The sequence below is a fragment of the Gymnoscopelus braueri genome, assembly GCF_963280865.1.
Source record: "Gymnoscopelus braueri genome assembly, chromosome: 22".
Classification (NCBI taxonomy): Eukaryota; Metazoa; Chordata; class Actinopteri; order Myctophiformes; family Myctophidae; genus Gymnoscopelus; species Gymnoscopelus braueri.
Window position 1 is genome coordinate 15,503,793 of NC_137624.1, and position 102,500 is coordinate 15,606,292.

At 41.3% G+C, this 102,500-nt stretch overlaps 2 protein-coding genes across 4 annotated transcripts in view; one reads left to right on the top strand and one right to left on the bottom strand.

Moving 5' to 3' along the window:
- The first annotated feature begins 18,610 nt into the window (after positions 1-18,610).
- Positions 18,611-89,495, top strand: lpar1 (lysophosphatidic acid receptor 1). Of its 3 annotated transcripts, none has more exons than XM_080418598.1 (4): positions 18,611-19,023; positions 32,119-32,172; positions 60,168-60,936; positions 86,733-89,495. In XM_080418598.1, exons 3-4 carry the CDS (start codon positions 60,192-60,194, stop codon positions 87,098-87,100), a joined length of 1,113 nt encoding a protein of 370 aa, XP_080274724.1. In that variant the 5' UTR covers positions 18,611-19,023; positions 32,119-32,172; positions 60,168-60,191; the 3' UTR covers positions 87,101-89,495. The 3 variants fall into 3 exon arrangements, with proteins under 3 accessions (XP_080274724.1, XP_080274722.1, XP_080274723.1); XM_080418596.1 differs by having other exon boundaries at positions 18,611-19,019; positions 32,107-32,172; XM_080418597.1 differs by having other exon boundaries at positions 18,611-19,019; positions 32,110-32,172.
- A 12,754-nt stretch (positions 89,496-102,249) lies between these two features.
- Positions 102,250-102,500, bottom strand: part of musk (muscle, skeletal, receptor tyrosine kinase) — a 52,884-nt gene continuing 52,633 nt past the window's right edge. The window contains exon 16 of the mRNA XM_080419002.1: positions 102,250-102,500. This exon is cut by the window's right edge and continues 619 nt beyond it. Within this exon, the coding sequence (XP_080275128.1) occupies positions 102,416-102,500 (85 nt within the window). The 3' untranslated portion in view covers positions 102,250-102,415.

The following is a 102,500-nucleotide window of genomic DNA, read 5'->3' on the forward strand; positions in this document are numbered from 1 at the left end:
TCGTGACCAGGCCTGGAATTTGATTGTTTTAGGGCCAAGCCTTTGGTGTTGTCAACTTTTTGAGGGCACAAAGGCTAAATGCCAGGGCAGCAAGGTCATCTCTTCTCTGTCTCTGGATTTGGGGCTGCTCTGAGTCTGATGGGTATATGCAGGCACACACACACACACACACACACACACACACACACACACACACACACACACACACACACACACACACACACACACACACACACACACACACACACACACACACACACACACACACACACACACATACACACACACACACACACACACACACACACACACACACACACATCCTCATGCTAGTAACTTAACTAACTAGTGGTCAGGCATACTGTAGGTGGAAACTTTCGCCCAACAACCAACATCTTTGTTTTAGGTCCTATTTGTAAATGTAATTAACATGATTCTAACCATGCAGGTCTATTAAAAATACCCAAAGTGCAGGAAGTATAGTGGAAATTTAACAATGACAGGCTGGCAATGACGTTACGGCTGTGTGTTTTAAGGCCTCTGTAATTGCTAGGGTGGTTGTAAACTGGTACAGCAGAATCCATTAGTCAACATTGATATGGACACTAGCGGGGAGACAGCGTTAGCACGGTTGGTTAGCATGCATCACCTCCTACAGAAAAGATAGAAAAATATATAAAACAAATTAAAAAGAAACATTAACTCGTGACTCGGTTCTGCTACCCAAAATGATTCTATGCAACCCTAGATTTGGGAAATATTGAAATAGATCAATTACTGGTCTTACGGATAGATTGATAGGTTGACAGAGAGGCAGGAAGGGAGAATAAGATGGGCACAGAGAAATGATAGAGATGGGAAAAACATTGGAATACATTGCACATGTGTGGTATGCACACACACACACAAACACACAAACACACACGCACACGCACCGCACACGCGCACACCAGGGGCGCAGCCATGGGTGGTCCTGGGTGGGCCGTGGCACATAGAGAGCTGGCCCACCCAATCGATTTTGCAAAAAAATATATATATATATATTTATTATTTTTTTATAATTAATTTTTGGATACAAAATATTTAAAATCAGGCAAAAATAAGAATTAAATAACATAACCCTAACCCAACCCTAACCCTAAAACCGAAATAAAGTAACAAAAAAACGCCCAGTATAACCGCAATAACCGCACATTTTCCAATGCGTGCCCACCCGCTCCTGCTCAGGCCCAGCCTATACTAGCGTTCTGGCTGCGCCACAGGCCCCCACACACACACACACACACACACACACACACACACACACACACACACACACACACACACACACACACACACACACACACACACACACACACACACACACACACACACACACACACACACACACACACACACACACGTGCAGACAGTCTGACTGTCCCCAGTGGCATCTGGTCTATGTAATTTAGAACGTCAGATAGCACTCATGACAATAAAATCCCTGAGTCACTGGATGAAAACATTGAACAAAAGACAGTAACAGAGATGAGACTAGAAAGAACATGAGAAATGAGAATACAAAATGTAAGTAGGACTGGAGAAAGAATGATGAGAAGAGAGTGGAGAAGATCGGATAAAGGACACCACACACACACACACACACACACACACACACACACACACACACACACACACACACACACACACACACACACACACACACACACACACACACACACACACACACACACACACACAGACAGGGTGCAAAACATAGTCTTAATACACAAAATACAGTATGAAGTGTCTTACGGTGATGGGCCACCACAAGTCAATAGAACAGCATCAATGCGTCATAGAACACAATTTTACAATTGTACAATTATATGCCAAGGTGCAATGAAGCTGTTCTCTAGTACTGTTCTAGACTAGTGCAGTAACCATTCAGGGAGTGGCCGTTCAGAGCACATTCACAGTTCATTCGCTGCTTATATATCCCCTTTCGGAGTGCATGCCCGGTTGGAGCACTTGCCCGTTTGGCGCACATTCGCATTCGGAGCACGAGCCTGTTGGGAGCGTATGCCCGTTCGGGAGCCAAGGCACTGAAGACAGCAGCGTGTCCCCCTCAACCACTCCCAGACTCCAGCCCCACACCTCCATGTTTACATTCACAAATCTCCTCTCTCCACCCCAAGACCCCTGAGGGGAAAGAAAGTGATTGGGTGGGGGTGTGATTGTGCCTTGAAGTTTGTGTGTTTGTTTTACGTGCGTGTGTGCGTGTGTGTGCGTGTGTGTGTGTGTGTGTGTGTGTGTGTGTGTGTGTGTGTGTGTGTGTGTGTGTGTGTGTGCCTGCGTGCCCGCGTGCGTGCGTGTGTGTGTGTGTGTGTCTGTTTGTTTTGCGAATAAGCACTACAACAATTTTTTCTGGCATTTTTGATAGTACAGTGTGTCATGTTGCGCGGTAAGATATGTAGGCCTAAAGTGCTGGACAGACAGGTGGAGGCAGAGAAGCTCAAATACAAGGGACTTTTCACCAAAAAGGGCACAAGGAACAATTGGGATGCCCAACGAAAATACACTGGGAACTAAGAATAAATACTCAAAGAATATGACATCTCTACAAAATAAAGGTACACAAATGTAAAGTAAACCTAACTACAACTAAGAAACGAGGAAGACACATTACTTCCAAATTAAAGGAACTCAACTGTAAAGTAAAACACTAACTATAAGAATCAAGGAACACAATAAGAAAACACAACAGGGTGACAGAACGTGACACGGAAGGTGACACACAGTGAGATAGACAGGAAACAAGGAGAGAGAATCGGGGAGTGACATGCAGCAAATGGTCCGCTGGCTGGCCCAGGAGTCGAAGTGAGACACTCACTGTCAGGCATCAAAGCCTACAGTATGTGGTACAAACCCTAACCACTTCGGGCACCCTGCTATGACTATAGCTATATTGTTCACCACTGTTGTCGTTATAGTTGTGGTGTGAACTCTATACCACACTGGAGTTAAAGCTCAGCCACACCAACCACTATAACTATATATATATAAACATCAAAATATAAATATATGTTTTAAAAATAGTTCTAACTCAAGTGGATGGCAGAGTCCACTCCACATCTATAACAACATCAGTGTTGGACAATATAGTTATAGTTATAACTAGAAAAAGTGCTCCTCGGAGCTGGCCTAGTGGGAATGTGCGTGCCAAGTTTCACGGCAATCAGCGTTCATGATTTCAGACATTTAGTTAAAAAACTAGCCACACCTGCAAACTTCAGATGCCAATCTTAGCCAATCAGGCTGGAATATGAAAAATCTGACGGATCCGCGGTGACCACATGACTATAAAGATACTGTGTACCGATTTGAGTGATGTTTGGAGAACACACACACACACACACAGACACACACACGGACAGGCGGACGGACGGACAGGGTGCAAAACATAGTATCGGCCATGCCTTCGGCCTGGCGGAGACAATTATAGTTATATGGTGTTTGGTGTGGATACACTTTGGCCCAAAATATCCCATAGTTTTCAACTGGGTTGAGATCTGGGGGCTGTGAAGGCCATAGCATGCATCAGTTTCATACTCATCAAACCCTTCAGTGACCCCTCGTGCCCTATAGATGGGGGCATTGCCTCCCTGGAAGAGACCACTACCATCAGGATATAAATAACTATTAATTTGTAGTGACCCGGGACAAGTGGACAAGAACCATGGCAGGAAAATGCCCTCCACCGCATTGCAGTGCCCCCAGTCTCCCTCACTGTTGGGGTCAAGCAAGCATTCAGGCCTTGTACTGTTCTCTTGGTGTACACCACGTATGCTCTCGTCTACTAGACGGTAACATGGTGAAGGATGACTCATCAAACCATATCACTTTTTTTCCCCACATCTCTGTAGACCAGTGTCTGTAGCTTTAGCACCACTGAACTCTCAAATGTGCATAATTATGTCTGTAATGAGGGCGTTATGCACTGCAACCAAACTATAACATCTCTCTCTCTCTATGTATAGCTGTCGACAGACTTGTTTTTGCTGACAAAGTCTGATCATGTACTGCATTGACATTTTGAATTGAGGATCAGTAGTTGCTCTTCTGTTTTTTTCCTTACACCGATGCACAAGCATCACAGTCACTGAATGTCCGCTTTCAACCATTTTCATTTTCAACCCTATTTTCTGTCGTCATTCCCATAATTATGTCACTTTAGTCACTGTTAGAAACACAAGCCTGTTGAGCAGTCTTTGAGACTGAAACTCCTGCCATCCGTGCCTCAATAATGAATCCTCTTTCATAGTCACTTAGATATTTTTTTTCTCTTGCTACAGAGCATGATAATATGTTAATTGCTTAATTGTATCATGCAGTACACTTAGAACCAGATGCTTCTCCGCTCACTTATTCAGCTTTTTTTTGTCAGCGCAAATCGCTGTAGTTAGGCAACGGTGTCTGTTGTGTGTGACATCAGGCCAGAGCTCGATCAACATGCGTGCGAGAGAGAGAGAGAGAGAGAGAGAAAGAGAGAGAGAGAAAGAGAGAGAGAGAGAGAGAGGTAGGTAGGGTGGGGGTGTAGATGGAGAGGGAGATGGAGAAGGAGGAAAGTAAGGAAGCTGATAAAGCTGATAATTAATTTAATTAAAATGTATATTTGCATAAGAGCTGGACTACTTCAGTCACTTGTTGCTCAAGTCTGAATCAAACAAATGACGTAGACAGAAGAGAAGGGATGAAGTGCTTGAGGCAGAAGTGAACACCAAGGCCCAACCAAACCAGCTGTGTTGGGATTTCTGTGGTACTATATGTCAGCTTGGTTATTGATGTAGCTGACAGCTGACTACAGGCTCTTTTGGCAACTCACATACCCCAAATTCCACCACTGCTGCTGGAAGTAGTTACAAGTTGCAGGACCAAGCAAGAATTTACATCCCATTTATATTTTGAATTAAAATAATTAAAATTGCCATCCAGTGAATGAAATCAATTGCATCATTAAGAAAGGATTGATAAGTGATTGCTTAAACCGACGAGATGACATGGGAACTTTTATATCTCAGCGGTTTTAACTGAGAAAATTAATTTGTCTCTCTAAGCCACATTACCTCTCTATACTCCCGAAACATTACAATGTCAGCAGAAAATAATTAAATTAAAGTTATGTTGTTTTGAGCTGAGCAGCTGATGAAATATGCTTTAAAAATAAGATTTTTTAAATGCTGTGTGGGAAACGCTGAGGGGTCTAATTTGTAAGCCACATTTTTTCATAGCAGGTTAGATGTAATCTGAATAAATCACATGCACAGTCTGGAGGGATACGTGTAAGTGTTAAAAGGAAAGCCTTATAAGCACATTATCATCAGTTCCTTATTACAGTTGCAGTTCACAAGTCCGAAGTGTGGTTTAAATCCATGTTCAATAAATGACATGACAAGTATTTTTCTTCCCCAAAAAAGGAAGTAAAAAGCGGTTTTACATTATCTTTTTCTGTGCTCGATCTTTGTCCTTGTGACGTTAGTTAGCAATTTTAGTGGTACAAATCCATAGCAATGCTTTAGATGTATACCAGAGTGAAAAAAACAAGTTAAAGGGATAGTTCACAAAAAAATATATCGACTAGTCACCCCATGGAGACTTGAATTTATGGATATTGTTGTTTTTGTCGCATTCCTAAGCCAATAATTTGATGACCAGCGAACCGGTTCCGGTAGGAGATACAAAGGAGACTCTTGCGTCTCCTACCGGAACCACTGCCGGTCATCAAATTATTTGCTTAGGGATGCGACAAAAACTAAAAGATATCCATGAATTCAAGTCTCCATGGGGTGACTAACCAATAGAAAAAAAGTCATGTTGGCGGTGAACTATCCCTTTAAGCTTCAAAAACATTAGTTTTGGTCAGTTTTGGTGGTTTAGATATAATCACATTTTGGGCTACACACACTGTGACCATCAGTTATTTTATCAAATTGATGGTATCCCAATAGTAACGTCCCTGCCTTTATGTCAGGCTTTGGTGTCTAAAGTGTACTTTATTGTCTTAAAGTACGTAATGGCCTAGTTCCCAAATTTCCGGCTGGTATGTCGTCCATATCCGTACAGAAAGGTATTATAAGAAATCCAGTAGGATTCTATGTATTATTATGAAAATAACGAGTCATAATTACAAGAGGCATACAAACTATGGTATATGTCTCATAAAATATCTCTAGGCCACATATGTATTATGTAAGGACATTTCTAAAACCTACATGTTTTTACATGGGACTTCACAATGTCCCAAAGCAAATCTGTTGGATGTACTGTATACTGTAAGCTTATTCATAATACATGTTTCTCTCTCTTACCATGTTAGACTCAGCTCCAGGTTCATACTGTGCGCCTGAACTCAGAAAAGAACAATGACAGCATTTTGATGAGATCTTGCCTAATTTGCTCTCTGTATATGCGGTTGGGGTTTTGGAAACATAATTTTCTAGTGCTTTATTTTCAAGTGCATCTGACTGAGGGCATTTGGCTCAGTGAAGCCAGACTGCGGTCTGCTGGTTTGGAATGATAGTGTTTCAAGACAATGGTCAAGGATTGCTATTTCGAGCACTAGATCAAAGCTCATACTGTAGTACATTGCTCAATGATAATTAGTATAGTAAAAGCATCCCCTTCTCTATTTTCCTTATGTAGCCTTTTTTCTCACAAGCCCCTTAATTTACACACGCATGCCATGCACACATGTGCGCACGCACGCGTGCGCAATATATATACAGTATTTGAGAGTTGATTAAAAGGCCAAAAAGGTGAGTTTGCACAGATGATGTGGCACCTGACCAACTATCGCAAGCTAAAGTGCCTCTGCATGCTAAATTGATTGATTGATTGATTGATTGATTGATTGATTGATTGATTGTTTTTACAGAAATACATATGCATGAACATATATTTCTACATATCTGCCAAAAGGATTAAACACAATAAAGCTCGAGAGCTTATTTCCATTGTGGTCCTTTAAACGCAAACCAAACACGGTGGCTGCAGAATGCAGATGGTTTGGTTAAATGCATGACTGAGGAGACACAGGGGTTTGTTTGCGTGCAAAGGAATCAAAACACAGAGGGGAAAACAGCGACCATCATCAGTTCACAGAATGGCTGCGTACCAAGGGCCGGCAGGAGGAGCTGATATGTTTTCAGTCAACTCCCTCCCCAAACTGTCAGGAAATCCCAGCAGGACTATCGTTTAGTTTTCCAGGACAGTTCCTCATTGACATTATTGTTAATTTATTTATTCAAGTGTTGATCAAAAGCTATTTTCTTTTTGTCGTAATGAAGAATAAATACACATAATGATAAACAAATTATTACCATTCATCATTTCCCTGGTTATCTCATCTCAGTCATGACTACACCAGCGTGCTCCTCGGAATATTGTTTCTGATAATCCAAAGCGAATTCTTACATCTTCCACATGACATACTCAATATCGCCGTTGTCAGGCAAAAACCTTGTATCTGCATTTTTCAACTTGTGTTTTTTTCATAAATGAATGCCCTACTTCTGAGTAAGGCATGAATACTTCTTACTAGTGAGCTTGTAGATCTGTTATTTTTACTATTTTTTGAAATTCTTTGAAAGTGAAACTGGTTAAGTGTCTGTGGGTTTTATAAATAAACCTATGAAAAGTATTTAACAAGAAATTATGACAAAATAATAACTACACTGGATCCATTTAAAGTTGGAACACAGGTTATTTTTTCCATTTCCTGAAAAAGTAACAATTGGACATTCAGTACCCCACAGCAACGATATGCAAAGTGATTCTGGTTCTGGTTTTATCGGGTGTCCAAGAAAGGGTTTGGTGTCCAAGAACGGGTTTAGTTGAAGTTCATGCAAACTCAAGTACACCGCACTGAAAATGTCAAGCTTCCCTTATCTCCATAACCCAGTGCCAAGTGGAACAAGTCTGTGTGCCGGTGGGGGAGGAGAGACGTTATCACAGAGGGGTTGTATTAGGTCAATATACTGTACCATTGTAACGCTGCTCCTTCAGATTAACCACATGAACCCTAGCGTCCCTATTCTGGGCATGTCACAATATGTGAACATTTGCCGAAAATTGGCAAACATTTGGCAAAAATAGCCGACATGCAAGCGTTGCAAGCTTGTAGATTGTCTATTTTCGGCAAAAGCGGGAGGAGAACAAGTTAACCCTGGGGAGACTCTGGTCAACTGGGTTAAGGTTGAAGAATTTAGTCATTTTATGGAGTATGCGCACATACAGTATGTTACCATTTGGAGATAGGGATCATATTTTGGAGTTGGCACTTTTCAAACATTATACCTATTTTACAGATGAGCATTTCCTAGATCCACACATGAGTTATAATAGGTGTACGTTGAAATCAGGAAACTCCAAAACAGTCATACTAGTGTTGTATACATTTACTCTTCAACTTTTTGGGGGACTGCAATTACTCTGTCTGCACACCGTCTGTATGCAGGAAGGAAAGCTGTGAGTCTGTCTCCTCTTTCCAGGTGCTCTCATGTCCATAATTAATCTGTGATTCAATGATTTGAGAGGCTAAGAATGTTATGCACACCCAAACCAGCAACCATCAAACTATTTTGCATGTCACACTGAGAAACTAATCCCGTAAGCCAATATATCTCCCTCAGCCAGTTTAAATGTCTCTTTGCCTGGCGGGTTGGTGTTACTGGAAACAAATTTCAACTTCTCTTGATGAATTGACTTCACTCTTGCCATTCAGAGTGGCTGATTTAATGACAGTGAATGTTTACCAGGAAAACAGTTGCCTTTACTTAAATAGAAGCAGATGAGCATTGTGACTTCAAATGAAACCAGAGGATAATGGTCAATTTATAGGCCACTCCATCGCACGATGTGTCATGCGCTGAGGATAGCTGATCTACAAAATCACAATGCGTTGCAATGGGACAGATTGTTAACTTGTAGATTGTCTTTTTTCTGTGTGTGACACCGTTATACGAGAAAGTATAAATCAGGCTTAAGAGAAGAACTGAAGAGAACACAAATATATAATCGGGAAATTACATGATTGATGTGATGTTTGATGAGTTTTTAAGGTTTGAACTTTATATGGAAGAACTAATTGAGATGTAACTTTCTGTGCTGTCAAATGTTGTGTACTATACTGTGTTGTGGTGGGCATTGAGGTTTTGTTGTATAGTGTTGTTCTCTGATGCGTTGAACTGCTCTGTTCTGTGCAGTGATGTGCTGTATTGAGCTATACAGTGTTGTACTGTGCTCTGCCTCTCCATTCCTGCAGCTACGGTGGTTTGTTTACTACAAACACCTCACTGAGTGGTACCATATGGTTTTAAAACCCTGCAGGCAAAACACATTCAAACTTCTCTCTACAGGCTGCCTTCACTTATACCATGTTTGATTCCCAATAAACAAAAGCGAATGCTTTCTAAGATGGGAAATGTCACAAGTACATGGAAGACCTCTGTTGTAAGATAACATGGGAGCTTTCATATTTCCATTTGTTTTAACCACTGTCTATAGACAATAGGTTATTTGCAGCAAACTAATGGATTAACAGCTTAGCCAACCAGTGAAGTGTATTGTGCCAGTTACACTCTCAGAGTGTAGCACTCCGAATTTTATTGTGCAGTGGTTAAGATACTCGACTCACGTACCCCTGATGGCCTGGGGTTCATTCTCACCGCAGACTTCCTCCTTCGCCTCCCCTGGACTGTCTCCCACTCAGCTTTCCAAATGTCTGTCTCGATAGAGAAAAAAACAAAGAGGGAGAGTACTGCCCTGTCATCTTTAAAAACAAAACAAAACAAAACAAATACTGTGAAGAAGTTCAACAAGGAGTTGTTCTTCCTGAGGCAAGTGGAAACATCTCACATCCCTAAAAAAAAAGACCAACTCAGCACATATATGACGGATACACCCAGTTTATCCTGGAGTATGCCTCCCCTGGTTGACACAGTTCCCTGACACAAGCACCAAGCTGGATCAGATACAGAAAATAGCCTATATCAGAAGAATATGCTAATATGGCTAATAATACTGTATTAGCCATACCAATGCCTGGCATGCAGATTGGTTAGGGGTGAAAAGGGTTACAAGGTTGTGTCAGCAGGAAAAAAATACAGACGGAGACCCCGGTGTCTGTCCTCACTGGGTATTATATAGTTAATCAATCGGACACTGCATTCATGATTTGAGGCATTTTGTTCCAAAAATATGGTTTGCTAAATTAGACCTGCTGGTGGCACTATAACAGGCCAATGTGAAAAAGGTGGCATTTCTTCCTCGGCCTAGTGGGAATGTGCGTGCAAAATTTCACGGAAGACCTATCCTGCAAACTTTGGAAGCCAATGTAACCAAGTAGGATGGAATATGAAATATTGGACACATCCATCTTGATCACATGACTATAGAGATACTGTGTGTACCGATTTGCATGATTTTTGGACAGAATCTGAAGGAGTAAAAGCAAAAAAAATGTTTTACAAAACTCAACCTCCTGGTGGCGCTCTAAAAGGCATATGTGAAAAATGCAGGGAAAAGGTTTTTCCTTGGCCTCTAGGGAGTGTGCGTGCAAAGTGTCATGCAGATCGGTGCAGTTATAGCTAAAAACGTGAATCGGCCTGTTATAGCGCCACCATGAGGCTGATTTGAAAGTTTTCAAGTGGCATTTCTTCCTGGGCCAAGTGGTAATCTACGTGAAAAAAAAATTCATTCATGATTCGAGGCATTTTGTTGAAAATGAACCAATCCTGCAAACTTTGGAAGCCAATCTTAGCCAATCAGGATTTAACATGGAAAATCGGACAGATCCGTGTTGATCACATGACTATAGACATATTGTGTAACGATTTGCATGTTGTTTGGACAAAATATGTAGGAGTAATATAAAAAAATGTGTTTTGCAAAAGTCGGCCTCATGGTGGCGCTATGACAGGCTGATCTGAAAAATGTGGGGCAGAGGTTCTGCTGTGGCATCCAGGGAGTGTGTGTGCGCAGTTTCACAGCGACCGGGCCAACGGTGGCGTAGATTAGCTGCTCGCAGACAGAAGGACGGACACACACACGGACGGACACACGGACGGACGGACAGTGGGCAAAACATACTCTCTCGCCATGCCTTTCGGCCTGGCGGAGACAATAAAAAAAAAAAAACCTATGGCTTGTCTCAATTGGGGTCCTTTGTGCTCAATTCATAGGGACATTAAATGACATACAGATATACACTACTATGCAGACCATCATAAACAGTTTAAAAACAATAACAAGACCAGGAGACCTGGTTCTGCCAGACCCAGACTTCACATGACGTGTCAGCCTGTGTCTATGCCCATGTATGGACGAAAGGGGGACAGACTTTTATGGCTGGGGCCTAAGGACAAAGTGACCAAAACCTGTTTTTTGCCCATGTATGGAGAAAACAGGTACAAAACATGCCCATGTATGGACGAAAGGGGGACAGACTTTTATGGCTGGGGCCTAAGGACAAAGTGACCAAAACCATTTTTTTGCCCATGTATGGAGAAAACAGGTACAAAACATGCCCATGTATGGACGAAAGGGGGACAGACTTTTATGGCTGGGGCCTAAGGACAAAGTGACCATGCACATGTATGGAGAAAACAGGTACAAAGCCTCATGTAAGCCAGACCCCCTGGGTCCGGCAAATATGTACAGTAAACAGTTCGAGGGGGGGGGGGGGGGGGGGGCTGGGTTATGACTTTTACAGGGGCCAGTTTGGAATTGCACCTGAAGGTACTCTTTTAGGGCAGTTTTGAAGGAGAGTAGGGTTTTACACTCCTTCGCTACTTTTGGTAGGGCACTCCACATTTTTGTTGCCTAGCAAGAGAACGAATTCAACCCCTTGTTTGTGCCAAATCTTGGTTGGACGTGATCAGTGGAGCTACCTCTGGTGTTGTGATTGTGGACTTCATTTACGTTTTTGAAGTACTTTGACAGGTACATGGGTATCTTAACGTTGTGGTGTATCTTGTAGACCAGGCCCATTGCAAGTTGCTGTACTCTGTCCTTTACGCTGAGCCATCTGACCCTAGCAAAGTGAGCAGGGTTAGATTAGTTGTAGGTGTAACACCGTGTAAGTAAGGCCATGGAGTAGCCTTACCAGTGTGTTGTATGTGCTGTTACCAGTGTGTTGTATGTGCATATGCAATACAATGCATTGTGTGTGTGTATACTATACAATGTCTAGCTGGATGGAAATAGTAGTCGGCCGGGGACCTGGGGGGCACCAGGGTGGATGAACGGACCAAGGGTCTTAAATGGTTTATCACACATGTTTTGGCTGCATTCTTTAGATTTGCAGCAAATCAGAACAAACTTTTAAACTTATTCTGATCATTTAGTCCATGAGCCAGAGCCCCAAAATGTAGCAATGATTATCGAAAGAGTGGGCAAAACCATACCTATATTAAATTGTTTATAGGATCAATATAAGTAAATAAATATATGATAACCTTTCCATAGGAGCAGCTTTTTCATATTTATCACACATTTTGTTATTTTCCCCATACGTACATGACAGGTGAAAAAATGACAACATTTTAAAAATAGTTATCATAATGAAACTTCCCCAGTTGATTACTTACATGAAGACAATGATTTATCGTATTACAAGTTTTCTGAAATTGTATATTTAAATAATGCAAATTAGGCATTTAGTCCATGAGCCAGAGCCGCAAAATTGAGCCAGCTATTGAATATTCCCTCGTTAAAAACCTTTGACTCCAACATCTTAACAAAATGAAATCAACATTGGTACATGTTGATTCTGGAAAGTTGTGCAAATTCAGGCATATTTTCCTAATGCCTAATTTGCATATTTAAATATACAATTTCAGAAAACTTGTAATACGATAAATCATTGTCTTCATGTAAGTAATCAACTGGGGAAGTTTCATTATGATAACTATTTTTTTAAATTTGTAATGTTTTTCACCTGTCATGTATGTATGGGGAAAATAACAAAATGTGTGATAAATATGAAAAAACTGCTCCTGTGGAAAGGTTATCATATATTTATTTACTTATATTGACCCTATAAACAATTTAATATAGGTATGGTTTTGCCCACTCTTTCGATAATGAAATCTTGTCTGGCTCATGGACTAATTGAGCAGATCATGAAAGGCCTCCATTACTTTAAATAGGACTACTAGGGCAAATACATTAGCTTATAGTAATAAGCAAACAATATACTGCAATAATAAACCCCCGATACAATATGTATTTGTTACAAACTTCAATGAAGGAATGGTGTGGTTTGAGTTGTTCATTTTTACTGGACATGGAACTGCAACAAGACAGTTTAAAACACATAACATGAATTAGACAACGTTTCTGTCCAGTCTGCTTCCACTACATATCAGGATGTACTGGATCCTCCTCTTTGACTGACTATTATACTGTAACTGGACATAAACAGAATAATACATAAAATAAATAACATCACATTTAAACAAAAATCTGTTTTACACAAAATAACATAAATACATGACACAAAATAGCTCTGTTGGTTCTTCTATTGTGGGGTATAATTAATTAATTATTCACAACACAGAGTCACATCGTAGCAGCTTGGGGGGTCTCTGCAGTCACCACCTCAAGTTAGCTTTAGCTGCTAGGCTAATATGCTAAGCTAAGCTGCTGAGCTAAGCTGCAGCATGGAGGACAACACTACACAACAAACATTGTGGAGTCAAACGAACGGCCAACTATTCCACCATCAAAATACCCCCTGGTCATATTCTATTTCATGTGTCTCAGTTAACCCACTTTATCATATCTCACCTGCAACAAGATAGTTTAAAACACATAACATGAATTAGACAATGTTTCTGTCCAGTCCATAGAGTTAAAAATAATAGAGAGGGCACCCGAAATCTCCTCCCATCCACTTGCATTGAGTTGCTCACCCAGCGCATAGTCCTAAATCCCCCCTTCTTCCGGGTTGGAAATTTGGTGGGCGCGGCCTATTTTGGGCCCCAGTGCGTCACTTCTGTGACGCGTTTTGCGTCACAGAAGCGTGCAGCCCCGTGCGCAAGCTCGTGCGCATGCTCGTGAGTCGAGCCCATTGGTCGAAACCGTTTTCGCTCGTTCATGTTGAGGCCCCTAAGCTGCAGTACCATGAATGGCCAGCATGTCCATTTGGCTTCAATGAAACCACTGGGTTCTGGGGGCTTGGTCCAGTCGGCTTCCATTACATATCAGGATGTACTGGCTTCCTCATTGACTGACAGAAAGTAACCTGTAGCGCTCACTGGAGTGTAATGCCCCCTTGTGGCGCGGTGGAGCTATTGCTCTGTATGTGTTGTCTTTGGCAGGATTGGAACACAGTGACTATTTTAGTAAAGACTAACAATAAATAAAACAATATGACAGAAATGAAATACACTTAGGCTATGCATGAACTCTCTCTTTTTAACTATTTAACTTGTGATACCATGAAATCTACTATGAACTTGTAGCAATGAATTACAATGAAATAATAACCAACAAAATATAGCTCAATAAACACAAAAAATAGGGGTGGCTTAATTAGGCTTATCCCACATATTCAGCAAACTACCCCCTCCACCAGCTCAAAACATTTTGCCTGATACTGATGATGTTTTAGTGTTTCTGTCTTTTCTTTTCTTTTTGTCCACTTTTGTATTATTATTATTATTATTATTATTATTATTATTATTATTATTATTATTATTATTATTATTATTATTGTACTGAAAGGACTTATATTGGCAATTGGATGTATTGAAAATAATATGGCATATAAAATATTTTCAGACATGTTGGTAGTTTCCAGATTTAACTTATTTTATGAACATGGGATAAATATTGTTCCTAACCAATAGGAAAAAAAGAGGAATTTGAAACAAACCCCACCTACTAGTACCATCATTTGAGAAACCGCAACCATCGCATGCCGTATCCACAGGTACTGAGCCTGGTGACTTGATGTTACACTGCACGAATCACGCAGATGACCTATTTCTGATTCAAAATGGCAAATTTCAAAGAAAGGTGACAAGTTTGCATGCCTGCAAATTCTTATCAACAGCAAACTGCAGAAACTGGTTAGGGTCTTGCTCTGAGACAAATATATATATATATATAGAGATTATTATTTTTTTACACCTTTCTGCTTTTATCAGACAGTACAGTGGGGCGAGGGAGGCCAGGACACAGAGCGAGTCGATGCCATGCACAACATGGCCTGTGGGGATTCGAAGACAATGTACGATTATGTGGTCAGCTCACACCACACCACGGACACGTTCAAGATCTTTTATACTGGAGAAAATTACCATGTCGGACCTATTCTTTTGGCACCTTCTCTACCTCCTGAACCACAGCCGCATCAAATGCTGTGAACTCGTCGATGTGCTATTTTCACATTCGCATTTAAAAATGTTTGCCCCAGAATAGGGACGCTAGAGTTAATGTGGTTAAACTGCAAGATGAATAGCATCCAAGTTGCAATGAATTACTGTATACTGTGTATGTGGTAAGGCTGCTGAATGGTCAGTTGATGGTTTGTACACAGACAACTGCAGGGTTATCTCAATCATAATAAATGTGTGCCCATATCAAGACTAGGTCATCCTATGCCCTTGCATGACGTGGGGAAATACTTCCTCAAGGGATTTGGCAACATTTACTTTACAGACTTTGTAGACAGACAGTAACCTTGCACAGAGATGTGGTGACGTTCACTGTGACCAGATAAAACACTGAAAACAGGCTATCAATGCCATGGACAAAGACATAACACTTTCGGTGCTACTGTAACATATTCCCCAATACTTTCAGTTTGGATTTTTACCTTTCTAGTGTATTACTGGTCTGGTTACACTTGTCCTGAGCTCAATTGTATTGTAGTATGGAGTCCGTTTCTCACAGCAATATCTCTGACCATTTAAATCTGTTTTTTGTTAGAAGCAGGATCAGAACCCACACAGTAGATTTTTATTTTTACCATCAAAGGTCACAGTTCAAGTTTAAACTTTTGACCTATGCTTAAACATTGCAATGGTGCTGGTGTAGCATCTCTCTAATGGTGCTTTTCCAATGCATAGAACATGCTCGAATCATCTCTACCCCTTTGTGGTTTTCCATTAGGTAAAAGTACCTGGTACTTAGTACTTTTTTGATAAAAAAAAACTCCAATCGAGGATCCAAGTGAGCTGAGAAGGTGAAAACACTGCAGAATACCGATTAGTCCCAGAGAGTAGTCACTATCATCATTGCCTGTGTCATTATGAGAGACTCACCGACACCTACTGTATACTGCATGGAATACTGTTAGCAAACGTTTAAACTAGCTGTTGTAAATGTGAAATGAATCAATATTTGAGCTGGCCTGTTTCTCACAAGTATTATCAGAAACAATTTTTGATGTATTCTACACATTCACTTAGTTTCTTTCAAGTTAGGGACATGGTCCAATCTAAGCAACAGTCTCTCTCTTTTTGAACCTAAACCATCTAAAGCTGACTTACTTTTAAGGAGACCTGTAAAGTCTCTTAGATCGATCTATGTTTTTATAAGGGCCTTTTAGAATCTCTACCTGCCAATACTGAAAATACTAAGAAAAAATGGGCGCAAGACCCTTCACTCCAGATAACTCCAGAAGATTGGTCTTACATATGTGGTAAAATACACACCTGTTCATATAACCTTTGCCATAAGTTATCCCAATTCAAAATCATACATAGAGTTTATTACACGCCAGAACAACTGTATACAATGAACAGTGAGATGTCTTTTCTCTACTGGAGGTGCAAAACCCATACAAGGACTTTCATCCATATGCTCTGGTCATGCAGTGTTGTGTCATCATTTTGGCTCTCAGTTGTAAATGCAGTCTCATCTTGCTTGGGGGTTTCTGTTCCCCACTCCCCTCGCCTATGCCTTTTTGGCTCAGGCGGGGGGATTGTTGGAACAGAGAGCAAAAGCAATACATTGACCTAGCTTTTCTAGCAGCAAAGAAATGTATCACAATACATTGGAAGTCTTCTATCCCTCCTACTATTTCACATTGGTTAAAAGGAACTATCCAGCTACACCCTCTAGATGAAATTCATTACAACATTAAGAATACACAGCAGGACTTTTGGAAAGTCTGGCAACCCTGCATGGATTATTTTACATCCTATACCTATACTGTCGGGCAGCTCAAGGGGGAAAAAAAAGGAAAATAAAGTGCCCTGGGAATTTTATGTTTAACAATTGAGCTGTCATAGTGTGAATAAATACATTATTTAGAAAAAATTGTCGTAGTTGTTGGGAGGATTTCCACGGAATTAGAAGGCTATACAGTCCAGAGGTCAGGGGAGCTATTCTAAGACGAAAAAAGGTCAGTTTAACTTGTTGTGTCTATCAGCACCACTGTTGACCTGCAGCACAACACTGGACCTTGACCACGTTAACTGTAATAGATAAATGCAAACTATGTCATAAGGAGACACGGGTCATTCATGTTGTGTGAGGAAGTGTGGAGTGCCAGTGCCACCACTCCACATTTTGGCAAATGTGGTGCTAACAATCTATATAGGTCACTATAGAGCACTCCTCTCCTGCTGCCATGGTGGCTGGTTTACTACAAACACCTACCTAAGTGTTCACAGATGGCGTGAAGCTGGCAGACATAGCTGCTCCGGGCAAATACTTTCCCATAACCTGAGAGAACTTCACATGAGAAGAAGGGAGTCTTTCCCCTGCGATGGCAGACGGGAGGAAATATTTCCAGTGTATTCTCTGGGAAGGTTAATTGGTTAAGAATACAATGTGTCTTTGAGACCCTCTATCTGTCTCATTCTTTTTCTCCCTCTCTTTTCCTTTTCCTCCCCTCCTCCACCCCCCCCCCCCCTCTCTCTCTCTCTCTCTCTTCCTGTCTCTCCACCTCCTCTCTTAACAAGTTACTGAAAAATGTGTTTCCAATTACGCACCGAGGGGAAAAACGAACAACCTCTCCTCTCGTCTTGGTGGCGCGCGCGCGCGCGCTCGCGTGCGTGCCTGGGTGTGCGTTCCTTGGTACAGCTGTTTCCCGCGGACCAATTTGTATGGGTCGCGAGTAAATGTCCCCTTTTTGTGTCTTCCATTACAAAAATATTTTTTTAAAGAAAACATTATTTTTTTAAAGAAAATAAATCACAACCTTTCATCAATTAGATGAATTCCAACATATTTAACAAATAAAATAAAACAAATACATTTATTTCCATAAATAAATTAAGACAACTTTTAAGAAGTAGTGAACGTCTAATTAGTCTTGTGGGTCTTTCTTGAGTCTAAAAAGTTTGGGAACCACTGCTTTAGTATGTGTGTGTATGTGTGTGTGTGTGCCGTGTGTGTGTGTGTGTGTGTGTGTGTGTGTGTGTGTGTGTGTGTGTGTGTGTGTGTGTGTGTGTGTGTGTGTGTGTGTGTGTGTGTGTGTGTGTGTGTGTGTGCGCGCGCGCGCGCGTGTGACGTCATGTGCAGACAAAGGTCCTCTCCTGTGGAGTGTGTGGCAGTCGGTTGGAGTGAGAGAGAGCCTGGCGGAGCAGAGCGAGAGAGAGAGAGAGAGAGAGAGAGAGAGAGAGAGACCGAGGGACCGGAGCGGACACATCAGGGCTTATTATTCCATCTGGAGGAGAGAGAGAGAGAGAGAGAGAGAGAGAGAGAGAGAGAGAGAGAGAGAAAGACAGAGTGAGAAGACGGAGAAAAGACCAAGCAATCTGTGCGTTGCTAGACGTATACGGACGTAGGCTACAATGAGAAGTTTACCTGTCAGTGACTTGGATTTGGAGATCGACAGTAATAATAACCCGATGCGTCTCTGACAACGAGCTGTTGCAGAATCTCCATATAGGACCGTTTTTTGAGCAACAGTTTTACGCACCGAGAATCAAACTTTATCGTTGGACATTCAGGGAACCGGGTCTGGGAGTTTTATAAGCTAAACTTACCTATACCGCTCTTACTGGAAAGATCAAGACACTGTAAGTAGGACTATTATAGCACATCTTATATTGCTTTATGAATGAACAAAATAAATGCATGTCTTATCGCAAAGCAAAGGAATCCAGTTTTGCGCTTATGCCCGCGAAATGTTTTTTTTCTAAGGCATAGGGTAGTCTCAAATCACTGTTTCCCAAGCAGTAGTTCGGGACTCATCTTTGGGTCGCGGACCAATTTTTAAGGGTCACGAGTAAATGTCCAAAAAAAAATGCAATGATTGTTCAAAAGATTTCATGATTTTTTTTATTTTTTAATCTGAGAAATTCCATTAATTAGAAAACAAAATGTTCAAGAAGTAGTGAAAATAGCCGATCTACAAGCTCACAACGCAGCACGAAGCATCAAGTTGTGAGCTTGTGGATCTGCTATTTTCACTAGTTTGGATCATACCGGGCAATCTCTTTTGGGTAGCTAAAAAGTTTGGGAACCACTGGTCTAAATGCAGGCTACCTGCCACGTAGACGGGGCAAGAATGCATTCAGTACAGATAAAGGTTTTGATCGCATTAACAGATGCCCGAAATGGCTCAGTACGGTGTGCGCACCGTTATTTGGTTGGGAAAGCGGCAGCGTTGCCATGTACGCTTATTATAAGCGAATTTGAGCTTATTTTTCTGTAAAGTTGCTTGTAAATATTGGTAGTTGCAGCAGGTCGCGTTTTTTTTGGGGCTTGTTTCTAAAGTGTAGTTGCTTATTTGGGCTTGTTTCTAAAGTAGACTAGTTGCTTATTTGGGCTTGTTTCTAAAGTGTTGTTGCTTATTTGGGCTTGTTTCTAAAGTGCTTAATTTGGGTCTTGTTCCCTGATGTTGTTTAAATCAGTGTTTTTCAAAAAAATATAAGTCAAAGACCCCCATTTGTCTACAGACCCCCATCTGAAAATAATTTATGCCAGGGACCCCCATACAAGATTTGTGTTGTAAAAATGTTTTGAAAATATACCACATTTTTCAAAATGTCTTCAAGATTTTTGTTGTTGCCAATCTACAAGCTCACAACGCGTCGCATTGGCTATTTTCAAATAGCCAATGTATGTTTAAAGGGCGAAGGGCTCGTTTCTTTTGGGCTTGTTTTCATAGACGTGGTTGCTTGTGTCTCTCGTGAAACCTGGCAACACTGGAAAGCGGTTTTGCGCCTGCATGCATGGGGGACGCGGCTGGAAGGATCGAAGAACTTGTTGCGCCCAGAGATGGGAAGCTTTATCAAACTCTACTACGATTTGGAACAATATTTGTGGAAGGAAATGGCCGGAAAAAAACATGGAGCAATCGGGGCTGGGAGTAAAAAAAAAAAAAAAAAAAACTTGACATCTGTCTTGATTTTCCACGCTGATCTGTATTCAGGGAATGTGTTGGGATTTTTTGTGTGTTCTTGGATGGAACTCTCTTTCTGTCTGTCTGTCTACCACTCTATTCCTTCAGTCGATAATTATGCCTATAAAATAAAATAAACTAATAATGATAATTTTAAAAATAAAAATAAATAATAAAGCATTAGCCTACTTCTTATATATCTTCCAGTGGGACACGCCAGTGTAGTACTCTAGTGACCTAAGAGTAGGCTACTAAAACATGAGGGCAGACTGAATATTGATAGTCGGCAAACATCTCTAGCAGTGCTGGCCTCCTCCCAAAGTATACGCCTTGGTGCTGGCTACCTCCGGCCAGGACTCAATACACCGCGGTGTGCCTTGGACCCAAGCCTCTGAAGTTCAACAACAACCTCATGAACTGACTTCACTCCTCACTGAACTCTCTTAAGGCGATGACGTTGGCAAAAAGTGTAAACGCAGAACTTTAAAAAAAAAAAAGTGTCTCACATAATATGAACTTTATAGAGAGAGCGATACCATGTGAGAAAATGTTTAGTCTGGTGATATACATGAGGACCGTTTTAAGCATCTGATGATGGTCTTACAGGAGGATGGGGAGGGAGATGCAGAGTAGATAACAGGGGGGATTCAGTTGTAGACATCTGGGTGGATGAGAGACAGGGCGAGGTATTGTATTGCAGGGTGGCCCCTGTTATCTCACAACTTAGGCCTACTTTCCAACTTTTGCAGTCTGTTTATCTTGCTTATTAACCACTTAAACCACCAGGGTCCCCCACAGGGCTCCATTCCCTCCTTTTCCCTCTACACCAAATCTCTTCGCCAGAATAGTCTAAGCTCACAACGTGTCACTTTGCAATGCGTTGAGAGCTTGTAGATCGGACTATTTTCGCCAAAGTTTGTCCCAGAATCGGGACGCGAGGGTTCATAATTCAAAGTCGATAAAATGAATGGCTTTCATTTGTCACATGGCTCTAAAATGATAGAAAAACCCCAAGGCAGCGTCATGTGCCCAACAACAATCAAGCTGTCCCCTGCCTTTACCTCCACACGCTTGCCTTCTAACTTAGGAATTCACAGAACCAGTCAGTGGATACCTTACATACCTTCATGGACCAAAAAAAGCAGTAAGCTTGGAAATACACTTTCCAACCACTGTTACATGACATGATTGCAGCTCTGTTGTGAGCACTGACTTATGTCTGAGAATGAAATTCCCATAAAGAGAGTATATAGGAAAGGATATTGAGAATAGTTATTGTCTAATCTACATCTCAGGGACGTCTCAGGTGACCTCCCGACTCCCGCAGTGAATGAAGCTCATGTACTTTTTTCCTTTCCTTTTTTTTTTTTGCAGAGAGACATACTCAATCCAGGTATTAGAGGCTGCCCATTGGCTGGGAGGGTTCTGAGCCCAAACCCACAGTTATCAGGTTGAGTGTGAAGACACAGTTGGAGACAGCTCTAGTAGTAGTGAGACCAGAATGGCATGTACACTTTGAATTAAACATTACTCTTCACTCATTCACCAACAATAGGCTCTATGCACAGCAGCCATATTGGACAGAAATTGGGCCCCTTCCTTGCTTCATTCACAGGTGTTACCAATGATACTAATGAAGGCTCTGTTCCATTTAGTGTAGCACAGTGGTTCTCACACTTTTTAATTTCAAGGACCCCCATAACTCTGAGAGTGTACAATTGGAACCAAATGGACCCGGGAGGAACCATGAGGGTCCCTGGACCACACTTCGAGACCCACTAGTGTTTCCAGTGAGCCGACATGCACAATATCAGCACCCTGACTCTGTTTGACCAGAATGGAACAGAGCCTTCATCAGTATCATTGGTAACACCTGTGAAGGAAGTAAGGAAGAGGCCCAATTTATTTCCAACATGGCTGCCGTGCATAGAGCCTATTCAAAGATTACGAATGGCTACTGAGAAACGTCATGAAAGGCGCGGCAGTGGCTCACAAGGTAGACCAGCCTCTTGAGCGATCCTCTGCTCCCTCTGGGTTAGTGTCAACATATCCTTGAGCAAGACACCGAACAAGGTTGATACCTTGCATGGTTTCCTCCACTGTCAGAGTGTGAGAGGGTGAATGAAATGCACGTTGAAAAGCTCTTTGAATTAAGGCGCTATTGGATGTTTACCGAAAGCACCTTTCCTGTTGCCCCTGGAAATGGAAACAATTCCAATTGATCTCTGAATAGGTGACACTGTGTGAAAGAAAGGCAACTAGAAAAAGTGCTCCTCGGAGCACAGGTCTCCGCCAGGTCAGGTAGGTTATTGTGGCCTCTTGGTGGCGCTATCATAGGCCAATGTTTAAAGAGTGCCATTTGTTCTTAGGCCTTGGCAATCGGACACTGCATTCATAGTTTGAGGCATTTTGTGCAAAAAAAAGTTTTGCTAAATTAGACCTGCTGGTGGCGCTATAACAGGCCAATGTTAAAAGGGTGGCATTTGTTCCTCAACATAGTGAGAATGTGCGTGCAAAGTTTGACCGCAATCAGACGTTCATGATTTGCGGAATTTTGTTCAAAACAAGCCACTACTGCAAACTTTAGATGTTAATCTTAGCCAATGAGGATGGAATATGAAAAATCAAACACATCCGTCTTGATCACATGACTATGGAGATCATGTGTACCGATTTGCGTGAAATTTGGATAAAATCGGAAGGAGTAATATAAAGAAATGTGTTTTACATAAGTCGGCCTCCTGGTGGCGCTATAAAAGGCAGATGTGAAAAATGCAGGGTAATGGTTTTTCCTTGACCTCTAGGGAGTGCGAATACAAAGTTTTACACAGATCGGTGCAGTTATAGGTACAAACATGAATCCTCCTGTTATAGCGCCACCATGAGGCTGATTTGAACATTTTCAAGTGCCATTTCTTCCTCGGCATAGTGGAAATATGCGTGCAAAATCTCTCGGAAATTGCATGCTGTGTTCATGATTTGAGGCATTTTGTTCAAAATGGAGTACTCCTGCAAACTTTGGAAGCCATTTTTAGCCAATCAGGATGGAATATGAAAAATCTGAAAGATCCGTTTCGTTTAATGACTATAGAGATACTGTGTACCGATTTGCGGGATTTTTGGACAAAATCTGTAGGAGTACTGTGAAATAATATGTTTTGCACAAATTGGCCTCCTGGTGGCGCTATAAAAGGCCCATGTGAAAAATTTGGGCCAGAAGTTCGGAATTGGGATCCAGGGAGTGTGTGTGCTCAGTTTCGCTGCGATCAAGGCAACGATGGTGGAGATTAGCTGGTCACAGACGGACGGACGGACGGACGGACACACGGACGGACGGACGGACGGACGGACAGGGGGTAAAACATACTCTCTCGCCATGCCTTTCGGCCTGGCGGAGACAATAAATGGCCATTTACTATCTCCAAAGGTAAAGCTTTTGTCCAGTCCCAATGGAACTATAATAAGCCCCCCTTCCCTCTATAACAAATCTCTTCACCAGAAATAACCCATCTGCAAGCTCACAACGCACCATAATGCGACACGTTGTGAGCTTGTAGATCTCCTACAGTACATGTTACTTGGGACCTAAGTGGTGGACCACCTGACTGACCGACCTACACAGACGTGCAGACGTCACCATTCTTAGAGCCCGGCTGCTAGGATTAAAAATATGAATTGCAGCCAAAACACTAGATTCATAGAACTTTATGATATAAAGAATCATATCATTCTTGTAATTTCAAGAAGATAATTTACTCATATGCCCTCATCTCAGGAAGATTGATGTCTGTTAAGGACAACATTTATGAATCTGTTCTATACAGAGTACAGACAGCATCTCCATATTGTTTTTTTTAGACTCAGTAGGTGTACTCTATTTAAAGTGTGTATGAGCGCATGTGTGCGTGTGCGTGTGCGTGCGTGTGCGTGTGTGTGTGTGAGATCATAGACTACCAGCTATACCCATGCACTGCCACAGACCTCAGGGGGCCTTTGATGCTGTACCAATGTGTGAGAAATTAGGCCAGTGACTCAAGCTTTTATACTCATCAAACCCATATTTTCTCGATAAACGTCCATCAGAACCCTAAAACGCTGAAAACGCATTTGGGAAAGACAAGTTCTCCTCCCCACACCATCCAACTACTAATGGAGCAGGCAATTTCTTAAGTACTTGCACAATAACAATATCAACCCTATTTTATACCACAATTGAGGCCTGTAGTACATTTTCTTCTTACCCACCTTAAACAGTTGGGGGTTGCGGAGGGTTTGGCAACATAGCCAGTGGCATTGGACACAAATTTCTCCACAATAATTTGGAAACATATTTCGATATTCCCATGACCCATTTTTCTTGTCCCTGCTCAGCCATTGCAAAACACTAAACCCGGCTGAGACAGACCAGAAAGACAGTGGGGGGGCCTGGTGGCTTGCCTGGAGCATTTGTTCTTCAACATTCTCAGCGAGGGAAAGTAAACGAAGAAATTAAATCTCTCCTTTTTAATACATCAGCTCGTTAAAGCGTATATTACTACTCCAGTCAGAAGGAGACCTATACCACAATAGAAGTCTGACATGGAATGACTGAGCAGAATATTAACAGTGGCTATGACAAATGCACCACCATGTTGGAAGAAGGACAGCTGATGCAGAGGCTTTTTCACCACTTCCCTCTTGATGAAGGAAAATGCCTAAATCGTGACTCGGTACAGAATGCCATGCTATAAAACAGTGATTCTGAACCTTTTTGATTTTAAAGGAGGAGTTCACCCAAAAAATTACTTATTTTCTATCAATTGCACACCCTATGAAGCCTTGAATCCATGGATTATTTTTTGTTTTTGTTGCATTCTTAAGCTAATAATTTGATTCTCGTCTCCTACCGGCTAATGTATCCGGTAGGAGACACAAAGTAGATTATTTGTGTCTCCTACCGGAAATACACACGGTCATCAAATTATTGTCTTAGGAATGCCACAAAAACAAAAATAAATCCATGAAATCAAGGCTTCATGGGGTGTGTAATTGATAGAAAATAAGTCATTTTTTGGGTGAACTCCTCCTTTAAGGACCCCCAGTTTGATATACATTAGGCCACAGACCCCCTTTTGATGAAAATCTGTATCTCTTTATCTCTGGGACCCCCAATGTATACTGTAAAATCCTCAGTGTTAATTTAACTTGCAGAGTTGTACAAAATGGAACAAAATTTACCCCTTTACGGGTCCATTTGGTTCAATTTGTACACTATTGAGTTACAGACCTGTAAGCGATCACTCATTTAGCCTTTTGACCCCCTGGAACCCCTTCAAGGGCCCCTTGACCCCACATTGAGAACCACTGCTATAAATGAAGGGCACCAGGGATTCGGAGGTGATGACATTGCACTCTCTCTCTTTCTGTTGTCATTCCTCCAGCATGTTGGTGGGATGTCCCTTGTAAACAATGGTAACCTCTCTCCAAACATTCCGTGACAGGCCTATATTAGGGTCGTGACCCATTTTGGGCCCTGATTCATAGTTTACAAAACCAGAGGGCTGATCCACATAATTTCAAAAGCTGCGTCATATAAGGAGCACATAATAATCTAGGTGTAACGTATAGACAGCCTGAGTCCCTCTCCTTCTGGTGGACCTTATTTCAGAAGAAATATGTACAAATAACTGTTACCATAGGCTAGTCTAACGGCGAGAGACGGAACATGTTCTCATCCAGTTTGAATTGTGCCATGAAATACACATATTATGATTTGTATTAATTTAGCAAGTCAAGAAAATCAGTTTGTCATGAAACTGTTGAAGTATAAGACTGTGAAAATATGCAATTCACAACAAGACCACACAGCCAAGTCACGTCAGACATCAGGAGCTTTTGAATCAGGGGCAGAGACAAGTGACGTGTCACTTTAATACAGCTCTGGATGCAAGCACATTTCTCTCTCCAACCCGCACAGTGCACAGTCTAAATGATCATGAAACCACCAAGTCCTAAAAAAAAACTAAACTCAGCAAAACACCAAGACCAACATGCTTCTCAAGGTGTGAAAATCAGTGAACAATATCAGTTTCCTTCAATATTTGTTAACGGTTGTCAGTTTAACGAAAAAATGTCTGTTAAAACATCATGGGGTTTACAAGTTTAAACACGCGTTTGAAACACTTTTCAAACACTTTTTTAGACCAACACTAATATTACTGTTATGTGGGGCTGCAGAACAGATAAACCCAGGTGCAGAGACAGGAATAGGGCATCTCATCGCTGAAATCAAGCATCAACAAAGTACATTACCACTTCCACACTAGATGCTAGATTATAGACTACTGCTGCCTGTCAGTTTGTTTCACTACAAATTTCGTACCAGTATTGCTATTCAGCATTTAGTTTATTTTGTCTATTCTCCAGTATTCATCATGCCTGCCTGAGTGCCTGTTCTGGCTCTGGTCTCGGTTTCCTGCCCCTCATGTGGTCATCGCTGCTACTGTGCCCTCGCTGCCCTGGAACCCTGCATTACTCTGTCCTGGAGCTGATATATCAGCCATTATTAGACCTTTTTGACGACATCGGTATCGGCAATTATGCAGCCGATGTGTCCCGGCTTTTAACCACGGCGTCCCTATTTTGGGCTTATGGGCGAAGGTTTTCAAAAGTTTTCAGAAACGTTCAAAACTAGCCGATCTACAAGCTCACAATGTGTCACGTTTGATGCGACACATTGTAACATTGTCACAGTGAGCTTCTAGGCTATATTAGAAACATTTTGAAGTTATTTTAAAAAAGGTTTTTCAAAGTGATTAGACAATGTTGCACGTTTTGTTAACAAATCAGTCAAAACATCTGCAATTTGACATCTAGGACTCTCCAAAATCGGGATCGGATCAATAAATCTGCCATCAATCAATCTTCTCTATAGTAGTCTGCAGCCCATCTTTCTCATGAGCTGAAATAATTATTATCCACCTTATTCCTGTCCCCGTGTCTGCACCTGGGCTCACCTGGTCAATTACACAGCATTTTGCTGTGTGGTCCTTCTAATTATGCATTTTTATATAATGTTTATTGTTTTTTAACAACAACCATTAAGACCTGAAGCTGATTCTACAAATGTCTTCTAAATCCCAACAGTTTTCAGAAAAACATATGTTTCTATATCAGTGGTGGTCAAGGACCCCCAAAACCCCCATGTATTTGGCCGCCGACCCCCATCTCAAAATATTTTGTTCCAGGGACCCCCAGAAGCAAAGATTTGAGTTACAAATGTTCGCTTTAAAATAATATATATTCAAAGAGTTGCACACATTTTCACAATTTTTGAATAGCCAAAGTGTAAAATAATGCTTTTTAGCTCAAATAAAAAATGACACAGATGCGTTCCTTAATGGGTTAAACAAAATGATAAGACATGACAAGACATAGTCCAGTTATGCATTTTTGTTTTAAATTCTTTATCGAGGCAATTACTGTGCATCAGATTAGGCAGGTCCGGTGCGTCACAGGAGCAGGGCACAGCAGCAAATGGGAGGAAGAATTCAGTTTAATGCATCTTTTCATCAGTCATAACAGACAGAGGCTAAGGTGGCATTTAAAACAGGTGAGTAACAGGGCAGTCCATTCAATTTGTTAATCTCTGTGGTCGACCAGTAATGACAGTGGTAGACTGTTACTCACCTATGGGTAGTCTTTTAATTGCCACCTTAGCCTCCGTTTGTCTTCCTTTGTACTTTGCACCTAAAAAAACAGGCATTAAACGGTCTGAGCTGTTCCATTCATTGAAAAGAAAAGGTATCTTTTAAATTGACAACATCATATCTGTAATTCATGGCACGTTTTAAATGGGATTTAAAAAATGATCTCTCGCTCGCTGTTGAATACGGTTCATATTTATTTCCAAAATAAGGTCTGGTGTGGTGGTGTGTGGTATGGTAGGGGAGGGACTTGGGCTCTCTATACCACTGCGTCTCAAAGTGTGGTCCAGGGACCCCCACGGGTTCTTGACTGGGTTCCAGGGGCCCCCAGCAAGAAGTGGAACAGTTGAAACACTATTTTATTTTGTTTTAAACCTATTTTATTTTAGGCTATTTTTTATGGGGGTCCCTGGCACAAAATATTTTCAAATGGGGGCCTGCAGCCAAATACATAATATCAATTTGGTGGTCCTTGACATTAAACAATTTTGAGAACCAATGCTCTGTACTAGAGCTGGATCACCTAGTATAAAGTACATTTATATGGTTTGTTTGGGAATATTAAACTCTCTGATGGGAAGGATACGGCCCATAAAACACTATTAGTGTCAGCATGTTTAGACAAACATAGGGAAGTGTTTGAAAGTCAATTTAGTATAATGGTCAGTGACTAACGATGGATAGCTTTATACCGTATCTAAATGATCCTGACGTAATACATGCCCACCCATCCGGGAGTTATAGGAGGTCAAAACAGATGTTAAGAATAATTTGCAAATGTCTCAGGTCTGGCGCTATCATATTGGAAAATATGTTCTGCTTACATCAAACAATTATGTAATTGCAGCTGCAAATGATAATATTTATAGTACTTTGACACATTGGTCATTTGCTGAACCCACTTCAATGGTTCATGCTTTGTCTTTATTCCCCAGGCAAAGGTCAGAAGATGGAGAAAGGTGGAGGAGGAAGGGAGGGGTGGGAGAGAGACAGAAAGAGAAGGAAGAATATTGTTGCTTTCAGGCAGTGGTGGAAAAAGTACTCACATGATGTCTTACTTAAGTAAAAGTATCAATATTGCGATGTAGAAATACTCTGTTACAAGTAAAAGTCCTGAATTCAAAATGTACTTGAGTAAAAGTACAAAAGTATTGGCATCAAAATGTACTGTACTTAAAGTCCCAAAAGTAGAAACTACTCATTATGCAGAATGTCCCTTTTCAAATGTATAACATTTATGAAAATCTTTTGAAAATAGCAGATCTACAAGCTCACAATGTGTCGCATTGTGAGCTTGTAGATCAGCTATTTTCAAATGGCAAAAATGTATAGGGCTGAAGTGGTTAATTGTTTTGTAATAATAATCAAAAAGTAAGTAACTGGTAACGAAAGTTTTCAAATAATTGTAGTGGTGTAAAAATATAATATTTCATTGCCTCTGAGGTGTAGTGGAGTAGAAGTAAAAGTACTGAATTGGAAGTACGCCAGTAAAGTAAAAGTACCTCAAAATTGTACTTAAGTACAGTACTTGAGTAAATGTACCTAGTTACTTTACACCACTGCTCTCCACTGTATCTGGAGAGAGAGAAACTGCATCTAATAAAGAAAAGAAAAACAAATGCTTTCAAGATATACTGTATAAAATATAAAATGTATGTATCGGTCAGGCTTTACTTCGTGATTTTGATAGCGGCCCCATAGAATGGCTTCGAGAGGCTTCTTCAGAATTGAGTGCTGCCCTGGGTAACCAGAACAGCAGGGCCGGCTGCTCATTGGTCCTTTCAGAAAGCTTTGATTGATGGATAGATGTGATTGGACCGTTCCTTCATCCTTCCCTCCCCCAATCATAAACCACTTTTCAGGGGGATGTCAAGAAGAAACGCCTTACATTACATTACATTACAGTCATTTAGCAGACGCTTTTATCCAAAGCGACTGACAATAAGTTTCCATTAAGCCCTACTAACTGATCATACTCCGCTCAACAATGTCTCATGTTAAAATTGGAACGAAGCGGCCACTGTGTCAAAGACTAAACTGTCACTTTCGAGCATGGCTGTTTTATGTTTCCTTACATTACCTTTGACATTGATGAAGAGAGGGCCTTCGAAACATCTGTGTTGTAACAATTTAGGGCATCAGCTCTCCTCCCCCTTGTCCACAGATCGGCATTCCAGCCACACAAAGCGTCCAGAGTTCAGATGACAAACTGCCTTCACGGAAGACAGTCCTAGAACAAAAATCATGTTTTGTGACTCCCTTTTGGAAGAAATCCAATACCTTCGTGGCGGTCCTAACACGGGAAATCCAACTCCATATGTTTCGCTTTTGTTGTGAGCTTGTCGATCAGCTTTTTTTGCGATTTGTTTGCACGACAAAGTATATAAAACCAGAGCTTAGTCAACAGGTCATTAGCACAATTCCTTTTGTTAAATGCATGAATAAAGTTACACGTTAGGCTAATTCAACTCTGAGAGTATACAAAATGTTGTATACTGTACTCTCAGAGTTAAATCAGCCTAACATTCAGTGCATACATTAGTACAGCTTGTTGCACACACTATGTATTCTAGTCCAGCACATGTAATCACAGCCTTCTATGGCCTGTTCAGTTGTTGTACGCACTGCTGTGACTGGAGGTCATGTTCTCGCTCAACAGCATGTCTATAGTTATTTTAGAGAGTTGAGATTACACCCTCTCGTTCCCAGGGCCAGATTGTTACAGTGTGGGTGGAGTAGAATTGAACACCTCATGGTCAGAAGTCTACTTTTCTAAACATATATATTTTTTCTTCCTCGAGACAAGGCCTACAATATGACTTCAAGCCAAGTACATTAAAGCTTGACAAATGGCTTATCAATAAACATCTGGTAACATATTGTGGGCATAATTAACATATATTTTGTATCAGCTAGCTCATTGGTGACAGGTTTGAGTTTTTAAGCAAACTTATAGGAAGTGCGGTTTGTGTTTCATTTCACAAGCCACCATGACGCTGGCAGTAGCTATATATTGTCCAATTTGGAATTCTTTACTTAACGACTTAATTTGCAACAATAGCAATAATAACTGATCTGCAAGTGAGCCTGATTGCTCTGCGATTGGTTAGTTTGTTGTTAGGCCAACCGTCCAACCAATGCTGTAACTTTGTCACTCAGTGTAGTGGCTCAGTCACAGACATGCACTTTTATAGGGCTGGCCTCCTTTTTTACAGTTGGAATTAAAGTAGAAGAAATGTAAAAACTGTTGGAAATGTCTTTAGGCCTTTGCTGTCACGGTGTGTATCAGATCAGGAGAGGACCCAAATGCAGAATCACGCAGGCAGGTCGATCAAGTCCAAATATTGATTTGTTAAATTGACACAAACTCACTAAGCAGTGAGGCAGGCTACAAAGCCAGGCATACACAGAGAGGAAACACAGCAACAATAACTTCAAACTGGCAATAGACCACAAAACAGTAAACACAGAGGGTATGAATAGACAAAGACTAACCTCAATCAACACACAAGATAGTCTGGAGCTGAACAAGACACAGGTGAACAACATTTGCAATTACAAACAGGTGAGACAAAAAAGGCAACATCTACAAGGACAACAGGAAACACTGGGACAGTGCTTAAAAATAAAAGGAACACAGCAGTAAAGTAAAACCGAAGAACACCACATAAAGCAGGAAACAATAATATATCACTACAAAATAAAGCGTATAAGGTGACATATCCTGACAATTTAAAAAATACCCAATGCATGAATGAAAAAAAGACAAAAGAAAAGACACGGCATGTACTAGCCACTTCTAACTGGAGGAACGTGAGGCGTTCCAAGCCCAGCATGGAGATATAATCCACCCATCTGGTCCTTGGTCTGCTCTGTGGCATCCTCGCAGCTGGTCATGCCTAGGAGGCATCCATATTAGACGCCCGAACCACCTTCACTGGTTCCTTTTCACATAAAGTCTCCCCCAGGTGACTGAGCTTCTTACCCTATCCCTAAGGGAGATGCCAGCCACCCTCCTGAGAAAAACCAATTTTGGTCTATATACACCTAATTTGAACTTCTTCTCTTTTCCAGCAGCGGTGCCAGGTTGTTGATGATACAGTTGACGGGCTGGTTGCCAGGTTGTTGCTCTGCCTACTGGTGAGTTGAAGAAATCTCCTTTGCTGCTACTTTAGTGGCCTCCCAGTCATGTTTGCCTGTTTGATGATTTTTTTTAAAATACGTTTTTTAAATAAAGAATAAACATCACTATAGGTACTGTATGTCTGATATCATGACTGAAAAAGTATTGTATTGTTGTCTTGAGGAATGATGACGATATACTTTATTAATTCCCAAAAGGGAAATTCACATGGTCACGAGCACAGCAACACCCAAATAGTTATTACAATGTCAAAACATAGGGGGGCTGCCCTGAATTAAAAAGAAATAAATCATCATCGTCATCATCATCATACTCCTGGTTCGAACTTCAAAGTAGAGTGGAGTCCTTGTTATTTTGCCTCGCATGTGATTTATTTCCAAACAGCACTCTTGCTGTTTTCTGGCCGCTCTAAACAAAAGTTAAGCCAAATCATGCAGGGCAGAGTGTGGAGGGAAGGAGTGCAGTCATTCGACTTTTGTCCAGAGCCCCGCATATCCGTCACTCAAAACTGTAACACCCGCAACTATAACAGTGTGACAGCTGTTTTCAAGTGGAGCAAATGAGACGAGTCAAGTGAGGATAGCCTCTCTCACTCACTGTGATTGAGGCGCGGCTGTTGCACGTGGGCAACTGTGTGTCTGTGTGTGTGTGCGTGCATGGTGTGCACAGCGTCCACCGTGCGTAATGTACGTGTGTGTGTGTGTGTGTGTGTGTGTGTGTGTGTGTGTGTCTGAGGGGGAGAGAGAGAGAAATAGTGTGAGGGAAAAGGAATGTATGTGCATTTTGTGGGCGAGGCATGTTCAAATTAATGTTTAATTCATTATTATACAACAGTATCTAGCTTAGCTCTTTGTGCAGTAATTTGTTTGTTTGCAGTATCGTGGTTTGTAGCCTCTGCCAGCTGGTTGTGGTTTACTCAGGCGAGTCCGTGGCTTCAATATGGCCTTCTTCACCGTATTAAGCTCCATGTTCTTAGGACGTTGGCAGGTAACTTTGTTAAATTAATGTAACATTCACGATGACCAAGCCCCGGTCCTGGGTGCTTGCGTCGGCACAGCGCAAGTTCTCAGCAGACCTGGACTCACGCCATGGGTGGGGGACGGGTTGCACCGAGGTTTCCCTCTCGCTGGCTGAAAGGTGCAGTGTGCCCTGTTTCTTGGAAGCCTCTCTTTCCGTAGCATTCCACATCTCAGATGGGATCTTTTTCGGGGGCCAGGTTTCGCCGGTGCTGGAGGGCAGTCAGGAGGGAAGGGTGTGCAGCAGTAGTTGCCAGGCCCTACTCAGGGATCTCTCCAGCTACGCTTCCCTCAGTTGGTCCTACGATCACATGGAGTGTTCTCTTGCCTCAACTGGCAGTTGACTTAGAACTGGTGCGGACCAGTGCCATCTATTAGAGAGTTACGCCAACTCCGTTCACTTCTTCGGGCCAGGTCTTCTACATACACATACATTGGCGAATAGTGACAAATCCCTGAACCGGAAGTACATGGAATGCATTGAAGTGGACGGCTCCTTGTCACTATTTCCAGCTACATGAACCACGTGACCGACGCTGTTTCTGACCCCTCATTGGCGCAACTCTCTAATAGAAGGCTCTGGTGTGGACCATGGGAACCCGACTGTCAAATTAAAACAGAGCATCACAATGGCCCTTGAATGGGTGTTGACGTGATGTGATTTCTGCACAGAAATTCTGAAATTGACTGCTGTACGTCACAATACAGTCCCTGCCGTCCTACTATACAACCTACTTTTGATAAAGATATCAGTCAATCAATCAATCAATCAATCAATCAATCAATCAATCAATCAATCAACCAACAGCTACAGTAGTCTTCTACCTGTTACATCAAACTTACTATGATACAGTATTTGCAAGGCAAATTTGCTGGTGCTTATACTTAAAGGATGCCCAGACACTGTTGTCCACAGTAAATACACAAAGAGGCAGTCACATGTATGGAGAGACAGACAGTGGTCTTTCTCAAATCCTCTCAGCTCAGGAGGCAGGGGCACATGTTTTGGCCAATAGTTATTTGGAAACATGCATTTGAACTCACTGAACTGTGTCTACAGCAAAGACATATTTCTTTCAGGATTGGATCGTATGCTGTGTCACATACCAAAAATAGCTGTCATTGTGTCTGAGTGTCATTGTGTTAGCGTTACAATGTGGCGAGCTCGTAGCTGCACAATAAAGACCACAGCCAACAAGCTAATGTGCAGTCAGTGGTGAATGTGTCTGAGTCAAAGCTAGTCATCTGAACACAGTGTCATTTTGTTTCAAGATGACTCCTTTGGAGGGGTTTTTCTTGGTCAGAGAGAGAGAGAGAGAGAGAGAGAAAGAGAGAGGGAGGGAGGGAGAGAGAGAGAGAGAGAGAGAGAGAGAGAGAGAGAGAGAGAGAGAGAGAGAGAGAGAGAGAGAGAGAGGATGGCTGGACGGACGGACAGAGAGACAGACAGACAGACAGACAGACAGACAGACAGACAGACAGACAGACAGACAGACAGACAGACAGACAGACAGACAGACAGACAGACAGAGAGATCACAGGGGTGTCATGCAACCATTACAGTATATCAAGTTATACAAACAAAAAAAAAATCATTGCTTCTGTCAACAGCATAAGGGAAAACAATTCACCAGAGACATTTTAAGAACACTTTATTCGTCTCATTCACTTGCCCTTTAACGTGTGCTATTCGCAAGTCTCCATTCAATAATTAAAGACATAAAACATGGAGTTGCTTTGTTGTATTGTTCAGAGAAAACACAAGACAAACAAAGACAGTATTAAGATATATTGAGTGTCAGTGCTTGATTTTAATAAAGCCTGAGCAATACTTGGTTGTACATTGTGCCTCGCACCGAAAGTAGCCGATCTACAAGCTCACAACATATACCAGTGTGACATGTTGTGAGCTTGTAGATCTACTGTTTTTGGTGTGAGACACCAGTGCACTACTAAGTATAAATCAGGCTTAATCCATGGTGGTGTAATTAGTTGTGAGCCCTCATGTGCATCTTGGTATATAAATACTATAGCCGACTGAGTAACCAGCAAAACGATAGGCCTCTAGATTGAGGGTGGTAAAACTTGCGTATCCGATTCTCAGAGTTTCAGGCAGGCACTAGTGAAATCTCCTTTTAGCAGCAAGATTCCCAAGTGTTGAGAGTCTAAAGCGTCACTGTGGACGTGGTGTTCCTATAATGTGAGTGTTTTCCACTGACAGTGTGCAAGATTTCAATAATGACATCTAACCGGCAAGCAAATCCCTCTTCCCCTTTATTTGGAGGACCATGCTGGATAGGATGCAGAGACCGAAAATTAAACAGTCATATAAAATTCAATAAAAGCCACTGTTCTTGTGGTGGTTCGTGTCTTTTTTTTATCAGGACAGTTTTAAGCCTGTCAGCGCCAGCTGCACTGATTCCGCTGCTGTGTGTCAAACGTGGCGAACCCATCAACTGCTCTGTCGATAAGCTTTCATGTTTATCGCCCTCAAACAAAAAAGGACAGGATCGTATTTTTAATCACATTCACGTTCCATTGTGTGGGGCTGCTCCAATGGTGTAACGGTTAGTGTGAACCATGACACCCTAACATCCCCGGTTCGATTCTGTGCTGCAATACCCCCGCCTCTCTTTCTCTTGCTCTCTTGTCTCTCTACATTACTATCTACAATACGAAGCAGAACTGCACAAAAAAGACAAATCATTGTGTAATCCTCACGAGACGCTCGCTAAAGTAAACGACTTTAGTCGCAGGATGCATCCAGACATGCGTGGCGCTGGCTGCCTCTCCATTCAGCATGTGGCATTAGTCATTAAGTTGATCAATGGCCCACAGTGTTGGGTCTTGCGTAATGAGTTTGGGAGAGGAGGCTTTGGAGTCGAGCCCCAGAGAGAGAGTTGTGCAGACCACACTGATGTAATCCCACAGTAGATCTGATCTGCGTGTTGATGTAATGTGTGGAATCTGTCTCCAATTGAGTGATTTCATAAGAGACAGAACACACCCTGCAATAAACTGAGAGGAAGAAGAAAAGACGGACATTTTAGAGGCAAATTCATCTGTAATTAATGTCCCTGTATATGATTACTGTAACTAGTTTTCAGTGCCGGGGTCCTATTCAGGAAGTACAGTATTTAAAACTAAATGCTGGCCAAATTCTACCTGGACCTAATTTTCCAACCATATAGCTGTCGTCTCAGACCAAAATCTAATCAAAAGCTTTAGTTTTTTTTTTTTTTTTGCTTTTAGTAAATATTACACCAAAGTGATCAGTAAATTACACAAAACAGTGTTTGCATTTTCAAAAGGTAAATATGTTGTAAAATGAGAAAGCTTGCAGGCTTGATGAACAAAAATCTCAACTGTTTAAATTTCCACTTGTATAAAATTCACACTGAATATTTAAAATCACAGAAAACAGAAAATATTCACAAATGTGTAGATTTATATTTACATGAATGACAGCTGCAAACTTGTAATCCACATTTGCTACATTTCCTTAAAAACGTTTGCTTCAGTCAACCACAGTCATTAACAACTTCTCGATTTGGTCACTGCAACATCACAGCATGTGCTCTCTCACATCACACAGTGATGCATCTGCATGCCTTGACTTTTGCAACACTTCTTGCAATAAATGGGTGTAAAGGTTCTGCATGACTGGCAGCTCAGACCTAGTGATGTGCTGTGTTGTTTTAACCACCCTCAGTAGAGCTTCTTCCATACTATGCAGTGAGCCATCGTCTCACTACCTTAAAGGTGCTGTAAGTGATTTTATGTTTATTTTATTTTTTTATTAAAGCAAAACGTTTATTGTTAACTCTATATTCTCATAGTAATAGAGTGCTTGTTCTAAAACCGGGGTCTCCCCATCTCTCCAGCTCCGAAAATAAACAGAAGATACATTTCAGTTAGCATGCCAATTTCAGCCAGGAGAGATTCATCAGCTTTAATTGTAGAGTGTTCCGGTTCCAATTTTGTCTGCTCACTTTATCCTGTATTCTGTGTGAATTATTTATCGTGATTGTTTCAAATTAGTATCCCAATTACTATGATTACTATGAGAATATAGAGCTATTTAACACTTATTTGAACCACAACAACAACAACAACAAAAAATCACTTGAATCATCTGAAGCTGCTCACTTTCCACTGCAGCCCCATTGATAAGAATGGGGACATGTGCCCCCTGCAGCTCCCTGTAGATGACACATGCACTAGGATGGCATAATAATAATATTGATATTTTTATTATTATTATTAATAATAACAACAATAATAGTAATAATACTTGAAGCACCAGTCATAGTGTAGAATGTAACTCAAGTGTAAGTGTTTTATTAAATTGAGAAAAATGGATATAAAAAGTACAGTAACTTAAAGTAAGTTAAGTTACTGTACTTTGAATCAGTGAACCATGTTATTTGTCTCTTCCTGTTAACACACACTTGTTACATGCACAAACACTGGGCTTACTCTCTGAAGCATGGGAATATAAGTACCCTATGTGTGTGTACATAATATGGAAGTTATGAGTAGTGTGTAAGTGGGTGCCTGTGTATTAAGCGATGACTAAGCAGTGAATGATTTCCTGTTAAATATCTGACCATGGAGGATCATCACTCACACATTACAGATCTCCCTGTCTCTCTTTCCTTCTCTGTCTGTCTGTCTCTGTCTCCCTATCTCATACACAAGGCACAGGCACAGTCCCATATTACTGCACCATCACTGAAAGCTAATACACACCTGCGCACGCACGCACGCGCACACACACACACACACACACACACACACACACACACACACACACACACACACACACACACACACACACACACACACACACACACACACACACACACACACACACATTACATGAACAAACTCTTAGAGGTTTTAGGCTTGATACTGTTAGTGACAGAACATGCATTCATGGGCTTATCTTTTTGTTCAGAGTTGCAGTTCCGTGGTGGTGCCTTGGATTACTTCTAAGCTTGTAGATTTACTTTGCTGCCATTTAGCCTAACCCCGCCCCCAACAGTACAGAACATGTGGAACGGATCATAAGGTAAAAAGTCTTGCAGACAAAGATAATTAGATCAACAATCATACAAAAAGACAGGGTGTGCGCCTCTCTATTCCTCAGGGAAATACACCAGGAGAAATGTGGTTGTGCAGTTTGTCCGCCTTAAGTGTCTAATGCAGTGTTTCCCCTTTTGGGTCGCGGACCTGTTTTCGTGGGTTGCGAGTGTTTGTTTTGTTTTGTTCTTTTTTATATATTTTTTTAAGATTCAAAGGACATACAAAAAACATATTTTTTCCCCAGAAATGTTCAGAGATTTACAAAAATAGTGAAAATAGGTCTTAAAGCAGCACTATGTAACTTTTCTCTTCTACCCCAGATTTGAAGTGGCGATTTTTTTTGCTTTCTGAAAAACCTATGTTGCTATATCAGTGGTTCTCAAACTTTTCCAGGTCCAAAGACCCCCAAAATTATGTATGTATTTGGCCACGGGCCCCCCAACTCAAAATAAATGTTCCAGGGACCAGAAGCAAAGATTTTAGTTAAAAATGTTCTTTCTTTAAAAAGAAAGATTTGTCACAAATGTTCACGATTTTTCAAAAATAGCAGATCTACAAGCTCATAGTGCGGCACTCGGTGCTGTGCTATGAGCTTGTATATCTGCTATTTTGAATAGCCAAAGACATCTAAAATGAAACAGATTCTTTCCCGGTCTTAATGGGTTCACAAAATGTTTTGATGTTATTCATGAAATGGCTGTTTTTAAACTACATGCAGCTTTCAATAGCATGTTGACTACAGGGATACTGTAAAACCATAAATGCCAATTACTGTGTCTGGACACAGTTGTAATTAACAACCTCACAAAGTTGATTCCTAAAGCAGTGATTTCTCAACCTTTTTTAAGTTCAAGGACCACCAGTTTGATATGCAGTAGAGTCTGCTGCATACTGAGTAGACCACCACATCTCTGGAACCCGCAATCTACACTGTAAAACCCTCCTTTTATTTTAACTCTGAGGGTGTACAAAGGGAGTTAAAGAACTGTAAGGGATCCATTTCCTATGTACACCTGAAGTACACAGCATTGTTTAATCTGTGTCATCTGTGTCATTTTACATTTGAGCTTTGGGCTACTCAAAAATAGTAGATATACAAGCTCGTGCCGCGCTATGAGCTTGTAGATCTGCTATTTTTGAGAAATATTGAACATTTGTGCAAATCTTTGAATACATATATTTTTAAAAACAACATTTTTAACTAAAATCTTTGCTTCTGGAGGCCCCTGGAACAAAATATTTTACGAATGTTCGCTTTAAAAATATATATATTCAAAGATTTGGACAATTTTTCAAAAATAGCAGATCTACAAGCCACGCTATGAGCTTGTATATCTGCTATTTTTGAATAGCCAAAGTATAAAATAATGGTTAAAGTGGTTACTGTAATGACAGAAGCTTTCCCGGTCTTAATGGGTTTAATAGCTCATGCACTACTCTGCTTCAGTGTGACACAAACACAATGTTTCGCATGACTTTAAATGTACCAGCTGGTCTCAGGGAACTTTCTGACCCAAGCATGTGGTCTAAAAGGTATGTCAGTGATCCTCAGCTCAACTCAGATGTTTGTGTATATATCCCTTAATCACTGTTACGGTCTCAAAGGACAGCCAGCGCCATGGCGTGCTGTGCCAGACCCACGCAAACTCGTAACACTGCAGAGGGTTCTCTGTGAACACCGGCTCCTAATAAGTAACAATCCAAATAAACAAATTGAGCCAGAGCCTGATTCTCTGACCGTGGTTTTGGCCTTATCAATGCCTGTCAGGATGGTTGTCACGACGTGATAACACAGGTGAAGCCAATTGCCTAATCATTTCACTTTAGACAAGTACCGTGGACTGAGGTATCTCTGCGTTCTGCCCGGCTGCGGGACAATTGCTTAATTATCTGACCTTAATGTCTACTTGATCCCGGTCAGGCACACTTGCATTGCAAAAAGTGGTGTAGAGTAACTAAGTACATTTTCTCAAGTACTGTACTTAAGTAACATTTTGAGGTATTTTTTACTTTAATGGAGTATTTCCAATTTTCAATGCTTTTACTTCTACGCCACTACATCTCAGGGACAAACTCCACTACAGTTATTTGACGGCTTTAGTTACTAGTTACTTTGCAGATTTAGATTATCGCAAAACATACATTGACCACTTCAGCCCTATATACATTTCGGCCATTAGAAAATAGCCGATCTACAAGCTCACAATGCGTCGCAACGAGACACATTGTGAAAAAGTGTGAGCTTGTAGATCTGCTATTTTCAAAAGATTTGTATACATTTGAAAACTTGTGAAACAGGACATTCTGCATAATGAGTACTTTCTACTATTGATGCCAATACTTTTGTACTTTTACTCAAGTAAATTGAGAATTCCAGACTTTGACTTGTAACAAAGTATTTCTATATTTGCAGTAGCCTACTGATACTTTTACTTAAGTAAAACATTTGAGTACTTTTTCCACCACTGATTACAATGATGTCGAGCCCTGCTATTCAGTCTTTATTTTGGCCAACAGAACCAAGCAGAGGGAGGGATGAAGTAAACATTTGCAATGTGAGCGGAGAGGCTTCGTGTCCTCAGATGAAAGCGCTTAACCACTTCAGCAATATATACTTTTGTCGTACGACAAATGGCGGAAATAGCAGGCTTACCAGCTCACAATGTTTCACAATGTGAGCTTTTAGATCAGCAGTGGTGTAAAGTGACTAAGTACATGTACTTAGTCACTTTATTGTACTGTACTTAAGTACAATTTTGAGATACCTTTACTTTACTGGAGTATTTCCAATTTTCAATACTTTTACTTCGACTCCACTACATCTCTGAGGAAAATATTGTACTTTTACTGCACTACATTTATTCGAAAACTTTAGTTACTAGTTACTTTGCAGATATACATTTTTATATTATAAAACATACATTAACAACTTTAGCCCTATTTTATACAGGGCTAACCGCATCGCGAAGTGTTGTGAGCTTGTATATCTGCTATTTTCAAACATTTGAGTACTTTTGGTACTTTAAGTATATTTTGATACCAATTATTTAGCACTTTTACTCAAGTAACATTTTGAACACAGGCCTTTTACTTGTAACAGAGTATTTTTATATTGTGGTATTGCTACTCGTACTTAAGTAGAATATCTGAGTCCTTCTTCCACCACTGTAGATCAGCTATGCTTGCTATTATTATTTCTTTTTTAAATATTTTATTTGCCCAATATAGGGATAGGCCTACCAGGGTTAATGAGCTTGTGCGGTACAGTATCGGCCACTACAGAGCCATGAATCAGCCCGTTGCTGTAATGTCGTATAGCCCTGCTATTCTGTCTTTATTTTGGCCAACAGAACCAGGCAGATGAATGGAGTAAATCTTTACAATGTGAGCGCTGAGGATTCATGTCCTCGGATGAAAGGCCATAAGTGGTTCCAACAGTATCGTCCACTAAAGACCCATGAATCAGCCCATTACCTTGTACACTCACATCTGACTCAACACAGGCCTCTCAATCCCCCCCTTGTACTGAGCCCTGCAAGGGTGTGTGTGTGTGTGTGTGTGTGTGTGTGTGTGTGTGTGTGTGTGTGTGTGTGTGTGTGTGTGTGTGTGTGTGTGTGTGTGTGTGTGTGTGTGTGTGTGTGTGTGTGTGTGTGTGTGTGTGTGTGTGTGTGTGTGTGTGTGTGTGTGTGTGTGTGTGTGTGCGTGTGTGTGCGTGTGCGTGTCGTGAAAGAAACACTGTTGGTGTTTATGAAAATGTTTGCCTGTGTGCGTGGTCCATGTGTACATCTATATTTGTATGTGTGCTGTACGTCTGTGTATGTGACCGAGTGTGTGTGTATCTGTCTGTCTGTCCGTCCGTCCGTGTGTTTGTGTTTGTGTGTGTGTGTGTGTGTGTGTGTGTGTGTGTGTGTGTGTGTGTGTGTGTGTGTGTGTGTGTGTGTGTGTGTGTGTGTGTGTGTGTGTGTGTGTGTGTGTGTGTGTGTACGCGCGCTTTCTGGGTCGAAGAAGTGCTGTTTCATAGCTTTCTCTGCTTTCTGGGGCGGAGCGACATGAACAATAAGTCCATTGTGCAGAGAGCTGGCAGAGGAGGGTAGAGGAGAGGAGGGAAGGAGGAGATGGGAGGAGAGGAGGGAAGAAAAGAGGAGTGGAGAGGAGATGAGGAGAGAGGAGAGGAGGGTAGAGGAGGGTAGAGGAGATGAGGAGAGAGGAGGGTAGAGGAGATGAGGAGAGAGGAGAGGAGAGGAGAGGAGAGGAGAGGAGAAGAGAAGAGAAGAGAAGAGAAGAGAAGAGAAGAGAAGTGCTGGCATAGGGAAACACAAACACACATGCACACACACACACACTCATAGGAGAGAGAGATGGGTGGGGGGTGACTATAAGCATTGCACACGTCATAAACTGGGCTGCTACCAGTTAAATAATGTCCTACCTACATACGGTATACTATAGCTGCACTTACTAAGCATAATCACATTTCTGTTGTAGGCCTACAACTTTTACTTATAATGTCCTGTAATATGTCCTCTGAGTCTGTAACCTTCAAAAAGTAAGCAAGAATACCTACAAGGGCACAGCATCTTCAGCAACATGTGACAATTTAGGAGTTTAGGAGTCCTCAGAGTTACTACAGGGGGGGCCTCCAAATCTTTTTGTGATAGGATTTATTTTTACATTAACCACTTGAACCCTAGCATCCCTTTTCTGAGGAGAACTTCAGCCAAAAATAGCACATCTGCAAGCTCACAACGCCTCGCGCAGATTGTAGATCTGCTGTTTTTTGGCAAAGAGGTAGGGAAAAAAGAGCAGACCAAGTAAAATAAAAAGTTTAATCTGCAACACAGTTGTATACAATATGTAGAGGGGGTCCCTGCTTCATCTCTCTCTCAGCTAAGGGGTCCTTGGCCTGAAAAACGTTGAAGACCCCTGATTTAGGCATTTAGCAATGAGCACTGAGCAAATACCCTTTGACCTACAAAGGCCCTGTTTGTGGAGATACAAGGTTGGAACCTGAGACCTTGAACCGGCCATTTCTTTTCCTTGGAGACAATTATTGTTATGTTTTAGGAATTGTGTTATTTTGCATTGCATTTGGCCATGGGTGTGTTGTTTTCTCAAGTCAATTTATTATAGTAAGAATGTTTATGGAGTGGCATGTTGATTCTGTGGTTGGACTTGAACGTCACAAAGTGTCTAGGAGTGTAAGCTAAATCCCTTTGAATGAAAAACATAGAAGTGTACACAGCACAGCAAAAAAAAAAGGCTGACTGACCATTTGTGACTTGATTGTGTATTTGTAATCGTTACCACTTGAACCCCAACGTTCCTACAGTGTTCTGGGCCAAACATTCATAGGAATGTTTGTTTCACCTTGTGAGCTTGTAGATCCGTAATGTTTGCCAAAGATATTTAGTGTAGAGGGAAAACAGGACAGGACCTGATATAGACCCCTTGGGGCTCCAGTCAACTAATGTATGGGTTTTAAGTTTTAACCCATGCATTAGACCTGAGGCAGATTCTGAAAATGTCTTGTAAATCAGTTTTCTGAAAAACCTATGTTGCTATATCAATGGTTCTCAAAGTTTTTTTCATGTCAAGGACCCCCAAAATTATATGTATTTGGCCGCCGACCCCCATCTCAAAATATTTTATTCCAGGGACACCCAGAAGCAAAGATTTTAGTTAAAAATGTTCGCTTTACAAAATATACAGTATATTCAAAGGTTCATAGCGCGGCACGAAGTGACGCGCTATGAACTTGTAGATCTGCTATTTTTGAATAGTTTTTTGAATAGTTTTTTGAAAATAGTTCATATAGTTTTTTGAAAATAGTTCATATAGTCCTATATATCTAAAATAAAAAAATACACAGATTCCCGGTTTTAATGGGCTAAATGGTGAAATTAACACAGAGGATTTTACTGTGAGTAATAGTTAAGCCAAGTAGGTCATAGAAAGGCATCATGATAACCATTATACCGTCATGGCCTATTGACAAGCATCAAAGTGTCCAGAGAAGGGAGTTTCATCAGATTCAGATGTTACCTCAGTCCTATCACTTATAACTCACTGCACATCAAAGGACAGCCAAACCCAATGCACTTTTTCTTCTTTATTGAAGAAGAAAATGCTTTTATATCTCCGACAAACCCTGATAACTTCACAGATGTATACCAGCATTTGGCGGAGATGGCTGCCCACATCTGTCCAAGTTAGGGTGACGTTATCAAAGGGGTTTTTTAACAACTAATTCTCAACAGTGGGTTTAACAATACTGCTGGTTTTCTGTCCTAGAGCTAGCTAGTTCATTGCGATCCTGCTAATCAGAGTTGGCTATGGAACACCTGTTTAATTGTATTATCTACCTGGTATGACAGAAAACCAGCAGTACTGGGAATAACTAATGGATAATAGCAGTGATTCTAAAATTCTAATCTGAAAGGCTTTACTTGACATTCATTTACAGTCAAGTGTGTGTGTGTGTGTGTGTGTGTGTGTGTGTGTGTGTGTGTGTGTGTGTGTGTGTGTGTGTGTGTGTGTGTGTGTGTGTGTGTGTGTGTGTGTGTGTGTGTGTGTGTGTGTGCGTGCGTGCGTGCGCGCGCGTGCGTGCGTGCGTGCGTGCGTGTGTGCGTGCGTGTATGCTCACTTTAAACATAGCCACTCAAGTTACATTTATATCTCTGTGTTTTTTAATTGACAAATGAGAAGAAGAGAATCCTTTTAACCATAGAATAATGTAGAAGACTATTCTTCCTTTGAGGAAATGATTGTGGGAGCTGTCAGATTAATTAAAATGTATATACTGTACATTTTCCGTTTAATTCCCGGTGGAACTACACATCAAGATCAGTACTGTAAAATAGCATCAAAGGGCTCATCGGAGGTCTCTATTCTTGTGTCTGGATTCTGGAAGCTTGAGCAGTGAATTAAGTTATAACATTATTAGAACAGAAGTCACTAACATTGAGCATGAAACATGAACCATGAATACTTATTGTATATAATGCACAGCATTGAATTGGGACCAATGATGGGCCTTTTGGTTCCATTTCTAAACTCTCAGTGTTAAATGTACACTGAGGATTTCACTGTGAAGGGTTTGTGTGATGACTGCTGAAAGATTGGAAGCAGATCTGGACTCAGATACTCTCTGAAATGGATTTAATAGGCTGTACTAACATTTTACTTAACTAGCACAATGAATCTAGTCAGTTTGTCCCTCAATAATGTATAAAGGAGAACAGTGAGGAGAATTGTGAGGAAGTTAGCTAATTCACTTTAAGTTAATTGTTTGCATTAAATGGTCAATTGATTCAGTTCACTTTAATAGTGAATGAAAGACGTGTTTGTGCACTGTATGAGTGTGCGTGTATATTACACTGACCACTGATTAGTGTAACTGTACTATCCTGTTCATATCTATGTGTCTGTCTGTTGTGATTAATTGTTGGCAGACTTACTGCATGTGTATTATGAAGCAAGCCATTGATATCCATCTATGTATATATATATATATATATATATATATATATATATATATATATATATATATATATATATATATATATGTGTGTGTGTGTGTGTGTGTACAACACGTGTAAGCATGAATGTGTGTGCGCATATCGTACTTTATGATTAAGCCTATGGGGGAATATACTGTATGAATGCCGCCAGAGTGCTGATTCTTGAGAAATGACCTCACTGGAGTGGTTTTCTGCGGTTGTCCTGTGGTCTTGTCTCCCACACACACACACAGCCGCGCATGCACGCACAACGTATGCACGAGCGCATGCACACACACACGCACGCACACACGCACACACACACACTTACTGTATATACAGTATATATTTTATCACACACATGCTAACAAGCATGAGGGGAGTGTGTTGACACACTTAGGTACAGCAACGTTTTTGTTCTCAGCCTACAGCACCGGGAGTTCAACAGGCTGCTGTGAAGACCTCTCTCTCTCTCTCTCTCTCTCTCTCTCTCTCTCTCTCTCTCTCTCTCTCTCTCTCTCTCTCTCTCTCTCTCTCTCTCTCTCTCTCTCTCTCTCTCTCTCTCTCTCTCTCGCACGCACACACACACACACACACACACACACACACACACACACACACACACCTACACACACCTACACACACCTACACACACACACACACACACACACACACACACACACACACACACACACACACACAATGACAGGATCTTTCTCTGCAGGGTCTATCCATTGGCGGGTCAGTTGAAAGCTCTGGGAATAAGTTCCTGTACATTATAGTAGTGAGTACTTCCCTTAGGCATCTAACTGCTCCCCATAGACACACAACCACCATAACTCTGAAATGACAAACAGACTCTGTTTCTTTCTTTCTTTCTTTCTTTCTTTCTTTCTTTCTTTCTTTCTTTCTTTCTTTCTTTCTTTCTTTCTTTCTTTCTATAGTGGTCACTTGACCATTACCATTATGCTGTATTCACACTGGCATATACACAGTTTTAGTCTGCCATTCATTTTCAATGGAAGCCAGCGACACAGAGCGACACCCGACGTTTGTAACTGCTACAAAATCTGCAAAGCTACAACTACAGCTAAAGCTACAAAAAGTGTTTAACCATTTCCACTCGCGTTCGCTCTCCACACAATTCCTGCCCGTAATATGGGAAAACTAATTATTTACGTCCACTATTAGTTCCATGTTCTTTTTAACCCCAGGCTTTATTTTCCTTCATCAACCAGCGTATTCAACACGTCAAGAGTGACTCGGCGACAGCCGCACTGCGTGGCTTTGTAGTTTGGAATCTTTTGTAGCTGCCAGTGTGAACTCGGCATTACACGCACGCGCACACACACACACACACACACACACACACACACACACACACACACACACACACACACACACACACACACACACACACACACACACACACACACACACACACACACACACACACACACACACACACACATTACTGTTACTGTGTTTCCGTCTGGCGACCAAAGCCTTATAGTTCTACTTGGTCGTGCATCTTGTCGCACACCGGTAAATCAACAAGCTCACAACACGTTGTGAACTTGTAGATCTGCTATTTCATGGTGAGCGACACTGACGTGCAGCTATAAGTGTAATGCTCCACTAACTGCTCCCATGAGACTTAGAATGACCATCAATCTGATCTGGCAAATGGCCTGCTCCTATACCAGCAACATCGTTAGAGTGCCCACCACCAATCATGGATCGCACTGTTAGCCAGGGATAATGTCTTACAATGTGATCTGTGAAAGGAAATCTCTTATTACCGGTACTTGGGAAATGGTCTTTTTACTACGGTGGCTGTGATCGCAGAGGACTAATTTATCCTTCATTATCTTCAAATCTGGTCAGTCCTTGAAGATCAATATACCACAAGATATATACCACAAGAAGTGGTCATCTGATCAGTTGTTTTAGATGTTGTTTCATACTGTTGTGTTTTTTCCTTCACTTTCCTCAAACTTAGTGCGTCTAATCGTGCATCCATTTCAGACTTAAAGAGATAGTTCACCCCCAAAATGACTTTTTGCGAGACCCAAGGGGTCGGCCTACATGAGGCTTTGTACCTGTTTCGTCCATACATGGGCATGCCCCCTTTTCCCTCAGGCCTCAGCCATAAAAGTCTGTCCCCCTTTCGTCCATACATGGGCATAGACACAGGCTGACACGTCATGTGAAGTCCGGCTTAGCCGTGACGTAGTGCTCTGATCTTATAAAGTACTTATTCTGGGTCTGGCAGAACCAGGTCTCCTGGTCTTTGTTTTCATAATATAACATTTTTATCCAAAACAGTTCCGGTGTGTAAAATGTTCCGTTGGACGTTGCATCTGAAAGAAGCACCAGGATACAATAGATACCAGACCGCTGTGACAGTGGGACTCAGGGTGTTCCATTTTAGAGGTTACGATGATCATCCTATTCAGGTTTGCATCTTCAACACAGTGTCCTTACGTTGGAGGGAATTGCCACCAGCGACAGCTGAAGGAGGAGAATATCCCCTTGATGTTCCCTCATTGTACGATGGCCACACAACTGTGCTGATAGAGGATATGATTTACATGTGGGGTGGTTATAATTGGGTCTTAGAGGATTACTGCAATTCGGTTTATGCATTTGATGTTGATATCCTCAGATGGTTCAAACACAAGGTCTCTGGGACTGTTCCAGAGGGGAGGGGGTACCACTCAGCCTGTGTCATGGGGAAGGTCATGTATGTCTATGGAGGATGTAGATATAGATATTACAACACCCCAACCTGGTTCAATGACATCCACAAGTTGGACACCACCACAATGGTGTGGTCTTTAATTAACACCAGAGGAACTCTGGCACCTTTTCTACACTCTCCTTCCGCCACCATCATTGGGACAAAGATGTTTGTATTTGGGGATGAGAATCAGAACGGGGACGAGGATCTGATCGGGGAAAACAACAACATCCGAGTGTTTGACACAGATACCAACTGCTGGCTGAGCACACCTTCTGCACAGCTTCTTCCAGGAGGACCCTGTTATTATCCCTCAGCCTTTGCCTACAATGGAGAGCTGTACATAATTCGTTGTGAAAGTGATGATTATACTGACTTTGATGTTGGATATTCAACCCAGAGACCTTTTCCTGGAGGGTCAACACACATAAAATAGATTTTGGGTTTAGTATGTGCTGTTGCTTGGTGGAAGATCCTCTTCAATACAGACCTGTATGTCTTAGACTTAAGTCCTAGTCTGAAGATGTTATGCAAGCTGGCAGTTATTCAGTACAATATGGAGCAGTCAGAACTCCCACACGACATCAGGTGCGAACTGGCAGCCATGAATGTTTCAGAAGAAGAAGACGACGACGAAGATGAATCTGAAGATGAAGAAGACAGAGAAGAACTGGCAGCCATGACTCTTTCAGAAACAAGGGAACCAGGAGACCTGGTACTGCCAGACCCCTGCACACACGCCATGCGAAGTCCGGCCATTCAGATCTCAACCACTAGGGGTCTGGCAGTGCTCCGAGGAGCACTTATTCTAGTTTTCTATCGATTAGTCACCCCGTGGAGACTTGAATTCATGGATTTTTTTTTGTTTTTGTCGCATTCCTAAGCCAATAATTTGATGACCAGCGGACCGGTAGGCAGCGGTTCCGGTAGGAGACACAAAGGAGACTCTTTGTGTCTCCTACCGGAGCCGCTGCCGGTCATCAAATTATTGGCTTAGGAATGCAACCAAAAATATCCATAGATTCAAGTCTCCATGGGGTGACTAATTGATAGAAAAAAGGTCATTTTGGGGGTGAACTATCCCTTTAATACAATTGATTGCAATATTGCTCCTGAAGGATATTAAAATGACCAAGCAGTTGTTCCCACCAGACACGTACAGTACTGTACACATTGGATGATGAGCAGAATTGGTGGGGTTTTATTGACAGCCAAGTCAAATCTAACTTTTTAAAGTCACATTAGTCATATTGTTTGGAGTGAGAATGCATGTCCGCATTCGTGGGACTACCGTCGCGTTAAACATCTGACACTTCTGGTCAGATGTGTGCTGTAGAGCAGTGGATCCCATAACGTTTTAGCTCGAGACCCAAAAGAGAAATGTTCCAAGTTTTCTTTGAAAAAAATATATTTTTTTCATATATGTTATACCCAAAAATGGGCCCTGACACACTGTTTGGGAACCGCTGTTGTAGAAAACAGAAGACAGATACAGTAAATACATTCAAGTGCAAGCATTACTAACAGGAAAGGGCTGTGCCCCCCACCAACTGTAATGGATCTATACGCACGCGCACACACACGCACACACACACACACACACACACACACACACACACACATACACACACACACACACACACACACACACACACACACACACACACACACACACACACACACACACACACACACACACACAATTTCGATTGTTTCATTGTTCACTGTCTCCCTGCAGGCATACAGCATGTTTAAAGTGATTTGTCTTGCCGATAATCTGATGGTGGTAAGCCTGCGATGACAGGAGAAAGGAGTGACAATACTTTTGTAAATCCAGAGATGTCAAGTCTAGACCCCAAATGCAAGTCCAACTCAAATTATTTGACTTTTATCATATGCCATCTGTCAGAGGAAGAGCATTGTGTTATATGATATGATATTTATTGATTGGTGAAATCAATGATCCTGAAGCACTACTTTTTAACCCCTTAAAGCACTATTAACTGGGGTCCCCCAGGGCTCTATACTTGGTTCACTCCCTTTTCCCTCTACACCAAAACTCTTTGCCGGAAATAGGCAAACTACAAGCTAACAATGTGTTGCCAACATATATTACAGCAACAACAGGCACTAGCTCAAATCTGACCTTAACATTAAGTAACTACCTGGAAAAATGTATGTAGTCAGTCCGGTGTCTTTTATTTTCTTCTATATTCTTCACACTGTAAATAATTGGATACTGTGAAGTTCACATGATGTAATTAGTCTGTTTATTTTAGTCCAATGGCATTGAAGTCCAAAAAGCTACCTCCTACGGTATAGCTCCTGTGGAAGCCTTGCTAAAACCTCAGCGTGCGTGCGTGCGTGCGTGCGTGCGTGCGTGCGTGCGTGCGTGCGTGCGTGCGTGCGTGTTGATTCTGTGGCTGGCAGGTGCATAATATGATGCGTCTGGGTTGAGGGAGGGGTTCTAAAAATCTTTGTAACTGTGATCTCCACAGTGTCTTGGCAATCTTTCAGTGATTTTTTGTGGTCGTGAGTTATTATCGACTAATCCGAGTCAATGACTGACTGCTGGCTGATATTACAAATACACAGTCAAATCCTCAGTGTTACTTTATCCATTTGTAACTCTAAAGGTCCTTGGAGCGCCTGAAAATAAAAACATTCGAAGTGTTGTATGTTGTTTGTGTCATGTCATGCCATGACAAGGATGTTGATTTTTCACCACAAATAAAATAATCAACCTGTATGAATGAGGCATCAACTACGTGAATATAGTTTGCTGTGAACATTTTTGGATCGCTTATTTGTCATGCTCCCGGTGTGTGCCTTGCTCCTAGACCCGTGCGGCTCATATTAAAAATAGCCTTCTGTGTTTGACATCAACATTTAGGTGCCCTCTTTGGCAAAGACACTGTTTGTGCTGAGATGCATCTGAGGAAATGCTTGGCCGACGGAAGGATAATGTGGAAAGACAAATGTCTACTTACCTTATATAAACTATCCAAAGTGACCTTATATGATGCCTTAAAGGAGAATTTTGGACTAAGGTTTTCTTACCTTTTCTATGATGTTATGATATCTTAGGATAAAATTTCATAACTCCATCCCGGGTCCGCCACAGCTTAAAACGTGCGCGGATAGGCCTTGCGTTAGATCACATATTTTAATAGGTTTTATTTTATTTTATTTTATTTTTTTTGAGATCTGACCTTCATAGTGACAGAACACTATGCAACCAAAAAAAATAACCTAAGTCTCGCTAGACGAGATTGAAATCTCGAGATTTCAATCTCGTCTAGCGAGACTTCTGTTTGTTTGTTTTTTGGACAGTGTTCTGTCACTATGAACGTTAGATCTAAAAATAAAAATAAAAAATAAATTCTCCTTTAAGTTGCCTTACTTACTTGTTTTTTTCACTCTCACACCTGTTCAAAAAAAGAAGACTGCAGGATTTGGAATAGACCCAATAACATAAAACTTATATCAATATTTATAACGGAGACAGTGCACTATTAAACTTAATATCTCCCTGTGTTTATGTTTAATAAGTCTCCCAACAATCTCCGGGAACCGCCGGAGCAGATAAGGAGGCCGGAGCAGACGTATCCTGGTTGTCGGGGGCGATAGAGTATCAATCATAACACAGCTAACACAGCTTTCAGAATGGTAGCACTGCTATTAAGAGGCAAATCAAATAATCCTCAATCTGCCATTCAAAGCAAACGTGGCCGGTACGGAGGAAAAGATTCCTATCGTGGAAATGCAGGAAGTCGTAGAGCCGGGCAGAACAAAGCAGAAGTCAAGAATATTGTTTCTTTCATTGATTAGATATGCCTTGTACATTATATGTTGTTACTGACAATTTAAGCCAGTCTGAGATAAAGGAAAATGGCTGGAATTTATATATTTATCATTATCATTAGTATTTTTATTATTTGTATTATTATTAAAAAACAAAATGTATTTAAATGACTCCATCGGCGACAGCTGTGTCTGGGAGGAGGCATTGTGTTTTAGGATTGTCCATCCGTCCGCCCATCTGTCTGTTCGTCCCAACCTTGTGTCTCACAATACTCTTGAGGGTATTTCATGACATTTGGCACAAATATCCACATGGACTCAAGGATTAACAGATTTGATGTAAGTGGTCAAATGTCAAGGTCACTGTGACCTCATGTCTGTCCCAAATATTTTCAAACAATATCTCAGGAACGCCTTGAGGGAATGTCATGACAATTGGCACAAACGTCCACTTGCACTCAAGGATGAACTCAACGAAGTACAGTTTACAGTTTACAGTTTAGGCATTTAGCAGACGCTCTTAATCCAGAGCGATTTACAGTAAGCAAGGACACAAGATAATACATCATAATACACATAATACATCAAATGCATTAAAAATAGTAATTTAATAATAAAGTAATACATAGTAATCCAATAATCGAATAACTAATACATACGTAAACCAATAACCTATCATCGGCCTACATTGACACTATACACACACTATAGGATGCCAGGCCAACAATGACCTGGCATCTGTCTACATATCATGCTATATAAGTTACATTTTAGCCTTTGCATAATCCTGCAAGGTCATCAAGGCTAGGGCAAGTGCTACGGAAGTAGGTGGTCAAAGGTCAAGATCACGGTGGCCTCCCAAAACACGTTCATGAAATTCCTTCAAAGTCTACATTCACTTCGTGAATGTAGGCTAGAAAATCTAAAATCTAGGCTAGAAAATCACCACCAGACACCAATTGTGTTGATGAAACTGTTAAAATAAAAGTTTTGGGGATCAAGGTCTTGTGGTCAGAATAACACATTTTTCCCTATAACCCGAACACATTTTACTAATATCAACAAATGATTGATATTAGTAAACGTCACAGTCAAAATGTATTTCCAAAGCAGAGGTCCAGATAAGCTCACACAGTGTTTGTTGTTCTGTTGTATTCATTCAGCAAACAAATAACTAGTATTGTCTACTTCTTAAAGTACTACCCATGAACTCACACACACACATACATACACATGTACACTATACACAGAACACACATACAAAATACACAACGCATACACTCACACATGCTTAAACTAGCTTTACACACAAAAACATACTCATAAGCTTTGAAATGGGCCCATAGTATAACTTTTACAAAGGGTGGTCCAGAGTTTTTCTTTACTGATGAGGTGCAGAACATTTCAAATATTTTGGCAGACAACAGTGTGTATGTTTCATGGCTGTCAACACTCCCCTCACTTCCACGGGAGGCTCTCTTATTTTGAAGGCAACATTATTTTTTCCTCCCTCTTCGCTAAGGCTTATAGATAGCTTTCAATATTTCAACATGACAAATTGCTCCAAATGGCAAATCTCCTTTATTTTCAGAGCCAAATATTGGCAGAGATGGTTCTCTTCTGTGTCACTGCTGGTTATCTAGAGGAGAGAGGGAATATGCGAGCAGTTGTAACTGCTAAGAGTCCTCGTGAACTGGAAAGGCCATGTAGGAGATTAAATAAACAGAGGTTGTACAGTCTGTAGTGAAGGGGGAGATCAAATTCCAGGTTTTTAAGTTTGGGATTTGTACCAAAACGTCTGGGTAAGTCTGGCCTGTGGCTGGGTGGGGGGGATTATAGTGGGATGACCCACAGTTTGTGTTTACAGAGTAAGGAAGTCTTTTTTTTTGTGGAAAAAATGCTTATTTTTTTCTAGTGAACTGATTCTTGCTGATTTATCATTTACAGCAACTGCAGAGGATATGGTACAGTGGAAGGTCATACTAGAATGCAATCAGAAGGCTGAGCCTTGACCTACACACACATAATTCACCTTTAATACTCATTATTTCATTCCCATATCCTCCCTTTATCATTAATGCTATCATCGTGCTCGCTTCCTGCCCGCCCTCGCTCTCTCTCTCTCTCTCTCTCACACACACACACACACACACACACACACACACACACACACACACTCAATGATAATAAATAAAAAACAGACAAACTGAAGCACACTGCTCAAGCTGAGTGGTTGTGTTTCCGGTCTAGGAGTGTGACAGAGAGCTGGCCTAGCTGCATTAGCACGCTGCTGCACAGTACAGAGAAATACACTGGGAAATCATCAGTGTTTATTTAACTCTGAAAGAGTTAAAAATGGGCCCAAGTACGAGTCCATTTGGGGCCATTTGTAACAGTTATTAAATGAATGTTAATGAACACTGAGGATTTTATGGTGTATCGCAGTCATACATAGCGCAAGATCGGAGCGTGTGTGTGCGTGTGCGTGTGCGTGTGCGTGTGTGTGTGCGTGTGACATGCTGCTGCTGTCTGGTTTCCTCTGTTGTGTTTTCTGAAAGCAGGAACACTCGTAAAAGCAGACCAGATGGAAAAAACATGTTTAAGCCTCATATCACACCAGGCGTCATTCACACACACACACCCACACACACACACACACATTTGCACATGGGGCAGCGGCGGCTCAGGAGGTAGAGCGGCCGTTTGGGAACCGGACGTTTCCCTGTTAGATCCCCGGATCCTCCTAGCTTTGTGTCTGAAGCCTAGTTCGGATCAACAAGAGGAAAAAAATAAAGTTTTAAGCCAGACGTGTACTTCATTGTGCTTTGCCTTGTGATGAGTTTGTAGACTTGGCTATTTTCACAATGTATGATGTAGCACACTTTTCAGCATTAGCACGTCGAAAAATGGCAGCAGTCTGAATTACCCCTAAAGTGTCCTTGAACAAGACACTGAACCACTGAAGTGCTCCTGGCGAGCAGGTTGGTGCGTCCACTGTGAATGTGTCTGTGTATGTCAGTGGTTTTCAACCCTTTTTATATCAAGGTCCATTATTTATTCGGCATTTGAGCCACGGACCACCATGAGATTTAGTCTCTCAGACCCAAAACTTAGAATATTTTGTTATCGTTGGATAAGATTTTGTCCACGATTCCATGCTGTATTGATGTTGGTACCATAGGAGAGATAACAGGCAAACGTAACATAACAGGCAAACAATATTTCTTCTACTTTCTCTAATTGTGTAGACTTCTTGTAAATTAAGTAATGGAGATGATTAACAATACTTTAACTATTGAGAGCGTAAAATGAAACCAAACGGACCCGTAAGGGTCCTTTTGGTTTCATTTTACCCTCTCAAGAGTTAAAGATCTAATAAGGGTCTATTTGGTTACCAACTCTCCATCATTTATCTGGGAACCACCTGGAACCCCCTCAAGGACCACTGGTGGTCCATGGACCACTGGTTGAGAACCACCGGTGTAAATGAATTCATGTAACACACATTGTAAAGCTCTTCGGATAAAAGGCGCTATAGAAATGCAGACCTTTTACAAAAGGCACGCAAACGCACATTACCCTCTCTGTGCAATGTTGTAATTAGTGACCTGAAAACAACACAGCATGTGTTTTGTTGCTAAAAGTCCTTCTTAGTGACCTTTTTTTGTCCTAATAAGCCCCCGTTCCGGTCTTAATGAATGCATATGAAACACATTGGGCTCCAGCTCCATCCCAGATGGCTATCACTGAAACAAGACTACATGTTAAAGGGAATGTTTTGGAGGGTGAGGGGTGCTTGTTTGTTTTAGTGTCAAGGATGGGCTTAATTACGACCCGCGACAAAAAAACGTATGTTGGTACTGTGGTGTGTTCAAAACATTTTCATGTCAAGGACCCCCAAAATAATATGTATTTGGTCGCAGACCCCCATTACAAATTATTTTTAATTACCCCGAGAAGCAAAGATTTGAGTTAAAAATTTTCACCTTAAAAAGAATATATTCATATATCAAAGATTTTCAAAAAATTTTTCCCCAAAAATAGCAGATATCCAAGTTGGATATCTGCCATTTTTGAATAGCCAAAGAAATCTAAAATGACACAGATGCGTTCCCAGTCTTTATGGGTTAACAAGCATTGAGCACTAATGAGTACTCCATGCACTTTCCAACCCATAGCCTAGTATAGTTCATGGTTCTGAGCATGTAAGGAGCTTTTTCTCCTTTGTAATGACCACCACTGTTAAACACACTATCACGCATGCATACACGCACACAGGCACAGACGCACACACAGTATATATATACTGTATATACACGTATATAAAGCAAAGGTCTCAAGGTAGTGCAACAGCCCCAGTAATTTTCTTGGTTGAGGTTTTTTCCATGCCTACAATCCTTTCATCAGGTTAGGTCAACACATTTTTCAAGTGCTAAATATCTCACCTCAGAGTGTAACACAGATTGAGAGATATCACATCATTCACATCAAAGCACACAGCAAATGTCAGAGGCATTCCTCTTAGCTGAAAATATTAACAACTCTCTTCGCTAATGTGATTTCAGTCCATGTACACTGTCATAATGTGTGGCCTGTGGTTTTTGAGCTGTGCTCCTTTTACTGACAGTTTTGATCAATGTAGGCCTGGGATTTTCATTTGCTCTATTCTGAATAACTCCATGGCAGCGTGTCCTCCTCTATTTAAACATACTCTTGATGATGTATCGTATTGTTCTTTCCTTTGGTCATAGAGAATTGCAAAGAATTAGCTACGTTTCAGAGATTTGCATTCCCAACTAGCATCGTTCCCAATTAAATCATTTAAAATAGAGGCTTCAGACGTTCAGAGCCCGGTGAGGAGCAGAGGTGAGGCAGTTATTTTGGGCTTCTTTTACTATTCATCTTGTCTTCAGTCTGTGGTGACTGAGTACTTTAACATCTGCTTTGTTTATTGTGTTTGAATTGAACTTTGACCCCCCTCCCCCCCCCCCGACCCCCTCCCCCCCCCGACCCCCCTTATCCAAACAACTGCACCCCACTGTGCTTGAAAGAGGTGGTCTTGTAAGTGAAACCTGGAGTGGTTCGTTTTTTTAATTACCAATTGACCTAACAGATTGTATTCTGCACAGTAAAACCCAGAGTGTTCATCTAATTCGGAAAGTATAAAAATGGGCCCCTGAAGAATGTATGCAGTAGGCCAATGCATTGTTCACGACCCCAAAATGTATCCGAATTAATGTCATTGCCACCAGTGCACTCAGAAGCTAAAACTCCATACATTCCTGCAGACTGAAGCATAGATTGTAAGGTGGATGAAGGATGATTTAAGCAGTTAAGTAAACTGTGTAAAGCATTCAGGCCATGCATCAATCGACTCTAAAAAATAAAGATGTTAGTTTGTTAGTTTTGGATTGTCTGCCTTGCGTTCCCCCCTCCACTACATACATGCGTTTAGAGTGTCGGCTCACTGTATGAAAACTACAAGCAAAATGGCTGCCAAGAGGGGTCAACGCAGGGCGTGTCTGCCCTATTGGTTGGCGCCAAAGCACTGCTCATGGTTCATCAGTGTTGAACCCGATGCTTCGCACGTGCCAGACTTCACGCGCTTAGGTGACGTCAACGTGACGCAACAGGCCCCTCCGCCCGTTGTTCTCATATAATAGAAGTGAACAGGGAAGCTGATGCTTCTGGCACATCTGACGCTGTTGTCAGACCGGGGGCTTTACACATGGCCTGAGCCAAACTAATTGGTCTCCGAGCTAGATGTGACTACACACCTGTTGTGCATCGAGATGCACACAGGATAAATCAGCCATCCCCACTCACATTCTTCAAATAAGGAAAGAAATAAGGAAAGGACCTGCAGTAAGCATCACTTCATTGGTCTGACAATTCCAGCTGGCAGATTTGACGCACTGAGAGGCAAACTGGAGCCAGACATTTTGATGGAATGCGTTGAAGTCAATGAGAGCCATGTGGACAAGCCAAGAGCATGAATAATAAACACTATCTTTGAATGACTGCGACCTTTGTAAAATAATCGGTTGAGAGAAATGAAATGAAAAGATATCACACGTTGTTTTCTGACGTATTGTTTTTTTGTTGTGCACACTATATGATTTGATTGAGGTATCTAAAGAGCACAGAGGAAGTTTCTGACAAGTATGGGCTGTCATCGTGAGACTGCCATTAGTGACAGCCTGTCATGAACAAGTTTTCATGACGACTAGCCCATAGGCCTACTGCCCAGTCGGAAACGTACTCTGTGCTCTTCAGATACCTCAATAACATGACATCAGAAAACCGCATGATGTATCGAACCCATGATCTGACAAATGTCGCAATCTTTAAGAAATGTTGTTTATTCATGAGCTTGTCCAACCGGCTCTCATTGCCTCTCAATGTGTGTATGGCCAATCCTATAGAACGTGTCCCATCCTTCTTTACAAGTATATTCTTTACTTGTATCTTATTTCCTTGTGGCTAACTATGATACGGCATGGCAGGCAGTATGTAAATAGAATTGGAAATTGGAAATAAAGGACTTTGAGATTCTTCCTTTGTGCCTGTCAAACCGATCTATTTCCCTTTGTACCTGCTACATTTCTTACCAGGGAACGGGTGAACAGTTGTGACCACATGGCTTCTGTTTACTAGGTGTGGTCTGCTTCATTTGGAAAGCAGACCAAATGGAAACAACACTTTGATTTACTTACACACTTTGGCCTATTGGGGCCCAAGAGGTGAGAATACGCCCTAAAAGCAAGAGCTCTGATGTAGGACTGGTTTGCTTCATTAGTCATTGTGGAGTTTAAACAGTGCATGGCTGTTAGCAGTGAATGCCTCCCAAAGCTCTGCCTCTGGTGTGTTGCCCTGCCCTCTCAAAGGTTCATTGTGACATCACTGAAGCCTATATTTAAGTTCAAATTCAAGACTCTCCTGTCCCCAATGGCAGATTAGTTTTGTAAGGCAATGAATACAACACAATACAAAGGCTCACAAGGGGGAAAAAAGTTAATTGGAACAAAGTAAATGGAAACTAAATAATTACTGTATGACTGACCTGCTGAAACTGTGATTACCTAACCACTTAATCCCTGTATTTAGTTGACTGGAGTCCCCCAGTGCACTGTGCTCGCTGTTTTCCCTCTACACTAAATATCTTCACCAAAAATCGACTGTACAAGCTCTAAAATGTACAAGATCTACAAGTTCACCATGCGTCACAATGTGACGAGTTGTGAGCTTGTAGGGTTCAAGTGGGTAAGATAGTATTCAAGTGGGCAAACCTACAATGGCATGTACACTAGGGGTGGGACGATATATTGATATCGCGATATATCGCGATACTTTCTCCCGCGATAAATAATCGATATACTGGCGGAAAAAAAACGATATAAAAAAAGAAAAGAAAAATGTTTTAGTTTGTGATACGTTGTTTTTCCGACTCTGTATTTGTGTAATGATGATTTTGAACTGTTTGGTGCTATTTTATGTGTTTATGAATTGAATACAAGGACTATCGTGATATATCGTTGGTGAAATTGCATGCAATATATCGTGATATCGCAATATATCGAATATCGTGATATTATTGTTATCGAGGGCCTAATATCGCCACAGATATCGTATCGTGAGATACCCATATCGTCCCACCCCTAATGTACACGCACACGCACACGCACACGCACACACTACAACACGAATCATGAACAGACATTGATAGAGCTAATAAGTTTGCACAGGAAATAAAACTATTTATACAATTATTTGCTATTTAACTCCGCTATTGCATCCATCAGCACCAGTTTGTTAATGCGTTTTTCTCATCCCTTGTCTTTTAGAAAACTTTCACTTGAACTCCAGCCATGGATATGGATAATGAACAGTGCTACTACAATGAGACCATCGCCTTCTTCTACAACCGCAGTGGCAAAGACCTCGCCACGGACTGGAACACGGTCAGCAAGCTGGTGATGGGCCTGGGCATCACCGTGTGCATCTTCATCATGCTCGCCAACCTGCTGGTGATGATCGCCATCTACGTCAACCGGAGGTTCCACTTCCCCATCTACTACCTGATGGCCAACCTCGCCGCCGCCGACTTCTTCGCGGGGCTCGCCTACTTCTACCTGATGTTCAACACGGGGCCGAACACCCGGCGCCTGACCGTGTCGACGTGGCTCCTCCGCCAGGGCCTGATCGACACCAGCCTGACGGCGTCCGTGGCCAACCTGCTGGCCATCGCCATCGAGCGCCACATCACGGTGTTCCGCATGCAGCTGCACACGCGCATGAGCAACCGCCGCGTGGTGGTCGTGATCGTCATCATCTGGACCATGTCCATCGTCATGGGCGCCATCCCGAGCGTCGGCTGGAACTGCATCTGCAGCCTCGACACCTGCTCCAACATGGCGCCCCTCTACAGCAACTCCTACCTGGTCTTCTGGGCCGTCTTCAACCTGGTCACCTTCGTCGTCATGGTGACGCTGTACGCCCACATCTTCGTGTACGTGCGCCAGAGGACCATGAGGATGTCGCGGCACAGCTCGGGCCCGCGGCGCAACCGCGACACGATGATGTCGCTGCTGAAGACCGTGGTGATTGTACTGGGTGAGAAAAGGAACTCTGATCAATTTGTCTGTCTGTCTGTCTGTCTGTCTGTCTGTCTGTCTGTCTGTCTGTCTGTCTGTCTGTCTGTCTGTCTGTCTGTCTGTCTGTCTGTCTGTCTGTCTGTCTGTCTGTCTGTCTGTCTTTCTCTCTTAGCTTATTTGGTGATCTAACCTCATGGATGACCCGAATCACAAAGTGTTGTTTCATTCCGTTTCCTTGTACAGGATGCATTCTCGTACCAGGATATTTGGTGGCCATCTATAAAATAAAAGGTCACCAAATACTTAGATGTTTTAAATACCTTAGTTAAATATTTTATATATTATGAATTAGAGTTGTAGTTGTAATACGACCAGGATGAGTGGTGGTCTATGGATCGCACTGTAGATGTTTGTGCGTGCTTGCGTGTGAGTAGAGTGAGTCAGGGAATGTTTGTGTAAGTGAGCAGCATGTTTGTGTGTGTGCGTGTGCGTGTGCGTGTGCGTGCGCGTGTGTGCGTGTGTGTGTGTGTGTGTGTGTGAGATCAGCCACAGAACAATGTGTCTGTTGATAAGTCCATCAGAGAGGCTGTATCATTCAGCACTGGGCTCTAGCCCAGGGTCTGCCTAGCACCACTGCCTCTCACACATCATCTGGAGCCTTGCACAGTAAAATCCTCTTAATTCAACTCAGAAGAGTTAAATTCTTCCCAGTTAAAGGGTAGGGCCACTTTGGTAGAGGTTTGGGTTGTGTATTTACCTTGCCATGATGTAACTCCAAAGGTGGACAAGAAATCAAAAATAATTGCTCCATTGATTAGAAATTGATTATTCTAAATTTGCTCCTCATTGACTTACATTGTACGGTAAAAAAGCTTTCAAAGTCACTCTTTTAGCACGTAAATGAACACGAACAAAGCTTATTCAGACAATATAGAACATCACCAAACCCAGTACTGTTTGTTTTTTTAATACAAATGTTAACTTCCTGCTGATTTTACTATTTGAAGATCCGGATCCGCGAATCCAGTCCGGGTTTTCTTCTTAATAAAAATAGCAAAACCAACAGGAAGTTAACATTCTATATAAAAAAAAACAGTACTGGGTTTGGTGATGTTCTATATTGTCTGAATCAACTTTGTTTGCGTTTGTTTATGTGCTAAAACGTACAACTTTGAGAGCTGTTTTACCGTACAATGTAAGTCAATGAGGAGCATATTTTGAATGATCAATTTCTAATCAATGGAGCAATTATTTTTGATTTCTTGTCCACCTTTGGAGTTACATCATGGCAAGGTAAATACACAACCCTTTAATTCAACAGCGTTTTAGTGTGTAGAACTGGAATGGATGGAGAGTGCACTTCCTCGTACCCATAGTGCTTCAGTACGTACGTCTTATAATGATATTTGTTTCCACTGCATGTCAATTCTGCATTTGATGAAATTATACTCAAGGTAGGCAAGTTAGAAGGTAAGGTGAGTTTCAAGATCACTGTAGGTTCCAGAGCACTACAAAAACAGGTCAAAAGGTTTTTCATACGTCCATGCAGTTATCTGAAGGATATCTACTGTATACACATGACTACAATATATTTTAAGCCAGTTCATTGCTGTTTGCCCCGAAGAAGGTCCACTGACTACTGGCCTTTCCTAATGAACTTGCATGGACCCAACCCAACTTTTTTTGCTTTTTTAGAAGGTGAAGTGAGCTAAACTAAAACATTGAGACCTTGCAGACCACATGTAAACACAGAGCTTCCTCTTGAACTTTTACTTGACGCTCATTCTGTCTGTACACAACACAGAGCGTTTTCTTTCCATTGACGACACTCATTCCCCAAGCTTTAACCTTCACCCTTACATGCCAAACATTGACCCTTACCTTTACCGTAACCATAACGCCTAACACTGCAGCGTTATAGTCTCTATACCGTCTATACTAGGCCTATGTCTGGTCCAGTGATGAGTGAGAATCTATACACAAGTAAAAGTACTATTGCTCCCATGAAAAAAATAAGAATACTTAAAGACGGGGTGCCGTGATTTTCAGTGATGTTTCCCCCCCTAAAACATAACCCTCAGGTATTATGGTTATACTAGGAGGATCTTTTTTTTTTTTTTAAGTGTACAGAAATGGTTAAAATTATGTTTTTATGTGGACACGCCTCCAGTTCGTTAAGCATACCTGGTTCTCACCTTAGCACCTCCTCCACCACCTTAGCACCACCCACCTGTCCTAGTCCCTCCTCCTCCTCATGCCCACACCTGTTGTGTTATGATAATGAGGGGGAGGGTATATTTTTACTATGTCACTAAAGGGCTGTTTTTCTATTGGCACGTTTGGCCCTCAAGGTTTCAGCCTCCAGGTAGAAACTCAAAATAGTCAGAGTAGACATAAAACACCATAAAAACACCACCAGGGCACTTAATGAAGTTCTATCAACCTCATAGACACATGAAAAACAGAAAAAGTGCAAAACCATGTCACCACCTCACACAGTAAAAAAGGGGGTTAATTAGCTATAACATAGGTAAATTAGGCTATCTGAATAGTAGCCCATTCTGATTAAAAACACCAACGGCGCTCGGGTCGTCCACAGAGGTTGTGGGTTCAAATCCACGTGGTGCATCCGGCTTTGTCGGGCGTCTACACCAACACAAGTGGCCCGTGTTCAAGCCGGGCGGGGAGGGTGATATTTGTCACTGTATGTATTACTACGGGCTGGGGCGGCACCTGTCAGCAGGGAGTGTCGGGTGGGAGGAGTACGTCCTCCCGGTGGGAACCGGCTCCTCATTGGCAGGTGAGTCAGTAGGATGCAACAGCAGCAGCGACAACACAGAAACGTGTGGGGGGAGGAATTAATTGGCGTAACGACTAAATTGGGGAGAAAAAGAGGATAAAGCATTATTGGCTACTGTAAATAAATAATATTAAAAAAATACCAGGCCGAGGTCACAACCCAGGCCGAATGAGGGACACAACACAGGGTCAGCTGCGTGAGCAGTAGCTTAAATTACTGCTCACAAATGTGGCAAACAGCCAGGACATTTGCAGTTATCGAGTGACTCAGACAGGCTTTAAAAAAAACATAAAGGTTAGACGTGGTTTTGCGTGTGGATCTGATGCTGGACCCAGCCTCACTGCAACAGAGAGCACAACAGGATTAGGTCCCTTAAAGGAGGAGTTCACCCAAAAAAAATCTTATTTTCTATCAATTACACACCCCATGAAGCCTTGATTTCATGGATTTATTTTTGTTTTTGTGGCATTCCTAAGACAATAATTTGATGACCGTGTGTATTTCCGGTAGGAGACACAAATAATCTAGGACTTTGTGTCTCCTACCGGATACATTAGCCGGTAGGAGACGGGAATCAAATTATTAGCAAAAAATAATCCATGGATTCATAGTGCTTCATAGGGTGTGCAATTGATAGAAAATAAGTAATTTTTTGGGTGAACTCGTCCTTTAAATACAGCCCGGTAATGGTAACTAGTTACCATGACCCAATTACCTGATGTGCCGCAGGTGTGCCTGTGAGTTGGCAGAGCCAGTCCTGTCACCCCCACCCACAGACGGCACCTAGATCACGCGACCCCTGCCACACACAGATTTCAAGCCTGTCAGTCAAGACAGTCAAGATGTATGTCAAACTAGGCTGCACTCAGTAGATTGCATACCTCTGCCAACACTGCAATTGTCAAGATATGTCGCTCGTCTTATGGACAAACCTTTTGTACCGTCCTCAATAAGTCTTCATCTTGACAGTCAGATAAACTCCTCCTTGACATTAAGACTCTGAAGACAGTTGTTCCATATCCACAGGTTTACTAACATTCAAGGAAGGTGAAACTGAAACATACAAATATGCATAATCAAAATTAACTAATACTAACTAATTTAGTAAAGAAAATACTCATCTACAATCATCCATAAACATGTAAGCAATACATACCCACGATGCTATCAAAAGGCTATGATGTAGGTGCTGGATTATGACAGATGAAATACACAGCCTCTCTGTGCTCAGCCATGTGCTAAACTGAATTTACTTCCTGGTTACAGGTGATCATATGACATGTTACAGGTCACCTGACTACTGATACATTCTGTTCTTGTGACCACACCCAATTACAGAACATACAGAATTGCTTTAAACAACACCCACTTAAAATATTAACTTGCAACTTAAAATGTTGTAACTAAACACCTTTCTCTCTACGTTTTTCAAGATGATCTTTTGGCATCTGTTTATTTATTTACAGTAGACCTCTCAGGTACCATGGAAGTCAGGAGCGATGTAAGTCAGGAACAATTTAAGTTGGGAATACAAAGACACAGAGATTCGGTGTGTCCTCCACAGACCCGCGGACAGAGACAGACATCTGTGGTTTTTCGGTTCTGGAAAACCGCTAGTACAACCAAAGTCCCACACGGCACTGCACACCCACTGGTCATCTGCAACAAACACGCCAAGGGTGAGGTCAGGTTGGACGGTGTTATGTGTGTGTGTGTGTCCCGAGTTATGCCTGGGATACACGCATGCACCGACACACGCACGCACACACCCATACACAGAGGATTCATTGGATAGATAGATAGATAGATAGATAGATAGATAGATAGTAGAGTGTAGAGTAACTGAGGTCAGAGAGAGGGGACACATGCAAAACGTGATGGGAGTTGTATTTTAACTTGAGTCCTCGTGACTCACGCAGAGAGCGTAATGATCAGAACCTCATGGCTTTCCAAAATGGTGCTTGGCTGGAAAAGTCACTGTTACTGCTGGATGTGCCAATAAATTGCACTTAAGGGAGCTACAGTTGGAGGGACTTCTTTTTATCTTTTATGATTGTCTTCCTTTGGTCCACCACTTTAAATGGTTTGTGGATGTTGCACGACTATTGTGTCCTGTTTGAGATTATTCAATACAAACATGTTTTACCCTTCAGGAAGTCTCCAGGTCTCATAAGAGATGTGAAGCGCTAACAAGGGCTTTGCACATACAGTGGCTCTATATTCATTATATAGCTATTCACATGTGGCTCTGTTCAGCGCCTGCCTGCATGCGTGTATGGAGTGTGTGTGTGTGTGTGTGTGTGTGTGTGTGTGTGTGTGTGTGTGTGTGTGTGCGTGTGCGTGTGTGTGCGTGTGCGTGTGCGTGTGTGTGCGGGTGCGTGTGCGTGCGTGTGTGTGTTTAATATAGTCTATATATACAGTGCATACATACAATCTATATACAGTATCTAGGTATGTATCTAAACAGCTCCATTTGGAAGGAATGTATCTCTTTAGCAATGATCGGGCGATTTTTTTTGAGGGAAGTTGTTCAATACTCAACATGACACCTCTGTGATCGCAGAATATGCGTGCGAGTCCAGTTACCAAGAAGTCATTAAATCATTGTTATTTAGCAGATGGACTGGTTTTGTTCCAGATTAGTCATGAAAAATGTGAACCGTGCCAGTTTTTCGTCTCAGTACAATGTGTCTGTCTGACCCAATTCTGCCTTAGCTATGCTTTACATTGCGATGTCAATGCTGAAATAACTGGTTAAGAAAAACTCAACTTGTGTTTTGTGTGTGTGTGTGTGTGTGTGTGTGTGTGTGTGTGTGTGTGTGTGTGTGTGTGTGTGTGTGTGTGTGTGTGTGTGTGTGTGTGTGTGAGTGAGAGTGTGCGAACACATGTGTGTGTGTGTGCGTGTGTGAGTGTGTGTGTGCATGCATGTGATTGTGCGTGCATGTGTGGGGGGTCTTAGCTTGTGTCAGATGTAAGAAGGGGGGCTGCAAGGGAAAAAAAAGGTTGTGAAGCACTTGTCTAGATGATAACTGCATTTAATATGTAGTATTATGTGTGTTTTTGTGTCTTTACATGAAAATTAGGACAATGTCAGACGGTGTGCTTGTGGATCGGTGTGTGCGTGTGCGTGTGCGTGTGTGTGTGTGTGTGTGTGTGTGTGTGTGTGTGTGTGTGTGTGTGTGTGTGTGCGTGTGCGTGTGCGTGTGCGTGTGTCTGTGTGCATGCGCGAGCGTGCGTGTGTGCCCACACATGCACGTGTGCATCTGTAGTGTGGGAAAAGAACATTTCGTGTCAGCAGATGTGTTTGTCCCAGAGAAAATATTCAGAGGGATTCCGTGTGATTTGTCCTGTGTCCTCTGTTATCTCACTCATTTGCTTGCTGTCTCAGGCCAGCTCCGCACTTTCACTGGAAACAGAAGAGAGTCAAATATACAACTCATTTGTTAAAGAATGGATTGCAAACATCCACGTTAGCCTGTTTATAACATTTCTCAAATCCTTTTTTTCCCCAAGAGAGGCCATCATATCACATGACATACATACTAAGAATGAACTATTAGTATATAGGTTTGTACTGGAAGTAGTAATAATAATCTAGTAGTAGTAATAGTAGAATAAGTTGTAATAATAGTAGTGCAATCACTCTAATCATAGCATAATTTACTATTTCAATATTTAGCCCATCACTGAGGGGCAGAAATCTTCTATCACCATATTTGATGTTTTAGTTTTTTTTCATGTTTTTTTGTTTTTACATGCATTCATGTTATTGGTTATCCTCTTACTTCTGTGTGGGTAGTTTATGAATATCATAACCAATGAAAAGTATTAACAAGAGCTTGCAACAAAATCTCATAACTCTCACAACTTGTTGGTGTGGTTGTTTGACACGGCATGGCTCTGGGCAGGAGTCTGTCTGTCTGTCTGTCTGTCTGTCTGTCTGTCTGTCTGTCTGTCTGTCTGTCTGTCTGTCTGTCTGTCTGTCTGTCTGTCTGTCTGTCTGTCTGTCTGTCTGTCTGTCTGTCTGTCTGTCTGTCTGTCTGTCTGTCTGTCTGTCTGTCTGTCTGTCTGACCCAGAGGGTGTCCATGTGTCCATGTGTTTGCAGCATTGAAACTGTGTTCTTCTACATTTTGACGCTGTTTGTGTCCCGCTCCTTCCCGCTCCTTGGCTGAGCCAGTGTAGGAACTCAGTGACATACTCGGAATCACACGTTGCCCAAATTCAAACAGCATGTTCGAACACAGCGCTATATTACATACACATGTGTATGCTAAATATGGCGGCTTTTAAGCTGCGACCGCACAGCTAGTACAAGCCACTGTGTCGGTCTGTCTGTTGGTCAGTTGGTCAGCACGGCTGTCCAAAAATGTTCAAGTGCAAACCAAGAGGTGGTTGCAGCTCATCACCAAATGATGTGCTTGGTTTAAGCTCCTTGCCAGTGGGGCCAGTGGTGTAAAGTAACTAAGTACATTTACTCAAGTACTTAAGTACAATTTTTTTTACTTCACGGGAGTATTTCCATTGTTCTATACTTTTACTTCTACTCCACTACATCTCAGAGGCAAATATTGTACTTTGACTCCACTACAATTATTTGAAAACTTTAGTTACTAGTTACTTTGTAGATTTAGATTATTATTACAAAAGATACATTTACCACTTCAGCCCTATTTAAACTTTGGCTATTTGAAAATAGACGATCTACAAGCTCACAACGCGTTGCGATGCGACGCGTTGTGAGCTTGTAGATCTGCTATTTTCAAAAGACTTTTACACATTTTAGGCGGGACATTCTGCATAACTAGTACTTTTACTTTTGGTACTTTAAGTATATTTACTTTAAGAATATCTAGTACTTTTGTACTTTTACTCAAGTAGATTTTGAGTTTACTCAAGTAGGACTTTTGCTTGTAACAGAGTATTTCTGCATTGCAGTATTGATACTTTTACTTAAGTAAACAATTTGAGTACATTTTCCACCACTGCCAGTGGGGCTCATGGAGGGAGGCCTTGCATTGGGAGAGAAGTGGAAGGGAGTATTATCGGAAGACACACTTCTCTGTTACTGGCAATGCAGCCATTCATGTGATTGACTTTCAAGCCAATTGCAGATGATGGAGCACTCGACTGTATAGCTTGTGCTGATGAATATGTGCAAATCTTTTGACAAGGCTGACTTGCGTGCACAGTGCACACTGCAGCAGTTGAAGCCAATGTGTTTGTGCGAACTTGCCGAAACAATTCAATTCCCCACAGATGTTAACGCTGGCCTTTATGGGTATGGTTAACCCATTTGACCGGGAAAGAATCTCTGTAGTTTTTAGATTTATTTGGCTATTAAAAAAATAGCAGATATACAAGCTCATAGCGTGGCACCGAGTGCCGAGCTATGAGCTTGTAGATCTGCTATTTTTTTTTTAATCGAGACAATCTTTAAATATATATTTCTTTAAGCGAACATTTGTAAAATATTTTGTTCCAGGGACCCCAAGAAGCAAAGATTTGAGTTACAAATGTTCGCTTTGAAAATATATTTGTTCACAGATTTGCACACATTTTCACGATTTTTCAAAAATAGCAAATCTACAAGTATATCTGTGTCATTTTAGATTTGAGCTTTACACTTTGAGCTACTCTAAAATAGTAGATATACATCAGCACATCAGCTCATCAGCTCACAGCTCACAGCTCACAGCTCACAGCTCATACACTATGAGCTTGTATATCTGCTATTTTTGAATAGCCAAAGAAAATCTAAAATGACACAGATGCGTCCCCGGATTGAAGGGGTTAATGGCCGTATGTTTCCCTGACCCATGGTTGAGTGACTTTGCCTCTTGTTCCTTCTCACTATGGAAGTCGTCTACGTTTCGAATGCACCACTTCTTTCAGTAACACATCAGACGCTATAACCGCATGCTACTGCAACCAAATCCAAACAGGCAACATTCTCCAAACGTTTCCTTGTAAACAAAAAAAAATCTGTAAAAGAAAGGCAAATTGGCCTTTTTCAAAACCATGCCCCTGTTCCAATACTCTGGTGTATGATGTCACCTAGAAACAGCAGTGAAATCCTTAGTATGAAATGGCCTCCCCGAAAGAAAAGAAAAAACACCATCACACCCTTTCTCGAAAGCCTCTCTCTATCAGCTACTGCTAGTAAGTGCCTGGCCAGGCCCCAAATTAAGTGACATCACAATCAAGTTTCCATTTTACCCTGAAATGAAGCCAATAACGAAAGATTGGAACAAGTGTGGAGAAAGCATAGCATCATAATGAAATAGAAACATCTAGAGCAGTGTTTCCACCCCAGTCCTGGGGACACAGATACTCCTAATTCTCATTGTAGCTTTACAAATTAGAAACATATACTTTACTCTCTGCAGGAGGAAAAAAAACGTAGAAAGTGTGTCCCCAGGAATGGAATCAATCAGAGGTGGTATCAGGTCAAGTTCACTTTGACCATGTTGACTATATTCTATGAGGTAAAATAAAGAAAATGAGTTTTAATGGTGAGCTACGCAGACAAATTAAAGATTTGTCTGCTACTGGCAACAGATGCAGTTATTACAGAGGAACAAATGATCTTCTATTCTTTGTTTGGATCAACATCAGTTGCCAGGAAATGTTCCTTTGGGAGAATTATTGCTCAGAAACTGAGGCTACTCTGCAACTTTGTATTCATCTAGTCATGCCTTCACATTTTGAATCTTTAAAAGATTATAAACACCAAAAGAAGGGAAATATGTATTTTTTAAATCCGTGATTATTTTTCATCCAGTATTTTCTTTTAAATGAATACAGGAACTGAAAACGATTGATTGATTAATGTGATTAAGCCGTGAAAGCTGAAAACTAGGGTGCAGTTAATGTTCACTAAAATGACTGCATTACTGTACTACAAGCCAGACAAGCCATTAAGCAGGATTTTAATATGCCTGGAAGAAAAGAAAACCCGTTCCTTTCAAGTGCTGCGTTTTATCTTTAAGAGGGATCTTAAAATTGCAGTTTAGACAACATTGACTCAATAGTTTGGTAACATTTTACGCTGTAAATTCCGGTCCATTTAATTTCTTTATACTCTCAGAGTGAAATTAACAGAGGATTTTACAGTAGTGACCATGTAAACAGAATGCACAAAAAGAAAAGCAATTTAAATACTGTATGACACATGCATTGCACATACACTCACTCACGCACGTGCGTACGTGCGCGCACGCCGCACACACACACACACACACACACACACACACACACACACACACACACACACACACACACACACACACACACACACACACACACACACACCACAGTCTGCAATAACTGCAATAATACCCGTGCATATACACTGTATTTACACATTGTTGCTTAATACTTTGTATTAACGTTGTTTTTATGTCTATTGTATCTATTTATGTCTCATTTAAGTAGCACCCCAGCCTAAAAAAAAATCTCAATGAGTGTGTGCTGGTACACTGAATCCCTGAGTCTTCATGCTCAGGGATGTAACGTTAGAGTGCTGAATAACTTTCTGGGTAAAACTTACGAGACTTCCTGGCCTCTCTGCTTGACAGTAAAGTCATGTCCAAAGTTCCAGCCAACGTCTCCCTCCCTTGCCTCGCTCTAGCCTCTCCAGGCATCTGCTGTCCAGATGAGGATGATAACTGCTCCCCTGGCGTTCCTCTACGCCACTGGTTCTCAAAGTGGGGTCCAGGGGCCCCTAGGGGTCTTTGGGGTAGTACCAGGGGGTCCGCAGCAAAATTAGTTAATATAGCATCACCATCATTTTAACCACTCTAACCATATTTTATACTTTGGCTATATATACAAAAATAGCAGATCTACGAGCTTGTAGGGTGTGTCTGTTTGGAGGCAGTACAACATTTTAAACATGTTGCACAAAATCATAACTTTTTATATAAGCATTTTTTGGGTCTTTATATTGTAAAAAAAAAAAAATACAAGTTGAGATCTACTGTACAAGCTTGGTTATTTTACACTATTCATCGTATACATGGGGCTTAAGTGGTTAACATGTTTGAAAATTATGTTTGAAAACTAGTGTGCGTGTGCGTGTGTGCGCGCGTGCGTGTGTGTGTGCGCGTGTGCGCGTGTGTGTGTGTGTGTGTGTGTGTGTGTGTGTGTGTGTGTGTGTGTGTGTGTGTGTGTGTGTGTGTGTGTGCGTGTGCGTGCTAATGTGGGGGGTCTCAGCATGTGTCAGATCATGTAAGAAGGGGGGGCTCCAAGGGAAAAAAGTTGGGAACCACACTGGTCCAGATGATGATAACTGCTCCCCTTGGCATCCTCTACTCTCCTGCCCTCTCAGGACACTGTAAAACCAGCTATGGGTGATTTCTCCTGAGAGGAACAGGATGAGATGGAAAAGAAAGGAACATGTCCCAGTTAGCTACACACAATTAGCACACATACACTCATACAAATAAATAAATACAAGCACACACGCATGCATGCATGCGCTCACTCACTCACTTAGTCAGTTTCTCTTCACACACACACACACACACACACACACACACACACACACACACACACACACACACACACACACACACACACACACACACACACACACACACACACACACACACACACACACACACACGCACACATACATACGCATACACGTACACAAACACACACAGGCTGAATATAAGCCCCCAGGCATAATAAACCTCAATGGTACAGGGGATTCATTCTGTTCACAGGAAAGTTTCACATTGGTCAAATGATGGGAAAACAAATCAAGAGAGAATTGTCCACAATTGCGGTTTCCCTTTATCATGGCTGCCCAAGAAAGAGCGATAAAACACAGATGCGTACATAGTATACAAACATAAACACAGATGTGCATACATGCAGTATACAAACATCAACACAGTTTCACGTGCATGCAGTATGCAAACATCAACACAGATGTGCATACATACATACACACAAAATAACTTGAGAGTGGATTTTCATGGACCTCGGATGGAATGATCGGTAGATAAACCAGAATAGGTGATTTACTTTTGTATTCAAAAGGTCAAAGTTCAAGGTCAGCATAATCAGTTTTGCCCCTTTTATGTCACCCTGCCCTTAAATGATGCCATGAAACACACATTCTTTGTTTGTCTGTGAAGAAAACAAAAGTAGGGGTGAGCAGACTTTCTTGAAACTTGGTGTGAATGATCAGTTGGCTGCCTCGAAGAGGGAACTAACTTTTGGGTCAAAGGGTCAATGGTCACGATCAAGGTCAAAATCAAGAACAGATTTCCATGAAACTTGGTGGGAATGATCAGTATAGGCTGTCCCAAAGAGATTATACCTAAGGCGGAAATGGAATATCTGGGCAGTTGCATAGATTAGCGGACATACGCACTCAGTTTTTTCAGTTGTGAAAAATTGTGTTTTGACATTGATCTAATGCAAACCCTAACCAAACTAACTGTAGGCTACCAAACCCTAACAAACGTTTTAGTTGAACTAAGCGTAGAAAATATATCCCTTGTTCAGGGATATATTTACGGCTGATTTTCATCGGATAATTTACACATAAGATAATGAGAATATGTTGCATAGATATATACACCACACCAGCACACATGCATCTCACTTACACACATACAGTACTAACACTCTGATGCACATGCACACACATTTTGGCATCAGAAAAAGTTGTAAACTTGTATTGATCCCTTGAGGGAAATTCAATTGTCAAATACCTGTAGTGTGTAGATAAACATCCCTTTTGCTGATCCTAGATTTCAGTGTTTACCCTGCAGAGCTCTTCTTGGGCAAATTCCAAGGGGTGATTTTCTGTAGCCTGATTTATACTTTGACTTTGCTGTGTGATGTTAAGGAGCGCTGAAAATAGCCCATCACCGATGTGTCGCAGTGCCTCTGTTAGAGTATGCATAACCCTAACCCTAAGTATAAAGAAAGACAACAATCTGAACAAGAAAACACAACACAACACAGACGGACCAATCTGGAGATGATCTAAGCGTTGTTGCTTATTGGATCAATTAAAAAGAGTCAGATCATATGTAGCCTAAAACTAAAACTACTTATATACTGTGTTGGTGGAGGCGATAGACAAAGAATGAAAGAAAACAGAAGAAAAAACAACAACAACAACAACAACAACAACAACAGTAGTACATGTTGTTTGTTCAGCTTGCATATTTGCCCACCAAACTGCTACACAGAGTTGTTACGGAATGTTCAGGAAAAACAGCTGTTTATTAGCCTAATGTGTCCTAAACACGTGAACCATAACAACCCTCCCTGCAAGTTGATCTACAAGCTGTGAGCTTGTAGATCAGCTATTTGGGGTGAAGAGATTTTGGCGTAGAGAGAAAAAAGGAAAGGGCCAATTAGAGAGCCCTGGGGGACCCCAGGCCATACAGGGTTAATCATATTTTGCCACTTGACTTCCTCTATACTAGATAGTTTACACTCTCTGCCAGTGGTGGAAAGTAACTAAGTACATGTACTCAAGTGTACTTAAGTACAGTTTTTAGGTATTTGTACTTGAGTATATTTATTTATTTGTATACTTTTACTTTTACTCCACTACATCTCAGAGGCAAATATTGTACTTTTACTCCACTACAATTATTTGAAAACTTTAGTTACTAGTTACTTTGTAGATTTATAATATTATCACAAAACATACATTAACGACTTCAGCCCTATATACATTTCGGCCATTTGAAAATAGCCGATCTACAAGCTCACAATGTGTCGCGATGCAACGCATTGTGAGCTTGTAGATCTGCTATTTTCAAAAGATTTTTATACATTTGAAAACTTGTAATGGGACATTCTGCATAATGAGCACTTTTACTTTTGGTACTTTAAGTACATTTTGATGCCAATACTTTTATACTTTTACCCAAGCACATTTTGAATTCCGGACTTTTACTTGTAACAGAGTATTTCTACATTGCAGTATTGATACTTTTACTTAAGTAAAAAATGTGAGTACTTTTCCCACCACTGCTCTCTGCCCATGTTGGACACGTTTGTTGCTCAGTCAGTGAGTTCACTCACGGTCACAGGTCAGATCGGTCAGCTACTGTTTTTATCAGCCCTCGGGGTTATCAGGTATCATCCCAAGGGATTATCAGATATCATTTTCTCTCGGTCCTTTCACCACGCCCCCTCGCTCAGAGCAAATAAAGGCTTAGCGTGCGATTAAATATACAGCATACAGTGTTTATATGTCAAACAGCTACGCTGTTTGTGTGTTTCCTGTCTGACCGGCAGCAGAACCAATCGGCTTGTCACGTGTGGAGCCAAACCCACCAATCCGCCGTCAGCACTGAAACATGCCTGGCATGGAACTCCCAATGTCACAGGAGTTAAAGTTCTTCCTCTGTGACATCAGCGTGGGCTTCCTCTCTGTGTGTGTGTGTGTGTGTGTGTGTGTGTGTGTGTGTGTGTGTGTGTGTGTGTGTGTGCGTGCGTGCGTGCGTACGTGCGTGCGTGCGTGCGTGCGTGCGTGCGTTCACGTGTGTGTGTGTGTGCACGCACGTCTATAAAGCTCTTGGTCCAAGAAGTTATTGCATGGTCACAGTATGGCATTCCTAATCACTGACACTGGCTGTGAGTAAGGAGGGAGCACCTGTCTTCAAGAACAAACCGTTTCAACCAGTTTCAACCCTAGATATGATGACATCGGTTTAGGTCACGCACTTACAGCCAACTTCCACCTATTAATTGATTGATTGATTGAACACTTTATTAGACAGATAATGTAAACAGCACGGTGGTACAGTAAGACAATTAGCCTAAAAGGATAACTAAAATCCTGGGGATTTGTTTCCATTGTGGTCCTATGTATTCAATTCATCAACCGAGCATCAAATAGTACACATTAATACATGTCATCTACAAATTAGTAGACTCATTTAACCACTTAAAGGGATAGTTCACCCCCAAAATGATTATTTATTCTATCGATTAGTCATCCCATGGAGATTCATGGATATTTTTTTGTTTTTGTCGCATTCCTAAGCCAATAATTTGATGATCGGCGAACCGGTAGGAGACACAAAGGAGACGCTTTGTGTCTCCTACCAGAACCGCTGCCGGTCATCAAATTATTGGCGTAGGAATGCGACAAAAACAAAAAGATATCCATGAATTCAACTCTCCATGGGGTGAAATAAAACATTTTGGGGGTGAACTATCCCTTTAAGCCCTAATCTCAATAGGGCCATTTTCTTTCAATATCCCTATTTTCTTCCATCAGAGCATGCCGAAGGCTCTTGGCCGAAAGACGTAAGTAAGCCTTGCCGAGTCCTGAGGCCCAGAGGGCGGGAGCCTATTTCCTGTTTCCTTAGTATGAGGCAGCTTGATGTACAAGTACACCTGGACATGACGCTAGTATGTCGCAGGGACTTACCCCCAATCCAACCCTTGATGCTGAGTGCCAAGCAGGGAGGCCTTGGGTCACATTTTTAAAGTCTTTGGTATGACCCGGCCGGGGATCAAACCCCGACCTCCCAATCTCAGGGCGGACACTCTGTTTTGTAGCCTACGTGCCAAATAAACAAGTGGAAATGTTAGTATTAGAGAAGTCAAATAACGTTTGTTAACAGCATTACAGCATTACTTATCCAGATTAACGTAAAATGAGACAGATCTCAATTCCTTCATCACACAAAATTAAGATCCGCTAATAGGAAAATGGAAACCTTGGATGCCAAACGCGTTCACGGTGTGACTAGCATGGGTGTGGTGGCCCGTCAGGGCGGGGTTTGATTTAATGCGTTGACGTATTGTTTCACACAGTCTAAAAGCAGAAGAATAGCAGCGTGCACTGTCTATGTGAGCCTATGGACATTTTCAGCACGCATACTCTACTTAAAACACTTACAGCTTTTTTCACGTTTAGACAGACTGCATTATTTAAAGTAATAAAGGTAAAAAAACGTCTTGCAAGGTGCATTCTCTGCCACAAAGAAATAAAGTATGTAAACAAGGGCAGTCATCATGACTCGGCACAGTGCAAAGTCAACACGCACAGGAAGAAAGTTTATGATGACACAGTGTAGCCAGCAGTCTTCTCTATCCAGAGAGGAAATGCCCCTCGACCCCTAGGTCTGTATTTTCCCCGCTCACACTTTCCTTCTTACCCTTTTCACCCCTAACCAGTTTGCATGCCTGATTTATTAACCAATTAAAACCAGGAACTCATCTGTGCAACCACTTTAACCATTATTTTATAATTTGGCTATTCAAAAATAGCAGATATACAAGCTCATAGCGCGGCACCGAGTGCCACGCTATGAACTATGATCTGCTATTTTTGAAAAATCTTGAACATTTGTGCAAATATTTGAATATGTGTATTTTTTAAAGGGAAACATTTTGACTCAAATCTTTGCTTCTGGGGGTCCCTATTACAAAATATTTTGAGATGGGGGTCGGCGGCCAAATACATTTTGGGGGTCCTTGACATGAAATAGTCTGAGAACCACTGATATAGCAACATACGTTTTTTTCAGAAAACTGTGGATTTAGATGACATTTTGTAGAATCGGCCTCAGGTCTTAATGGGTTAATCCGTTGTGAGTTTGACGTGTTGTGAGCTTCTAGATTGCCTGTTTTCGGCAAGTGATACCATCGTTTGACAAAGTATATCGGGTGTCAATGTCTGAGTTTCCAGACAGAGAAACATCTTAAAACATATGATTGTAATTGCATTTCAAACCACTGATGAATGTGTTTTTCCCCCCTTTTATTTTCTTTTTCTTTTTTTGCTGTTTAGTCTTGATAAAACCAATATGATTCCAATCTGGATAGGCCCAAAAAAATTTATTTGGACTGCCATTCTGAACATGAGCCTTCTCCTACTCATGAACTGCGTTTTATTTAGAAATAGGTATAACCCTGCTCAGTGCTCACTTGTGCTACTTAACCTGTCCATTCCGGGAACGCATCTGTGTCATTTTAGATTTGAGCTACAACCATAATTGTATACTTTTGAGAAAAAGAAAAAAAAATCGAGAACATTTTGTGCAAATCTTTGAATATATATATTTATATATAACATTTTTAACTCAAACCTTTGCTTCTGGGGGTCCCTGGGACAACATATTTTGATGGGGATCGCCTGTCAAAACTTTTGGGGGTCCTTGACATGAAAAAGTTTGAGAACCACTGATATAATTAACAACATAAGTTTTTCAAAAGACATTTAGAAGACATTTGCAAAGATTTGCACACATTTGAATGATTTTTCTAAAATAGCAGATCTACAAGCTCGTAGCGCGGCACTCTGTGCCACGAATAGCCAATGAATAGCCAAAAAAATCTAAAATGACAGATGCGTTCCCGGTTTGAATGGGTTGAGTCTACATTAGGTTAGTCAGTCCCACTGCAATGAGCTCACCTGCTGCTCCCCTGCCAGTGAATAATCTGCACGCACACACTCACATGCAAAGGACCGTTTTAGCAGTTATCAGTTTGAGTTCGGAATGAAGCCATGTACGATAATTGCACCATTATCTCACAACACAACCAACACCCTCTCCATCACGCACGCACACACGCACACACACACGCATACCACCAACAACAACAATACCCCACATCACCTACAAACACCATTTTCAGGCTTGTCATATACAGCAGGCCTCTCTTTATCAATAAGTGTAAACATTTGGGCATTGAACTCGCCGAACTTTAATCTAATCTCCGAGCCAAGAGGACGGGGCTGATTGACGTGGGAACGTGGCAACAGAGGAAGGAGGAAAAAAGCCGCTCGGGGGTTTAGAAAGCCGGAAAAGCCACCGATGTGATTCTGAAGCATGTTTAGTGGCTTCCTCTGTCCGCCACCTCGCTTCAGTGGGACAGAGGGTCAGAACCACAGAGAAACTGAGGGGGGGGGGGGGGGGGGGGTGACAAAGAAAGACACGAGAAAGCTATAAAGAGCAGTGGTGGAAAGTAACTAAGTACATGTACTTAAGTGAAATGTGTACTTACTTTTGACTTTACTAGACTATTTTGTATTGCTACTTTTACTTGTACTTTACTTACGTAAACTATCTGAGTACTTCTTCCGCCACTGATAAAGAGGCACACAACAAAAGAGAGGGATAGAGGCTGAACGAGTGTGTACTGTAGGTAGAAAGAAAGACAGAGCGAGAGAGATAATAGAAGGACAGAGAGACAGAGCGAGAGAGGAGGGAGTGAGACATGGGAGTAGGTAGCAAGAGATATAGACAGAGGTAGGTAGATATAGATATAGAGCCAGAGATGGAAGCAAAGAGAGAGAGAGAGAGAGAGAGAGAGAGAGTATCAAGACTATTCATTTTCTTGTGGGTGTCATTTTGAGGGGCCTGGGAAGAGAGCATCAGTGGAAACCCAAGCTATGAGCCACGTGAGAAATGATAACTCTGGATAAAGTAATGGGGACTTAAGCCTGATTCATACTTTCTCGTATGACCGTGAAGCTCGCTGGAAATTATTTTCCGGCAAAAAAACTGCAAGGTTTTAGGTTGACATCCAGCGCCACTCAGAGGAACACACAGCCTTGTAATTACTAGTCATACTTTTTACACATGAACCACTTTCAATCTGGTGTTCCTTATTTTGGGAATGTCCTTATAGGCGAACACTTTCAAAATGTTAAAAATTGCAGAAATTTTGGTCATGTGCTTTTCGCGTCTCTCTGGTCATATAACTTCTCCATCATCACCATGATGATAAATGCATTCTGCTTCCTTTTGTGACAGCATCTGCAGGGGCCTAACCATCTATAAGAGGGTCAGTTTGTTTGTGTGCTGGTGTGTATGTGTCAGACTGCGTGGTGAGAGCTAATTTTGCGAACTTCATCAGCGCCAAATTTCTTAAGTCACAGAAGTACCTCCACTAATGAACTTGAACTTTGACTTTAATCACGGAAGCCATTGGGTATTATCATCGACGACTAACGTTGTAGATGACTGACATCACAGGCTGGCTACACCAAGTCCGAGTTTCACGTTAGAACCATGCCGTGTCCCATGTGGATCCCGAGATCCACATGATTAAATTTTTTCGTCACTCTCCCCCTCAGAAGAAACACGACACGAAAAGCCTCCATCAGACCGAAGCGTTTCCCGAATCGACAAAAGAAAAATGACATTAGGAAAGAGTTCCCCCATTTCCTAATGCAGAGGACAGGGAGGGGAAGAGAGGGGAAATGAATGCGGAGCCAGTTGGAAAGTGGACCGAAAAGAGCTCCTAAATCACTGTTTCATCTGCGAGAGACAGACTGTGTGTTGTACAGAGAGCTGGAGGCTTTGATGATCTGAATTAGATTCTGTGTCTGGTTGAAAGCGATTATGATGTTGCTTTAGTGAGTGGTGAGTAATGACGGACAGACTACTGAGCACTTTAGCCTGCGTTGTACTTAGCTGCGCGTGCGGCTGCGCGTGCGGCTGCGCGTGCGGCGTCGCGCACCGAAGATAGCCGATCTACAAGCTTGCGACGCTTTGCGCTGCCGAAGCGTAATGAGCTTGTAGGTCAGATAAATCTTCGGCATCACTGGCAGGGGACGAAGTACTGGGTAACTCAGGCTTCTCACAACACTGTTCTCAATCTCGTCATGTTTGTGCATTTGTCTTTTGTGCCTGGAGTGTCGGTGTGTGATTTGTGTGTGTATGATTATAGACGGGCGTGTTTGAAAGTGGGCGAGTGTGGCTTTGCGTGTGTGTGTCACACATCGTCTGTGTGTGGGCATGCAAGTGCATTTGCCTATGCATTCTTAAATGTGTGCATGTCTGTGAGTGCGCGTGCATGTGTGCGTGCACGTGTGTCCATGCAGGGTTCATTGCTGGGGTCTGGTCTCCATTATTTCCACATTGCTGTTCCCATCGCTCCCATGGTCACTTTATTCTAATGGATCCTTTGTGTATGCCTCCTCTCTCTCTCTCTCTCTCTCTCTCTCTCTCTCTCTCTCTCTCTCTCTCTCTCTCTCTCTCTCTCTCTCTCTCTACCTATCTATCTATCTATCTATCTGCTACTTCCCAAAACCTGTTTTTGATTTGCAGTCATTCCTTTGGTGCAGTGGTTCTCAAACTGTATTTATTAGTGTACTCCTGCTACAATATTTCTGTACGTTTGGGTCAAGGGGAGACACTAAATGTATATTTTGGGTCTCGGGCTGACAAAGTTTGGTTTAACACAGCTTTTTAGTGCATCTTCATGTATTTATGCCTTCCTTTATTGAAAGCAGAAAGAGACACACTACTTTCTTTTTTGAGGCCGTTAGTCGTTTTTTTGTATTATTCTTTTTTAATTCAAAGAAATAAACAAATTCAGCCCCCTCACGCATTAGAAGGACAATATCAGTCAACAGAACCAGGGACGTGTGTTTTCAATGAGTCTAACATGGTTAGTTGTGGTGTTTGAAGGCCAATGGGCTTATATAGGAGGGGGTGTGTCTGATTAAATTAATTTCAAATATCTAAAATAATCAAGCAACTTAAAAACTGTCTGAGGTTGCACACAAAAGCCAGAGTATACGTTGAAGTGACCCCAGAAGTGTGAAATACCCCTTTCAGCCTGATTTATACTTGAAAATAACCGATCTACAAGCTCACAACGTGACGCAATGCGACAGATCTTCTATGGTATCTGTCATTGTAATTCATAACTTTTTGTATGTTCAATTCAATTCAAACTTTATTTCAGACTCAAGGTCCATGTCAATAACATGGTTTTATTATTTGCAATAATGATGGGCTTGTCTCAAAGCACACTTTGAAAACTACCTACCCAGTGGTGGAAAGTAACTAAGTAGCCTACATTTACTTAAGTACTGTACTTAAGTACAATTTTGTATTTCCAATTTCCAACACTTTTACTTCTACTCCACTACATCTCAGAGGCAAATATTGTACTTTTACTCCACTACAATTATTTGAAAACTTTAGTTACTAGTTACTTTTTAGATTTTGAATGTTGCCGATCTACAAGCTTTCTTAGTACAAAACACGCCAACCACTTCAGCCCTAACTATATTTCAGCCATTTGAAAATAGCCGATCTACAAGCTCACAATGCGTCGCGATGCGACGCATTGTGAGCTTGTAGATCGGCTATTTTCAAAAGATTGTTTTATACATTTTGAACTTGTGAAATGGGACATTACGCACAATGAGTACTTTTACTTTTGGTACTTTAAGTACATTTTAATACCAATACTTTTGTACTTTTACTCAAGTCAATTTTGAATTCCGGACTTTTACTTGTAACTTTTTCCACCACTGGTCCTTACACACCGGCGAATATGCGAATATACTCAAAATTCGGACTCGTTCCGATTAATTAAAAGACGCTTTTTCACTTCGCGAAACTGATGTGGACGCTTGCATTGACTTTATAAGGTTTAAAAAAAAAACGTATTTATTCGCATGAAGAATTTGCCCCGGTGTGTAAGGACCTTTACACTGCACCTACCTACAATTACGTTAGTATAGATCCGTTTTGTGTGGCCACATTTTCAGCCTATGCACACACAGGCACATTTTGAGATGGAGGGTGTAACACAAACATCGTACACTCCTGGATTCGCAGAGGAAATGAAATACTCATTTCTAAAGCCGAGGGTGAAGCCTCCGAGCTTGGCTTTTCAAATAGACGCTGTTTCTTCAAAGGTGCCTGAGCCACTAACAGCAGCGTGTGGGAGTTGTCCATGCTCTTTCTCTGTTCTCTCATGCTTTTTCTTTTATTATTTCTCTTTCTCTCTCTCTCGGCACAGTTAACCACATGAACACTAGTGGCCCTATTTTCAGCATGACTTGATTGGCAAACATTAGGCAACAATAGGCGAACATTCAGCAAAAAAATACTACAGCTTGTAGATTTTTTTGGCAAAGAGATTTGGGATAGAGGGAAAAAGGAAGCTCCAGGTTCCAGGGACCAATTAGTTCCCTGGAATAAAATAGGATTTAAGTTGTAAATAAAAAGAATGATGTCCTATCTTATGCTCTCTGACTGAATTTGACACTCCAGATTGTATTTAGTTTTTGTCCTCCTCACTACGCCCAGTCCCCCCCTCTCTCTCTTTCTCTTTTTCTCTCTCTCTCTCTCTCTCTCTCTCTCTCTCTCTCTCTCTCTCTCTCTCTCTCTCTCTCTCTCTCTCCCTCTCCATCTCTCTCGCACACACACACACAGACACACACACACGCACACGTGCATGCGCGCGCACGACACACACACACACACACACACACACACACACACACACACACACACACACACACACACACACACACACACACACACACACACACACACACACACACACTGGCTAGCAAGAGTCACAGCTTTACAGTATATCCTCGCCTTTTTCATCACGGTCACGTAAAGAAAGAACAACATGTTGAGAGACAAGAGAGGAGTACACATAGATCAATGCACAGCAGGTCAATGCATCATGATGACACCTCATAATGCTGACTCACACTGACCCTTTGTCCCGTACTTGGTCACGTGGTTAATATATGAGAAGAAGTATATACCAGGGGCGCTGGGATTGTTTTTGAAGTGTGGAGGCCAGCAGAGAGGGGGGGGGGGATTACATCAAGACAAAGTCCCAGATATAATGAACCAGCTGTACACAATTTACCGTTATTGTTTTTGAGCAATTAAGTTGCAAATTAAGTCACTTGGCTGAGGTTAAAAGACCCCAAACTACTTGTACTGTCTGCAAAGATTAATGCGCTCAAACGCTCTCTCTCTCTCGTGCCTCGCACGTGTGCGCTCGCTCGCCCTATTTATGTCTCTCTCTCTCTCCACACACACACACACGCACACATGCAGGCACGCACACACACACGCACACGCGCATGCACGCACGCACGCAGGTAACACTGCCCTCAGGTAGGGTAAAGCTGGGGAAAAGAAATAGATCACGTGAGTAAGGAAAATCACCTACATCAAGCGAAACTGCTATAAGAAGAATACCGCACATTTGCCTTGCTTCAAAAGGTCTTTGATTTACTGTTGGCAGAAAATCCGGAAAATCTGCAAATTGCCTGGGTGTTGCTTTCTTCCTTTTCTCATAACATTTCCTACACCCGACAGGATTTTCCTTTTCTTTTCTTTTTGGTTGTTAATGTATATATTTACTACCTGTGTTGTTGTTGTTTTCTGTGTTTGTTTGGGTTGGGAAGGGTATTCTGTCTGGGCCTGATCATTGGGTCAAGTTACAGGTACAAACAAACAGAAACAAACAAAATGTAATGTTTTTTTCCACAGTTTTTCCTTTTATCCAAGGTTACCGGCAACAATTCTTAGGAAACGTAAAAGGCATCACGCTTGCAGTCTTGTGTTCGTGTCTGTGGTTTGACTGTAGTGAATGTTGTCCTGTTCAGAGTAAACGCCTTTGACTGAGAGACAAATACTTCAGATAGTTTCACTGCTGCTAACGGTTAGAGACATTTATCTAACTCCAGAGAATCCGCCTGCATAGCTGCGAAGTGAGGTCAAGCCTTTACTGCAGCTGCTGCCTCTACCAAACACTAAGAGAAAACAGGCCTTCCTGTCAATATCATCTCTCTCTCTCTCTCTCTCTCTCTCTCTCTCTCACTCTCTCTCTCTCTCTCTCTCTCTCTCTCTCTCTCTCTCTCTCCACTCTCAATTCCTCATCAACTCTAGTTTCATATTCCCTTGTTCTTTCTTAATCCCTCAGTTCTTCTTCTTTTATTTCTTTACCTTTCTCCCATTCTTTCAATTGATTTTATTTCCTAATTATTTATTTATTTTTTATAAAACATAAATTATCCCACACCTTTCATCTCTGCCAGAGGCCGGACGGACATTTTTAATAAATATCACAATACAGCCTTTCATCTTGGCGATACATATTGGCATGTTTTGATATTGCGATATTTTGTGTCACGATATGACAGCCCATGTGTGCAGAAATGTATCCCTGTATACAGAAAGTAAATGAAGAGTGGACGGAAGAAAATGTTGTACCACCCACACCACTAAGCAGCCCTGTTGCCTTCATTAGGCTATGTTCTCATCCCTATTTGTCTGTGTGCTCAGCTAATCCCGCGATCGGCATCAAACCTTTTTGTGCATGCTGCCATGGAAGAAGCTCCAATTCAAATGTTTCAAACCATAAACCTCATGGTAGAGCTACAACAGACCGCGTTACGTTTTGGCCTATCTCTTGAACTGAAGGTCGTACAATCAAAATCTGGATTTTTATGTAACTTCCCATATAGACCGTGCCCATTTCCACCAGATTAGATTTTCTTCCTCGCATACTGATGGCTGCAACCCACGACTTGTACACCCCTGGCTAGGCAACCCAGCCTGGAGGAGATTATTTTTCATATTTGTCTCGCTCTCTCTCATAGAAGAAAAAGAAATGTTGACTAGATCAGATTTTTTCTTTAATAAAGACAAGACACTTGAACTTGGTATTTATATGAGTAATGAGTAACTGGCCCACGTACAAAGTTGTGACAAATTATCTGATTATAGAACAGGGGCTGACCAATTACATTTCCCGCAGCCAAAACGTGTCTAGGAAGTTGTACATGCGGTTTTGGAGTGGAGATGATGCTTGTACAGTGCATTTGAGGTCAAGGCCACAGTGTTGATTCAGGGGAATTTGGATTTGGGAGGAAGGGCGGGGACAGAGATAAATAAAGGCTTTTCACGCATTATAAACCCTTTATCTGGCAGGGTATATAGTCTGACACCTTCAAACGAAGATCTCATGGCCACCTACTTTGTAAAGTCTAAATGTGGGAAAGCGCCAGTGTCTGGCTGGCAAAATGAAAATATTGTAAATAATAATAATAGTGTATTACTAATAATAATGTTGTTATCTTTATTTCTAACACTCATTTCTCACACTCAAAATAGATATAAAAAACCTGTCATTACATTGCAATGTGTCAGACGTCATGGATTCAGTGTTGACTCTCCCAGGGGATAAGGCACACATTATTTAGTATGAAGACCAAGGAGACAGTGACTTTTGTACACACACACACACACACACACACACACACACCCCCACACACCCCACACACACACACACACACACACACACACACACACACACACACACACACACACACACACACACACACACACACACACACACACACACACACACACACACACACACACACACACACACACACACACACACACGCACACACACACGCACACACACAAACTATTTGAAAATAGCAGATCTACAAGCTCACAACGCGTTGCATCGCGACGCGTTGTGAGCTTGTAGATCGGCTTTTTTTTTGTAGATCGGCTATACCAATACTTTTTTTAAAAGTACATTTTTAAAGGATCTACACCATGAATTTAAAAAATAATAATAATATTGAATATCATATTGTTTATGTCCCTCAAACGTTTTTCAAAAGGTTTGAGCCTAAATCAAGCCTCAGATATAGGCTACTCATTCCAACTTCTCTCTGGCTTTTAAAGCACTTTCACCTGCAATACCACATTGTCCTGTTTGGCCCGGGGCGCTATTGAGCCAGTTTGTATGCATGTTATCTCCTGGTTCTGTGTGGAAAAAGTAAAAAATAAAAATAAGAAACTGTAAAACGGGAGGGATTGTACCCTGACGTGACGTCACGTCAGGGTGCAAATCAGTTTGGCCTGTTTTGAGACCAATTTACAGAAAACCCCAGATTTGCTGTGAAAGCCTGAATGTTCAAACTGGGGTATTTTTTGGGGATAGAAGAGAGGTAGGGGAGACCAAAACACACAAAAAAGAAGAAAAAGTTAAAATTCATGGTGTAGTCCCTTTAATTCCGCACTTTTACTTGCAACAGAGTACTTCTACACTGCAGTATTGATACTTTTTTAAGTAAAACATTTTTCACCACTGCACGCACGCACACGCACACGCACACACACGCACACACACACACACACACACACACACACACACACACACACACACACACACACACATTCTTTGCTTTAATTAATCTATCTCTCTCTCCCTTCAGGTGCTTTCATCGTCTGCTGGACTCCCGGCCTGGTCCTCCTCCTCCTCGACGTCTTCTGCGCCAACTGCAACGTTCTGACCTTCGAGAAGTTCTTCCTGCTCCTCGCCGAGTTCAACTCGGCCATGAACCCCATCATTTACTCCTACCGCGACAAGGAGATGAGCGCCACCTTCAGGCAGATCCTGTGCTGCCAGCGGCAGGAGAACGTCAACGGGACGGCGGCGGAAGGCTCCGACCGATCGGCGTCGTCCATCAACCACACGGTGCTGCACGGCGGCGGGGGAGGCGTGCACCACCAGAACCAGCACCACCAGAATCAGAACCAGCACCACCACCACCATCACCACAATGAACACTCTGTGGTGTAATGACGCAGGAATGCCAGGGGCGGAGGAGGCTAGGAGAACATAGAGATTAAGCCATTTTACTCACAGGGTTAGTCTCTATGCAGGTGTTTGGCCAAGAGGCGTCAAAGTCTGGTGAGCGGAGAGAGGAGGACTTGAGGATGGACTATGAACCTGGAAGTGAAGAATTTGTGTGAAAAAAGGGGGGCAGAGGGAGATGGGAAATGTAGTGAATGGTTGATGTGGACTATATACAGACAGTGGCTGACATGAGGTTGACGTGGAGATGGGATGGTGGAGATAGTGGTGTTGATGACGAGTACGTTTAGGGTCACAATGGCGAAGAGGAGGAGGAGGATGGCAACTATGAAGAAAAATGAAAGACATATATACTTTATCTCCGTCCAGAGACAGAGAAGTGGAGGAGTCTCATCATTGAGGATGCTTGATTGGCTGTTAGTATTTTTGGGGGTTTTGTTGTTGTTTTTTGTTTGCTTTTGATTTCTTTTTGTAATAAACGGTGTTGTTATTGACAACACCGATAGTACTATTTAAGAAGTGATCTGTGAAGTGAAAGTAATGCCAGTATAACCAATCCTCTGTCACTCTTCTTTAACAACACATCCTACTGCAGAGGCTTTCTAACCTTTCACTCTGGGGACCTACAGGGCCAAAAACGTTATTTTCATATCCCTGAATTGACAATTCACAAGCTTTTTTTGTCAGCTAATCTTATAGAATTTATCCCATGTTTAGCACACAGGACTACAGTATTTCGTAGTTTTTTCTTTCATAGCAAGGGCTTATAAATGCATCAGCACATCACATACCATGTGCTCTTGAATACCACATACTGCATACTGTATGTATGGTGACCCAGAGACAGACGTCGCCATAATAACCTCGTGGAGGATCTAGGCTGCATTTCCTCGACAGGAATGTTGGTATTAAACCTAGAGGTATAAACTGTTGATACCAAATACCACAGTTTTCAAGACTGTTTTCTGATACCCAATATGACAGTTTTAGAATCTATTCTAGTACAAACCCAGCTTGTGAAATCACTATTGCTATTTTGCCACATGAGGACTCAAGAAATATAGTGGTGCTATATTGTACAACACATGGGATCGGCCCATAGTTTGACAAACAGGCCTTGCTAGCATTTTTGCACTAGGGTAATCTTTTTTAGATTTTTTTTTTACAATTAATATTGTATTTTGTTTGCCGTTTTAATCAAACTTCTTTTGGGACTCAGTTGTTTCCGTTGCCCACCACAAACTTACTGCTAAAATCCTTCAGAAGAAACATCTTTATTGCCATTCCTCCGTCCTAGACAGTAACATTGTCGTGTTAATTCAACTCGGAGAGTGTAAAAACTGACCTACTGTATTTGTGTCCATCTTCACACTCTCGTAGTAAACACGCTGGCAATTTTACTACATTCTGACGCACAAAGGGTCCAAGATCTGCAAGAAATCATGCATTGTTTACCTCTCCCTCTAGAAGAGTTGTTCCAGAGATGTTACCCAAGGGGAAGGGGAGGAGGGAGGATGTTTGCCTCTCTGGGGGGAGATTGTGTTCCACAGCACTATGCAGACAAGAGGTGAAGGCCTTTTTTTTTTTACATAACATTTCGGGTGAGTGTTAACAGACCTATGGTACTGAAGTTGAAGGGCCCTAAATCTGCCATGCGCCGTCCTTACACGATTGTAATGGAAAGCAATTCCGTCAGCACATTTAAAATAAAAAATGCCGTCCCTGGGAATTACAAGGCGAATTCAGCGTTTCAGTGAGTGAACAATGTTATACGTGACGTTAACCGGAGTGCTGTCCATACATTATTTCTTTAGCCTCTAAAAGAGCTAGACCCTGAAGCGCTACAAACCCACTTGGGCCATTCCAAATTAAATTCCTCTAGGCTGAGTACTACTCCAGATAGGAGGCTCCATTCATCGGTGGTATGGGAAACACTGGCAAAAACAAGCAAACACTGGCATGAAGGTATGATGGGTGGCATGGCTGCCTTGGGCATGTGTTTGCGGCATTCTGCTGTGGCTGACGAGATTTTTTTTTGCTGATAGACAGTCGATATAAACATTTACTGTAGGCTACAGAACGTTTCAACCAGCCTCTGAAATACCCATTCTGAACCCATCGTCATTCATCCACATGGACTGTGTCTCAAACAGAAGGCTCTGATTAACTTGACTGATAAGTTACCATTCTGCAAAGGCAATGGTGTGTGTGTGTGTGTGTGGAGGACGTGCGTAGAAATGAATGTGTTTGAGACAGGCGTACAAGGCGGGAAACTCAGCGGGAAACTCAGCACGAACTTGAACAAGCACAGCTGTTTTGTTTACGTCATCAAGCAACCCTTTTCACGGATAACGTTAGCCACATTTAGCTATCTCAATTTGATGTGCCTTTTCCTTAGATAATATTAAATACAGCATCAAATATTTTGTTTAATTTAAAGCAAACTAGCTTAGCAGTTATTTCGAGATTGACGTTAGTGTTTGCACATAATTGTGGGTATCCTATCCTGAGAAGGATATACTACGATACGTTGATGCTGCCTTAAAAAAAATCAACCAAACGGCGGCATTTTAGCTTAACTTGAGAATGGGACAGACCTTTGATGCCTTCCTGTCTTCCAATGCTGCCTGCTAAGGCAGCATTTGAAGACACTGCCATGGACTCTAGCAAGAGCTCGACTCAATTGTTTTTCACACCGGAATTATGTGAAATTGAAATGAATACTGTAGGTACCAAGCTGTACTGAAGAAGATAGATTCAGATTATGTTGTGTGTTTTGTTTATGGCAAACCAACTTCCCTCCTTGCATATATGGCCTACACTTGATGTGAAAGTGGTGATAAATGTAATTTAAACATCCACCCACAAAAATCTCTTGCATGTCTCTTGTAAATCATAATAGTACACATGTAGTTGATTTTCTTCATTCACTCAGTACAATTTTAGCATTTTCACTGTTTTTGGATTTTCTACACTCTTAAATGTGAGCGTGTTGCCAAGGAACAGTCTCTGTAATTGAATGGCAGTTTGAAATCACTTTCTACAGTATACTCAAGATCTTCTACATGATATGAAATCATTTTATTTTCCCCTATATGAACTAACTTAACTATGAAGAGGATACGATATAGAGCTGTGAGCCGTTGCAGTCTTTAGTGGCAGTTGCGTTAACTCATTTGCAAAATAGCTGGTGATTCTGCAGCAGCTGTTCATTACAATATTGGGCATTTCATCACAGCAATGCTATGAAGTAAACTGTGTTATTGTTGCCAATGATTTCTTAGGGTGGTGCTCTACTTGGAGCCACCGTATAGACAAGCATTTGGCAGTTAGTTGTCATGGGATGATTTATTTTTCCCAAATAATTTCTGGTAATGGATCTATTTGATTCGAGAAAAAGTGCAAGAGAAACACCCTGGGCATTACACTATGATCAAGGAAATGCCCTTAAAGGAGAATTCCGGACAAATTAAGTGTTATCTTTCATGTCTCGTTACTCACCTAGCGACGTAAAAAGTGGCGTTCTTTTTTTCCATATATTCCCCTGTCGTCATTTTTTAAACACCCTCCGTTGTTATAATGGGAGCGCGTGGGTTAGTGAAGTTTGTCTATTATAACCGACGCAATGTTATTTTTTTCTATACTACGATTCATTGTAGAGTCTCATGATAGTCAAACATGCGCTGAAAATTCCTGCGAGCCTGCCGTTAATGGCGAACGATTTAACACTGGATGCTTGTTTCTTTCCAGAACCTGGCAACTCGTGTTGCCAGATTCTGGAAACAAGCAACCAGTGTTAAATCGTTCGCCATTAACGGCAGGCTCGCAGGAATTTTCAGCGCATGTTTGACTATCATGAGACTCTACAATGAATCGTAGTAGAGAAAAAAATAACATTGCGTCGGTTATAATAGACGAACTTCACTAACCCAGGCGCTCCCATTATAACAACGGAGGGTGTTTAAAAAATGACGACAGGGGAATATATGGAAAAAAAGAACGCCACTTTTTACGTCGCTAGGTGAGTAACGAGACATGAAAGATAACACTTAATTTGTCCGGAATTCTCCTTTAACCCATTAAGAGCTGAGAGGCCGATTCTCCTTCTAAATCCTAACAGTTTTCTGAAAAACTTGTTTCTGTGTCAGTGGTCCTCAAACTTTTTCATGTCAAGGACCCCGAAAATGATATCTATTTGGCCGCGGACCCCATCTCAAAATATTTTGTTCCACGGACCCCCCAGAAGAAAAGATTTGAGTTTATTTTTTTTTTGCTTCAAACATTATATATATTCAAACATTTGCACCAATTTTCACGATTTTTCAAAAATAGCAGCTACAAGCTCGTAGCGTGGCACTCGGTGCCACGCTACAAACTTGTAGATCCGCTATTTTTGAATAGCCACAGACATCTAAAATGACACAGATGCGCCTCCGGCTTTAATGGGTTAAGGAATCGCCCAGGGAAGGGTCGCTTAACGGGCATCCCAAGCAGTGAGCACTGTTGCAAAAGAAGTGAGCTACTGTGCACTGTTGCTAGGAAAGCATCTATGGCAGTGTTGCGAACGTTGTTGACAGAACCACCGTCTTTGCATGAATTGAAAATAATCAATATTCACTGTACAACATGACCAAACTCTTCCTATATATGGCTCTGAACCCATCCCTCCATATTTTACATTCATTCACTGTAGCCATCTTCTAAAACAGTGTTAATTCAGGTTGCATATAAAACCATGTACTAAACTATCTGTCTTTGTATTGTCTTTTGTCTGCATGTAACGTCATTCTTTGTATATCATTGTAAGTATATGTGTACAGTCCGTATGTATATAAAATATTATTCAAAGTTAATCACCAAAGGGAATATGTTCTGTGTTTGTAAATTCATCTGTGTAATACTCCGAATGTACTGTAGGATTTTTTGTTTTGTTTCCGTTCTCATTTTTGTGTCATGATTATGATGATAATGTTACGACATGACCTTAATTATTTGATTTATTTTAGACAGTAGGGCTATTAACAGAGTTGTTAAGCTTGTTTGTGACTGAGACTAAATGTCCATGTGAGCAGTGCCTTCCAGTGTTACTCATCATAAAGGTCCTTCATTTCCCCAAAGTAGCTTTAAACTGTTTCATTCTTTCCCAGTTGATTTGGTTCCCAAGGTGGATCAAATATAATTTTGACTGTCAAGTGATACTTTACTTTAATTTTACTTGAACACAGTATGAGTTTCTTACAAACTAGCCGCACACTCAACCTACAGGAGGAAAGCCTATTTGTTTATTTTAGCCAATTTATGAAATAAAGCCAAACAATAAGCATGATTAACTAAGTTTTGGTTTTCCTTGATAATTACTTAAACCCAACAAATTTACAGTAGTTGACCAGGGTCCCCCAGGGCTCTATACTAGGTCTGCTGGTTTTCCCTCCACACCAAACAGCCGGTCTACAAGCTCACAATGCAACGCCTTGAGACACGTTGGAAACTTGTAGATCAGCTATTTTCACTGAATGTTCACCCCAGAATAAGGACACTAGGGTTCATGTGATTAAGTGTTACAGTTTGTGCCATTTTGCTACTTTCACTGTCACCAATGTCTTAAGTTAAGAATCTATTCCTTTTTTCAAATGATAGCCACAGTAACATAAGAGACAGGTTGCATCTTATGACTTATGACTTGAGCTGTATTCCATGTGCTCTTGGAAGGCCTATCAGCATCTATGCAGCTACAGTATTTTTCAAATATTTCTATTTATGAATCTTGAAAGCCAAGACTTTGCTAAACCAAAATCAATTGAATCCCCAAAACAGCCCAAAACAATATACATTTTCTACAAATAACTTTCAGTGGTAGCGGTCTGAAAACTGTTTATTCTTCCTTCTGTGTATCATATGTGTTGCTACATTTACTAATAAACAGAATCAGAGACTCAATGTTGTGGTTATCATAGACCATGACCTCAGACACATTGTTGAAAATGCACTCCGTTTATACCACCAATGTGGTTAACAAAAAGCACTAGAAAGAAAATAAAAATAAATAAGTACTTCTGGTAAACAAAATGAAATAAAAATAAGAAAGCACTACTTTTATATCATTAGTGTGGTAAAACAGTACTGCATTTTGACCCACAACCCCTAAATCCAGCTTCAAGTGACTTACTATTGACATGGATTCAAAGATGAACATAGACAACTGAATGATTTTAATGTCATCTTTTTGGATAATTGTCTAGAGTATATCATGATATTTGCATATTGAACATATTTTTGTCAATCACCTTCAAGCCTCTAGATTGAATACCCTTGCAAAGTGAAATTTCTTTAACCTACTTTTGACAAGTCAATTACTCTGATTTGATATCATGTGTAGAACAGAAGATCATATGTCCTGCCAGATGAATAGTGTGAATATCTCAACAACAATAAAAACATGACAAACTTGTGAAATACCTTGCTGATCTGTCCTCTTGTTTGATCAAATATGAAATTTAACCTACTGAGAAAGAAAAGCCATCCTTTTTTCTGCGATGGGCAAAATTGTATATTAAATTATCTAATAAAGGTTCGTAGCAACATGTGTGCATTTTAAGTTGGTGTAATCTGCTCAAGATCAAATAAGAATTTGACTGCCCATGATATTTACATGAAATAGAAATGTATCTTCATTTCAATGCATTTTTCCCTGCCTAGACTTAATAAGTGAATAGGATATTATAGTAATTTTGGGATTTTCAAACCATTTTGGGGTAAAGATTTCACATGCACACAATTCGACACTGATTTCTCTGCCGCCCCATGGTTTAGGATAAAAAAAACAGGTGTTTTTTCATACATCTGATGAAAGAAGTCCGCACAGAGAAGCAGAGCAATGTGCATGCAACTAATTAATGTGGATGCTGCGTAAACTTTCATGCATGACTCAAGGAATGGGAAGGGCTTGACTTTGGCAAAAAACAGCGCTTGGGTTTTTTCTGAACTCTTTTGTTTCAGCGAACTCCTTCAGTTCAAGCACACAGTATATCTCTATATTTATTAGCAGCTTGGGGCGTAAGGACCAAGTCCAGCGATGGGGGGGAAGTGCTTCGATACACATGAATGGTGTTGGCTACAGGTTCTGGCCGTGAGCACATCCATGTGGCTGAATCCCTGAGCCTCGCCTTTACTTAAATTTAGTGATTCTGATTCTGGGAGTGAGTCTAAGGCCGATTACAGTCAATGTTGTTTTTTATCCATGTTATTTTCCACAGAAAATAACAGTACTTCCCAAGGCTGTTCTCTATCTATCCAGGCACTGAGGAGTGAGGACAAGGGTGGACTGGACATGGTATGGAGTTGAGCAGTGGTGTAAAGTAACTAAGTACATGTACTCAAGTACCGTACTTGAGTACAATGTTGAGGTATTTTTACTTTAATGGGGTACTTCCAATTTTCAATACTTTTACTTCTACTCCACTACATCTTAGAGGCAAATATTATACTTTTTACTCAACTACAATTATTTGACAACTTTAGTTACTAGTTACTTTGTAGATTTGGATTATCATTACAAAACGTGCATCATCTTGAAGACTACCACCTTAGCCCTAGGGGAGAACAGGGTAAAATGAACCACTTTTTACTTATGTTGACCTCTAGGCAAGGAAAAATTAGATGGAAGTAAAATCTAAGCATCTACTAAAACTTCAAGATGTCTTCCATCAATTGAAATAATGAGTGTGCATCTATGACAAATGGTTGTAAAAATATGGGTTCTAAAAAAAAAGTGGTCATGTGGTTCAATTTGCCCCAGGTAAGGGGTAAGTTGATCCTAGTCAAGGGGTAAATTTACCCATATGATATTTTGCATTTTCAAGTTTAAACTTGAACAAATAATGTATTCACGTATCAACAATAATTTAATAACACATTTCCCTTTTGCAAATGGTCTTATTTATGTTCTTAATGGTATGTAAACAATATAAAACTAATTAAATAATGTTTGTTATTCAGAACCTTTTAATATTTGCAATTGTTAATACAATATTGAAAACTTCTCTTAAATTAGTGTATTCATCCAAATGAAAGGTCATACAGCATAATTTGAGAAGAAAAGACATAATAAAAAATATGAATGGTGATTCATATTAGGATAATTGGCTCAATTTATCCCAAGGCATTTGGTTCATCTTGCCCCATGGCCACCATTTTGACAAATCTGGCTAGCTTAATGGTTCAGGCTAAGCTTTAGTTAAATGATTCACATGGTTTCATACATAAGAATAGCACCAACATGCATGATATATAAGTTTAGGCCTGGGTACATTTGCTTTAAAATAAACATCATTATACCAGAAAAGTAAAAATTTAACTTTGACCAGCACAAAACACTTTTTTATGTAAAAATATGCTTACCACAGTGCCCATGTGTGTCTCCCCTTCACTGCCAGGTAGAAATGATGGGTGTGTCCTGATTTTAAGGTCACATGACCACTCATGTGTATAGTTTTAAAGATACAGGGGGTGGTTCATCTTACCCCGTTCTCCCCTATATACATTTCGGCCATTTGAAAATAGCAGATCTACAAGCTCACAATGTGTCGCATCACGACGCATTGTGAGCTTGTACATCTGCTATTTTCAAAAGATTTTTTCAAAACATTTTGTACTTTTGAAAACTTGTGAAATGGGATATTCTGCATAATGAGTACTTTCTACTTTTGGTACTTTAAGTACATTTTGATTCCAATGTTTTTGTACTTTTACTCAAGTAAATTTAGAAATCCGGACTATCCGGAGTATTTCTACATCGTCGCCTTGCTAAACTAATGGCCGAAGTCATTTTTTAAAGGTTTTTCAGGAAAAATAAAAAAAATGATCCAAAACAAAACTACAGTATATGATATTTCTTAATCATTTCACCCAAAATGTTTATAACAAATTATGACTATTTAAATAGAAATAACACTTCTGTCAGTTATGTAACATAAGAGATTTAAATAGGTTTAAATAGGATTCAATCTGACTTAGGCCAAAAATTGGCTTAAGTCACAAAACCATGTGACTTAGGCCAAAGAAAATGCCTATTTTGGCCTAAGTCACACTAGGGAGTTAGGCCATTATACTAAAAGGAGAGTGAACAGCATGATCCTTTTCAATTAGGAGATGGGTGATTTTACCAGAGGTGGCCAGTGTCATGAGGAGCTGACTTAGGCAAAAATATCATTTTCCTCAAAAAATTACTTAGGCCATTAGTTTAGCAAGGTGACGACATTGCAGTATTGATACTTTTTCCACCACTGCCGATTACAGTCAATATTGTTTTTTTATCCATGCTATTTTCCACCAAAAAATAACAGTACTTTAGTTCCAAGACTGTTCTCCATCTCTCCACGCACTGAGGAATGAGGACAGGGGTGGACTGGACATGGTATGGAGTTGAGAGGGAGCTTGCCACCCAGCATTGTAGTGTCATGATCATGGGTCACGGCGAACTAAGCCATTGGATTGGTCAAGGACCATACAGACTGAGACAGCTGTCTCATGGTTAATATGCTACATTGTTCTCCCTCCCATCCTTAATTTTATAGTTCCTTATTTACTTACTTGCTTTTACTTTTATTATTAGTTCCCATGGCTCTCCGAAACTACGTTGGCATAGTCACACAATCATATTTGGCACATAATTACATTGTTAAGTTATGATACTATCAAACATAATATCCAACATCTCAGATATAGCCTACATTTCCCAAAAGGAAATGCATGTATGCAATTAAGTCTGACCAGAAGCAGGGATGAAACCCCCACCGGTGATAAAAAATTAACGACCAGAGGGGGAATATAAAGCAGAGGCATGGATTCCCGCCAGCACCCCCCCCCCCCCTCCCCCAAGCAAATTGAACACTTAATACAGGCTAGTGTTGTGATGTGGTCAGTGTGACACAGTGATTGTATGTGATGAATCATGTTGGTTGGGGCATGTGTGGTTACTGCTGTATACCGTAGCCTGTACATCTGCTCTGTAACTGAGCTGAAGATCATTTGTCTTGGTGATAGCAAATCGGCTTTAAAATATCATACAAACATGATATTACAAACAAAACGTTTATATCATTTATATTCTTCTAAATGTAGATTGGCCCAAAAAAAATCCCCCCCTTTTCTTCCCAATGTAGACGTTATACCAATTAATTCCTCCCGACACACATTTCTGTGTTGTAACTGCATGCTGCATGCTGTATCCTACTCCTCCCGCCCAACACTACCCGCTGACAGGTGCCGCCCCAGCCCGTAGGAATATGTGCAATGTCCAATATCACCCTCCCCGCCCGGCTTCCCTCCCCAGAACACGGGCCAATTGTGTTTGAATAGACGCCTGACAAAGCGGGAGCACCACGGTAGATTCGAAGCCACAATTTATATTCCTCTTAAGTACATATATTTCGTATGTAATACTATGTGTATACACTGTATGTGGTGCTTGTTAACAATTGCTATCTGATAATGGCCCATCCGGAGATGGAAACCTCATAATAAAAAAAGTATATTTGGCCTTAGTATCTCACCTCTTGTTGCTTTATTTGTTGATTTATGCTGCACCTCTTCTCTTGCTGCTTGGATGAACAAATTGGAGTTCTCTTACTAGTGTCTGTGTTATTGAAATTCCTAATAGAAATGGGGCCCAAACATGTTGATGTCCATTGTGTGTACAGTAGGTCAGTAATTTCCAGCCTTCTTTTCCGATTTTTCTCCATTCATTTAATTGAACTCAAGGAAATCTTATCCAATGACTCACTGGTGCCATTTGGTGTAACATACCTGTATTGTCTGTTGTCATGTGGATCCAGGACGTTAGGCGTGGGTACCGTATGTGAGTGTTATTGAAAAACATATCCTCATAATGTTGATTAGCTGAATAATCACGAAATCATTTACAATTACTTTTGGATCGTTCCTAAAACAATCCGCTTGATTAGATTGAGTTTTCTGGGAAGGCAAACTCACATGGCAATATACAGAATAGTGTGTGTACAATTATGTAGTATTATTAAACGGAAGTCGAGCACTGTACTATGCCAGTGAGTATGATGAATTGAGCTGTGTGTGAATGGTGGGCAAAACAGGCTTTTCTTTTAATGTAAAAATGTACTGTGAAAACAAAAAACTCAGGAAGTAGCCAGGGCCCACTATATCGTGTGTGACATGAATTAAGTAGTAGTTCGGGTGACTGCAGCAAAATGTTTTTATAGGAAAGATTTTGTGTGTGTGTGTGTGTGTGCGTGTGCGTGTGCGTGTGCGTGTGTGTGTGTGTGAGAGAGAGAGAGAGAGAGAGAGAGAGAGAGAGAGAGAGAGAGAGAGAGAGAGAGAGAATGAGAGGGGGGGGGGGCTCTCTGCATTCTGCTGTGTTTATTGTTCCATAGCTCTGGCATGCCAGACCCCAGTTGACTGATATATGTCTAGCTACTTCCTGTTGCTCCTTGAACGGACCAATCACAGCCAGCCTTGCTGTGGTCTCACAGGAAGTTGCTCTGCGCCGTTGCTGAATGAGGGGGATGTCACAACGTACAGACAACGTCAACACAGACCCTTTTCCTTGGTTCCCAGGGTGGGGTGCTGATGGACAAATATGTCCCCACACTCAAAATGTACTCTTCTTGGTTGAGACAAATAACTCAAACATGAGAGAATACAGGTTGCTGCTCAAACAAAGGTTTACATTTTTATTAATTTCCCTTTTTTTAAATGTACACGTCAATCTGTTCAGTTTGAGATTGTTGTCATGGCAATGACACAGTAGCCGTGGTTACGGTTACACATTATACTGCAGCAGCATTACCAAACCTTTTGTGGATCGGGGCCCTCTTAAAATCAATCAAAAGCTTGGGTCAATGGAACTAATGTACTGTAGTATACTTTAAGGTTTTAATGGGAAACAAATAAATAACATACTTTTTTTTACTTTAACTTTTTTTAATATATTAATGTTATTGTATAATTAAAGTATTATTGGGGGGCCCACTTGCAGTATCATCACGGCCCCCCAATGGGCCCTGGTCCACAGGTTGGGAGTCGCTGCACTACAGTGTGTACAGTGTTGAACATTGCAACACTGTGTCAGGCATGGTCTTTGTCTGGACCTTTCACATGTCAGAGAACATGACCTCATTTCCATAGCCTTACAGTATGACAACACTATGGCAGCAAACGAAACATGAGGAGCCATGTACAACACGACACTTCCTATGGCACTTCCAGCATTTTTATGCTGGCGCATGCATCTCAGTTGCGCTATGACGATAGATACAGTAACATGAGACTTTTAAAACAGGCAACAGCTACATCATCAAACAAAAATCGCGTTAACAGAAACGGATCCATACGTATACTGGCCGAGTGACTGCCACAACTTTACCAGTTTCATATCCTACTATGTAGTAGCCGGTAGTCTTCAAGATGATGGATTTATGCATTTTAAATCTGTTCACTTGTGCTTTACATTAAGTCAAACACATCATATCATAATGAACACAAAATGGTTTTAAACAAAACATACAATATTACATCAATGTCTGAAAGATAAATCATGCATTTGAATAGTCATTGCTTGTGGACAATTTGTATTATTAGTACATTAATTAAGCATTTAATAGCCAATTTAATTCACATGTAACCAAAAGAACACAAAAACAAAAAAAACATGAAACAATGTGACAACAAATTTTTTTAGTAGTTAAAATGAAGCCATAAAGTAAATTCAGAGGCAAGCTTTCGCTATGTGTGTATGTGTGCTCATGCAAATAAACAATGAATGCCCGTGCATGTGCAAGTGTATCTTTGCATCGGTGTATGCGTGAGCAGATGCATTATCTCCAAAATAATATTATGTTTTTCATGGTCAGAACATATTCATTATTGTCAGTGCTGGTGGTATGTCCAAAGTATCCATCATCATATTTGTATAACTTGTTTCCTCAATGTCTTTTATTATTATTTCAAACACTGTAAAAAAAAAAAAAAAGAAGAAAAAAAAAGACTAAAACCCTATCAATAACGACATAATGAAAACAACAAAAGAAATAAAAAGCAACACAATAATGCCCAAAGGTGGAATATCAACTTTGTTTAAACTTTACAAAAACATCAACAGCAATGTTTAAAGTGATTGTGTGCTGTTTTGGAATAGGCTGGAGAGGGAGCAGGTCAATTGTGTCAACAAGGTAAAGGATGTAAAGGACACAGTCCTTACCACAACAGAAGTCCCTTTCTTTGACACTAACAAAGTGATTGTCACTGAGCAAACTGCCTGTGAAATGTACAAGCAAACGTAGTCAGCGTAAGTATTCTGGACTCAAATGATGGCTAAATCTACAAATGTGATGGTATGGGAGTTAAGGGTCAGGATTACAGAGCTCAGGGTTTGTCTCCATTGGAGTAATGCACTCTGGGAATACTTTTGAGGGTAGAGGTCAAGGTTAGAAGTCCTTAAAAAACAAACTCAAAAGACTTCTTGGCCATTTCCGGCAAGCCAACTTATTCTAATGAATAACATTTTATCTTAACCAACCCATCAGTGGTGGAAAAAGTACTCAATTGCTTTACTTAAGTAAAAGTATCAATACTGCAATGTAAAAATGTACTTGAGTAAAAGTACAAAAGTATTGGCATCAAAATGTACTTAAAGTACCAAAAGTAAAAGTACTCATTATGCAGAATGTCCCATTTCAAGTTTTCAAATGTATACAAATCTTTTGAAAATAGCATATCTACAAGCTCACAATGTGTCGCATCGCGCCGCATTGTGGGCTTGTAGATCAGCTATTTTCGAATGGACGAAATGTATATAGGGCTGAAGTGGTTGATGTATTGTTTTGTAATAATAATCAAAACCTATAAAGTAACTAGTAAAAGTTTTCTAATAATTGTAGTGGAGTAAAAAGTACAATATTAGACTCAGTACAATATTAGTACCTCAGAATTGTACTTAAGTACAGTACAGTACTTGAGTAAATGTAGTTAGTTACTGTACTTTCCACCACTGCTAATTCCATTTAACTAGTAGGCCTACATCTGCAGTGGTATTGGAGGTGGTCTCCCCTGAAATGTAGACCCTGGTGTCGGGTAGGACACCTACTGGTCGACAAAAGGTACTGCCTTTCAACCTCTTGAATCATAACATTTATGGATTGGAGCTTTAAGCTAATTATGCAACGATGGGCAAATTACTAAAGCGCAGACATATAGGCTAGATTAGACTTCATAGGAGTTCAAAAGAAGCAGACTGGTGGAGTGGGAAGTTTCCAACTCACCAGGCTGTTGCAGCGATTTAATAGCCGCTTTGATCCGTCAAGATGACACGTGCATTCAGTATAATTATGTGACGATGGAGGCCACAGTGAGTCACACAGGCCTACTCCAGATTGTACTGTTTGGATTAAACAAGAAAGATGACACCAACCACTGTGACCTGCCTTTACGTAGTGTTCACACAAAGTCACATTTTACCACTGTATTTTCATGGACTTGCACTGTTTTCTCAAGACAAACCTGGATGTGCCGGGTGGTTTGAAACTCCTGGCAGCACAGATACATCAGGGACAATAAAGTAGAATCTTAAATCTTGTTATGCATGGGGGTAAAGAAAGGAGGAGAAAAAAGAGATGAAACCTGCAGGTTGTGTACAGTAACGTCCAAAGCCTTTCGATGGGTGGGCTGGTTGAGTTAGGTCAGCTAACCCTACTACTGCTAACCCTAACCAGCAGTACTAGGGGTCCTGGTAGGATTCAGCAGCAATAGACTAGAGTTGAGAACAATAGGCTCTATGCACAGTAGCCATATTGGAAGGAAATCTGGCCTCTTCTTACTTCCTTCACAGGTGTTACCAATGATACTAATGCAGGCTCTGTTCCATTTAGTGTAGCACAGTGGTTCTAAAACGTTTTAAATTGAATGACCCCCATAACTCTGAGAGTGTACAAATGGAACCAAATGGACACGTAAGGGTCCATTTGGTTCCATTTGTACACTCTCATAGTTACACACCCGTGAGGGGCCATCTGGTACCCCCTCAAGGAACCACGAGGTTCCCTGGACCACACTTTGAGACCCACGGGTGTAGCAGAGTGTTTCCAGTGAGCCAACAACATGCACAACATCAGCACCCTGATTCTGTTTGACCAGAATGGAACAGAGCCTTAATTAGTATTACTGGTAACACCTGTTAAGGAAGTAAGAAGAGGCCCAATTTCTTTCCAATATGGCTGCTGTGCATACAGGCTATTGCTCGCACTATACTGTACAGCACTAGTGGGCTGTTCACTAGCAGTCAGGTTCTGTTTCGGGGTCGGGATTCATACTGAGTGATTCATACATGCGCTCCAGTATTCTGTGTATGCTGCTGAAG

Excerpts from the sequence above, each read along its gene's own strand:
- lpar1 (XM_080418598.1), top strand. The coding sequence starts at position 60,192 with ATGGATATGGATAATGAACAGTGCTACTACAATGAGACCATCGCCTTC. Across the intron at positions 60,937-86,732 it reads GACCGTGGTGATTGTACTGG|GTGCTTTCATCGTCTGCTGG; the intron begins GTGAGAAAAGGA and ends CTCTCCCTTCAG.